This window comes from Callospermophilus lateralis, chromosome 2 (genome assembly GCF_048772815.1).
Source record: "Callospermophilus lateralis isolate mCalLat2 chromosome 2, mCalLat2.hap1, whole genome shotgun sequence".
Classification (NCBI taxonomy): domain Eukaryota; kingdom Metazoa; phylum Chordata; class Mammalia; order Rodentia; family Sciuridae; genus Callospermophilus; species Callospermophilus lateralis.
In genome coordinates this window covers 173,838,074-173,982,252 of record NC_135306.1, presented here as the reverse complement: position 1 = coordinate 173,982,252, position 144,179 = coordinate 173,838,074, and positions in this window count along the sequence as shown.

Sequence of the window (144,179 nt, the reverse complement as noted above, 5' to 3'; positions counted from 1 at the left end):
ATATGACATTTAAATGTGCAAATGTATCATTTTCATCCTGGATAATAGAAAATAAATGTTGTATAAAAGCCACTTCTTCCCTAAGAAGCCTATAATTTGATTTATGTTAAGACAGTTAAAATCTCAATGAAATGACTTAGAAAATTAAAAAAATAATAATTTAACTAGGAAAGTATAAAAAAGAGGCCTGGAAATCAATCAATCAATTTTTTGTGCATTGATTATTCAGCAATTTCCAGGTATAGTTATTATTTTTTGGGGAAAAAAGCTATTACTTTACATTAAGTCTATAAACAACAATGGCTAAATATGTAATAATGAAGCCAGAAAACACTAATATATATATTAGTTTTTGGTGGTCACAACATCTTTATTTTATTTGTATGTGGTGCTGAGGATCGAACCCAGTGCCCCGCACATGCCAGGTGAGCGAACTACCACTTGAGCCACATCCCCAGCCCTTGTCAATCATTTTTTAAAATAAAAAGATAGGAGCAATTAATAAAGCAATTGAGATATTTTAGTTAATACAGAAGTAATTAACAAATCAATTGAGATGTTTCACTTAATTTATTATAAAATGTGCAAAAATATATTCATCAAAAATAGAAGTATAATTAAAAGGAAATGCTAAAGGGCATAATTTTAACATATGTAAATGGTAACTGGAGACTTAATAGGTAATGATTACTATACTCAACAAATATTTGTAGAATATAAATTACGGATAATTACAGGCTACAGTAAGAAAGAAAATTTTTGATGCAAAGGAGAGTAACTGAAATTACATTCAGATAAAAAAGTCTAAAAAAGTCTCTATGCTGATAACATTTTAGCTAGTGGGAATATTTAGGCTAAGTTCTGAATAAAGAGATCAAACAATAAACTCATTACACAGACGGAAGCACGTACAATGGCTCAGATATACAAAAGGAAAGTAGAACATGGTAGTTGGAGGACAGTGCAGTAAGGAAAGATTTATTTGAGATAACATTAAAGGGACAGAAAAAAAAGAGACACTCCAGGGGATATGTGGATTAGAGTGAAGTTTGTATCTTATTCAGAAATCATCAAAAATCTCTAGAAGCACTTTAGGTCAGTATGTACATGGTAGGATTTGCCTTTTTAAATATGCATAACTATTCAGAATGGATTGATCAAAAGGTTATTGGAAATAATTGGTCCGTATGTATCAAGATTCTGGAAGCAATTGCCATCCATGGACTAGAAATAATCTTTTCCAAGATCTAGGAATATATTTAGAAATATACATGATTAAAGATTCTTGAAGAATTTCCCAGTCTATGTTTTTATAATAGAAAAAATAAAATCCTAGTAACAAGAGAATGAGTAGGGACATAGAGCATCTGAGAAGCATTGTGATACATACTTAAAGGGACAGGAACATACTAATAAACATGTATATTCACATACATATGTCTTTATTTCTCTAGTATTCACATGAGCATACACATAAAGATTTTCATATCTTTGAAAAAACAATTTTCATGGATAATGAGTTTTATGCTAATATAAGAAAATATTATTTTATTTGGTTAGTTTAATCCAAATTTCAAAGAGAATCTTTAGAATCTTGACTTCTATCATTTTGTTCACTCCTTCATGACTGCATTGATCAGAGCTATAAACTTAATTACATGAAAATATATGCTTTGATTTATATGCTATAGTTTAATTGAAAACAAATCTACCTACATGTGTGTTATTATAATCTTGTTTGATCTATAAATTGTATATTTAACATTGTATTGATTTATAGAGGTTGTGCACAATATATTTTCCCTAGTATATTTTATTTGAAGTAGTAATATTCAAAACAAAACAAAACAAAAAAGATTCTAATGAATTAGTTCCTATTTCTGTCTACTGAATCAATAGAGGTTTATAGCTTTTCTAGATAGGCACATTTTGTGCTGGACAAAATTGATATTTCCATAATTCTTGATACAAAGATATAATGGAAAAAATAGCAAAGTACATCAAAGGCTTCTATTAATTTCAATAAGGGAAACTTGAAGAATTTCAAATTTTTCTCTACATTTTTTGCCCAAGATCCCTGTTGTCACACTAGGGATTTATCTTCTGTTTTGGTTCCTTTTTAAAAAAAAAAAATTATTTATTTTTTAGTTGTAGTTGCACACAATACCTTTATTTATATGTGGTGCTGAGGATCGAACACACGGCCTCACACATGCTAGGCGAGCACTCTACCACTGAGCCACAACTCGAGCCCCTGTTTTGGTTCCTTTTGATCAAAATAGTATGTAATTGAAAAACCAAAGGAGCAGTGAAAGAAAAACAGAGATACCTGAAAATTTTAAAAAAGGTTTTTAAGTTCACAATAGCCATAGAAGTTGATTTACAAGCATGCACATGCATGTAGGGTCAGTCAAGAGAACTGACCTTTAGATCTTGTTTTAAAGGTGAGTTTGTCACCTTAGCATGTCCCTTCCCCTCCTGAACCTGAGTTTCTTCATCTGACATGTTTCTGGGTACACCTTATCCTGTGGAATACAAAATAAGATTATTCAGGCTAGATAAATCCAAAGAGGAGCTCTCTGCCTAGTCCTTCTATTCATAAACAACCTAGCCACATTAGCAAATGAGATAAAATTAGATATTTGAATGAATAATTTACTATTTATTAAAAGCTCAACATTTTGCTTTCTTGTTTGTATGACAAAAATCCTTTGTTTCTTTCATATGTGACATTCCTCTTTGATACTCCACATCCTATTTTGTCAAAAACAGGAAGATCTATTATACCTTAAACAAAGACTGTATCATTTGCATTATTGTAAAGTGGCAAATAAGCTCATTGAAAATCAATTTCAAGGAAATGTAACCTGTTTATCTCCCTTAATTTACCTTTAAGTGAAATTTAAAATATGCTTTATGTGTTTTACTTTCAACCAATTTTTGTTTGTGAGTATGCCTCAAATTTTTTTCACTCTTGAAGTAGATATCTACCAAACATAAAAAGCCAAAATTAACCTGTGAACTTTGTACTTAAGTTTTACAAAGCACATGAATATAAAGGTAATTAATGTGAAATTATTCTTGATTGATAAAAAAGTATGCATTAAAATATTCACCCAGCATCAGCTTTATTTAAATAAAAGAAACATAATTATAGGACTGGGGAAATAAGTCAATGGTAAAGTAATTGACTACATGTGTGAAGAGATGGATTTGATCCCTACTACAGCACATTTTATATAAAAATTTATATAAAATAATACTTTTATCTTACATAAAAATTTATATGAAATAATTTGTACTATATAAAATAATGATTTTATCATGTAATATAAAATAGTTGCAATTATAATATATATTGGACCAGAGATACATTTATGTTACCATGGTAAATTTTCAAAAGAAAAGAAAGTAATATGTAACAAAATATATAAAGGTATTTTTATAGTCTAATTTAGAAACATAAATCCAGGAATTCATTATATGATTTTAACTCAGAAGTCCAACAATTTAATGTGGAGAAATTCTTATATGGATGCATTTTCCCTAAATGAGATATCAATATAGCACAAACGAAACTGTACAAGTTACAAAACCAATACATTAGTACAAGTAGTCATTGTATTACCAATGAATGTCAATTATTATGAAGTCACAAAGAACAATGAGAGGAGTAAACTTAAAATTTCTAAAATAATAAATCAATTTAATTAAATGATTATAGTTACAGAAAGTCATATAAATAAGTTGTTACATTTTGGATCTGGATGTCCCCCAAAGACTCATGTATTGCAGGCTTGGTTTTTCATGCAGCACATGTTCACAAATGGGGTACTTGAGAAGTAAATGGATCATTAGGACTTTAACTTTACCAATGGGTTAACACATTGAGGGCTTAATAATTTGAATGGACTATTGGGAGGTGGTGGAAATTTCAGCAGGTGGGACTTAGTTGCAGGGAGAGAGTCCTTGGGAGCATTTCCTTGGAGACCATATTTCTCCTGGGTCCAATCCTCTCTCTCTCCTTCCTGGATGCCATGAGGTAAGAAGCCTTGCCCTGCCACATTCTTCCACAATGAAGTATTTCTTCATCAAAGGGACAGAAACAATAGGGTCAACCAAACATGGAATGAAGTTTCTGATACCATATGCCAAAATGACTTTTTTTTCTTTTACTTTTTCTTTTCTTTTAATTTGATTTTATTTTTTAAGTACATGACAGAGGAACACATTATAATTCTTATTACTCATATAAGCACAATTTTTCATATCTCTGTATATAAAGTATGTTCACACCAATTCATGTCTTCATACATGTACTTGGATAATGATGTCGATCACATCCATCATCATTGCTAACCCCCTGCCCTCTCTCTTCCCCTCCAACCCTTCTGCCCTATCTAGAGTTTGTCTATTCCTCCCATGCTCCCCCTACCTATCCAACTATGAGTCAGTCACCTTATATTAGAGAAAACATTTGGCATTTGTCTTTTTGGGATTGGCTAACTTCACTTAGCATTATATTCTCCAACTGTATCAATTAACCTGCAAATGCCATGATTTTATTCTCTTTTATTGCTGAGTAATATTCCATTATGTAAAAAGTAGAACTTAATCTTCATCATGAAGAATTAGGCCCCAACTTCCTTAATGAGACTCCTATAGTGCAAGAATTAAAACCAAGCATCAATAAATGGGATGGACTCAAACTAAAAAGAAGCAATCTGTGAGGTAAATAGAGATCCTACACATTAAAAGCAAATTTTCACCTCTCACATATAAGATAGAGCAATAATCTTTAGGGTACATAAAGAACTCAAAAAGCTAAGCACCAAAAATAAAAAATAAATAAACAAACAAACAACAAACAAACAAACAAACCAATCAATAAATGGGCCAAGGACCTGAACCTCAGAAGAGGATATATAATCAATCAACAACTATATATAAAAAAATTCATCACCTCTAGTTACTAGAGAAATGCAAATCAAAACTACTCTAAGATATCATCTCACTCCAGTAAGGGTGGCAGCCATTATGAAGACAAACAACAACAAGTGTTGGCGAGGATGTGGGGAAAAAGTACACTCATACACTGCTGGTGGGACTGTAAATTGGTGCAGCCAATATGGAAAGCAGTATGGAGATTCCTTGGAAACCTGGGAATGGAACCACCATTTGACCCAGATATCCCTCTCCTCAGTCTATACCCAAAGGACTTAAAAACAGCATACTACAGGGACACAGCCACATCAATGTTTACAGCAGCAGAATTCACAATAGCCGAACTGTGGGACCAACCTAGATGCCCTTCAGTAGAAGAATGGATAAAAAAAAAAAAAGCGGGGGGGGGGGGGTGGGAGCCAAAAATGTCTTTCCTCCCCACAATTTATTTTCCCATGTATTTTGTCCCAGCAATGAAAAACTAGCACCTATGTGTAAACATGTGTTTCATCTTATGTTTCTGAATAGCTGGACAAAATTGCATCTTATTATTTCTATATTCACTATGAGGATTAAAGAATACACTTAAGGTACTTAAAATACTATATTCCTGATACCAAGTCTTCAATAAATGTTAACTATCATTGCTACTATTTTTAACTGACTTAAGTCAGTTTGACCATCATAGAATTTAAATATTTTGTGGTAAATGTCATGAATTTCTTATAGTAATCAGTAAGTGATTTGTTGTAATATACAATCTGTTCCACTATACACCGTAAGACAAAGTTACTTTCACATGATAGAAACTATTTTTTTAAGTTTTGTTTTAGTTGTCAATGAATCTTTATTTTATTTATATTTGGTGCCGAGAATCGAACCCAGTGCACACATGCTAGGCAAGTGCTCTACCACTGAGCTACATTTCCAGGCCACTAATGTGTTTTTTAAAGTAATAGTACAGTCACATAGTAGCAGAGAAGGTTGTTAGAAAGTTGTGACCAAAGTCTTATTAGTAGGTGTGCTATTTTAATTAAATCAAGGTTCATCTTAAATTGCACTATAAATATAAGTATTAATTAACAGGAAGGCACATATATCAGCATGCATTTATATAATTTCTTGCAACGTGGTAGAATCTCTGTAACTCAAACAATTATTACAAAAGTACCTTTTCTTAAAAGAAATCCTTGAGGAACATTTTAAATCATAGCAGCTTGAGTGAATTTTCTGGTTAGATTAGGTAAGGAATCCTCTGTTAGATAGAAGGGCATCTGACCTACACTATGCTGTTAGCTGAAGGATTCTCTCTCAGAATATAAGCTACTAAAATCACTAGATTCTTAAATTCACGGACCTATTTGAATACAATATGTTTGATCCAATATTATCCATATTAGAATATAATACCTATGGGGTGGGTGTCTGACCCTCAGAAATTGGGCAGGGAGAAAGATTCATGGAAGTCTCAAAATTCTGACAGGTGACTGAAGTGAAATATCAGGGACAAGCCAGTTTGCTTTCATGTGCATTTAAAAAAGACATGTAATAAGAGGCAGAGCCAAAGAGTAAAAAGGTCGATGGCCCCCCATTGTGAAAAATGAGGTGACTGGTCAACTTCTAGAAGCACAAGAAGAAAAAGTATGGATTAAATAAATTTTATTCCATAAAATTTATTACCACTAACACTAATGGAAAAACATACTACTAACATCTCCATGGTAACTGACCAATATTGTAGGGAAGAATTTATGAGCAATAACTGAAGGTCTCAGAGTTGACATGATTGAAGAGCTTTATCTTTAATTTATTGTCCCCAGGATAGAGAGGAGAACTGAGTTAACACATACAAATATTTCTCTGCCCACACTGAAATGCCATAAAATAATTCAGATTATGTATATGCTATGATCATTTTTATTAATGATGAATATTATTGTAACTATTTTATGGATCAAAATCCTATTTATCCTATTTCAGTGGGGAGAGTTTATTGTATAATACATGAAGAAATCAAACCACTGACTTCTGCATCCTAAATATGCGTGGAACTCATTCAATAGAATTGAATCTATGTGGAAAGTTTAGTAGGGTTACCGATCTTACTGCTACTGAGCTACAAAGGAGATTTTCAGGGAATATTCACAGGTGTTTTTGAAGTAAACTATCCTAACATTTAACTTTCCCCAAACACAACAGTAGCTAATGGGAAGAAGAATAAGCAACATAGTAGAAATACTGACAAGGGTGGTGTTTGAGGAGCTACAGATAGATACACTGATATTTCTTTATAATTAGCAAAAAAGATTCAGTATTAAAAATGCCTACTTTAACACAAAGTTATACAATTCAGAAAATCATCAGTGGGTGACATGGGATTAGGATATGTTAGAGGAAAGAAGCCTGGGTATGATCAGTTCCATGCACTTTCCTTTCTCCATTCTCACCAATGGTCTCACCAACCCTCTCTTGAGAAAATCTGGAGCATAACTAATACAATAACTTAAAATTATTTTAAAATTTAATGTCCGAATACCTTTATCTGCTTAATTTTTAAAAAGAATTAATTTTGAATCTACAGAGCAAATTTAATCATTCTCTTAGTGCTCTCTAATAATGCACTATATTATTGAGTTAAATATTCTCTCTGGTGGTTTCAATGTTATGTATTCAGGTGTATGTTTCAACCTCAGTTGGCAGCAATGTTCTGGTGCCTACCAGTCAGCTCAGTCTTCACAGTGGCTGACTATTGACCTTATTCCTCTTTGACTCTGCCTTTTATTATATGTGCTTTCTAACAGCACATAATGATGACTTGTCCCTGAGATTTCATCTCAGTCACCTGTGAGGATTTCAAGGCCTTTACCTGCCCTTCTCCCTTCCCAGTTTCTGAGGTTCAGGGATCTTGGGATATTTGGGAAAGTTATTTGCTTTATTTTTATCTAGTTACTTCATCCATCAGTTGAAATTATCATTGATATCTATTTCATACTGTTGTTGTTTTCAAATGAAAAATATGCATAATTGGTTGATAATTATGATAATTTAATAAGATGGTACTAAAGACTTGTCTCAATTGATTTTGAGACAAGTCTTTAGTACCATCTTATTAAAATACAATGAAACATGTTACATGGTTATTCATTTTGTGTTGTTACATTGTGAGTCCTAGAATAAGCTACTTTTGTATTTCCTAACATAATTATTCTATATAGTTGTAACTTTTATTACTGCTAGACAAAGTAAATTAATTAATTTATATTGGTTAGAGGCTGATGAGAAATCCTGTGGGAATAAAGTAGTAAAAGGAAAGCAATGAATTAATCATTTTATTTAATTAAAATATATTTTGATAGAGAGTATTGTATTTACAAAAATCAATACTAACAAAAGTGAAATGAATGTGTATATATTAAACATATAAACAAATCCCTATCTGAAATTTTGCTAATAAAATATCTGTAATTAATAAATTACTTTCTAAGTGGATCTTATGCTCAATAATAATTGAAGGTTACAATAACAATTTATATATTCCTGGCTAGGCATTTTGTGCTGAAGTATGAGATGTGACTGGTTGGATCATTGAAAAGCAGAGATATGATCACATCAAGGCTAATATCATTTATTTAATAACAATAAGTAGAAACCACTTTTGCTTTCCATTGATCTCAATCACAGAGGGTAGAGGAGAGACACATAGGACAGCCTGCTGAGTGCACAAACCTCATTAGTGTTCTTCTGCTCAGCACTTTTCCACCATCCACAGAATGTGTCTGCTCAGCTATTCCAGAAAATTTGTCCATTTTCAAATGGAATATGTATTGGTTACATGTTTTAAATGGAATTTTGTCACTGTGACTATCAAAATTTTCCATTTTCTCTAAATCATCATTCAGGGCACTTTACAAGCCAATTAAATGGGTTGGGGGTGGGGATTTAAGGAAAAATTAAAAAGGAAACCTGCAAAGTGGTCAAGGGCCCTGAAGGAGTTAGTGTTCTTCTAACCAACTAACTAACTCCAAATTGTCTCTATGTGGAGGAAGATGTTTAGAGCTCTACACTGGAAATCAGTCTCTTAGTTTCCTTCAGTGCAGCTGAATGTCCATGGGCAGGGTTGTGATATATTGTTTTCACACTTTGACTTACAAGTATAAATTAACAAAGGCACATTTTGATAAACCAAAACAGAAATTTGAGGAAGTCATGGGTGGTGGGGGTCAAAGAAGTTCAAGAAACTCCTCCCCTAAGCACTAGGTCCTGGTAAGTTCCAGAGTCCAACTTCCTGACAATTTTATATTGCTTTGATGACTGAGAAAACCTATAGCAGTGATGCATTTTGTACTTACTTTGTGACATTCTGGGTATAACGCAACACCTGATTCACTTTGGAATTGCACAAATTGATATGTTTAATAATTTTCTTTTTTGAGAAAATAATGGCATGATACCATGAGGGCATCACATGGGTAATGTGCTTATAGATGAGATGGCTTATCTATTTTATCATTATAGAAACCTTCTATAATCTAATTGTGTCTTAATTGTACAGATAAAAAATTGAGGCTAATAAATGTTGATGCTTGTCCAATGGCACAGAACTTGACAGTATAAAACCTGGGAATTGAGTCCAGATTATTTTAATTCTGAAGTCCATAATGTTTCTTTTTATCCTTCTGTCATTCTGTACAGTTTTAGTTTGTATGCTGTTGATGTGCGCATCCATCATCTGGCTCCAACAGCTCATAATAGTCTGTCATTCATGTTTTTCCTATACTTTCTATTCCATATTCACACAATTATGTTTTAAACCACAGTTTGATGCTAATAGAGTGGATATTGAATGGCTAACTGTCATTTCTACTTGACACAAGTAAAGGCTTTAGATAGTATTTGAAGGCAGTTGGAACACTGAGAAATTGAGGAAAGCAATGCTGATGACTCATGGTTCCAGGCATGCAATCTTTGTCTCCAGTGGGAGGACAGTTCTTCCTCACCAGAAATCAGTCCTGTCACATGATTTATTTCAAAAATGGAATATTCTCAATAGAGGTCAATATGAAAATGCTTGTCACATTTTATTATAAAATGTAATTCTCTGCAAATTTGGAGCATGATGATATGATTTTCACAAATAAAATAATTACTGAGGCTAGAAAATCAAATTATTTTAATCCAAAAATATGTCAACTAGGAAAATAATTTCAATGATTTTTAATGCCTGCACAGTGTTTCCAATATTAATTTATTAATGCATCGATATTTTCATGTCTAAATCTATAATTGAAAATTTTCATTCTAAGTCAGCTAAATCCTGAGCAACTGATGACCCAATTTACTATAAACCTCTGTGAGCACAAAGTCTATATTTAAAATCCATAGATTATATCTGAATAAATTCAAAATAGTCTGTCTACAGAATTAATACAAAAATCTCACACTTTGTGATTGCAGATTGTATTGTATTAATTAGTTTTATGTTAACTACAACAAGATACTTTTTTATGTAATTAAGAGAAAAATATTATTAGGCTCACATTTCTAGAGGTTTCAGGACAAGATTAAGTGACTCCAGTCTTTGAGACTCTGTTGAATAGTAGTGGTGGGAACAAGGAGTCAGAGCAAACTATTCCCCTCATGAGCCAGTAAGCAGAGAAAGATTGAATGGACCAGGGTCTAACAATCCACTTTGAGTGCACTCATCCAATGACCTAAGGACCTCCCAGTAAGGCCTACATTTTAAAGATCACCTAAACAACCAGTTCTTTAACACATGGACTCTTAGAGGTCACTATCCATATTCAAACAATATCAATACTTGAGTTTGACTTGAAGAATGCCAAAATTCTCTCTAATACTACCCACTCTTCTATAAGATTATTTTTTTAATTAGGGAATTCATAATCCTGTTACTAGCAACATTAACCCACAATATAATTTAATTATCCCATTTAAATTCCTGAATCTATCAATTGTTTTATTTTTCATTTTTGGCTCAGTTTACACATGAAAGCACAGATTCTAGCACCATATCCTAGAACAATTGCTACATTTGTGTTTTCCCACCTATGCCAACAGGATTGGCTCTGGTTCATGCCTCGCTTATATACACCTTTACAGCATGACTAATACTGCACCAGCTATCTGGGTACAACTTGTCCAGTCAGACTGGTATTTAAAATTAATCATCGCAGTCACTGAGGCTAATGTCTTTGTGGAACTGATATCTGGATAAGTATGATAAGGGTATTTTACTAGGAGAAATAGGCTTTATCTACTGCATGAGTTTAGCAAGATATTTCTACCTTACACGTTACTTACAATAAATGAATCAAAATTCTATGAGATACAACTCTTTGAAGAATGTCTTGTGAAAAGGAAATGTTTCAAAAGAGATGTTTCAAAATTTGAGTACACTTCACTGTGTGAGATTACCAGAAGATATCACTTAGAACCTCAGCTGTTTTTCTGGGCTAGCCCTCTCCTGTGCTGCCTGTGCCTGTATCATTGAAATTGCTACTAAAGGATCTTTGCTTCTATCAGTTTTGGCTTGATAATGTGATCCTGTATGCAGGTTTAACATTTCTCTTTATTGTTCTTCTTTTCTGTCCCTTAATCCAAGGAAAGCTTTTGTTCCTTTTGACATCTAAAACTGCTGGTTATTTTTAATTCATACAAAACCTTTCACTATATATATTTGTAGTCATCTGTTGCCTTTCTTAAGCAGTTACTCTTTGATGATACTGAAGTTAGGTCTTCCTCTATTTTAGAGTTTCTGGTTCCCAAGCCCAAACTCTACTTGTCTATTAAAATGATAATTCTGTCTTCTTGGAAGTGTGTGTGTGTGTGGTTTTTTTTTTTTTTTTTTTCATTTAAATTCAACTGTCCCCATTCCTGTCAAAGTCACCTCAGTTCCCCCATAAAATCCTGCAGACAGATTCTAATTTGTCTCTTTTCTGCTCTTGGCCTTTCTGGTGCATTCTGGATCCTTTCCTCCTATATTCTCCGTGTGCTGCTTGTGTCTCTTGATTGCCTGTATCATTGAACTTGCTACTAAAGGAACTTTGTTTCTATATTTTGGTTTTATCATGGATAGGTAGATAAAAAATGGATGAATAGCTAGCTATCTAGAAATAACCATATCACCCTTGTTTTTATCTTTTAGTAATCACAATGGAAATTTAAAACATTTCCTGTTTTACTGTTTATCATGGCCCCTTCAACACTAAACTTAGCCTTAACTCATACTACTACCTTCTGTAATAACTCAGCCACACAGGCTTTACTTTCTATTTCCCTTAAGTACTCTAGTTTCCCTAACATGTAACTTTTACATGTGCTGTTTTTGTTGACCAGAACACTTTTCTTCCAGGGACTCCTATTACATGCTATTTTCTCGGAATTGAATTTATGCCTCCCTAGTTTCAATTTTGACACCTTCTTGCATTTATTCAAAATAGCCTGTAGAAACTTCTTAATATTTACCATGACTTACACATGTTTGATTTTTATCCTATCCTATTTACCCTCCATAGGTCACAAAAATTAGAAGAAGAGTGATGAATTCTGAATTCATGAACTCCTGTATATCACGTTAGGACAATGTTTGCACATAACATACTTAGTAGATATTTGTTGTTTAAATGAGTCACAATCATAAAAATAATGTAATCTAGTTTATTGCTAGTGCCATCATATCGTTATGGCTGATTTTACTATCTACTTAGTTGTCTAATGTCCTTGTAGTTATATTTGCTTATGCAAAATCCCTTATGACTCTAGTTACCATTTACATAACTTCCTACAGACACCATTCAATGCTTTAAGTAATGAGTGTCATCTGAAGGAAGTGGACATGGAAGGACAGATGGACGTAAGTGACATGTTCTTTGGTCGTAATGTAGGATCAAGTTGAAAAATTTCTAAGTCTTGGTACCACATTTACTCTTGGCTCTAGGAAACTCTTCAGTTTCTTTAATAATAATCACCATGTTTAATACCCTGATGTTTAGCAGAAAGTATTCTGAGAGAGCTATGATGATACAAGCCATTCATATCTTGCCAAAAAATAATGTAACAAAAATTATGAAGAATTTCAATAGGTATATATTCTACAGTTCCATAAAGGTATATTTGTTTTTCCTGGTCCCCTCATCTAAAAAGCCATATTTACAGATGACTTAATAGCTGGAAGAATCAAATCCTCATTGTGGAAATCTTACTGAAGACATTCTTTCCTCTGTGTGTGTGTGCACACATGTGTGCTTGTGTGTGTGTGTGTGTGTGTGTGTGTGTGTGTGTGTGTGTATACATGCACAAATGCAATGCAGTTTGCAGGGTCCCATGTATTCTGGGCATGTTAGGTATATATTTTACTACCATCCATATTTTTAACACATATTACTGAGTCTCTACCATGTGCCGAGAAATACCAATGTATTATTTCTAATCTTTGCCAAATTTACAAGTTAAGAATACATTTTAATCTGTGATATTCTTTCTCATTGCTTTTGCTATTCTGTCAGAAAACATTTAATTCTGTTAAAGTGAGAACTGGACTATTTCAGTGCTTGATACCTGTGGGGTCAGAATGGAATAATTTTCTGTTGGCTCAACAGATGTTGCAAGTTGAGTGGAAGTATTTCCTTTTGAATATGTAAATCAAATAAGACTTTAGAGAATGTATTAATTGTTTTTAATGATATCATTGAGCCTATACTATGTAACAAATTTGTATTTCTTTAAATTAAGAAATTTTTATGATATTTTATAGAATTGATATTATAATCACCAAATATTATTAGTTTTAATGTTCCAAGATCAAGTCTAACTTGACTATTTTAGAACATTTAACCATAAATCTGTTTTCTTTTACCTAAGCAGACTATTTAAAGGTACTATGTGTTTCAGGAGTAGGAAACTCTACATTCCTAACATCTGTTGTTTGGTATTGATGGCTATTACTTTACTTATGATGGCATTTTCATTTCAAACTGGTTTTAACTCATTATTTTACATATGTGAACCAAGGAGATGGCCAATGACTTGTATTGCATACAGAATTTACCTTTTCTTTTTTTTTCAGCCACATCTATATTATCTTGTCACATGTAGTTTATACTTAGGTGACTCAGAATAGATTGCAGAGAAGTGAAAAGCAGAAATAAGCATTTATGGTATTAATAAATAGTCATGTGGACATATGGAAGAGTTTCTCTTTCTAAAGACAACCTTAACATTGTTCAGCATTTCTCAAATTTTGTTTTGTGACAATCCTGCAGGGAATGTGTTTTCTTAACATACAAGAATACATCACTTGGATATAAACAACTTCTTGTCAGTGAGTCTCAGACCTAGAGAATGTGGCTTTCCGTGGGCTTTATAGTGCTATTCATCTATACATTGTTCCATCAAACCTGATGTCCAAGGTTAGGAGAAGGTAAGCTTAAATTTCTGGTGAAACATAGCATTATTTTGTCTGTCAAATTGAAAGAGAAGTTTAGGACTTTGCCTACCTAATAATATAAGTTTTATTGCTTTTCTTAGAGTGTTCAATAGCAAGGCAAAGTAATAATAGGTGTGTACTAGGATTTACTGAATAAGGATGGGATCAATCATGTTTCAAAGCAAAAATGCACAGTTAAGCAGAAAAAAAAAAGGCTTCATCCAAGGGTTCTGCAATAAGAGAAAGAGTCTGGACTCAGACTGAGTTCAGTTCCACTAAAATAAGGGGAGCAATTTTAAACAGGATGGGAGGATAATCTGCCATGTGTTTGATGAATGGCCTTACTCTGAGGAAAAGTAAACTCCTCACATCTTCATGTCAAGAAACAGCTTTAGTATTTGGAGTGAAGTGCCCCTGAACGTTAGGTGCATAAACCAATAGAGATTGGGAAGTAGGGATGTTATTTTCTTTGATGATTATATTTCAAAGAACAGTTACCAGGTACTTTATTGAGAAAGATAGCCCTACACTATCATAACAATAAGACACTTTTAAAATTTTTATATCCCACAGAGAGTAAAGAAAGAAAATATAATTACAAATTCCCCCCAAATAAATATTCTAACAAGAGGGAGGCCATAAATATAGGAAAATACCTGTCTAAAACCTAGTGAAAATGGAGAAAGGCCATTGTTAGCCCAGCTATTTGAAAAATATCCTGTTTGGAAGTACAAGTGCCCTCTTTTCCTTTTCTTTCCTTCCTTCTGTTTTTCTCTCCCATTCTTTCCTTACCTGTCTCCCTCTTCCTATCCTCTCCTTTTATTCTTCTCCCTTGTATAACATTCTTCCACTGTATTTCTACCTCTATGGATCTCTCTTATTTCCTCTTCACAGAAGTATGGGTCTCACTTTATGTCTTTTAAGGAGTTTGCTGGTTTTATTATGAAGCAGGCAAAGTATATATCACTTTATGATTTAGCTTCCTAACTGCTGTTTCTGAAATATTACTAAAAGAATTCACTTGGATAACCAAGTCAACTACCCAGAACAGGGCTGCACGCAACATCGGCTGGAGTCTTTGTCCATCTCACAATGGCACTTTTTCTCTGAAGACCTCACATTAGTGGGAGCATCCTGAAATTCATGACCCTGATGACAAGACTACTACCCATGACTACATTTGATTTCTGGCAGGTGGACAGATGAGTACAATCTTCCTGACATTTGAAAGTAGGATTTCAAGATACCATATGGTTGTGTCAAGGAGATGCAAATTTGTGTGTTATATAGACTGATAATTTAAAAATGTATTTGAAGCAAACAAACAAACAAACATATGAGCAAGTTCCAGAGTCATGAAAAGTGGAGCAGTGAAAAAATAATGCAAGGCTTCCTGACTTCTTGCAGCTTCTGATTTGTCATTAATTAAATCTAGCAGCCCATGGTCCCTCAAAGCATCCTAGTGTTCCCAGTAAATTTCCCCCTGTTGTTGAAGCAAATCGGACAAGTTTGTTATTGGCAACCATAAGAATTTAACTAGAATAAATGTGTAGAATGAAGTGGGTACTCAGTATATCTCAATATATCCATCACCTGGCCCAGTAATTATCAGCTCTAGAACTTTAGCTTCCAAATGCATCATTCAGGGAAAAAAAAATATTAGTATTTCATCTCACTGTAAGTTTTAGAAACAGATTTCCTAATTATAGTAGGGAATTTTTTTTTTCTGGTTTTCTTGACTTCTGCTCCTATTCCTATTCTCACACCTAGAAAGCTTACTTACAGTTCACTTATTAGACTTTAGTTTTTGTATTTACTTTGATTTTCTTCTTCTTCTTCTTCTTCTTTTTTTTTTTTTTTTTTTTTTTGTGTGTGTGTGTGTGTGTCTGTGTGTGTGTGTGCAGGTACCAGGGATTGAACCTAGGGACACTTGACCAGTGAGCCACATCCCCAGCCCTATTTTGTTTTTCATTTAGAGACAGGGTCTCACTGAGTTGCTTAGTGCTTTGCTTTCGCTGAGGCTGGCTTTGAACCTGCAATCCTCCTGTGGCCGCCTCCAGGCTGCTGGAATTAGGTGTACACCACTGTGCCTGGCTCCTTTTGGTTTTTAACATGCAGATGATTTTTAAAATTGAACAGTTTTATTTTGCTAGTGTGACTCGAAAAAAATTCATAAAATGAATAATTAAAGAGAAATACCTATTCCCCTCACTGAAATTAGCTTAGTCACCAGACTGCCTAGAGTTTGAGGAAACAGAGTCCCTTCCTGTTTAAATGTTGCCTCTTAGAATTCTCATTTCTCATCTTACTTCTTTTTGATGTTCTTCTCCTGTGGGATTGCTCATTTTGTCGGCGCCCATGGTTCTATATGGACATTTGCTTCTGCTTCAATCTTGTCTTTACCTATTCACCATGTCCATGAGCCCCATTTCTTTGTTTGAAGTTGAGACTCCTTTATGAAATTTGTTCTACTTTTTGGTCCTCTCCCAAAGACATAAGAAATCTGTAGGTGCTTTGCTATTTCCCATTGAGACTTTTGGGTTCAATATTTACACCCATCTGATAAGTCCACTCATATTATTCAGCCATTACTAGATGTTTTATATATATTATCTTTGAAACCAGAGCACTTTGGGAATGAGATGAGATGCTATTAATAACTAAATTGTATTAAATGGAATTATTCAGAGCAATCTCTGGAAACCCAGGATGTTTCTTCATGCTTGTTCCTGAAGTATTCAATGGTCACACAATTACCTGTAGAAACTATAATTTCATCCATCAGCACTTTTAACCCTAAAAAATTTAGCAGAAAATTAATTCCTTGGAATGTCTAAGTTTTAGTGAGAAATACTCTGAAATTTTCTCCAAAGAGTGTCTCTAACTATTGTCTAGGAATCTCATTTACATTACAATCTATTGGTTAGGAATATATTTAAAATACTTTCATAAGAATTTGGTTTTTAATTTTATACACATTGTTTCCCTCACTACTTTCTTCAAAGAGAATGGCTCTTTCATTTAAAAAATAGTATGTTTCCACATTGTTATTACTCTCATAGATCTTTAAAAATCAAGGTTATATTCATTGATAAATAATTGTAAAAATTGCGCTTCAGAAATACTGCCCATTTCTAGATTAATATTACAAACTAGAAATTACCACTCTATCCTATGAACAAGTAAAAGGCTGGAAAAATAAGTGAAAAAAACAACAATTTGTCTTAAATATGTCATGTTCAGGGTTGAAAGGCAACTACTCATTCTAAAATTGGAGAGAGTGACCAAAATTTAAAAAAAAAAGCAACAACAACAAAATGCTGCCTATTAAGATAAAATATCTTGGAGAAGGATCTGTGTGCTGCAGAGAAAATAGTATATTCACTCTTTGATGGATGGAATATTCTCTATATATCCATTATTGATTGTTTTATTGAGTTCTATAATTTCTTTGTTTAGTTTTTGTTTGGAAGAGCTATCCAGTGGTGAGAGAGGTGTATTAAAGTCGCCCAGTATTATTGTGTTGTGGTCTATTTGATTCTTGAAATTGAGAATGGTTTGTTTGATATATATAAATGCCTCATTGTTTGGGGCATAGATATTTATGATTGTTATGTCTTGTTGATATATGATTCCCTTGGGTAGTATGAAATGACTTTCTTTATCCTTTTTCACTACCCAGTCATTTGGGTTTAATTTTGGCCAATCTGAAAAGCAGTATAGAGATTCCTCAGAAAAGTTGGAAAGGATCCACCATTTGACCTAGCTATCTCACTCTTTGGTCTATACTCAAAGGACTTAAAAACAGTATACTACAGTAACACAGCCACATTAATGTCCATATCGGCCCAATTCACAGTAGCCAAACTGTGTAACCAACCTAGATGCCCTTCAATAGATGAATGGATAAACAAACTGTGGCATATATACACAATGGACTATTACTCATCAATAAAAGAGAATAAAATTATGGCATTTGTAGGTAAATGGATGGAGTTGGAGAATATCAGGCTAAGTGAAGTAAGCCAATTCCAAAAAAACACAGGCCAAATGTTTTCTCTCATAAGTGGATACTGATACATAATGTGGGAGATGGGATGAGTGGAGGAAATTTGGGTGGGATGAAGGGGAGTGGGAGATGGTGCATGGGGATAGGAAAGATGGTGAAACGAGATGTATATCATTATATTATTTACATTTATGATTGCACGAATGGTGTGACCCTACTTTGGGTACAACTAGAGAAGTTAAAAATTGTGCTCAATTTTTGTATAATGAATCATAGAGCATTCTGCTTTCATATATAACTGATTAGAACAAACAAATAAATTAAAATTTTAAAATAGATAAAATATCAGTTTGGATTTAAAATATGATATATTTAATTTTCAGGTCATTTTTTTAGGATATATATCTAAAATTTATTGGAATTTGTCTATATATTAGGACTGCTTTAATTTCTGTCTTTATTTTTCTTCTTTTTAGTATTTTTAATAAAACAATAAAATGTTATTTTCCAAAATATTCTTTTTTAAAAAATTCTGTTCAATTCTAACACTGGTTGTTTATATTTCTGTTATTTATCATTTAAAAAAATATGTTGTACCTGAGGAGCATGACAATTGAAAAATAAGTGAATAAAAATAAGGGTTTCATTTAGGAAGTACTTCTGTTTTAGAATATCTCCTGCACTATGTAATTTTGTTTATTAATAGGATAAAACTTATAAGAAGAAATATGTATATAAAAGTGAAATTTCTTATAATTTCTTGATGCTAAAGAGATCAAACCCACTACTCTTTCTGTTGAAAATCTTTAGAAGTGTCACTCTATGGGCAGGAGATTATCATAGCTAGATAAGTTATTACCAGATCTGAAAACCAATCTTAGCTCAACAGAGGCCTTTATTGGAACAAGGAGATTATTTTCATGTTTTATCTGAATAGCATGCAAATCACAGTATAACGGAATGAATCAACTAAAGCTTTGATGCAAATTCTATAGAAGCTGCACTTTCATCTGTGAATGAATAAAAAGGGTGAACTTTTGAGAATAGCACCTGGGTTCAAACAATGGCAGACAGATTTTCTGAGTGCTTGTTAAAGGTATTACTTGAAATATGTTCTTTTCTGAGTGCAATGCAAAATGCTTATGGAGACTGTGGATGAATGTCTTCTTTAGAGATAGAAGAAAAGACAAAAGCTTGTGAATAAATGCAGGACAAACACGTTTTATTTCAAATTTCCTGAGGCTGACATTATCAGGTAAAACCAGTACACACTGAATATCCTCATTAACATTCCTATTCTGTCCAACTTAACCACCAACTTGTGTTTTTTGCCTTTGCCTGTTGCTATATGTAATTTTAGAATTTGTGGGTTTGTACTAATCTTTCAGGTCATCATTTACCCTGGGGAAAGGGACAATAGGAAAGCTGAATGAATTGACATTTGGGCTGTTATTTCTAGTGGATGAAGAGAACATTTGCTTGTTCTAAAAGATCCCCTGCGATTCAACATACAAAATATGGCATGAACTGCCGCAGTCTGGCTGGGCACAAAATCATGAGCCACTCAAGCAGAAACAAACTTTATTTTTTGAAACTGCCGCCAATGCCTGGTACGCATCTGGGCAGATCATATGCGGCATTTTTCCCCGCCTTCTCCCAGAACCCCAGAGCAAGTTCCTCCCCCAGAATTACCTCCTACTGCACTTCCCCAACCAATGGGAACTCTCCAGGAGTCCTTCAGCAGGCTGAGGTGAACAGCAGGAGTCCAATATCCATATGAATGTAAATCTTAACATAATCATATCATCTCAATGGCTAGCTGGTGTCACCTTTCAACCAAAAATGTCATGCATCATATTACTTGGCTGTGGCTTTTAGTATCTCCCCCCTTCTGTTTAATTAAGCAACAAGCAATGTGGCTAGGGACCATGCCTGTTAGGTTTGTCCAATTCAACATATGGTCCTTACCCATCATTGGAAAACTGACCTCTAGGCATTAGCCTCGTGTCTTAGGTTGATACCACTGCAATTGGATCATACCCATCACTGACTACCGGTCCAGCATATAGCCATAATTGTGGATAGGCCTATGCACCAGTTGGGGGAGTGAGGTTCTTTGCCTCACCTCTGTTGGCCCCCAGATTTGGCCTTGGTGCTGGTGGGGGGGTGAGGTTCTTTGCTCACCTCTGTTGGCCCCCAAAATTAGACCATCACTAGTAGAAGGGAGGAGGATACAGAAATGCCACGACACCAAGTCAATTGACAGCTCCTTAGGAAAAATTGCATCACTGGTAACACATCAGCAAAGATACGCCAGCATTACCATAATGCCAGCATTACCATAATTTGCTGCATCAACAGATAGATCACAGTGCATACAAGTGATACATAGTCCAGGCAAGTTTTGTAAGCAGTTCAAAGCGGAGGAATCTATCAATATATCCATTTCCTTCCAAAATAAATCGACTCATTGATTGAGCATTACTTGTTGAGTTATTATTCATTGATGTATCAGTTTATACAGTTTGTTGTGATAATTATCGAAGAAGTTGTAGTTTGGTTTCATCTTTGTCTTCACCGGCACTGGGATGAAAATAGGAATTCTGACAATGATGTTAAAAAAAATATGTAACATTTCAACAGGTATTAAGAAAGCAATTTTTAGAACAATTTACATTATCCTGAACAGAATTATTAAATATAATGAAAAGGAAAGGTAAAAGTAAACAAACAGATCTGTTAACCTGCTTATTTGTACACATATTAAAACAATCTTCAACAGCTGTTTACCCAATTTAAATTAAACAATTAAAATCACATGAATAATAAAAAAATATTCGGATCCATTTATTCATGAGCACTCCTCATATATGATATATGGACATATGCACATACAGACATACAACACAAAACAGAAGTGTGCACACATAACATACAACACATAAGACAATAGTAAAGGCCTTGTAGCTTTACCTAGGTGAAATCTCCATTGCAATGTTTAAAAACTCCACCGACAAAAAATAAAACTGATCAGAAAAACATTAACCTAGGTCTGTATGAGCTCAAAAATAAAATAGAACTTTATGATGTGGGAAAATGCAATCATAAAATAGATATTGAAAAAAGCATCCTGGTTAATCACTGTCGCAGATGTAAGAATAGCCAAGCTGGAGTTCTGGATATCAGCTGTTATGGATTTCAGTCAAATAATCTTCTTTTTGATCTGTAGAAATTGTTTAGGTTAATCTCTCTGGAATCCAAATCGGCTGCTGTTCTCCCTGTGGAAACACACAAACAGAGCCCCGACTCCAGACAATCACTGGGTCAGGACCTTTCCATTGTCCTGTTAGAATATCCTTCCAAAGTACCTTAGGCTTATGTACATTTTTTGGATACAAATGTCTTTCCGCAGTACTAAGCCCTGATGAATCCAAATTTTAAAAGTTTAGAGTAAAAAGGGTTATTTTAAGTTTATCTTTGGGGGATATATACCCCTTTCCAATTCCCTCCTTTTGTTTCAATAAGTACATTTTAATAGTTTGATGAGCTCTTTCAACTATGCCTTGTCTCTGTGGATATGTGAGTAATGCCAAATGATGAGCAAAATTGTTTAAAAGAGGTAGAAGCATAACCAGGACCATTATCTGTTTTTAACTGTTTTGGAACGCCCACAGTGGCAAAATTTTGTAAGCAATGAGCTATAACATCTTTAGTTTTTTCTCCGGCATGAAGGGAGCCCATCAAAAATCTGGAAGAAGTATCAACTGAAACATGCAAATATTTTAATTTTCCAAATTCTGGCAAGTGTGTGATGTCCATCTGCCAAATATGGTTAGGTATCAGTCCTCTAGGATTGACTCCAAGATTAACTTGTGATAAAAATGTCACACAATTTTGACATTGTTTTATTATATGTCTGGCTTGTTTTTTAGTTATTTTAAAATACTTTTGTAAAGTATTAGCATTGACATGGAACCTTTTATGAAAATTTATAGCTTCTACTATTGTGGAGAAAATATGTATGTCATGTGTAGATTTATCTGCTAATTCATTGCCCAAACTAAGGGCTCCAGGCAATCCTGTATGTGCCTGATATGTCCTATAAAGAATGGATCTTTTCTGTCCCAGATTAGACTTTGTATAGTGGAAAACAAAGAGAAAACAATAGAAGAAGGGGAAATCCTACCAGCATCTTCAAGGGATACTATAGCATTAACTACATACTGACTATCAGAAAATAAATTAAATACAGAATCTATAAACATCATAAAAGCTTCTAATAGTGCCTTAAGCTCTACCTTTTGAGCTGATTGTTTGGGTACTAAAAATGTAAAAGTTTGATCAGGGGTAACTACTGCTGCTGTACAATTATTTGACCCATCAGTGAATATATTTGGAGCATTCATGATAGGGGTTTTTCTTGTCATTTTTGGAAAAACTACAGGATGCTTAGATGAAAAAGACAACAAAGGATTAGATGGTAAGTGATTATCAAATGAAACATTAGATTTACACATGATTATTGCCCAAGTATTTAACTCATTAGCTAACTCATCAATTTGATCCATAGTATATGGAGTAATAATTTTATTGGGAGAAATCCCAAACACTCCCTTTGCTGCTTTTATTCCTTTGAGTATTAATTGTCCTACAGCCTCAGGATAACTAGTAAGAATAGTATTAGGATAATAAGATAAATGTATCCACAATAATGGACCTTCTTGCCAAAATACTCCTGTAGGAATATTTTTTGTTGGCAGTACAATTAATAATAAAGGCAAACTTATATCAATTCTATCCAAATGCATATTTTCCATATATGTTTCAATTATTTTTAATGCCTTTCTTGCTTCACGCGTTAACATTTGGGGTGAATTTGGATCTGATGGATCTTTTAGGATATCAAATAAAGGTCTTAGCTCTCCTGTTGGTATGCCTAGATAAGGCCTTATCTAATTTATGTCTCCCAATAACTTTTGAAAGTCATTAAGTGATTTGAGTTGATCTACTCTTATTTGAATTTTTTGGTGGACGGACCATGGTTGAGGATAATAGAACTCCTAAATAATTAATTGGAAGATTTAATTGTACTTTATCTATTGCTATCTCTAGATTATAACTTTTTAATAAATTTGTAAGTGTGGCATAACATTCTAGCAATGTGTTTTTATCTTTATGTGCCAATAACACATCATCCATATAGTGAAATATTTGTAATTCAGGATTTTGATTTCTAAGTGGCTGGATTGCTTTGTTAACATAAATTTGACACATAGTTGGACTATTAGCCATACCTTGAGGGAGTACTTTCCATTCATATCTCTGATTAGGACCTTCATGATTTAGTGCAGGGATAGTAAATGCAAAATGTAGACTATCCTCAGGATGAATTGGAACTGAAAAAAAAACAATCTTTAATATCTATAGCTAAAACATACCAGGTTTTTGGTAAAGCAGACAATTGGGGAATCCCTGATTGAGCAGGTCCCATAATAACCATCTCATTATTAATGGCTCTTAAATCTTGCAATAATCTCCATTTACCAGATTTCTTTTTAATGACAAAAATGGGAGTATTATGGGGAGATACAGAAGGTTGTATATGTCCCTCCGCTAATTGTTGTTTGACCAGGTCATGGGCTACTTGTATCTTTTCTTTAGTCAGGGGCCACTGAGGAACCCACACTGGTCTGTCTGATTTCCAAGTAATTTTGATTGTCTCAGTGGCCCTTTCTGAAAACCCAATCCATGTCTATTTATATCTTGATCTATTTGAATTGGTGCTGTCATACTTTGTTCTTGTTCTCTTAATTTTTTTTCTTTCCTAAAGCCTTGTCTAGCCCTAGTAGTGGGCGCGTTAGGACTGATGTTATTTGTTAATGTCAAACCTAATTGATGTAGGACATTTTGTCCCCCTAAATTTATAGGAAGATGATCCAGTACATAGGGCTGTATAGTTCCTTCACATCCTTCAGGATCCTTCCAATCTAATACCATTGCACTTCTATGGGAATTAGTCGCCACTCCTAGGCCTCGAAGCGTTTGAGTGGCTTGTTGTAATGGCCAATGTTTTGGCCATTCTTGACGAGATATGATGCTAAGGTCAGCACCTGTGTCCAGGAGCCCATTAAATTCATGTCCTTGAATATTTAGTTTTAGCATGGGTCAAGAATCTAAATTTAAAGACAGCATAGCCCAATCTACACCTGTGGAGCCTAATCCCCTGGTACCTCTTTCTACAGTACGACTGGAAAATTTATCATGTAGGCTGGGTACTATTAATAACTGTGCTATTCTATCTCCTGGTGAAATTACTGATATACCTCTTGGAGAACTAGCTATAATTTTTATATCACCTTCATAATCGGGATCAATTACCCCAGGACTTATCGTAAGTCCTTTTAGTGTAGAAGAACTGCGTCCCAATAATAAGCCTACTGTTCCTTGGGAAAGAGGTCCTTTTACTCCCGTGGGAATGATTTGAACTCCCATCTCTGGAGTTAGTACTGCTCTGGCAGAGGCACAGATGTCCAATCCTGCGCTCCCTCTAGTTTGTCTGATGAGGGATTTAATGGATAATGTGTCCTGGGCACTACCTTGATGGTGCTGCTGGGTTCCTCCATTGCCCCGTATATTTGTGGTTTGGGGCCCCGGAGCATTGGGCCCTCCAGTCCGTTTTTTGGCAATGGAGCCTGATGCCTTTTTCCACGATATCGTGGGTAAACACTTGGTTACTGTCCGTTTTTTGATAACGAAATACCCTCTATGATGGTTTGAGAACGGCATTCATTAGCCCAATGTCTCCCTCTATGGCATCGTGGGCAAATACCCGGTATTCTATTCCTTTGATACCTAGCTTTGTTAAACCCTCCTCCTATGGGGCAACTCCTTTTAAAATGTCCTGTTTGATCACAATTATAGCATGTTTTTGGCCTGGCATCTAAAGCCTGTTGTACTGCTGCCAAGACTTGCCCTTGTTCATTAATGTCTCTACATAATTTAATATATGTGTTTAAATCTTCATGTCTCCATGGTCTAATGACCTCTCTGCAGCAACAATTTGCTTGGTCATAAGCCAGTTGTTTTATAAATGGCATTGCCTGTTCTGTATCTCCAAATATTCTAGAAGCTGCTTGAATAAGCCTATCTACAAATTCAGCATAAGGTTTATTAGTTCCTTATATTACCTTAGATAATTGTCCTTGTAAATCTCCATGCCCCTGTAAAGTTTTCCATGCCCTAACCGCATCTACAGCAATTTGTGCGTATACACCAGGATCATATTCAATTTGTTGCCGTTGACCCTCATAAGGTCCTTTCCTAACAACATTTCTCGATTTCTTTGAGGGTAACCGGCTGCTGCATTTCGCCTAGCTGTCTCCGTGCAAAATTCCTCATTGGCAACCTTTCATAACAAATATTGTCCTCCATTTAGCACAGATCGACACATGTTAGCCCAATCTGCTGGTGTCATGTCCAAGTTGGTAATAGATTCGACCATACTTATGGGGAAGGGTGCTTGCGGACCATAGGTTGTTACAGCCTCCTTTAATTGCTTCACTGTTTTGAAATCTAAAGCACGGTGAATTCACTGCCCTCCTGCCTGCTCAAGTACAGGGCATGCTAATCTTTGGGGTCCTGCCTCAGGATTCCGTCCATCAACTACAGGAGTTGAGGTCCGCTCAGCTGTAGATGGAGCTGTTGGTTGAATTACGCACTCTGGTGATAGAACAGAGTTAGTAGCAGCCTCCTGTTGTAATTCCCCGCCTGATGGTTATTTTTACTTTAAGCTTTCTTTCTTCAAATTTTCCTCTGTCTGACTAGCTCAAGAGACCTTCTCTTTTGCTTGACCTAACATGTTTTCTACCATAGTCTGGACCTCTAACACAACCCAATAAGATAGCATAAAACAAAACCGAAACAGAATGAAACAAAAACGGAACAAAGAATAGTTGTATCAATTTTCTCTTTCTCAGGGCCGAACAACTTCAAACCTTGAGCGAACCATTTTTCCCAGTTTGCCTGAGAAAATTCTAGGGATAGGCAGCTTGAAACAAAAACAAAATAAATTAAAACAAGAACACGTTGTTTTTTGAAATGGTCACCCATTCTATCACCTTGCCTCAGGGGCGAGCAATTTTACTCACCTCCAAGCTTCAGGCGTCCCCCGCACGGGCCACCAATTGCCGCAGTCTGGCTGGGCACAAAATCACGAGCCACTCAAGCAGGAACAAACTTTATTTTTTGAAACTGCAGCCAATGCCCGGTACGCATCCGGGCAGATCACACGGGGTGTTCCCCCGTCCCCGCCTTCTCCCAGAACCCCAGAGCAAGTTCCTCCCCTGGAATTCCCTCCTACTGCACTTCCCCAACCAATGGGAACTCTCCAGGAGTCCCTCAGCAGGCCGAGGTGAACAGTAGGAGTCCAATATCCATATGAATGTAAATCTTAACATAATCATATCATCTCAATGGCTAGCTGGTGTCACCTTTCAACCAAAAATGCCATGCATCATATTACTTGGCTGTGGCTCTTAGCAATGAACAACTGTGCCCAAAACAAAGAAGATAATCCATCTGGTTCTAGCTTAGACTTTAATACCAGAAACTGTGAGCAAGTTTTGTTTCATCTGTCACTAACATTACTTGTAGAAATATCTTATCAGATTGGTAGGGAAACTTCAGAAGCATTATTAAAAGAAAAGAGCCTCTACCCATACCACTAAGTGGCCACTGGAATCTGTATATATCTACTCTGTTTCAGTTTATTTTGTTATCCCTTTTTTTTTCTCTCTGTTTTCACTTTCAACTTTCTTAATTATTCATCTTTTAGTGATTTTTATTCTTCCTGTTGAACTTACAATCTCCTCTTTTTAAAATCATCCATGAACAACAACAAAAACAACAACAAAATAAGTAGAGGTTATGATTTGGATCTTAAATAGCCCAAAGACCATGTGTTAACGGGTTGGTTGCCAGCCTCAGAAGCTACTGGGCGGTGGTGGAACTTTTAAGATGTGAGCCTAAGGGTAGGATGTTAATGCATTGGGTATGCCCTTGAAGAAAATATTGGAATCCAGGCTCCTCCTCCTTTTCTCTTTTGCTTTATTTAGGTGAGAAGCTCTGTTCCATAATGCATTCCTTGCCATTATTTGGGTCTTGCAACAGGCACAGTCAATACATAGTTTTACTGGAGTCAAGAAACCACATATTGAAACCTATGAAAATATGAGCCAAAACAAAATTTTCCTCCTTAAGTAGTTTCTCTCATGTATTTTGTCACAGCAATGAATAGCTGAGTAATATACTAGGACAGATTAAACCATTCCTAAAACAAAAATAAATAAGTTTTCAGTAACCATTTAAGTTTTTGTGAATGTTTCAATTATTCAAGGTCAGGAATTCTACTTTATTCTACCTTATGAGCTTGTTGATTTGTTAGAAGACAATTTTACTGCATTTTGGATATGATTTGTGTTTAATATAACAAATATAACTGGAATTTTAATCTACATTTAAAATGAATCATGTATATAACATATTTATATATTTTATTGATTAGTAGGAATTTTTATGTCTCACACATTACACAATGAAATATATCCTTAAAATATTTCACTATATATGATGACAATTTTATTCTGACTCAAATTGCTTAATGAGTGTGTATCAGTTCATAGTAATATTCTTCAAACTGAGAAGCTATTTAATATAACACTTATGTAAAATAAATGAGATTATCCAAGAAAATAATTAATTTACTCCATTCTATCTTAAACAAATTGATATTTGTCTACATGAAATATTTTCATTAGGCATTTTGTTATCCACTATATTTTAGGCTTTACATTATCAATAGCTGTAAGGATGAAATACATATTATTCTAAATTTTCTTGAATGGGGAAATGTTTGGAAACAAGGAATGATATATGCAAGAATGTAATTTGAATGTACCAAGATAAGTGGGATATATATTTGACACTTCTCTCCTAAACAGATGAGCATCTTAGCAACAGAAAATCTAGGGTTCACATCACTCTGGGAATATTGTAAGCTATCTATGGTGCTATAACAAAATACCCTAAACCATGTGGCTTATGAATAACAACAAAAAAGATTCTCACATTCCAGAGACCGAGAAGGCCAGGGTATCAATATGGTCAAGTTTTTCAAGGGCCCCCGTTAGGTTACAGATTGCCATTCTTATGTGTTATATATGAGGTGTCACCAAAAAGCTCTTCTGTGAGATTATGCAAGAATTTTCAGAGGTGAAGTGACTGGATTATGAGAGCTTTGACATAATCAGTGGATTCATCCACTGGTATAGATTCACTGGGCACTAACTGTAGGAAGGTAGGGTGTGGCTGGAGGTAGGTGGGTGACTTTGGGATTTACATTTAGTTCATGGTAAGTAGAATTTTCTCTGTTTCTGATTGCCATGTCCTGAGTCCTCTAACCACACTTTTCTACCATGATGTTCTGCTCACCTCAGGCCCAGAGCAATGGAGTCAGCCCTCTATAGAATGAAATCTCTGAAAATCTAAACCAAAAAACAAAAAACAAAAAAACCCTTTCTTCATCTATGTTGTTTTTGTCAAGTCTTTTGGTCTCAGTGATGCAAAAGATAAGTCATCCTTTCTCTCTTTGCATCAGAACGTGGTAGAAGGAGAATGAGAGAGCTCTCAGGTATCCTTTCTATAAAGGCACTAATCTCTTCATGAGAATGACACCCTCATGATTTAATTGCCTCTCAAAGACTCTACCACTAATACTATCATATTTAGGTTTAGGATCTCAATGTATGAATTTGGAGGGACACAAATATTTAGTACATACAAGTCACAACAAAATAAAGGTTATAACTACTAAAATGTATGCATTTGAACAACTTTCTCTTTCTGTATTTCAGGAAGTTAGTGTGTGACTATGGAACTTTCATCTTCTTAGGGTAATTTTGCAGAATATCTCCCAAATACTATTCATGGAATTCTTCATAAGACTATAAACATTAGGAACTACAAGGAGATAGAAAATAAAACTAAAAACTGTTTTTTTTTTTAAACAACATAAGACACATTCTGTTGAAGGACATGAAAAGGCATATAAAGCTAAATGCATTTTAATATGAGATGGGAAATTCATAAATGAAATAACTTAGTCTTCTACCAAAATATGTTGATAACTAAGATCTCCAGATAGCTGGAATATTTTGATTACTAGTAAATCAAAATTAAATTAGATTAAATCAATCTAGAAATTATATTTCATTGCAATATTAATTCATTTCCTACACTAAAATTTTTATTGTTACTCACTATACTTTATGCTTTATATTAGCAATAATTGTAAGAATAAAAAAAATTCTATGTTTTCTTAAGTGGGGAAGGGATTGGAAATGAGAAAAGATATATAAAAGAATGTAATTTGAGTATACATATCAACTCATATTTATCATTCGAATTTTCATAAGAATTCCAGTGTCTATAGAAAGATAGTTATCTACTATCTAGCTAGTTTAATTGAAAACCAAAGAAATTAAACAACTCTGATATTGATATAGCAAAAGGAAAAATATCAATGAAATATAGCAAATAGAAATGTGTATGTATAATATTAGGAGATGGGAGAGACATAAAGATGCAACATTCAGTAAACTTTATTTACTTCAATTAATGGTGAAAATTTTATCTTTCATTCATATAACTTTTTAAAATGAAAAGGAACCCTCTTAAAATTTAAATGATTTTTAAGTTTGCTTTATTTTTCTTTATTTCTGCATACATATTATGATAAATTGGTTAGTACAGAGGTATTATCTTTGAACAAATTTTGTCAAAATGTCCTACTTTTTTATCCCGTTGTCATTTTTTCTTTCCTTACTCTCTACCCACTTTGGCCATTCAGTGCTGACTTTATCTTATTATCTGTTTCATTTTCTTCTGTAAATGGTCTTCTGAACTATGCTGCTGTCACATTCCACTCCCAAACACAATGCTGTCACATAAGAATTGCATATTAAAGACAGCCTCAACTGAATAATATGTACTTTTATGGTATAATGGTTTTCCATGTCTCAGTGGCTTCAAATCGATTAGATTCTTTCATTCACCCATCCAGAGTTGGGTGCTGTGAAAATGTTATTTTCCCAACTGTTTAAAACTTAAATATCTTTCACAAAATCTCTTTTTGACAGACCATCTTGTGCCTTTAAGACATGTACTTGTACTAAAATCATTCTTCAAAAGTCATCTTCTGACAATCTTTTTTTTAAAACCAGCAGTAAGGAAGATCACAATGAGATATTTACAGTGATTGTTTTTTCCATGATTGATACTTAAATGCAATGGAGCGTGGTTTCACTTACCACCAGTATGGTAAATAAAGTGTGTCAAATTAAATCCTCTAAGTCCACTATTCATTCTATTGTCTTAAAGTATGCAAACATTTTCTATTAATCAGTCAAAGTTTGAAGTTAATGTCTTTGCACCCATTTATCATGATTTCTGTAGAATTTGGGGCAATTCTATATAATTTGTCCTCATTTCATTTTTTTTAATGATTAGCAAATGATGCACTGAAAACAAAAAGAATAACTGGAACATTTCCTCTTTTTTATTATTTTTTTGTCAGCTTTCTGAAACTGGTAGAAATCCTTTGAAATTTGAGGTAGCTTTCAGTGTGGGTACTGACACAAGGAGCTGAAAATTGAACAATATCTATTATAATTATTAGTATAATTCAAATTACAGATTCAAATTAGAGAATGCAATGGAAAGGAGAATTTTTTTGTTATGTGACATGTATTGAAAATTACTTAATATACTACATTTTATTGTTATTCCCTTCACAATACTAATAAAAATAGTAACCAGTAATCAGTCACTACCTACCTGAAGGTGAATGTTTTCAACACAGGAGAAATTGCATTGCATCTTAGTAGATAAAATTTAATTAAGACCAAAATAAATATGACTTATAATTTTGTGTTTATGAAGAAAATTGCTTATATGTTTCCACTGAGACTTATTCAATTCAGTTCCCACTCTCTATAGCCAAGCGACTGAAAGTTACATTGCCTCAATTTATAGCTGGATCATAACATGAATAAAATAGCAACAAAAGGCTTTGAGAGTTAAAAATGTTTCACCTTCTTGCCTGCCATATGTAATTTGCCTAAATTCACTTGGTATTTAAACATGACTCAAAGATAAACATCTCAGTAAAGAATTTTGCTTCAAATATACTACAGAAAGTCAAGGAATAGTAAGATAAAATAAAATTATACTACCTCAAAGAGTCCAGGCAGTCTTACTTTTAGGCAAGATATTATCACTTTTCCTTTTATAACCCACCCTGCCTTGTAAAATTTGGCTGCTTTCTCTTGCAGCATAAGGATAAGAGAAATTCCCCCCACAAAGAAAGCAATCATGTCATGGTATGTTCAATAAGGAGTCTAAGAAGCCTTGGATCACTGACCAATAGGTTTTATGGTGCCCATAGTTCCTCTGCAATGATGCTATTCAAAGTGTGGTCTGAGGACGAGCAGCCTTCTACATCACCTGGGAATTGTTACAAATACAGACTTTTTGTGGTACATATTTATAATCCTGGCAGCTCAGGATGCTGAGGCAGAAGGATCAGCAAAGTACCTTCAACAACTAAGTGAGGCCCTAAGTATTTAGCAACACTCTGTCTCAATATTTAAAAGGGGATAGGGGTTTGGCTGAGTGGTAAAGCACTACTGGGTTCAAACCCTGGTATGAAGAAGAAGAAGAAGGAGGAGGAGGAGCAGGAGGAGGAGGAGGAGAAAAGAAAATAATAATAATAATTATTCTTTTGAGTATAATAATAATAATTATTACTATTATTATAAATATTTTTATTTTTATTATTATTATTATTTTGAGACCACCCTCTAACGATATCTCATGATTTTTGACATGTGAATTTGTGTTTGAGAGACTCTACTACACTATAGTGTTATCTTCTAGGACTGACCCCAACCCATTCAAATTTCTCCAGCTACTAAAAGAAATCACTCTTCAGGGAAGCTTTTAGAGTGTCCAACAGCTCCTACAGAAACAAAGTCCTTTCTTACATTAAGGCAAAGTTCTTTATACCCCATCTAATTCAAATGTATGGTATGTCAAGATCATTCTACTGTCATGTGTATCTGAAACAAATTTTAAAAAAGGCAAAGTTCTGCTTCTCTGTTACTTTCACCTATTTAGTAAAGAATCTTCCCTTTTTTTTTAATTGGTTGTTCAAAATATTACAAAGCTCTTGACATCTCGTATTACATATATTAGATTCAAGTGGATTTTGAACTCCCATTTTTACCCCAAATACAGATTGCAGAATCACATCGGTTACACCTCCACATTTTTACATAATGCCCTATCAGTAACTGTTGTATTCTGCTACTTTTCCTATCCTCTACTATCCCCCCTCCCCTCCCCTCCCCTCCCATCTTCTCTCTCTACCCCATCTACTGTAATTCATTTCCCTCCTTGTTTATTTTCCCCTTCCCCACACAACTTCTTATATGTAATTTTGTATAACATTGAGGGTCTCCCTCCATTTCCATGCAATTTCCCTTTTCTCTCCCTTTCCCTCCCACCTCATGTCTCTGATTGATGTTGATCTTTTCTTCCTGCTCTTCCTCCCTGCTCTGTTCTTAGTTGCTCTCATTATATCAAAGAAGACATTTGGTATTTGTTTTTTAGGGATTGGCTAGCTTCACTAAGCATAATCTGCTCTAATGCCATCCATTTCCCTGCAAATTCCATGATTTTGTCATTTTTTAGTGCTGCGTAATACTCCATGGTGTATAAATGCCACATTTTTTTTATCCACTCATCTATTGAAGGGCATCTGGGTTGGTTCCACAGTCTAGCAATTGTGAATTGTGCTGCTATGAACATTGATGTGGCAGTATCTCTGTAGTATGCTCTTTTAAGGTCTTCAGGGAACACTTCTCAGAGGAGGACATACAATCAATCAACAAGTACATGAAAAAATGCTCACCATCTCTAGCAGTCAGAGAAATGCAAATCAAAACCACCCTAAGATACCATCTCACTCCAGTAAGATTGGCAGCCATTATGAAGTCAAACAACAACAAGTGCTGGCGAGGATGTGGGGAAAAGGGTACTCTGGTACATTGTTGGTGGGACTGCAAACTGGTGCAGCCAATTTGGAAAGCAGTATGGAGATTCCTGGGAAAGCTGGGAATGGAACCACCATTTGACCCAGCCATTGCCCTTCTCGGTCTATTCCCTGAAGAATCTTCCCTTTAAAATAACATAGAAAAAAAAAAGGCCATCTCTTCCTCTTTCAGCAATGTCTTTCAGATAATAATAAGTAGAACCTCTTCTGTACCCTTGCTCTTCTCCAGTTACCTGTACTATTCAATAAATGTCATAGTATTTAATCTCCCATAATATTTACCATAACATTGACTGTTTATTACAGAATACACCCTAGTTATTACCATGAAAGTATGGTTTCTAGAACTGAGTACAACATTGTAGATAAAATGTAACCAAAGAAGAATTGAGAATGGGGATTATCTCTTCACACACTCTAGATAATCCACCTCTATTAATACAAGCTAACAATTTCATTGTCTTTATGGAGTAGGAAGTGAGAGAAATAGCATCATTTTATAATTTCACAGTAAGTTTATAGATACTAAATTTACATATTTCTAGAATCCTAGTTATTTTCTACTTATGCAAATACTATGTCTCTCATAATAAATTCATTCTTGAAACCCAAATGTATAATACTTAATATAGAAATTCAAATCTGTTGACATGTTTTCCACCTTCATTTCTGAAACAGCTCCTGTTATCTGTATTTATTCCCTTACTTTCTCTAAATTATAATATAGTCTTATTGTCAACTGACCCAGTAGAGAGAATTTAGATTTGATTTGTATATGAGTTTATTCCTTTGTTCAACATAGTTGTTACTATGGAATGTAACATATTATAAACTTTCCCTCATGCCTAGGATACTAGATTCAGATAATTTGATCTGATTTTTTTCAAATGTATGCTTTGAGATGCTCTACTATGGGGTTTTATGGGTTAAAAAGTGCTTTCTTTACTGGCAAATTTATAGACACTTTTGATAAATAAACAGAATTGGAAAAAAAATATGTGGTTTAATTTTTGAACAACTATGTGGTTCACCAGGACTCTTACCATTGTGTTAAGCAGAAGGGCCTCCCAAAGGGATTCACAGCCTAATCTTCATAAAACGTGAGTGTGTTTTGTTATCTGTCAAAGGGGACTTTGCAGATGTGTGTCAGGCTACTGACTTTAAAAAGATGGATTATTCTGGATGTTCTAGGTGGCTTAAATCTAGTCACATGATTTTATTATAAGAACAGATGTCATTCTCTTTCTAGAGGCAGACGACATGAAACAAAAAGAGAAGTCAGAGATTCAGAGTGTGAGAAGGAATTGGTGCACCATGCTGGTTTGAAAATGGGGGGAAAATATGGTAAGGAAGGCAGGCTGCCAGAGCTGAGAGCCCTTGATACCAGTCAGAAGGAAACAGATCTCTGCCTGGAACTGAGTTCTGTCAACTATTTCACAGGAATGCAGCCTTCCTTATGCCTTGATTTCAGCCTGCTAAAATGCTCTAAATCAAGGCGCCAGCTATGCCACTCCTCAGCATCTGCCCTGCAAAAGTATGAGACAAATGAATATTGTTTTAAGTCACTAAAACTTTAAACTTTGGATTATTTGTTACATCAGCACTAAACAAACAAGTGGGGTCTAAGCCTCCAGGGCTGTGTGTATTCATTCATAAAACAACAGCAGACATTGTTAATTTGTGACAGCACACCACATTCAGACCCAGCTCAGATCTGGCCTTAACATCTCATAACAAGTGATCCCCGGAAGCCATTTGAAAACATTCAGAGATGACACTTCAGTGAATGTTCCTTAGCTTTGGAGGATAATCGGTAAGTACCTCACACACAAAGCAATCTTCTGTAATTGTTTTTCAAAATGAGTTTTCAATTTTATCTTCAGAGAGAGAAAGAGTACATTTGAAATTATGTGAATGGAGTAATACCTGAGTCTCGTGAGAATCTGTATTTTAAAAAATCTTTAAAAATTCTAGCCTTTAATTTTCCTATATGTAAAAGAAAGGGGATGATCCTAGAAGTTTAAATATGACTCTTTCCTCTCTTCCTCCTTTCCTTTCTTGCCCTCCCCACAGGATGCCTTATGTGGGAATCTTCTCTATGAACAAGGAGATGCTGGCTTCCTCAGCTGAAAAGGTGCAGTAGGGTCACTACACTCTCTTCCAACCATCCAGATTCTATCTACCAGCATCCATGTGGATTCTGAAAATTCCTAAAAAGTTTGCTTCCACACCACTGGATAACAAACTGCTTCTTAGGATTTTTGTCCCCAATATTTAAAAAATGGACATATAAAGAAAAATGGTGAATACAATTCTTCTCTACATCAATGACCCTCATGTGCCATTTACCATGGCACTGCCTACTTATCAAGAGCATATGTGAATGCATAAATACACTTATTCAGTATGTATTATTAATCATAAGAACTAATGATTTTGTGTTCTATGTCTATAGAAATGCAGTTTTCTTGGTCTACTGGGAATTATCAAATAAGAAGATGAGAGGTCAATGATTCATTTCTTTTCTTATTCATTAATTCTGGGATTTATTCCTTATTTAATAATTCATTCTTTACACAAATAAAATATGAGAACACTAAGTATCTGGTAACAAAAACTTTTCTTAAAGTTAAATGTGATTTTTCTCTAAAATACTGATTAAAAGCATAAATTATTAATATTAGTAATTGATATTATAAATGCATTATAGGTTACCCAACGTGTTCTACTCTAGTTGGTTCAAATATTATGAGAAGCAAATCTGTTTGGTTGTATTGACTCAAGATTAAATACCACATTTATACTATATATGTCTTACTTCTGTATAGCTCTTCAATTTTTGACATATAATTTATTACTTGACTTTGAAAATTTAAAAGTTTAGTGGATTCTCTTAAAATTAACTCTTTAATTGAAATACTGGATTAGCTCTTAAACTGTCTCCCATTTTTTAACCACTGTGGCCGATGTCCACTTTTCTTCATCATCACAGTACACTACAACTTTGCTTTAAAATTTAATCTGTAAGGATCACATGTTAATTACTTCTTTGTGCTTCTCCCACCAAGGTTCCAAGAACCATTATTATAACTGAACTTAGACTATATTTACATGTATATTTTTACCTATAACTATTTTTACATCTGATTGTTCTATATAGAAGTGCTTCTCAATCAACATTTGGCACTTTTATTAGAATAAAAATTTTATCTCAGGTTGTTGCTTCATTCACATTGTGAGTCACTTCTCTCAGAAACACCAAGGGATCCTGGAAAGACCACATTGAGAAGGACTTGAAGACCTAAAATTGATTCTTATTCCTCTTGGCACCAGGCATAGTGCAGTCTTAGAAGTTCACCTCAACTTTCCTGAACCTCCCTATGCTCATTATTTAAACAGACATAAGGCACTATTCCCAATAACCACAAAAATAGCAATAATAACAACCATGATTACACTTATGGAGCACTTACAGTATGCTAGACATCACTCTAAGCACATTGAATATTTGAAAGAGGCCAATGCAGAACATACTATTACTCCAATGTTATAGAAAACAAATAGTGGAATAAAAAGAGCAAATAAAGCACTCAGGTCACAGAGATGAGAAATGGAAAATCTGAGGTCTGAACTTAGGCATTCTGGGTGTTGTGTCTTTACTCTTACTCAATTATTCAGAGTGTGAGCTTGATAAATACACTTTATCTTTCCTTTAACCACATGCCAATGAATATGTGTAGTCTCAGGACGCAGACCTGAGTTTTTGTCCCTATGTTTTAATAAGCCATGAAAATGTCCAATATTTTATGTGTTAGTGGTGGTTAGCTTTCTGAGAATAAAACATCCTCCATATCAACACTCATATCCTTATTCCATCAATATTAGAAATCCTTCTGCTTTTAGCATTACAAAAATCTGGGAGATTTTAAACACCTTTTTTCTTTCTTTCCATAAAGTCTTGTTCATGGGTTGCCTTCCACTTGTCCAGTTGAATATGAGGTAAATCCAAGCATTTGGTTGTCACCCTATTAATCTTGTTGTTGTATGGCTTTCCCTTTACAGGGTCAATACTTCTTATTTCTGGTCTATACTTATTCTCATCTGATATCTCTTCACTTGAGCTCAGACATGACTCATTATCACTGATTTCACTATTGGAGCTTACAGTTTCAGCTTCCACTGCCAATGGGTCCATTCTCTTTGTGTCTGTCTGACTCTGAACACACTAAATGTTTTATTCTGTCATATGCTGCTCTACAATCTGTTCTTGCCTCAATCTCTGATCTAATTTAAACAATGTGACAGCTCCCATGCTCAATGTTGGCACTGAGAGGGGTAGACTTACTAAAACATGGGTCCTATGGGTTTTCTGTTGCCTGTGTTCTCTTAATTTTTGATTATCATTATTCATGAACTTCTGATATCCAAAATCATTCTTATGTCACATTGCTATATTTTATTTATAGTTCTTATAGTAAAAAATGCACACAACAACCTGTTCATTAGTTATTTCCCCACACTGGACTTTAAGAATCATGAAAGTGAAACTAATTATATTTAGTTCATGGGATATCTCTAATAACTACTGCAGTGTCTGTCATATAATGGATCTACAATAAATATTTATTAAATGGACTATGTTAATGAGAGGAAATAAGTCACAAGCCCACACACTTATAATTTATTATTATTTTAAAATTATAAATACTGCTGTCACAAAGCCAAATAAAGACAAATACATATTCAATTACCCATACAAAGATTTCAATGAGAACAAAAGTGTTACTTGTGTCTCTGGCTCCTTTTATTTAACAAATGTTAACACGATCAGCCCTCTTATTTACAGAGATTCTTGAATGAATAAACAGCAGTCCACTTGGAATTCCCTGGTATTTCAGGAAATTATGAGTCTGCATGTTTATTTTCTCCAAAGAACTGATAATTTTTTGATCATCAAAGATTTGAATATGAAGTCCTAAAGAATTTTTAATCCCTATCTTATATGTAGAAAATTATTTTATCATATTTTAGACATATAAAGATTTCCATAATTGTCAAGAGGTTAGAATAAATAGTCAAAGTTTAATCTTCTAGAATTTCAAATCAATTAATGTTATTTTTGATAAGTTTCTACATTGTGCAAATATTGAATGGAGCATAAAATGGTCATGTGTGAAGGTAAATTTATGATCTAGAGATGAACAATTTACCTTTAATAGCTTCTAATAGAATTTTTTATCAAATTGATTTTTATAATATATATTATATACACACATAAATATAATTATTCATAAATAGAGAAAATGCTTCATTTATATAAAAGTCAATGAGCATTTGCCAATTAAAAAAATAAGCTTCATTTTTTGATATGCTTGGGAATATTAAAGGCTGATTTCTTAGCATTGTTATTATAGATAATCTAAAGCTAAAATGCAAATTTTATTCATTGTATTATTAAGACAACTCAAAAGTGACTCAAAGATTAATATGAGTTCAATATCTTATCGTCTTCTGGAACCAATAATTAATCAGATTTTTGTTACAATAGATCCTGTGCCAGATTTTTAAAAATGTTGAAACCCTAACTAAGAAATCATGCAAATATATGTATTAGTTCTTTTTGTATCATTACTTTCAAGATGAGAAGATAACTTCACCATAATCTCTTCCTGCTTATAGAAAATATATTGTGCTTGTGATATGGATATTGACAAACAAAATACACCAAATTTAAAATTTTGGATATAAATAAAATGAAAAGTAAAATCTAATTTTATTCTAGCCAAGGAATCTAGGGACACAATATTTAAGAAGTATATTTCGATCAGTTCTCATAAGAATAAATATTAAAATAAGCTAAAAATATTAATAGAATAAAACATCAACAGCTAAAGCTTAGAAAAAATATGCACCACAATAGAGTAAGTGATGCCAGCTTTAGATTTCTTTTCTAGACAATCACAAAACCAGAAGGGGATATATATGATATTTTTCCCTCAGATATTTAATAGTAGATATCACAAAATTTGTGATCTCTAAGAGAAGGAAGAGAAAGTGTGGTGAGCTCACAAGATCAACTCTAATTCAAGTTGTTTTCTGAATCACAAACCATGGAAACATAGTGGCTTCACCAAGAAGAAAAGAAGATTGGGGGAGCATGGGGAGGCAGAAGCAGGCCAATGTGTCAGGGATGGAACCACTCAAAAAAAAAAAACCTGCACTGTGTATCTTTCTTTGATCCTCAGTTGAATCTGTTGCTGAATGCTATTCTCTACATGCAAAAAGTAAAACTCCACAGACAGTTCAATAAAACACATGGAGATCTGAAGGTGAAAAATTCCCAGATATGAAGCAAAGTTTATAGATGTTTCATTTCCAATCACCCATCATAAGACCTTCAGTGATGATTCAGGGAAGGCAAAGCCATAATTATTAATTTAAAATATCTCCAGAATGAAAGATCTCTGGTTCTACCATTATACATCTCTAAAACAAACATTGAAAAGATTTACCTAATCTGCACATTACTTAACTTCAAACAGAAAAAGTGTCAGTATTATTTAAAGAAATATATCAAAATTCAACATTCCATTAACTATGTTCAATATTTAGTCCAAAATCACTAAAGGTATAAAGAAGCAGGGACAACTTATCACTAGGAAAAAAAAATCAATAGAAAAACAAAATTAGAAGGAATGATAATATTAAAAGAAAACGACTTTCAAACATTTTTATAAAAATGCTCAGAGATCTATGGGAAATGTGGACAAAAGTTAGGAAAAAATTGAGAATATTAAAATATACTTCTAAATGTAGAGAATGCAGTATCTAAAATGTAAGTTCATTTGATATAAGCCAACTAGACACTAGGAAAAAAAGGTCAGTAAATCTGATAGAATAATGCCTGCAGTATTCCATTACCATGCTCATATCCAAATCCTTGGAATTTGCAAATACGTTATAATACATAACAAAGATGGTTTAAGGTTGAATTGAGTTTACTTATAAAATGAAATAAAAATAGATCCTGCATTATTGAGGTAGGCCAATTGTAAACAAAAAGATGCTTACGTGAAAAAAATCGTCAGTGTCAGAAACCAAATGAAGGCAACCTGGAAAGACTTGAGGTGCTACTGCTAGATTAGAGGATGGGCAGAGACCATATGCCAAAGGACTCAGGCATCTTCTTGCATCTGGAAAAGTCAAGAACATGGATTCCCTCCTCAATCTCAAAGAAGAGTGAAGCTTTGGCCCATACCTCTACTTTATGTGGAGGGACCCATTTGAACTTCTGACATCCAGAACTGTAAGAAAATAAATGTGTTGTCTTTTAAGTGATTAATTTTGTACTAAGTTTTACAGAAACAATAGGAAACTATTTGAGGGGATTTGAAAACATAGCATACAAAATATTCAAGTGAGTACAGGAGAGAAAGTACAGGAAAAATGAACAGGGTCTCAGCTTTTTATATTTTTAATTTTAAAAATTTATTTATTTATTCTAATTTGTTACATGACAGTAGAATGCATTTCAATTTGTGGTACACATATACAGCACAATTTTTTCTGCCTCTGATTGTATGCTGAGTCACACCATTCATGTTTTCACACATGTACTTAGGTTAATGATGTCTATTTCGTTCCACCATCTTTCCTACCCCCATGTCCTCTCCCCTCCTCTCACTCCCATTTGCCCTATCTAGAGTTCCTCAATTCCTCCCATGCCCCCCTCCCCATTATGAATCATCATCCACATATCAGAGAAAAAAATCCCTCCTTTGGTTTTGGGGATTGGCTCAATTCACTTAGCATGCAGAGTCTCAGCATGCAGTGATGGAGAAGAAATATCAAATTGAAGAAAAATGACCATTTTCAGCCAATTTGATATTAAACTATAAATCATAGCATATCATAAATAGATTCCTGAAAAAAGTGATGTTTGCTTTTCTTTCTAAGTGTATTGACAAGCTATATTTTCATCTTATTTGTTTGTAGATTAGAAGGAAACGGTTGGTGACACCAAGGGAGATTAAGTGGGGTGCTGTTAGGAGAGTTGATTTCAAGATCCAGTCTTATTTAAACACAAAGTATATGTGAGTAGCTCATGAGAATGAAGAGGATTTCTTGGAAAAAAAGACAGTGAATGGGTCATCTTATGGAAAAATTACAGTCTTATTTTTGAGAAAGTCATTGGCATATATGAACATAACCTTGACAGAGGGCTTGCTAATTTAAAACAAAACAAGATATTCTTAAAGTTTGGGGTAGAGACAGAAATGCTATATATATACATACATATATATATATATATATATATATATATATATATATATGATATAAGTGAATATAATATATATATATATATATGATATAAGTGAATATAATATAGATGTAAATATACATAACATTTGCATGTCTCTATATATGTAACTTTTAAACATTTATAAATCATCTTTAATTACATTAGCCATACTTGGGCTTTTTGACTTACTGAGTATTCTCAATCTAATTTCTTGTTTGATCAGAGTTGAAAGACTGCCTCGATCTATGACGATATCTCTGTGGACACTATCCCTGACTTCTCAAAAAAAAAAAAAAAAAAGTTAGTGTATGATTAGCAGGTCCATTGGTGGAATATTCACAGATAAAACTTTTATGATTGCCTTTTATGATGTCCATATTGCCTGTTGATTCACACTCTCTGACATTTACAGCCAGATGAGTGAATATATCATAAAGTGAATAAAGCACAGCCTTCTAACAGATAAATAAAAAGACGGCATGACCTCAGAGGTCATTCCCATCTTGAATGTCTGTGGATATGTGATTTTTCTTTGAGTTTCCATCAACTCTGATGATCAAGCTCCTGAAAACCACATGTGGATAGAGTCTATTTGCCAGAAGGTTAAGGAGGCATTTTAAATCCCTTTTTATCTCTTCCTATTAAGAATATATCCCCTCTCTTTTTTAGAGTTTGGGAAATTTTTTTAAAAAAAATCTTTCTTTAAAGTAAATAGAGTCCAATCTTGGTTTATTTCTCTTCTAACCAATTCATATGTGTGTTCTTGTAGTTCTCATCCATAAATGGAATATTGGAGGCAGTTTAAAATTTGACTATGACTTACAATTTGATTTTTTTTAATCATAAGATTAGGAGTTTGGAAAATACAGTTGAAAAGAATCTCTAGGAGGAGGGTGGAACAGTCTTACTCAGGCTAGATTATTCTAGATGCTTATAAATTTGAGCTTTGATATGATTTCTACAACTGTCTTTTATTGAGTACCTGCTCTGTGCTAGACAGCATATTGCCCACCAGTCTCATACCTTCACACATAAGCATACCCATACCTCAGATCATGTCCCATATGCTTAGCTTATTCAGTTACAAAATTGTCTCTGTTTTTAGCTACAGAATTGCTTCTGTTGTTGTTTGAAGTTTTACTAATATGTTTCTGAATTCTTAGCTTTTTAAAATTGTGCTATAATAAATATATAACATATAACTTATCATTTTAACTACTTTTCAGTTTATAGTCCTGGGCACCAATTGTATTCACAGTGTTTTGCAATAATCACCACCAACAATCTTCAAAACAATTTTTTAATCTCCCCAAACTGAACCTGTGTACCCATTAAACAACAATCTCCTTTTCCCCTTATGCAGCCTTTCCTAACTAGCATTCTACTTTGGGTCTCTAAGGTTTTGACTCTTTGGGGACCTCATATAAAAAAAAAAAGTTATTTATCCTTTGATGACTTGCTTATTTCACTTGGCATAATGTCTTTAAATTTCATCCATCCTGCAGCATGAAATGTTTGTCTTTATAAAACTCACTAATATTGTATGATATTTCTAAATGTACACTGTATTTGCTTTAAAAAGTATGGTAAAATTTGCTAATGAACTATTAAAGATTACTTAGACTTTGCAAATATATATGTGAACAACATTTGACAGTTTTACATATGTTTATAAATATTAAAGAAAAAGAGATCAATAATAAAAGTGGGGAAACTTGATGACATACAAATTGAGGACATAACCTACAATACTAAGAATTAATTCAAAGACTATTTGAAAATGTTTTGCATAAATTATTTCATATTATCTTTTTAAATGCATGGTATACTTTTGGGATATGGAAAGTATGAGTTCTAGATCTATTTTTAATTCTAACTCAGTATGTGACCTTGGAAAGTGAATTAAGTTTTCTGAGGCTCATTTCCAATATTCTTTTAAAAAAAATTTGTTTTAGTTGTAGATGGACACAATAGCTTTACTTATTTATTTTTATGTGGTGCTAAGGATCGAACCCAGGGCCTCACACATGCTAGGCAAGTGTACTACCATTGAGCCACAACCCCAGCCCTCAAATATCCTTTTAATACCATGATTTTATTATTATGCCTGATGTCAAATAGTTACTTAACTGTGGATAATAAGAGCAAGGAAATGGAATTATTATTTTTCTCCTTTCTACACATTTGTCTTCAGGTTTGAATAAAATTTCACATAAGTATCTCATATAAAACTTATATTCTGGGATTATGATCTTAAATGCAACTCAGATAAAATGATAATAGTGATCATTTATTAACATCAACTGAATTTAAGTCACTTAATAAATTCTTTATCATTTAAATTTTCGTATAATTTTTTGAGCCATATTTGTTGCTTGCATTTTTCTAATGATGAAAATTATATCTAAAAAGGAACATTAAAGAGGTTATGTAGAGTTTTGGAATTTATGTTCAAATTTTTAATCCATTCTGAGTTCTTTTTTATGTATGGTCAGAGGTACGGGTCCAGTGTTTTGTTTTGTTTGTTTGGTTTTTTTTGCAAGTGGAATACGCAGTTCACCCAACACACTTTGTTAAAGAGACCCTTTGTGAATTCTTAACACCCTTTTCAAAGTTAAGTTGACCATATATGTTTGGGTTAATTTCTGGGGTATTAAATATGTTCTATTGGTCCATATATCCATTTTCAGGTGAGTTCCTTCCTGTTTGGTTACTGTGATTTTATAATATTTTTTTTTAAATAAGTGTCTGCACATACCTGTTATCCCAGCAATTTGGGAGGCTGAAGCAGGAGGATCATAGTTCAAGGGCAGCTTCAGCAACTTAGCAAGGCCCTAAGCAACTTAGCAAGATTCTGTTTCAAAAAATAAATAAATAAAAAGTTCTTGGGATGTGGCTCAGTACTAACGCAGCCTTGTGTTCAATCCCCAATGCCAGGGGAAAAAAAAAAGATGAAAGATAAAGAAACGAAACTAGGACATGTGATGACTCTAGCTGGATAACATAAGAAACCTAGAAGAAATCATGGGGAATGAAAATATACACAAGGTACACACAGCAAAAGTAAAAATAGACAAGTGGTATTACATCAAAATTTAAAGCCTCTGCACAACAAAGAAAAAAAAATGAAATGGTAACTGTGTTAGTGAACTTTGCATCACTGTGACCAAAATACCTGTCAGAAGCTACTTAGAGGAGGAAAAATTTATTTTGGCTCATGGTTTCAGATATGTAGTCCATGGTGAGCTGAGTCCATTATTCTGAGCCATTCTGATTCATGGGGGAAGGGCCTGGGAAGGAGCATTGCTCCCCTCATAGCAGCCAAGAAATGAGAAGGGTGGAGAAAGGGCCATAAGGCTGATGATCCCAAGAGGTCATGACCCCAGTGACCTATATGCAAATGGTTAACACTAAGTCTGTTCAAAACTAGCAGGGGCTGATTTGATTATAGATTTTACAATCCAATCATTTCATTCCTGATTATTTTTGCATTAACACAGGAGCTTTTGAAGGAGTACCTCATTTCTAAACCATAATAATAAGCTATTTTTATACCATATATCTGATAAGGAGTTAATATTTGAAATATGTGAGAAAGTAAAGGAACTCAAGAGTGAGAAAGCAAATGCTACAATGTAAAAATAAGCAAATGGCACATTTCTTTAAATGAAGATATACAGTTCACACCTATATTAAAAAACTGACCATCATCATTGATCATCAGGAAAATAAAACCACAATGCACTATCACTTCACATCTAGTATGATGACTTTGTTTTTTTAAAAAGTTAAACAATGTTGATTATGAAGTAGAGAAAAAGGGACCCTCATCCATTGTTAGTAGTAATGTAAAACACTTCAGCCCCAATGAAAAATAGTCAGGAGGTTCTACAAAAGATTAGAAGTAGAAATTCCACATGATCAAGCAATCCCAATCTTGGTATAGATGTCCATAGGGATAGAAAGCAACATCTGGAAAAGATAGCTGGATTTTAATGTTACTTCTAGTGTTATCACAATAGCCAAGACAAGGTAGCAATCAAAATATCTACTAACAGGTGATGGAGGAGAAAAATATAGTATACATGCACATTGGATTCCAATTCAGTCATAAAAAGAAGGCAGTCTCACCATTTTTGATAACATGTAACAACTGGTAGTGCATTAGCTGATGGAAATGAGCCAAGTGCAGAACCAATCCTACATGATACCACTTAAATCACAAACCTGAAATAGTAAACTCAGAAGTAGGGAGTGGTATAACTGATACAGCCTCCTTGAAAGGGGAAACGGGGAGATATTTTTCAAAGGGTACAACATTTTGTTACATAAATGTGTAGTAGAGAGCTTACATGTAGCATAATGCTTACAGTTAGCAATGCTGTATTTCAGATTTTATATTTTCTAAGAGTGTAGATCTTATGCTTAAGTGTTCTTACTACAAAAAGTTAAAATAAAAGATAGGGAATTTTGGGAGATGAAGGATTTTTTGTGACATGGATTGTGATGTATACTTATCTCTCAAACTGAAATTACTGGTATAAACTTATCTCTAAACCCATGAAGTTGTATGAATTAATCAAGTATATGACTTTTTAATCAATTACATAAATCAATAAAGCAATATAGGGAAGCAGGAGATTTAGAGGAAAGTTCACTAAAATGATTCAGAAATATGACAATTTTTTTATTCATCGACTACAAAAAAATAGAAAAAGAAACCATCAGTTTTGTTCAAAGTGTCAGCTACTAATGCAAAGCAAGTTAAAGCCAGAAGAGCTGCTATTCTCAGGCACTCTTGGCAGATTACTCCATGTCACAAAGCATTTTCTTTCAACAGGAATAGCTTAACATGAAGCAATGACAAGTCTTAAGGAATCACATGCTTGCTTGGCGAAAACCTAAAATATAATGCCATTTATTTTCCTCTGGTGTCCTGGAAATGTTCCAAACTGTTTCTCTGCATTTCTGCTTGCCTCAATCAATAAATTCATAGATAAGGTTCTTTCATACCACTTAAGTATGAAATAATATGAATAGGGTTTTCATTTTGCAGTCTAAGGAAAGGAAATGAATGTAACTTATTAAGAAAGTATAGGTAGACGTATGCCAATATAAAAATAAGCCAATATTGTCCGATATTAAATTTAATGGAAAAGAATTACCCCCTTAATAGTCAATCATCTCAGATCTCATTTTGGGTTAACTGAATTTTTTCAGGGGAAATTCACAGTTATAATACATAAAGTGATAATGACAATGACTTCTTCCTCCTCCTGTTTCTTATTCACATTAGTCTCTCAGTCAAATTTTGATATGGTCAAGCTGTCTGGAATGCATCTAAGTATCTATCCTGACAAATAATTGGTACAGCAGATTAAGGAGAGATTCAAATGAAAATTTCCTTGATTTAAGAACTGTAACATAGTGGTTTAAATAACACAGAGAGTTATAAAAGGCTGTTAACATTTTAATTGCAAATCATCTCAGGCACATTAGGTGTTCAAAATAATTAAGAATGCATCTATAGTCACAAATTTAATAAAATGTTCATATTTTTGTTTTAACTGATAAAATATATTCTAAATTCTGTTATGTTTTAAGGAGGTTGTCATAAAATATGTATAAATAGAAATGCTAAGACAAAAATAAAATAAAACCATCCAAAGTGTATGTTGGGAGCATTATCTCTCAAATTACAGTTATGTGGTTATTTGCTTCACTGGCCTTTTTACTTTTTACTTATCACCAGTATGATAATTTCTGGTATTTATTTATTGGTCCTTTGGGAAACTGTATGTGTATCCTATAATTTAATTATAACAAAAAAATGTGAGGCATGAGCTAGTATCATCTCTCTTTTACCAATAAGGATTAGAGATTTAGAAGTTTCAACTAAAACTCCTTCATATTGACAAAGTTAGTATACATCAAAGGTAGGGAACAAATTCAAGTTCATTGCCTTAACACCTAAGCTACTAACCATCACATTGTGCTATAAGGGGATATATGATTTTATTTCCTAGTAGCAAATTATATGCGATCTTTATTTATAAGGGCATTGAGTTGAATATTTACCAATATCTCCAATGGTATGATTTCATTTTCAGAAAAATAAAAAGTACACATTTCAAATTTCTAAATCTTGATCTTTGTTTTTCACATCTGAAAAATGGCTAAAAATAACAATGTTTGCTGTAAGAATTAAAGAAACATAACAATGTTTGCTTTAAGAATTGAAGGAGCCTGTAATTCCAGCTGCTAGGGAGGCTTGTAAGTTCAAAGCCAGCCTCAGCAACTTATAAAGGCCCTAAGCAACTCAGCAAAACCCTGTTTCTAGATAAAATATAAAAAGTTATTATATACTTTTTTATACTTAAATATCCCTATTACAAAAAGTTAAAATAAAAGGTAGGCAGAGAATTTTGGGAGAATATAGCTCAGTGATTAAGTGCACCTGGGTTCAATCCCCAGTACAAAAAAAAGAAAAAAATTGAAGTTGGCAATCAATGTATGTAGACTTCAAATGACAGTAATTTTTCCATTGTATAATGCAATAAATAATGTTTTCCTTTCTTGTTTATCCATTGTGATATGGGCAAATACTTATATAGAAATACTATATAGAACCCATGTCTCTACTCATTTTTAAATTAGTCTCTGATATGATCAGATATAGTTGACTGAGTTTTCTGACCTTAATGAACATGCTACTGTTACCTACCATTAAACTCTAGGTAGACAACAGTAAACCACAATGAACAGTATGCAAATATTACTAAATTTACTCTCCCCTATTTCATAAATAAAACCTTGACGATATAACTATTATGGTAGTTGCTATTCAAGTTACTGGTTTCTGAATCCATAGGTTTAATGATCAGTTAGCTTTTATTAGATTATTGGGTTGAAATCTTAAAGATAGGACACATGAAATTGTGGAGACTACAATGATGGGTTCCTCTTAGAGTTTTTAATATTCTGACTTTTTTACACTGAGAGCCTCCAGCAACCCACCAACTTTACTTCAGATTTCTCTAATCTGGCAATGGTTCCAACAGAGGTTTGTGCTTAAAGTTTTCTTTTCCAGTAAGAAACAATTTTCTTTCTTTATTATTATTAATATTATAATTTCTATTATTATTATTTTGGTCAAAACTTATATGAAATATTAAATGACTGAGAATAACCAAGACATTTAAGAAAAATAAGAAAAAAATTGGAGAATCTTTTTCTTTATATTCCAAGAATTGGTAAAACAATACATTTCTTGACACAGATGAGATTGTTTCTAGAGGAGATTAGCTTCTGAATCTGTGGGCTGAGAAAGAAGACCAGTGTTTACTCATGTGAGTGGACATCATCCAACCCAATGAGATCGCCTGTAAAGCAAAATATGGAGGAGAGTGAATTTCCTTTCCATTTTGGCTCTGGACAATCCATTTACCACTGTTTTTGAAAGTTACAGCTCCTGATTTTTAAGCCTCTGATCTTGGACTAGCAGTTAAACCTTGTACTGGTAGTTACATCTTTCACTCCCCTGCACCTCACTATCTCCAGCCTTCCTGGTTCTCCAATTTTCTGATAGCATGCTGTGAGACTCTGCAGCCTGCATAGTCACCCAAGGGATTCCCATAATTAATCTCCTCTTATATTTCTCTGTGTTTCCTTTTTGGTTCTGTTTATTTGGAGAACTTTGAAGAATAAAAAGGGTCCATGGAATATTTGGATGTTTTTCATTCCTATTGTATAGGCTTTTAGGTGCCCTTGATATTGACATGTTTCTATGCCATAAGGGATCCAGCCATCTGCTAAGTAAGGGTTTTCAGTCTGAAGAATGAAACTGGGCCATAGATTATGAATTCTTATTAAGGTAAGTGCCTCCATGCTTCTCCATATCCATTGCTGTTTTTGTTTTGTTATATATTTGTTTATGTATATATTATGCATTACACATCCAAATATCTTATGTGCCACTTAGCCATCACAATAATTGTAGTCCTTTTCTTCTGGCTTATATAACATAACCACTGGGCTTTGAGGTCCCATCATCCCTATCAGGACAAACTCTGAGATAACTTTTCCTCCCATCATCCCTGCCTTATACATAAACTAACAGTAACACTGTGTGCCCCCTTACCAATGAATTCCTTATGTTGTGAAGTGTGTCCTCTGGACTTATCTGTGGTATGCAATTGTTCCAGTCTCACACAATGTATTTATTTCCACACACCAATTTTCTTGAGTTCTTAAGTTCTTTCTCTTCTATCACACACACACATACATACACACACACACACACACACACATCCAGAGAGAGAGAGAAAGAGAGAGAGAGAGAGAGAAAGAGAAATTTGTCCCCTCAAATGATTTATCACAGCCTTCTTTCAGCACATTTGATTCTAGAATAAGTTCTCTATGTCCTGTTTCTAAAACCATTTCCCAAAACTACCTATTTCTTATGATCTTTATGTGTAAAATTATAACCTGGAAAACATTGGTTTTTCTCTTCAGTATTTCAACACCAAAAATTATTGATGCTTTAATCTCAACTCTGTCCCTAACAACACTTCAATCTTTATACAGAAGAAACTTTGACATTTCTCCATCACAAATTCTATCACTCCCTTACTTGTAACTTGGCAATATCTGTTTGATTTGACCATAATAAAACCCAAACTTCTAACCAAAAGGGAGATATCATGGCTTTTTACTCAAAAATATTTCTATTAATCAAGGTCAGTGTTTGTCATGCAGTATAAATTTAGAAATATTAGCTGTTTTGCTGCTTAATTGTCTTTTTTTGGTCATGTTAATAATATAATTAACTGTACATCAAGAGGAACTGTTTAACTGCAAGAGACAGATCTTGCTAGTTTACAACAGAAAGGGAATTTTAGAGCCTAATAACTCAGAAATCTAGGGATTTATGTGTTTTATATGTTAGCAACCAGGGAGCAAAGGAATAGTATATTCAAATTCAATAATTTAAAAAAAAGTTTAATAAGGGGCCATTTACAAGTGTCTAGGCAGGATTTAGGGACACTAACAAGGAGCATGGCAGGGGATTATTTTTATATTCCACTTAAATTACTTAATTAAGACCACCACTTCACAGTAGCTGTGAACTTCAATAGATGACCCTCAGTGATCCAGGAGAGAAGGAACTGAGGAGGAAAATTAGGCTAACCTTGTGCTTCTCAAGTTCTTCTCTTCTGCTCCTGGCTTGTTTAACTGAATCCAATTAAAAGGCCTGTGGAAAAGAGGTCCATTGATGTGAACCATATAAGTCAGCCCCCTGATGTAGAAAAGCAAAGATGTCACAGATCTGGGAGAGATAACAGAAAAGATTCAAAACACCTAATTTCAGTTAATATCAGATCTAGGATTGCAATTGCTGTAAAAATTTTTAACTTTCCTTTCTTATCTTGGTTTTGATTTCCTCTAGGCATTTATTAAAGTATGCAGTCATGTTTCTATTGAGTTCAGATGAGAAATGTGAACAGTTTCTGCTCCAAATGTATTTATAACCCATAGCTCTAGAAAAGAGAAAGACCATTTCATTCCTAGTATGAATATTGAATATGAAGGTTGACTATTATCTTTTGGGATCACTGGGACTGCAGAGGACAAGATTCTTACAAATAAATGTGGATAAAATGTCCACCCAATTTGAGAGTTAGAATGAAAGGGGGGTTTTCCATGATACATTGTTTTTGCCGGTATGAAGTTAATAAAAACTAGAAAATTGAACAAAAATAGATAATTATTAAAACTTTTTTATGAATATTTTATTACATTTTAGTTATTTCATTATAATGAAATATAATAAATAATGAAATAAAACCCTTTTGGGTTTATTTATAGAAATGATTCTTGAGCATATATTTATTTGTGCTGATATATAAATGACAAATGTATTTTAAAAGACCATATGCCAGATATGAATATACCCCTTCTACTTTAAACTCTCTATTGTTCATTATTTTCTTTTATAAATCAATATAGAAAAAAATAGTACATCCTATATAATATTCTGATTTTTTAAAAAATTCTTAGTATTAATGGACATTGTTTCACATGTTTATTTTGTATGGCTGTATCTTGTGCAAATTGTCCAATTATGTTCTTTTTCTAATTGTAGGTTTTATTATGTTTCATATTCTGCCCATATATCAATATTAGCACACCTTTGTCCTATTAAAAAAATTCTCTTTCTTGTTTCTCTTAACTCTTTATTCATTTTTACTTATTCCTTCGATATCTCAGATATTAATTAATGATTAATTAAACTATGGAGCAAAGAGTGGCACTTGTTGTCTCCATCAAGCTTATTAGAGAGTTAGGGTTTCTTACATATCCAAAGATTGATATGCATTTACATTTATGTCTAGTAAATATTGGTTTGACTTTTTAAAATAACTAATAGACCATCTATTCCAGTATTCTTAAAAATGTTGTTTGCCTTAAACATTATGAAAAAACAAGAAAAATTATGGGCTAAGGCTACAGCTCAGTGATAGAGTACTTGCCAAGATTGGAGAGGCCTTGGGTTCAATCCCCAGTACCACAAAAAAATTTTTTTAAAAAAAGACAAATTAAATGTTATAAGAAAAGTGTAGCTTACATAAATATGTTGGAAGATGCTAATTCAATAAGATGAAATATTTTACTTTCATTGCTGTTCCAAATTATTTAATATTGGCCTATGTGTATTGAATCTCTGAGGGTTATAACAGATAATTTTTCCAAAGCATTTTCACATGGAGTTTCATGTTCTGAAAGCATTAATTAGTGCTAGTATTTAGTGTAATTGATGTGTTATCATGTTATAGAATATTTATGTGTCTATGATCTGTACATACATTTATTATCTATTTATCTAATATATATATATGTATATATATATATATATACTCCCACACATAAGTATTATTTTCCATATGACACACAATATAACTTCAAAATGTTTTCCTATTTTGTTTAGCTAAACTAGAAAACTTAAGTATTTTTCTTTTCATAAGTTTTATTACTTTACCCATTTATCTACTAATATTTCATATAAATTTAAGTATTTTAAAAGTCTATATCCTAAGACATATTTTTACGTTTATCTTTTAAAATTACTGTTTTCTACTATTTCTATTTTACTATTTAGCTAAAAATTATGTTGCAGCATAGTCTTCTGAAATTCTTGAAATATTGTGTTGTTTAGTTTTCATATCTGACTTTTGCCAATTGGCTTCAAACTGATTTTCATAATGATTTTAAGATAGTCAATTGAAAATATCTTATTATGTTTCAATTTGCTTTGATTTGATTGATTAAGGAACTTGACAAAATTGGCAACATCAATATGAAGCCATCTCTTCCAGGAACTTAGTTTGATTTTCTATTCCTTTAAATTGTTTGCATTTTACTTTATCCTGCTGATAATTCATATTATGCTCAATAGTATTCTACTTAAATTTCTCATTAATAAACAGAATTGAGATTATTCTACAATTTTCTAGAATTTTACCTTTTCCAAGTGCTCCTCAGGTAGGGCATTGATATCCAAAATATATGAAGAACTTTGTGTATTACTAGATTTTGAGACAGTCTAAATCATTCAATTTTAAACATTTATTAATAAAAATAATTTAAAGTTTAACTCAGTAATGCACACATGTGTTTTTATGTGTAATCACAAATTTAAAAAGTACACGTAGTTCAGATGGACAAAAGCCATTTGGGTACTATGAATTGTACTGCTATAAAAACTCATGTGGTTGTATGAGGAAGGTAAAAGGACAGGTATAAAGGAAAGGTAAATGGCTTGGATGTAATGAAGTCACTCCGGGTCTGTCAGTAAACTTACTTTGTGATCTGAAGAAAATTATTTTGACTTTCTCTGTCTCAGCTTCCTTGTATGTAAAATTGTCATCAATGACTGACATGAGTTTATAGAATATGTTGCATTAATTTGGATAGCTTCTCCTTCAATCTCAGTTAACTTAGTTTGATTTACATTGAACCTCCCTATCTTCTGTTTGATGTTGAAGCTGATCGGAATCTGGCCAATAAGAACTCTCCCTCTATATTCATAATTATTTTTTCGGTATTGATTTTGACCCAAATCAAGTCAAACCCAATTGATGCAGAAATTGTACTAGAACTGTTGATGTAGAATTACTCAATTTCTACTCTGGTTAAAAAGCTAATAAAAAAATAAAAGCCAGTGGACATCTTTGTTACAACTCTGGATAAGCATGCTTGAAAATGAAGTCTATAAACACAAAAGCAATGCAGAGAAATCTTACTAAAACATTTAAAATAAAAACCTCATGACACACTTGTGGCTCTGATTTTTTGCAGAGATCAATGATTGTTCTCTGCCTGGAATTTTCTATCATATATAGCCATACATTCTCGTTTTCCATATGAACTAAATTGTGATGAATGTCTGTCACATATAATACTATGTTTGATATAGAATATGATCTTAAATTAGATAAACTTCAGAAGTTAGTATTCTAAAGCTATTTCTAGATTCAAGATCCATATATGAAAATAAAACAAAATAGTGCTTTATTTGTGTAATGTCACTCTTCACTTAAAAATTTTCTTCTTTAATAGCTATTACTTCTTTGGAAAAATAAGATTTAAATGTTTATTTGACAAAATAAATGATTGAAATTATCTAATAGTTATCAAATCTTGATCTTTGGAGTGACAGATCAATATTGTATAACTGAATTAATTTTTAAAAAGGTTTTAAATGATTCTTTCTTAGATTAATCCAATTCACTGTTATATCTTGCCTGGATTATAAAGACGTACTAATTGCACTCTCCATTTCTGTAAGTGTTTCCCAATAATCATTTCTAAACACATTGTATGAAGTAGGTACTTTAGAATACTAATCATGTCTCTTCATGTGTAGAACATACTAGGGTTCACTCTAAGGGAATAGAGCCCCAATGTTCCACCAGTTTTCATGATCTCAACTCCAGGAATTTTCTGAAATAAAATGTTACCATTCTCCTTCCATAAGTTATAACATAGGAGACTCTTGATTTTTCTCAAATACATTAGGAGTACTCATCTTGTAATTTCCTGCATTAATCTCTGAACATTTTTCAATGGCTCCTTTTATAACCTCCTTTAGGATTCTGCATACATCAATATCTCAGAATTTCCCTGACTACTGAATTTAAAATTGCAAATTTTCTGGAATTCACATCCACTTGTTTTATTAATGTTTACTGGTATCACTTAGCTCTAATAAATTATTTATTTATATATTTACATAATTTATATGAAATTATTTATATACTTTATATATTATCTCTTCCACATTCTCTCCCCATTCTCTTTTAGTAAGAAATTCTCTTGTGGCCATAGTCTCAGATTTTTTTTAACAACTACTGTATTCACTTATGAACAAAAAAATGCACAAAAGAATGTCTTGCAAGTAGATGGAGATGAATTATTTGTTAAATTAAATGATTAATGAATGTATTATTTAATGAATAAGTTAATAAATTTCACATACTTGTTGGTAGACATTTTTTGTGGAAATGAAGTTTATGTGAATGATTCAAAGAACAAAAATAAAATTATAAATTAATGCCTGATATAATGTGTCCATTTTAAACAAATAGCAGAACACTGTAACTTATATAGGCTTTGCGGTTAATAGCAGACTTAAAATTCTACCTGTACATTTATAGCCATTCTTGCAATTTTCAGATTAGCTCAGTATCTCTGAATCATAAACCACACTTATGAGATGGTCTGCCGGTTATCAATTTGTTCTTCAATCCAAATTCAATCTCCTTTCCCCTGCTTTGGGATACCAGTCTTGGACTAATAGCATTGCTTCTTTGCCACTTGGCACAGTACTTGTTCTGTCAGTAGAGGGTGTGCAGGAGTGCAAGGACAAAGCGGTTTCTTTCCTGTTTGGAGTCTATTCCTCTGTGCTAGCTCCTTCAGTGGTACAGGAGCATGGAGCAGCAATTCTTCCCAGCAGCCTGTTTTGCATAGCTCCTCTGGCATCACACCAGGTTATTTCCTGCTTTCCAGAACCAGCCTTTGGCACCTCCACAATTTCACTATTTAGCTTGCAAATTCTATCCAAAAAAAAACAAAAACAAAAACTAATGTGTTGCTGAGGGCAGTCCTTTTCCAAGTTTATATGTTCTTGGACATTCTGCTTTAGTCCTTGAGGTAGCACGTGCTTCCTTATCTACTGTTCCTGTCATCTTTTTAATTCCTGTTAATTTTTAGGAATTAATGATGTCCTACTACTTAATACTTCTTTATAGTAATGTCTCCATACCAATTTTAGAGTAGTTTGCCTTCTGGCTGTAGCCTAACTGATATAAACAGGCTTTAGGTTTCCTGTTTACTGAGAGGCTGTTTAAGCTTACATGATCCTATATTTCTCATCTAAAAATTAAAGTTGAATTAGTAATCTCTCCTTCTGTCTCAACTTTACCTTAAGCATTAAATTATATTATGTGCATGATAAGACTTGATATGTTCATTGACATAGCTTTTTACTGTACCACAATTAAAGTTGTACCCATTATATCAAATCCCTGGTACATTTGTTTATTCTTGAAGAAATCGAGGAATCCCTTACACTCTATTTCCTCCATGAGACATTTTGTATAATTTTTAAGCTGCCAAAAACTGACCAAAGAGAAAACCCTGATAGGAAGTAAGTTCTTGTCTGCCAAAGAGAACACCTGTATTCAGGTAAGCTTTCCTTTCACTTACTCAAAACAAATGCAGTTTCATCTTCCTACTGAATCCATCCAGGGTTTGGTCCTTTCCTTCTCCCATGGCTTTCATAGCACACTCTGCCCTACTCATCTATGTCTGTCTACTTCAGAATCGGTACCTTTATTATGCAGAAGCATAAAACTAACAAACTTTATATTATAGCATTGCTTACCATAATACGTATTCTAAGTAATAAAATACACAGAATAAAATAATTTCTTTCTCCTTTCTTTCTTTCTCCATCTTCCTTCCTTCCCTCCCTCCCTCCCTCCCTCCCTCCCTCCTTCCTTCCTTCCTTCCTTCCTTCCTTCCTTCCTTCCTTCCTTCCTTCCTTCCTTCCTTTCCTTCCTTCCTGCCTTCCTTCTTTCTTTTCCAGTACTGGGGATCTAAATCAGGGTATCACACATGCTAAACAAGCACTATTCCTTTAGATTAAAACCATTTTTGAACTGTTCTATTAACAGTTAAGCTCTGATGTGCTCTAATTATGATGAAATATTGGTGACAGCCCTTGATCCAGCTCAACAATCCACTGGATGTCTGTAGATTAAAAGGGCTTCTCTGCTGAACATGTGTTATCTCAAGAGATAGCATACTCTTTTAAAAAGTTAATCAGTTGTTCATGGGGTGAGGTACCCTGTTGAACTCATACTAGAATAAATCAACTAAATAAAATTGTCTTAAATACACAATTACATTTTCATGCTAGGACCAATACTTTTTTCCCACAATTTCTCTTATTTTAAAATGGATAGCTGTGTGAAACAAATGAGATAATATACTGTGTAGATTAAGGCATTCATACAATTGCAATTGAAGGAAAAGTCTGAATTATTGAACAAATATACTTAGGAGGTTATATAATCTCTCAAAATATCATTTTCTTGTATGAAAATATGGATAACAATAGGGGTTTTTTGAAGGTTGATGAAAGTACTTGGTTGTTGATTGGAGCACACAAAACATTCAGTACAATGACCCACTGTTATTCTTACTGTGATTGTGCAGATGTGGAATCCTTCCCTCAGCACCTGACACAGAAAAGGGATGAAATACATGATATGTCAGAATGCACTTTATTTTCCTGCTTGTCTGGAGAGGATAGAATCTTTTTTGATGAAATCCATCACAGAGTTTTAGGAATGAAGCAGTTACTTGCCTGAAACATAAGTTCCAGGTGTAAGACTACCCAAAACTTTTGGGTTAAGTGGCAGTACCTCCACAGCACTTTCTTTCATTTATCCTCTTGATGTGATAATTTATCTGCATTTACCTTCTTGCTGATTCTGCCACGGAGGTAATGCTGGTCCCTTGAGAGAGCTTGTCTGCTGAGAGCCAAGAAAATACAAGTACATAACTTCATTGAAAAAAGTGAATTATCATCATAGCTCTGTTTCTGGGTTCTTTTTAGTATGAATAGCTATGGAGTGCTCCATGTCACATGGGCAGTGATTCAAATATCAGGTTTATTTTAACAACGTATGGAATCATTTCATTAGCATGCCCTTTTCTCCCAAATAATCTTAACTTTTATAACTTCTCTTTAAAATGGATGATATAAGTTCAAAAGGATGCCATTTCACCACTATAATTTTCCAAAGTATTGGTTATATAAGTTTTTCAAAAAAGTAACTATTATTTTTAACAAATAACCCTAATTACAATTTTTAAAATACAATTTTAAATCATTGCCTGCCTTTTTATCAACTCACATCTGAATTATTGTCTATAGCTTTCCTATATTTATAGAGTATCCCGCCCCCAGCTATTAAACTTACATTCTTAGACAATTTCTGGCTCCTTTGTGTGAAATAATAGTGACTAAAGACTGACACGATGCTCAAGTTTATTAACCTCAGATCTCTTCCTCAATTCCCAAATCACTTTTCAAAAAACAAAAAAATTCTGAGTAAAGGATATGAATATATACTTAGTAACAAAAATAATTAGATGCACTAGTTATTCTCTACACTGAATGTTCACATACCACTCTAATTTGCTCTAATCTCAATATCCCACATTCTCTGGACTGAAAAATCTCTCTGGATGCGTACAATCAATGTGAAGGATTGGGAAGGTATCAAAAAGTACACGTAGAGAAGTAGTGGGGCAACGATTCACATGCCCTGTCCTTGCTGTCCCCACTTGCTTTTTATAGCTCTGATACAGTCTTTGGTGGTAGGGCTTATTTTTATCAATTTTTTCTTGGTTGCAGTAACATGGCTCATGCCTCTTTGTGTTCTAGGTCTAGGTCCTAGTGGCATATTGATAATGCCCTCTTTGTCCACTTCACACCCCTTGTCCATTACCTTACCCTTGATTACACATAGTGTAGGTGCCTAACACTTAAGCCTTGCTTACACCTCTGTAGTGTGTTCAATCATTAAACTCTCTTCAGAGAGAACTTTCTGTGAGCCCGCTGTTTTCTGCAGGGTATGTGACTGTCACAGCAATCATGAAGTTATTCTTTGACACATATTTTTCTTTCTTGTAATATTGTCTCCCTTACTCTTCATCCATATCTTAGTAGACTCAAATTTTCTGAAGAGGAAAATTTTAGCATATACTTTTCGTAGGATTTCATTGAACAAATTTCATTTAAAAAGCCACCCCAATTAAGAAAATATTTACTGAAAACATGTGATAATATTCTATTCATGAAAAATGAAATTGATTCAGAATTTGTCACCATAGATGATAAAGTGTAGACAAATTTGCTTTATCCTTGTGCACATTTTTCCTTTCTTCACAGTAATTTACTTACTGAAATATTATTTTTATACGTTTGATGAACAGGGTCATTGAATTGCTATGATCCTTCTAAATATAAATACTGATGATTAGAGTTGGAAAGAATTTTATAGATCATTTGTTCAGTTTCATCATTTGGCTGATTCAGAAACTTAGGTCAAGAGTTGAGAACAGTTGGCCAAGACTCTATAGCTTATGAGTTGCCAAGACCAGTATGGATTCTAGACTCCCAGTACTAGAGGGCATCCATAGGAAAAAGATATAATTCTTGTCTAAAAATTGCCCTTATGATAAAAATATCATACACGTATATGTGACTATATCAAGCATATATTTTACAAATCTTATTGGAAAGCCATCAAGCTGAGAGGATTTCAGTACCTTGCTAGGTCAGCAAATCAAATCTTAAAACAGTAAAATGAAGCTTAAGCTTAATTAATAAGATACTAGTTACTAACCTCTATCTAGAGACTTGCCATTTTAGGTTACTAAATATTATTCCTTTTTTCTGCTTTGGTGAAAACTTTATAAAACTTTCTTTTCTCTCTGTTTCCCTAATCCAGTGCTAAGCCACTTATGATTTTATGTTGTCCAATTCATGAATCATTAAATGTTCAAATAAACTCTTTTAAAATTTAATGTGTTCAAGTTTATATCTGAATTACAGTATGTATCTGTGTGTCTATCTATATGTGTATATATACACACACACATATGTATTACATGTTTACATATGTATGGTAAGTGGCAATGTTTATGTGCATAGTAAAAGACAAAGTTAGGGATAGGAATATCTATGAAAATATCCAACAATAGATATGAAGATAGAGATAGTCCTCTAGAATAAAAAGTTTTGCTAGTAACGGAGGAGTGTTTCATTTAAGTATAAGACTTCTGGAAAGGAAACACGTCTAGCCAGGATCACTGCATTGATGACAATATTTCTTCAAAGACTCTTTTAATAGCCAGTGTCTCTGGCTCTGACAAAGTAAATGTGCTCTTAAACCCTTCCAACTGGTTTCACCAAGAAAAAAATAAGACATATGATACCTCTTGTTCCTGATGATAGGCATCTAGTATCAGAATCTCAGTTCTTCCAAAGATCCTTATGAGGCTACACAGGGGATGTATTATTTGGAGCATTGGAGTTGGAGTTTGGAGCAAATTACATTATCAGACACCTTGTAAACTACCATGACTGTACAGGCACAGGTATGAGCTGAACTGAAGAAATAACAAGCAATAACAACAACAACAACAATAAAAAAAAAAAAACCATATACATAGAGAAGTTTGAAAAAGCAGGAGGAGATGACTTGGCAGGAGGGTTGTTACAGAGCAACTGATGGGCACCAATCAAGATAATATTATTTCACTTTTTTCCTGACATGATGTATCTATCCCTAGCCTCTACATGAACTAGCTTTTGATTCTCAATCAGAACAGGTACATGTAAGAGTATTGCATTTTGAGAAAAAGCAATGTTTTTCAAACCTACTACATTAAAATAAAAAATATTTTTTTTCGTATTTTGTTTAATAACATCCAGTTTGATTAATGCCATTATCCTATATAATTTTTTTTCAAACCTGGATGTACCTCAAAAATTCATATGTTGAAGTCATAACCACCAAGGTGTTGATCCTAGGAAAGAAGTTCTCAGGAGGTAATTGTGTCAAGAGAACAGAGCCCTCATGGACAGCTTACTGTTCTTATAAAAGAGGAACAAGAGAGACCAGCTCCCTTTTTCCATGCCAGCACCCATCAAGAAGGTGAAATAGAAAGGTGGCTCTCACTAGACAACAAATCTATTAGTGCCTTGGTCTTGGACATTCCCATCTTCAAAACTGTGAGAAATAAATTACTATTGTTCATAAGCCACCCATTGGTGGTATTTTGTTGTAAAATACCAAATTGATTAAAATGTTTACTAAGAAAAAAATTGGGGAGAAAATTTCTTTAAATAAATATTTTTTCAAAGAAGGTACAATACTAAAAAATATGTAAATATGTCATAAAGAAAGAGTTAATTCTCTAATAGTGTATCTAAAACAATGTTATACCGGATTTTACTTCTTATTAAATGTACAGCATTTTCTATGTATTGATCAATGCTAAGTATCACTTAATAGTATCACTTAATAATGATCAACTCCTCTTTAAGCTTATTAAATGGCTCACAATAGTAACCTTGATTTACACATGTTAAGTTTTTGTTTGAAATCTTACAAAATTGTTTCTTCTTTGAGCACCAGGATTGATATTAGTGAATACTACAAAATCAAAAAATAAAGCAAATACATTTATCATAGTCTTAGAATTATTCCAAACTACATGATCTCACAATGTCAAATTAGTTTTTTTGCAAGAGTGGAAAATAAATAACCCAGCTTAAAAATGAATAAAGGATGTGAGCAAACACTTCTTTGAAAAAGACATAAAAATCAATAAGCATATGAAATGATGTTCATTCAACATCACTAATCATCATGAAAATGAAAATCAACTCACAATGAGGTTATAACCTCATCCCTGATAGGATTATAATTTTCCCAATAATGTGGACAATAACAAGTGTTGTTAAGGATATTAGAAATTGCAACTCTTGTGAATGCAAAATTATGTAACTGTTATGGACAAACAATATGGAGATCTCTAAAAGGATAAAAATGGAACTACTGTATAATTCCAGCCATACTTTCATGTATTTATCCAAAATGGTTCTCACAGATATCAGTATGCTCACATTCATTGCAGCATTATTACTAATTTTGTTTTTTACAGTACTAAGGATTGAACCCAGAGCCTCACACAAGCTCACTGCAGAAATTATTCATGCTATCCAAGGGAAAAACCTGAATATTTACTGAAGGATGAATATACGAATAAAATGTGGTATATGCATAACGTGGATCACAGCCCCTCAGAAATTAGTCTCTGAGGTTGAAATGTAAATCACTTTGGAAATTTGTTTTTTCTTAAGGGATATGAAACAGAAATTCACCCTCAGAATTCTGGTCAGTGGTGCTTCTTATTCTTTCTGTTTCAAGCAGAGGGCCTGAAGAAAACATTATGCCATACTGAGAAATCAAATGCAAATTCAGTCCTTTAGTGATCTGCCCAACAGCTGGCTCATTGCAAAGTGTTTCTTTTTCATCTCTTTTACAACCATGAGTACTGGCCCATTGTTGCTTAGCAACTCATCCTGAATTAGAGGAAGACAAACCATTACCTCCTGAAACAGTTCCTCCTGTTAGAAAGTTCTTTGAAACCTGGAAATAGGCAGAGATAATGAGTCATTCCTTCAGTGCAATTTGGGCTTGCAATTTAGAAACAGTTCATATTGACTCAACTATTTTACAACTCACAGATAGGGAATGATGCAGATGAATTATTATTTTTTCTTTTCTTTCTTTCTTTCTTTCTTTTTTTTTTTTTTTGGTATTAGTGATTGAACCCAGGGGTGCTTAACTCCTGAACCACATTCTAATCCTTTTTATTGCTGAGGCTGGCTTTGAACTTGTGATCCTCCTGTGTCAGCCTCCTGAGCCACTGTGATTACAGGCATAAGCCACCATGCCCAGTAAGATGAATTATTTCTGATAGAACAGACAATCTCCAAGATTATGTTTTTTGGCATCATTGGACATAAACTTGATTTATATATAAATGAGCACTATTTTGGGGGGGGTTCATTTTTATATGCACAGTTTCTCAAGTGGTATTTGAGCAGGTAATGACATCTTATTTTCTTTCTTATAATAAGTTATATAAAATTACACATAAATTTATGTCTACATAAATTCTATAGTTGTATGGAGTTGTGATTTTTTTCCCATTTTGAAAATTTCACTTTAATATTCCTTAGATTTCCTTTTTCATAATCAAAGCACTAACTCCATATTTTCCCTCCTCTACCAAACACAATGATAAATTCAAAACTATTTGGGGGTTAATAAAAACTCAGCTTACTGAGCTTAATGAGAGCAAAGGACAAAAAAAATTTAAATACACAATCGAAACTGTAATTTCAAAATAGCTGTTGCTATGGAGATTCTATCACAGACATCTGCATGAAGTACAATTAGATGATTATTAGGTTGATCTTCATTATGTTCAGTCATTGGTTGCTACTGTCAATATTACCACACACTCAGTCAGAACAGGGTGTAAGGTCCATGAGACTGCCAATGAAGACTTGGTGACAGGCATACTGCTATACTAGAGGCAGATTAGGATAAGAAAAGAAGCAAAGGTGCTTATCATTAGATGAAAAAAACTGCCAACATTGGGATTAAATGTATCTTCTTTGTAAAAAGCTTGTAATCCACTGTTTTGAAAAAGTTAGAGCTCATGTTAAGAAAAAGTTCCTAAAAGAATAATGATTACCTAAGACAATATTCTATACAAATGACAATGAACACTAGCATTGAGTGTGTGGGGGTTCTTTAGGAGTGTGTAGGTTGAAATCAGCTTCTTAGCATCTAGATCAAGAAAATTTCCTATATTATATCTAGAAAGCAGCCCAAAATACTATATTTTAAACATCACTGATTATTGATATGCAAGTTCCTTATCCAAAACTTTAATGCTAGAGGAGGTAGAGCAAAATAGGCTCTACTTTAATGTGACTTCATGTAAGTCACCTAAATATTTTAAATGGGCAATATTTGTGCTTAACCTCAAATATGCTTTATCTATCTATCTATCTACCTACCTACCTACCTATGTATCTATGTATCTATCATCTATCAATCCTTATACTGACTTATTTATATTTCAAATCCTTGCATCATTCTATTTAGGAATATTTATGGCTCTTCTTTTTTATTTTTATTTATTTTTTTTATTATGTTCACACTACTTAATTTTTCCCATTCTGATGGATACTTCCATGTGGTAATTCTGGTAATTTAAGGGGATGAATAAAATATTGACCCTAACATGTTCAAAAAATGGTAAATACTAGACAGACACAGTGCCTCAAACCAGTTGCTGGGACAACTCAGGAGGCTGAGGGAGGAGGCTCACAATTTCCAGGTAGTCTTGGTAATTCAGTGGGACACTGATTCAAAATTTTAAAACATGAAAATAACTGGGTGTATATGTCAATGTTATAGGGTTCAAACACCAATACCAAAAAATAAATACATAAATAAATAAATAACTGTCTTCAAAAACACACTCCTGACATAAACACTCACTGAAGCAACAAATCTTACCGTCTTTTGCTGTTGGCATTGGTCTTGAGTCTTGAAATATGTCAGCTCAGGGCTCAGGATATAATTCAGTTGGTAGAGTGCTTGCCTTGTATGCACAAGGCCCTGGGCTCAATCTCCAGCATATATAATAGTGTGTGTGTGCATGTATGTGGAGATATATATATATATATCTCAGCTCAACCGGAGACTATCATGCTCAGTGAAACAAGCCAGCCCCCAAAAGTCAAAGGTAATGTTTTCTCTGATCTGTGGAAGCTAATCCAAAATAAAGGGGGGTTAAAAATCTAAGAAAGATCAGTGGAGTAGACAAAGATATGAAGGGAGAAGAGGAGAATGGGATAGGGAAAGACAGTGGAATAAATGTGACCTAAGTTTCCTGTGTACATATGTGAATATACCACAGTGAATATCAGCAACATGTACATCCACAAGACACTGATTTAAAAAAAAAAATGAAGTAAAAAGCAGAAATATCCGAAGAGTAGAGGGAAGGTGACAGAGGGAGGAGTGAGGGAAGGGAAAATTATACTCCATGCTTTTATAATTATGTCAAATTAAATCCTATTGTCATGTATAATTAATCAATTTTTAAAAATAAACTGAAAAATATATGTCAGCTCATTGTTTTAGAGGATTATCTCATACGGTTCTTTAAATTTGAAAAGAATGTGTGTGTGTACTGGGGTTTGAATCTTGAGGCACTAAGCTATGTCCCAAATCATTTTTATTTATTTATTTTTCTTTTGAATTATGGTCACACTAAGTTACCCAGGCTGGCCTTGAACTTGTGATCATCCTCCCTCAGGCGCCCAAGTTGCCCCAGTAACAGGAAAAGATTTCCACACAGAGTAATTCTACCACAAATATCAAATATATGAAAAGAAGAAAAAAATTAAAGCCAGTTGTGTCAAAAAAAAATTGATATATGAGCTCAGTACTTCAAAAATTATTCAGTGTATTAATCCATGGTTTTAACTTAACTAGATGTCAGAGTATATCCAAACCTATGCTTAACTATATGTGCATGATTGCTGTACCTGTTATGCCATCTGCTACCTTTTAAAAGTTATTATTCATTTTGATCTGTGCTTAACAGTTTACAATGCATTTTAACCTTTGTTTTTTTCATTGGTTCTTAGGCCATTCCTCCTGGGCAAGAAGAGCAGGTGTGTTTCTCTTTAGTTTACAGGCAAAGATAATTAATTGTAGGGAGGCCAAATGACTTCCTGAATTCATAAAGCTAATCAATCAGCAAGGGGGAGAGCCAGGAATTCAATTGAAACTATTTAAAACCTATTTCACTAAAGTAACATGAAAGAAAAGCAATGGGACCAGTGAAAAAGTGGGTTTTTCTTTGAGTTCTTCTCTTTTTAATGAGACCCTACTTTGCGCCAAACTGTGGTGCTATAGTTTGGGTGTGGAATATCTCCCATAGCCTCTTTGCTGAGTAAAAGCTTGCTCCTGGCATGACACTATTGTGAGGTGTAGGAAACTTCAACAGGTAGGACCCCGTGGGAGGTCTTAGGTCACTGAGGGGTGGGCACCTGAGGGGAACTATGGATTTTTGGTCTCTTCCTCCCATCTCTGACCATTGGGTCAACAGGCCTCTTCCACTTTACTTTTGTGCAGTGATGTTCTTTGCCATCACAGGCTCAAAGTGATAGGCCCAATTAGTCATGATCTTAAATCTACAAAACGATGAGCCAAAATCAATCTTCCAGAGTTTTCTTAAAAATATTTTTAGCTGTTGATGGGCCTTTGTTTATATATGGTGCTGAGATTTGAACCAAGTGCCTCACACCTGCTGGGCAAGCTCTCTAAGACTGAGCTACAACCCAGTTCAAACTTTCTTCTTTATCACCTGATTATCTCAGGAATTTCATTACAGAAACAGAAAACTTACTAACGTATATGGGCATATAAACACGAATAACAGGAATTTGCTTTCAAAGACATTGTCTTTTAGGCTGTCAATAAATAAACAGAGCATGTAGCATCCAATAGTAGTAAATGTTATGAATTTAAATTTAAAAAGCAAAGGAGATAACAAGTGATAGAAATGGGATAGCTGAGTAGAGATGTTGTTTTAGTTCAGCAATCAATGCACACTTCTGAGATAACGTGCTACTTGAGGAGATGCTAAAAAGAAATAAGCCATTTAACATTGGAGGACTGGCAGCCCAAATAGAAATGCAAATTTCCTGAAGCAAGAGGCCTTTGGGAGTTCCAGACAGAGAAAGGGAGACAGAGTGACTGAAGCTGAGTGGACCAAGGGGAGAATTATAGGGGGTAAGGCTGAGAGAGACAGAGTATGGACTAATAGGAGACCATAATGAGGATACTTAAACAATTAAATGGAATGTGACAGGAGAGTTTTAGGGGAAAGGTGCCATTCCCTGACACATGTTGGAGTGATTATGGCTTTGTGTGTCATGGAGACTTAAGAGTAAGGGTGAAATAGAGTGCACATTTAGGAGGAAAGTAAAGAAGTACAGAAGTTGTGAAAGGCAAGTACAGAAGTTGTGAAAGATTTCATTTTAATAATTTGATGGGTTTGTGAGGGCCAGACTTTCATGAGTCATTCAGTACTACAGAGACTCTGTCTCATTTATTTCTTTCAAAGAAATTTTAATGTGTATCAGGAAGAGTTATATTCACAAAGGATCCTTTAAAAAGAGGGCAGTGAATGAGAAAAATTAAAGTGGCCTTCTAGGTTTTAAAGCTTTGAAGTTGGGAAGAAGAAAAATTGAAAAGGAAAGCAAATTTTCAATTTGTCAAACAAGAAACTGAAAAAAAAAAGTATTAAATATGGCAAAATTATTTTCACCATAAAATTTGAAATATGGTACTTTTGATTATGTTTTTGGTGGATTTAGTGTCTTCCTTTTTTTCTGTAAAATATGAATTGAAGCTTGTAAATGTAAAATATTATTAATTTATTCAAGTAAAAAAGAAAACAATTTACCCATTTCTCTTTGGAATTGAATGCTTGCAATACAGAATAACATTAACAAGAGTAACCAGCATTAAAATAGCTAACTTTGAAATGTCACCCTAAAACAATAAGCATACACATTATCAAATACTCTTTTTGCTAGTAATTCAAAAATGAAAAGGAAAAGATATCTTAACTCTAAAAAATAGCAAGAGAAAAATCAACATGCTATTTTTTATTTATTCTTTTACTACATTCTTTTCTTCTACCTGTAGTGAATGTAAAATTTTTCAACATAAGAATGGCTGACATAACAATAAAATGAAATGGTAGATGCAATAGGGCTCAAGAAGTGAATGGAAAATGGCTCAACATTGACAGTTGATTTCTGGCCCCTTCAAAATCCACAATATAATGGAAAGATCTGTTAGTTCACCTCAGGTTAAAATTCCCTTACAATGTGGTTGGATGAATTGAAAAGTTCTATCAGCCCATCAAAATTCTGATTCCTCAACTACAAAGCAAGCAAAGTAGGATCTATTTACAAGGTTTCTCAGATGGGTTAGATTAAACAATCTATAAAGTTTTGTTTCATGAAGTTTTACACATGACAGGCACTCAATTAAATGTTGTTTCTCTCCCCCTAACACTTCCCCAGCATTTCTGCCCTTCCATCAAAATCTAATTTATACCAACAAATGTGTGAAAATGAAACAGAAACATTGTAATATATTTATAATTCTGCTCTAAATATAGTGATTTTTATCTTCAAAAATCTTGATAGCATCAAACTATTTTGGTCTTCCTTCCAAGCCTATAGTGTTTCATTTTGCTTTTTTTATTTTCTTTTTTATTTTATTTCACTTGGGACAAGAAAGATTTTTCCTTTTTTAGGTACTCTGCCTTCTTGGATCACTTAGAGTTTGGTTTTTGCTTCCATTTTTCCCCCACATTTTCCTTGAGCATCTGTGACAAATAATATTACTCTTTTAAATTTAGTTTTGACCACTTTTTCCATTTCAAAAAGAAAGACATTTTGTTATGATTTTTAAAATACAGAACATGACATGGTTTATCAATTTTTTACTACCATCTTGTCTCCTAAGGTTTGATTGTGCACTTACTATTACCCTTATAAGTAAACAGTCAGGTGTTTTAATACATAAGAAATATACATGACAAGGAAAAGACAAACCAACCCATCAAAAAAAAAAAAAAAAAAAAAAAGAAGAAGAAGAAGAAGACCAGCCACACTAGGATCCCCAACTCATCTAATTAAGAGTTAGGGAAAACTGAGGACTTAAAGTAAAAATAATATTTAGAGTATTTTAAAGGGAAATCATGAAAATCAAGAAACATCTCACTTAGATATGTTTGTACTTTGAGCAACTTTTCCAGTGATATTATAACTTGTACTAAACATAATTTTCATATTTCAGATAAAAACACAAATTTAATATGTTTCTATTAGTAAGGAAAGGTCAAAATTGCTTTAAAAAGGGAGAAGATGAAAAGAGAGAGATGAAAAGTCACAAAATGGAATGCTAGATCTTTAAACAATGCCTGAATGCAGTTGTGAATCCTCCAGTGCTTCAGAGGCAGTTCAAAACACGTGGTTTCTGACAGATTCACCTTTAACTGTCAGGCTACCCAAGGGAAACCACCCTTATTTGTGTCTGAATTTCTTTATTGGTACAATGAAAGAGTAAAATATGTTAACAATCTACAATATCATCTGGCATTGAAATTATGTAATTATATTCAACAAATAATACTGAGTATATACTGAAAGCAAATATGTTGGTGGATAATGACATTAATACAGATCATGACAACTTCATTACAGTGTCAATCTAATGTGAGAAGAAGGTATTTTATAGAAGTAACTAAGTAAACCTTATACATGTAAGTGCTTAGACTGTGGTTCTAGCTTTATTATTTCTATAAACAAAGGATCCTAGTGAGATAGGAGAAAGCCCATAAGAGTTTGGTTGTGAGACTTAGGCTCTTAGGCACAAACCTATAGGTCAAATTGAGCTTTGTATCTATAGACAATTGATTTGACTACCTCCTCCAAAATATTTTAGTTTATTATATATCCAATTGTATTCCATCAAATTAATCGATTATCTTTTATTTCCTATATAACCATAAACTTTGAGTAACTTCAGGACACTCTCTTAATCCAGGTGTTCTATGGTAGATATCCAGTGAGAAAGCAGCCAATTGGTCCAAGGACCCTGGGAGCTACTCATCAGCTCTGCCACCCATAGAAGGGAGTTTATTTCTTGGCAAATGATAATTCTGAGAATGCTGCAAGTAAAGCCACCTGTTCAGATGCTTGATGAAACATTGCCCAAAATAACAATGGTCTGTGGCCTCTGTCCAGTGCAACAAGGCATGAATGGCCTAAGGATTATATTGAATTTATTTTTCTTAGATTAATGCCTGCCAACAAATCACTGGAGTTTTGCAAATATCAGACAATAAACATGCAATAACAACAAACAATGATTTCACAAATCTCTGCCAAAATTCAGTTTTAACTTGAAAGAGCTGGCAACAGTTTTTCTGCTCTAGGACTTATTGCTTTCTATACAATCTTCCCTTCCATTTTTTCTGGGACAATAGCATTTTGTTGAATAAACTCCCCCTGGTCAGGAACACGCAAGCAAGTGTAATGACAGAAAACTGAGGCTCCCTGTGCTAAGAAAAAAGCCATTGTTGCTTTTCATTTCCATAGTGCATTAAGAAAAATTAAATGGTTTTTACCTCAAGGAGTTTGGAAACATTGTGAAAACCATTTAAATTGAACATTATGTCTTAATCCCTAAGTTAAAATAAAATGCACAATTTGTTTAATTGTAGATATGCTATTAAACAATCTGAGGAACATTTACAAGCTAGAGGAAATGGGGAGGGGAAAAATATATTCTTTTTTTTCCTTCATTTGACTTCAATGTTACCATTTAAGCAAAATTGTTGAGCATAAAAAGTCATTCTAAAGTAATTTAAACATACTTTGAATTGAAAGTTAATATTTCCCTAAGCTTTTGAGGATCCCTTTTAAATTTTCTGAGTCCATTAAAAATAATCAAAGAAACAAGGCTAATTCCTACGTTCCTTGAAGAGGATACAGGAAGTGTGTAGAACCTAAGAAGCATCTAAAAAGGAGCAGGATCCCAGACACAAAGCTATGAACCTAGCCATAGTTCACAAATCCTTAATATTACAATTGAAGACCATGGTGTTTGTGAGAAATAACTAATAATATGCCCATGATGAGTTCTTTATATATCCTAGAGATTAGTGCTCTATCTGATGTACATATGGTAAAAATTTACTCCCATTCTCTAGGCTCTCAATTTACTTCATTTTTTGTTTCTTTTGCAAAGAAGAAATTTGTATTTTGAAGCCATCCCATTTATTGATTCTTCATTTTAATTCTTGTGCTATAGGACTCTTATTAAGAAAATCAGGGCCTAATCTGACATGATAGAGATTTGGACCTACTTTTTCTTCTGTTAGACACAGGGTCTCTCTTTTAATTCCCAGATCCTTGATCCACTTTGAATTGAGTTTTGTGCATGGAAAGAGATAGGGACTTAATTTTATTTTGTTCTTCAATGTATGTTTTTGGATCCTTTGTCTAATATAAGATAACTGCATTTATGTAAGTTTGTCTTTGTGTCCTATATTCTGTACCATTGGTCTACAAGTCTATTTTGGTGCCAATACCATGCTGTTTTTATTTCTAAGGCTGTGTTGTATAGTTTAAGTTCTGATACAGTGATGCCATCTGCTTTGCTCTTCTTCCTAAGGATTGCTTTAGATATTCTGGGTCTCTTTTTATTTTTTTCCAGATGAATTTCATGACCACTTTTTCTATTTCTATGAGGAATGTCATTGGGTTTTGATTGGAATTGCATTAAATCTGTATAATGTTATAAAAAACTCAAAAATCTTAACACCAAAATAAATAAATAACCCAATCAATAAATGGTCCAAGGAACTGAACAGACACTTCTCAGGTAATGATATACAATCAATCAACAAATATATGAAAAAAATGTTCACCATTTCTAGCAATTAGAGAAATGAAAATCAAAACTAACATTTTATCTCACCTCAGTCAGAATGACAGATATTAAGAATACAAATAGGGCTGGTGTTGTGACTCAGCAATAGATCACTCACCAAGCACACATGAGGCCCTGGATTTGATCCTCAGCACCACATAAAAATAAATAAATAAATAAAGGTATTATGTCCAATTACAACTAAAAAATAAATATAAAAAAAAGAAGAATACAAACAACAGTAAGTGTTGGTGAGGATGTGGGGGAAAAGGCACACTTATACACTGCTGGTGGATCTGAATATTGGTGTAGCCAATTTGGAAACCAGTATGGAGATTCATTGAAAAACTGGGAATGGAACCACCATTTGACCCAGCTATCCCACTCCTTGGTCTATACTCAAAGGATTTCAAAGCAGCATACTACATGGATGCAGCCACAACAATGTTTATAGCAACACAATTCACAATAGCTAAATTGTAGAACCATTTCAGATACTATTCAGGTGATGAATCAATAAAAAACTGTTACATATATATATATATATATATATATATATATATATATATATATATATATAAATACACACACACACACACACACAATGGAATATTACTCAGCAGTAAAAGACAATAAAATTATGGCATTTGCAGGGAAATTGATGGAGTTGGAAAATATAATGCTAAGTGAAGTAAGCCAATCCTCCAAAAAACAAATGCCGAATGTTTTCTCTTATATAAGGATGATGATTTATAATGGGGATGGTGGGGGAGTATGGGTGGAATAGGTGAACTTTAGATAGGACAAAAGGGAGGGGAAGAGAGAGGGCATGGGGGTAGGAAAAATGGCGGAATGAGATGGACATCATTATTCTAACTTCATGTATGAAATCACAAATGGTGTGTCTCTACTTTGTGTACAACCAGAGACATGCAATATTGTGCTCTATTTGTATACTATGAATTTAAATGAATTCTTCTCTCATATATAACAAATTAGAATAAATAAATTTTAAAAATATACTTATGAAGTGTATAATTATCCTAATAAAATTACAGACTATAATATCAGTATTTTTAAAGAATGAAAATACAATGTTTATAGAAGAATAGTCTAAGTATACTGCTTAATATATGTTACATTTCTGGGCCATATTTCAGGCCTTTCCTCCTCTTATGAAGAAATGAATGATCCTGCATATAGGATTTTAAGTAACATGTTAGGAGATTTTTAAGCATTGTGTAGTTTGAGAACAGTAATATCATATTGTATAGATAAGGAGAAATTCAGAATATTGGAGTTATTTCTCCAAGATAGCATAAATGAGAATCAACTAAATCAGAGAAAAAATGTGATTTTTGAATATCAAACCTAACTCTTCTCCCTTTTGTGACTAAGTCTCAGATGTGTCACTTTGCTCTTTCCTCACTGAGAATTCAATTGTGCTTCTTTCAGCATAGTCACAGTCATTGACCCATAGCCAGCTCCAGGTTGGAGTTGCAAAGATTACATTCATTCCTTAATTCTGTTCAAAATCAGAAGCAACTATTTTTCCATTAAGAGATGAGGTGTCTTCCTCCCAGTTCTTATTAAGGTCTCTGATGATCATACAACACTAGAGGTAATGGGGCTTCTAATACCACTCATGTTTTTCACCTTCACCAATGCTTCAGGGCCTGAAAACATCCCTCTCTGCTACTTTTTATTATTTAATATTACAAACTCTTACCACAGCCCTTCCAGGTGCTGCTCCCTTCAAAAGAGTAACATGAAATACAAGGAAAATAAATATATAAAAAATATTAGCAAGTATACTCATTCAGAACAGTAATCTAAAATCATTTTATGGAATGCAGAGGAGAAAAGGAGAAACTAATATTTACCAAGTATCTAGGATGTGAGAGCAACTAAGTTATTCATTTCACTTAACCTCCCACTCACCAGTGGCTTATTGCAAAGTACCAGCCCCTTCTCTCACACACTACACGACTGAAAGATAAAGAAATTGATGCTTTGTAACCCAGCAAATGGCAGTATTTGCGCCCATTTTGTTTGGTTTTGCTTGACAAGTTCTTATTTTTCCCAAATATGTAAACCATTGAGTATTTTCATCATTTCATCACTGTGAGTTAGCTCAGAGAAAGTGGAAGTAACATGTCATTCATTAAGTCTTAGATTGCCTGCCTGGATCCTCTGTGGTCCCCTTTTTAGTGTCGTGAATAGAACTTCAGTTTCCTTTCCTTGTTGGGAAATACAAGCCCTGCTTTGTGATTACTGCAGGGAAGTGGGAAAGAGTCTCTATAGAGACTCACTGTGTTCAACTCCCAGCATTGTCACTCCTCATATGAGGTTTAGGCAAATTTCTTTTTTTCTTTTTCTTTTTTTTTAAGAGAGAGAGAGAGGGAGAGAGAGAGAGAGAGAGAGAGAGAGAGACAGAGAGACAGAGAGACAGAGAGTTTTTAATATTTATTTTTTAGTGTTCGGCGGACACAACATCTTTGTTTGTATGTGGTGCTGAGGATCGAACCCAGTGCCCCACGAATGCCAGGTAAGTGCATTACTTCTTGAGCCACATCCCCAGCCCAAGGCAAATTTCTTAATATCTACATGTATCTATTTCCTCATTCTGCATCCTGGGATTGTTGTAAGGACACAAAAGAGACAGTTTGTATAAAATAAAATATGAAATAGAATAATGAGTTAATGAGTGTGTGTGTTGGAGGTTATAGTGTTATTAGTATTATTATGTTTTATTGTTAAGATGAAACTTGCACACTTAGGTACGTTACTTAATCTCTTTAATCCTGGGTTTCCTTGTGTTTGAGAAAAATTAAATAACAATATAAAATAACTCTTGAGATTATGTAAAGATAATGAAAATTAAATGGGTTTCCCAATGTAAGATGTTCTGGGAAAAAGAGACACAACATTTTTCCTATTTTGAAGTTCTCTTGTGAAGTACTTTTCTACCCTTTCTTTTTAATTAAAATTGAGCACTAACCTAAATATATTGCTTAATTGTACTCAATACAAAAACACAGGACAGCTGTGATTTTACAAGTGGTAGTAGATAGTATCTGCTCTAGACATGCCATTCTCCCCTGAATTTGAAGTCTTTAAATCCTGTTTTAATGGAAAACTTATAAGAGATTTATTTTCCATGCCAGTATTTTACATTAAAAGCATACATAAAAAACATTTATAACAGTTGGATTATTATGCTGTATTCATATATACACAGAACATCATCTGATCAAACTCATTCCCCAGAACCTTCCCTTTCTACTCCTCTCCTTCCTTCCCCAAAATGCTCAGCATACTCTACTGATTTCACCTCTATTATTATTATTATTATTATTATCATCATTATCATCATCATCTTAATTAGCACATATAAATATAATTATGTATCAGCAGAATTCATTAAGGTGTATTCACACATGGGCATAGCAAAATTTGGTAGATTTTATTTATGGTCATTATAATAAGATTACAAGAAATGGTAACTTAAATGTAGTTACATAACAAATAAAGGGTCTGGGATTAGTACCACTTATCTATTATCAGAACTAATGCCATGGTTTATGATTTCCACTTTCAAATCCACACTTTAGAAGACTTATTAGAACTCCATCATTTTAAAAATGCAAATATATTGATGTAAGGGTGTGTAGAACACTTATTATTGAATATTATACTAAGAAACCTTTTTTAATCTGAAATAGTGCATCTAAAATATTTGTCAAGAGACCCTCTGTAGCAGAATCATCTGAGATATGTGAGAGTGCGGAAGATGTTTTCAGATTAGGATTTCTGAGTATTTTATATGTCTTTAATTTAGAATGTCCTGAAAAACTGTTTGAGCAATTTTCATATTCAAAACCTTTCTGTGGAGACCATTTGCTCATTACATTTATAAACAATTGATTGTCATTTTTTTAACCTTATATGAACATCTGTTCTCTTGGATAACTTTAGCAAATACTATGCCTTTACTCTATCCAAAAAGAATTTCATTTAACTGAGCTGGAATTGCCTCTGGCATAGGTATTTTTGTAAAAGCCCCTTGCCAATACCAGTATTGAGGCAAAGAAAGACTATTGATCCCAGGTATGTAATCAGATTCAGCACAACCTCACCACACCTTCCTTCTTAAGCAGATCTCATTTAATTACATTTTATTTGTTCACTTGAACTTTAAATGTATTTGACTTGCAGGCTCTGAAATTTAAATTTTACCTACATTAGTTGGTATAGATTCTTGGAAATGAAGACATAAATGACAGGCAATTTACCGAGACCAAATTAGAGAAAGAACGTTCGCAGCACTAATGAAATGACTCAAGAGTTGAAATGCAGACCAGAGCAATGGGACAGCAGATGGGACAAGAGAAGGAAAGACGCCTGACAGAAAGAAGAGTGAATGTACCCAGGGACAGAATTAGAAGTGTGAGCAAATGCCACTCTTTAAACATAAAGCAAAAAATGAAAGTCATTTACAATAGCCACAGAAGACAGCAAATGGCTTCTAGGATTGCTACTTCTCATAGTACCACAATCAATAGTAACACAGGATTCCTTTGAAGTTTCAGAAAAATAGAACAAAACACAAACACTTCTTGCATAAATAGAACCACAAACATAATTTGTGGAATTCACTGCAAATTAAAACACAAGGACTTCTTGTATAAAAAAAGCAAGTAAAAGGGGCTATTAAAGGTACTGAATATAAAGCTTTTCATTTTTTTCAGCTTAGCATTTCGATTTTTGTTGGTTTGATATATATATATATATATATATATATATATATATGTATATGTATATTTAGTTGTAGATGGACTCAATATCATTGTCTTTATTTTTATGTGATGCTGAGGATTGAACCCAATGCCTTCTACATAAAAAGTGAGCACTCTGTCACTGAGCTACAACCCCAGCCCTATTGGTTTGAATTTCTTAAGTGTAAGTTTTTTCATATGAAGATAATTATACCTTCATATTAGACATAAATAATGTTTGCTTTACCCCCAAAACACCAAAGAAATATCTTATAAAACTCTCATTATACTCTCACAGCAAGGACATTGAATTGGCACAAAGCAGAGAACATTTCCATCATCATATGTATCCCTCATATTGGCCTTTTGTAATCATCTACTTTTTAAATACTTTTTAAATAGATTTACATTTTTTGACTTCATAGAGTAATCTGAAAAATGTTAAGGACATATCTGAGATTACACACACACACACACACACACACACACACACACACAAACACACACAAACACACACACACAGAAATCATCACCCACATCAACAGATAGAAAATTTCCAATAATTTAGCTCATTTATTCTTCTTTCCAATCAATATCTCCTAGAAGTACCTACTAATTCCTACTTCAGCAACATAGCTTCCCACTCATTCATTCACTTTTCACTACTACATAGTAACTCAATATATCTGCATTTCACGATTTCAGACATAAAGTGATTGTTGCTTAGCCCTAAGATGCCCCGATAAAGTGAGTTAAGCAAGCTTGCTCCTATCATTTCATTAACCCAAAATGATAAAGAGCAACCTGGACTTACACACACACACACACACACACACACACATACACACACACTCAAGTGAATTTCTAAAAATTTCACTGTGTAAACTGTGATGTCTTTTTTTGTAATTTTTTATTTATATATAACAGCAGAATGCATTACAATTCTTATTAAACATATAGAAAACAATTTTTCATATCTCTGGTTGTATACATAGTATATTCACACCAACTCATGTCTTCATACATGTACTTTGGGATAGTAATGATCATCACATTCCACCATCATTAATTACTCCAAGCCCTCTCTCTTCTCCTCCAAACCCTCTGCCCTACCTAGAGTTCATCTATTCCTTCCATGCTCCTGCTCCTTATCCCACTATGAATCAGCCTCCTTATATCAAAGGAAACATTCAGCATTTGGTTTTTGGGGATTGGCTAACTTCACTTAGCATTATCTTCTCTAACTTCATCCATTTACCTAAAAATGCCATGATTTTATTTTCTTTTATTACTGAGTAATATTTCATTGTGTATATATGCTACATTTTTTTTAAGCCATTCATCTATTGAAGGGCATCTAGGTTGGTTCCACAGTTTAGCTATTGTGAATCGTGCTGCTATAAACATTGATTTGGCTGTGTCCCTGTAGTATGCTGTTTTGAAGTCCTTTAGGTATAGATTGAGGAGATGGACAGCTGAGTCAAATGGTGGCTCCATTCCCAATTTTCCAAGGAATCTCCATACTGCTTTCCATATTGGCTGCACCAATTTGCAGTCCCACCAGCAATGTATGAGTGTACCTTTTTTCCCACATCCTTGCCAGCACTTATTGTTGTTTGTATGCATAATAGCTGCATTGAACTGTGATGTCATACACTTTCTTTCAAAACTTTCCATTTCTAGTTCTTTATCCTTGTCAACACTAATTACTACTCCCTTTTATTCTTACCCTTTAATTAATGTTATGGAAATGAATCATGAAGTATATATAATTTTGGAGTTAGTTTTTCTTATTTTTTTTTTAGCATAATTCTCTGGATATCCATCCACCCTGTAAAACAATAGCTCATACGTGAGGATAATAACTCAGTTGATTTTTGTAAATAATAAAAAAATTATCTAAAATTTTAAATCTTGCCAAGCTGCCCCTTTTCTGGTGATTTGAATAGAGTTTGTTTTTAGTTTATTGTTGTTGTTACAACCTTTTCATTGGCAAAGGGAAAACTCGGGGAGCCAACCTCCATGTCATTCCTTGGATCTCAAAGTTCCCCGCTGGTCTGACTTTTCTTTTCACATTTAGATATTTTTATATATGTTTTATACATAATATTTAGGGATTTCAATTGCACTCAATAGGAGGAATAAGGAAAATTGCATCTCCTTTTTGCTCACATAAAAATTGGTCTCAAAAATAATTTAAAATTTAAATTATTAACACAAACTCCATTGTTTATTCACAATGCCAGTTTATTTGCATATAAATATAAGAAAATTCAACTGAAATTACACATTTTTGTCTCCCATATTTTGCACATTTATGAGTATTTCATTCTTTCCAGAATGTAACATTAAATGAAACTAACTATTGTTATTCAACTCTTGGCATTGGTGCATGCTACTAACTTGCTGTGCTTTTGGTTTTCTGATAAGTAATGAAAGCCTCAAAGGAAAAAGACCTGTGGGCTACCCTACCTTTAATTTTCCTGCCATTCCATTATTTTACTCTAAGTGACTGGTCATTTCAAATAAATTTAAAGAATAAGAAATGCTATGAAAAAACTCTTAGGAAAGACTTGTCCTCTTTTTTTATTTGATGCATGTTCTGGTGTGGATGGACAGTGTGGCCTTTCAGGGCAGTCAATGCCTCTTCAAACACACCTGTCATGCTTACCTATGCTCACTTCAACTTGTGTTAAACTTTCACAAAACTTGGACTAAACAAAATTGGGTCATCATGGGCAAATGCAAATGAAATTGTAAAGCAGTGTGTACATCCCAATATGTCTGTTTCGAACACATGGGCTCTATAATCCCATTGGAATTCACTAACAGAACAAGGACAATATTTATAATAATTTTGTGGATAGTGACTATACAAGTGTGGGGCTCTTCCAAGTGAAATTAATGTGCAAAAGCTCTAGTTGCATGTACGTGAAGCTATCTCTGCCAAAATAAAAATTCTGGCCTTGCTTTGTAGTTGCACTCAAACTTTAAAAAAACTTTGTTGCCTCCCTTGTAAGTCCAAATACTTTTGCTTTCATATCAAAGAGTGGCAAACTCTCTTGTTCTTAAGCTCATATGCCACTATTCACCTTCACATATTCTGTACCAAGACATAATGAAAGCAATCTGAATTCTGTAGCTTCTGCCCATTTGCTAACACTATAAAGGACACATTCACTTTTCAAAGTACAGCACCAATTTGATTCTCATTTAAATCATTTTGTATTCTTCCTGTTGCCACATTAAAGTAAATCTCTTAACCTGTAGAATATTTGTCTCTACTCTTTGTTAAACTTGCTATGCTCTACTTTGCTGTGCTTACATAAATACAGAGATTCAATGGTAAGATCCTTTATCCATTCAATTTAATTTTTTTTCCTTGTTATCCAGCATAAGTCAGAGAGAATGAGTTGGTTAATTCATTTTTGTTCTCTGCACTTATTAGATAAAACCTGATTTATTTTTAAGCATCAACATTTTTTATAGTATTTCAAATTTCTCAAATGCATGGAAGATCTAATTTAGAATCCATTCAATGTGGTCATTTTTCAGTTGCTCTTTCTTAGGTCTAAGAAGGTCAACATCTAAACTTGACTTTGTGCAAGTTCTAGAATCAAAATTATACTATATTCTTTGTGTGGGGGAAAAAAGAAAGAAAGAAAGAAAGAAAGAAAGAAAGGAAGGAAGGAAGGAAGGAAGGAAGGAAGGAAGGAAGGAAGGAAGGAAGGAAGGAAGGAAGGAAGGAGGGAAGGAGGGAAGGAAGGTAGGTGGAAAGAAAGAAAGAAACCAAAGGAGCAAACAGGGGTTTAGATTCACATTTTGAAATCACCTCTTCTATTATCTTTTTAAAAAAGAAAAAAATTCTTTTAGTAGGCTATCTCTAGGATATTGGTTTTATTTACTTTCTGGGGAGAATACTGCAGCATGACATCCTGTTTCTTCACATTTTAACAATATTCATGCATAGATATAAGGATGAACCTGTTGTTCACTTCACAAAGCTCTAGCAGCTCTAGCAGCCTCTTCTAAAGAGCACCTACACACTCACATTCAGAAAACATTTGCTTTTGCAAAAGCAGAAGTGATGAAGTTTCATTCTAGTACTTTGGCTTCAACATGCATTTGGATCCCTAAAGTTGGTAAACAGCAAACAACACTGATAATTAAAGAAAATTATTATCAATTAATCAAATAAGTATAAAAGATAATTCCATCACTTTATCCCTTTCATTTTTTTAAAAAACAAAGCAAAACATTGCAAAAGAGCTCGAACCCTTTTATCCATGAATCATTTAAACTTTCAGGACTTAAGACTAATTTTTTAAATTGGACAAAAATTATGTATATTTGTCATGTATAAGATGGTGTGTTGAAATGAATATACTGTGGAATGGCTCAGTAAAGCTGTTTAACTTTGCCTGGGGCTTCTCTTCTACATTACCGCTATAGTTGGATCTGGAAAACACTATAGTGGCCTGTGTATTAAGGGGTGTGTCCTTGGCTTGGCACTCATGGGAGGTTGTGGAGCTTTGAGGACATAGATAAGGCCTCATGAGAAATATTGAAGTCACTTGTGTTGTACATTTGAAGGGTTTGTGTGACCCTGGTCTTGTCTTTCTTTCCCCTTTGCTTCCTGGCTTTGAGTTGAGCAGTTTTGCTCTGCCATGTACTCCCCCCATGATGTGTGCCTACCTAAGGGTCCAAAGCAATGGGGCTAGCGACTCGGGGGCTGAAATCTATACAGCATGATCCTGAATAAGACTTTTCTTTTTGATGAGTTTATTATCTCAGTTCTTCTTTATAATGAAGGAAAGCCGAATCACACCCTCTCATCTTTTGCATGCTTTGTGGTGAAAATCCTTATTCAGAATTTTTAATGGGTGACACAACAGGTTTTATGTTAGAATTTTCTGGTTCTGAGTCTTCATTATTTGGGGGGGGGGGGGATGAAAGAAAATACTGTTGACTTGAGATGTACTATACTATACCAACTTTTCCATTTATGCCCTGGTGAACAGACCAGTTAGAATGTCCGAAGTGGCACTGGTGTTGCAGTGCTATGGCCTTCTGCTACCCCGTAAGTTTCTCTGTCATATTTGTCTTTCTCTTTTTTTCTTAGGGTTTGGGAAAAAAAAAACAAACAGCCAGAATGGGATATAAGTACACTCCAAAATATTTACCCTAATGAGTGGGTTTTCCTTTTAAGCTTTTATCTTAGAGCTTCTTTCATATAAATGCTTTGAAACCTCTTTTTTAGAGGCTTAGCCTGGGGCTTCTCTTCAGAAGTGCCTGGCAGCACTGAGTCCTGAAAGTGCTGATGTGGGGCTCAGAGCTCCTGGCTGTATTATTAGCTCTGCCAGTCATTCAAGGGATGCTTTCAAGCAAGTTGCTTTCTTGTCCAGTCCTCAATTTCCTCAGCTATAAAATAAACTTTCTGGGTAAAATGAAGTCCAAGATTCTCTCAAGTATCACATACATTTTGTTAGTCTCTCCCACATCCCCCGCTGAATAGAAAGTCCGAGATAGATTCAATGCTTAGATTTGGCTTATTCTATAGTGTCCCTTCACCAATCTGCACAGACTGAAATATCTCAAAACTGAGTGGGTGGCCATAGGGATGAGAATATGTGACTCAGTGGTTCTGGGGTTGTAATGTCTGATATAGCAACCACCAGGCACATGTGGCGATTTGAGATTTAGTACAACTGAGGAAATGAACTTTAAATATTATTTCATTTCCATGATTGTAAATATGAAAATTGCTACTCTCTTTGTTAGAAAACATATGCATCATTAAAGCAAACTGGATATCTAAAATTAATTTTTCAGACTTTAAATTTTATAAATTTAAGTACAAATAAATTATAGATATAAAAATTTAACTTTCCAACTGCATCATTCTGTCAAAGTGAAAAAGATTTTGACGCAACAGAACAGAAAGAAGGTAAGATATTAAAAATTTTTAGGTCAACTTGATGCCGAAACAACAAAACTTTGTATATTCAATTAAATGTAGTATAGCATTAAAATGAATTTTAACTATTTGTTTTCAGTGGTGTTTTTTCTTTATTTACGGCTCTTAGTAAATTTTAAGTTGCAGATATAGCTCTCATATTTATTTTAAATGGTGGTATGCCAAGTAAAGTCACATGTATATATTTGTTCATCTGGTTCTGAGCAGTATGCATTCAATTGTTAAAATCAAGGATTTGTTGGTCTTTAGTTTTTCTTTTTTTTCCCCGATATCTCCACATAACATGGTGTTGCACTATTGTGGATGACAGAGAGTGACTTGAGATTCCACAGCTGTTATATAACTTATTCATATTCATAAGTACTTAGAATAGCTTCCTTTGGATAATCTGATTTATAATTAATAAAATGCTGTATGGAGAAAATGTCATAGAGAGATGAGAAGAACAAGACTTGGAAAACTCAATGACACAAACAAGGACAGAAAACAAAGAAATGATGTCATAGAATTGAATCCAGAGACACTCGGAGATCCCTAACACATTTATTGTTAACGGGATCTCAAGAGTTTCCCATTGCATGTGGCTATTGTCATAGATTCATAACCCCCAAATATCCCAGAGGGGAACCAATTCTGATACAGTTGGCTAGAATTTGAATCCTGGGTCTGTGTCTTAATAGAGAGCTTACCAGAGACCAATATTTTTATTTTAAAATTCTCTCAGAGATCCTATATGATAAATATATATATAACATGAAATCTACCCACCTGATAAGCCTTTAAGGGTGCAGTACTATACTATTAGCTATCTGCATATGATTGTACAGTTAATCACAAGAAGTTTTACATTTCACATGATGAAATTCTCTATTGAATTGCAATTCCCCATTTGCTCATTTCTCCAGATCCTGAGAACAGCATCTATTTTCTGCTTCTGTGAGTATGACTACCATGGATGCCTCACATGAGCAGAATCATGGAGTATGCCTTCCTTAAGGATTGGCTTATTTCCCTCGACATAAGGTCCTCTGGTGTTAATAACGCTGGTTACCAGTGACGAGTTCTGCTCCCTCAAATGCTGAAGTTTGAACATTAGAGAAGCACACCGAAACAAGCAGAGTTTATTAAAAAAAAAAAAAAAAAAAGTAACATAGACTTCTCCCAGGAGGGAGAAGGGGCCATAGCTGGTATCTTAGTGTCCCCAGAAGTGAGGTGTTCTGCCTTTTTTGTGTGTCCTTGGCTTCCTTTGTTCTCTTGTTCTCTTGCTTGGTGGGATGGCCAAGAGGTGGGAAACACATGGGCTGAAGGGAAAAGGGCAAGATGGTGCAGCCCAGGATATGTTAATTAACAATTTTACAGCTCTGTGTAGGGATGGGCAATTCCTGGACCAGGTTACCTTAGCAACAAGTTGGAGCAGGGATAGGTTCTTGGTAAGGGTGGAGTAAGAGCTCTGAAGGAATTAACATTTCAGTCCCTCAGGAGACAGGTTCCCACTTCCCAGGACTCACTCAAAATTGGCCTTATTCATCTGACCTGACTCGATTTACCTATCTATACTGACTGCCTAATTCTGGCTTCAGTGTCATCCATGTTTTAGCATGTGACAAAAATTCTGGAGACTAAATAAAGACATCACAGATTCAGCAGTATATCAAGGGATCTTTTCTGACAGTTTTAGCAATAAATTATGTAAAATGTGCAAAGAAACTATTAATTGACTTGGCATATGGCAAAAAGAAGAAAGTCCACTCTAAAAATTGGAAGTTACCTCCTCAGTCCATGACCAAAGAGCGACCTAAAATTACTGTCAATTTCAGTGTGAATGAACTTTTGACAAGCTTCTTTCTAACTCTGGACCTTTGAACTTTTTTCTCAAGGAGTTTGCTTTAGAAAACTTGTAGATGCTTACCGTGGCCTGTTGAGATATATAACTTTTTAAAGCCTCTTGCCAGTTTTAAGACTAAAAGATATCTTTATAAAGAACTGGAGAACCATTCCTTTGAAATGTAAGCATAAAGGAGGTCAGAGCCCCTATATCTCAGCCTTGTGGGAGGCTGGGTGTCATGATCTCCTATTAGCAAGCACAGATGGCTTAGACAGTATCATCCACACAATCAGGAAGAACTCAATATGCCCCACACCCTTCACTGACAGGTTACTAAACTCCTTCAGTACATTCCTACTACCTCAGCCTTCCTTATTTCAGTGGAGATTTTTTTTTAGCTTTAGTTCTGGCCTCTTTCACCTATTGTAATCATCTTTAAAAGAAAAGTTTTAAATAAAAGTTTAAGTGATTTATATCCAAAATATCAATTCTTTCTTATAGAAAGTTAAACACTTTAATATAAATAAACAAAAAACTTGATTAAAAATGCAAAATACACCTAAATAGACATCGTCCCAAAGAAGACATATAAATGGTCAACCAGTATGTGGGGAAAATAAAAGAGCTCACCATAATTAACATCAGGAACATGGGTACTGGGGATATAGCTCAGTTGGTAGAGTGTTTGCCTTGCATGCACAAGACCATGCGTTCAATCCCAGCATCGAAAAAAAAAAAAATCAGGAACAACATGAAATATCAACTTATTCCTATGAGAATTCCTATTATAAAAGTTACAAAAGAAAGTAATTCCTAGTGAGAATGTGGAAAAAAGGGAATCCTTATACACTGTTAGACTGTTAGTGGTGGTAATTTAAAACTAGAAGAGTCATTATGGAGTCTCCTCAAAAAAATTAAAAATAGAACTACCATATAATTTAGCAATCATACTACTGGATGTATACCCACAGGAAATGAAACCAAGATGTTGAAGAGACATCTGCACTGTCATGTTTATCTCAGCACTATTTGCAATAGCTGAGAAATGGAAACAGCCTAAGTGTCCATCAACTGATGAGTGAATAAAAAGCATGTGATTTATATACATAATGGAATAATGTTCAGCTACTAAAAAATGAATTGCTATCACTTTAGGACTATGTAGAGATTTTTATGCTAAATAAAAACCAACCCAGAACAGAAAGACAAGTATCACATGATCACACTCATGCAGAATCTAAAAATGCTTATTTCACAAAAATTTAAGAGAATGATGTTTGCCACAGTCTGGAGAGGATAAGAAAGGCAGGACAGGAAAAGTTGATCAGTGGGTACTGATTGGTAATAGTTACATAGAAGTAAGGAAATCTAATGTGCAATTGCACAATAGAATGACCATAGATAATGCTAATGGCTTTTATGTATCAAAAGCTAGAAGAAAGTAATTCACTTTTTTTACCATGAAGAGTTGATAAATGTTTGAGAAAATGTTTAATATGTTTTAAATTATACACAATTTATAAATAGGAAAATGTCACACAACAACCCACAAACATAAATTTTATGTGACTATGTGTCTATTAAAAAAGTAAATTTAATTTACAAATAACAAGTTTCTTTTCTCTAATCATTGAACTTATTCAACATTGTTCATATAAGATTTTAAGATGTCTAGGGTACAGAGAGAGTGGTGTTGTGAGATGCAAAAGTGTTTAATTTTCTCTATTTGTTTAGTAAATACCATCTAGTTATTTGCCTGAATAACTATCCACAACCCAGATTCATTTTGTAAAAGAGTTTGTGGCAGTGTTATATTTGAGCTAAAAGAACAGACTTCAAATTAATTTGAGATAACAAGAAATAATAACAAAATAAGTGTCTTGGATATTATTATTTAATAAGTGGTAAATTTTTGATTGATTCAAGAAAGAATGTGAAAAATCATTCCAAAGAAATGAAACAGTCTGAGCAAAAAAGTCAGAAAGGAAGAGGAGGCCAGCAAGTTTGATTGGCTGCAAGAGGGAATATGACTATCACTGAAGACCAGACTACAAGAATAAGCAAAGAGTTCAAGGATTGAACCGCACAGTGGATACTTAATAAAAACTCATGGGAGCCATGGCACTCCCAATCTAGGAGTGTCACAGGATTAGGGCCCTTGTTTCATGATATGGCTGCAGTGTGTGGGCAGAATTGAACAAATCAATTTAGATTAAGGAAAGTGATAAAGATTAGGGCTACCAAAGATTTCTCAATAGTAAAACTTTTCTGAACAGTATTATGTTGGTGGATTTATTCTATATCATTATATATTTATCAAAATCCATAGACCATATAATGCCAAGGATAAGTCCTCATGTAATCTCTGCACTTTGGTTGATATGTGTTAATATCACTTTGTTGACTGTGGCATGGCATATTGATGGTAGGAGAGGTTTGGATTATGTAGCTATAGGTTTACATGACAATTCTTTGCATTTTCTGCTCAATTTCACTGTGAACCTAAAACTGATCTAAAAAATGAAGTCTATGAAAAACAGACAAACAAACAATAAGCAAGATTGGGATAAGAAATCTATGATCAAAAGTACGATGGAAATAAGATAAAATCTACAAAAAATGGGTGTTAATGTTGTGTTTGTGGGGTAAAGTGTTAGACTTCAAAATTTGGAATTTTGATCAAAGTTAGAGGATGATAAGGAAAGGGAAGATCTAGAGAGAAAGATGATTTCATTTTGGGGGAAAAATGTTTAAAATACTGGGATGCTTAGATAGAGATATATTACAAATGTAAAATTCAAAATTCTAGCAAGAGTCAAAACCAGTCATCCACTCTAGGTACAATCTAATGAGTGTTTATCACCTCTTATTCATGGTCCATAAATTATAGATGCTTCTGGAGAAGAAATCAAGAAGATTAAATAAACACTGACAGTGAGTCAAATTCTCCCCAAGCATTGAGACCAAAAACTGCAGCTTCCAAAAGATAAATCAAGACCTCCGGAGACCATGCAGGAATCACGTCTGATTTTATTGCACAGTTGCCATGTAAATATACTCAGGCAGCAGCTAAGCAGATTATAGGCAGCCACCAATGCAATTTCTGCTAACTTGTGAGGAAGAATGTAGAAGTCCAATGCTACTGATTTCAATCATCTCATACCAAAGGAGCATACTATCAACATGAGAAGACATGATTGACATTAATCTCCATCACCTGGTTGAGAGAATAGTTGTCTAGTTTCTTTATATTGAAAGCTTTTTCCCATTGCCATACTGTGTTCTTTTAAAAGAAGTCTGTATGTACCTTCCACAAAGAGTGCAGGATTTTGTTCTGCTTTTCTTAGTGTCGTGTATAAACGTACATCATTTGGAATTTCAGGAAGAGGGATTTGTGTCTTCTCGTTTATTTACAAATTCATTCAAATCATTTTTTACTGGTATTGACCTGGAAATTTACCATAGGTTTAACTCAATAATATTTGATTCATATTGTTGCTCACAGTATTCTAGTTTTGGTCATTCAGGGCTATTCCAGATGGCTCCTGCGCATCTTTGACATACCTCATCTTTTTGAGCATTTCTTTATTTGAAGAAACACTTCAGGATACTCAGGCTGGTCTTGTGCATTTCCTATTCCAGTGCAACAATCAGGTAGTTGTTTCAAGAAACCATTTTCCCAAAGAATGGTATCAGAAATGGGTCTAAGTGTTAGTTTGCTTGTTGCTGCTGGAGTATATTTGTATAATTATTTCTGAGCACTCTTTTCTGACAAACTGAGGAGATATATGTGTATAAGCACCCAAGAACATGCATATATCTATACATATTTTTAAATATGCATTAAGTAAACATGAGCTCTTAATGATGTCTCCAACTCCTGTTCATTATCTCATACGTTGTTCTAGGTCTGTCCGCTGCTTATCTGAAAACACTTGCTTCAAATGTGAGAAACCAGGCTCTTACTGTCTATCATCTATTAACTCAATTGTTCTGTTTAAGTGTACATTTATGAAGGGTTCAGATGTGTTAATCTTTACAGCTTTAGAAATTTTTTTTTAAATTTAGAGTACAGTTTCACATATGGTTATTTTTCCCTTTAGATTTGTAGATTCTGTTCATTACTATACTTACTTAGGTAAACACACATTTACTCCCCTCAGTGAGGTTTTTTATACATTTGCAAATACAGTTAGATTCTGCTGTTTCAATCAGTATTTCATTCTAGGGTCATTCAATGTCCTGAAAGATTTTTTTTTAAATGTACATTAAAGTTCACTGTGCTGAGTCATAGTGGCAAATATCTATCAATATAAAATCAAACAGAAACTTTTCACTGCCCTCCCTCCAAAAAAACTTATGCTTAATCTATTTTATACCTACTTTCCCCAAAATAATCTACTGTAAGAAAAATTGATGCTTAGTTTGTCTATAGCTTTGGCATCTGAGGGATGCCATGTCTCTCCATTATGGAGACAAATTCAGTTTTTAATGGGTAATTAAAGGTTAGAGACACATCCTGCACAGGAGTTGGATGTCCAATAGTAACAATGAAGTAAACATTTTTACACTATTTCTTTATTTTTTAATTTGTTCTAATTAGTAATTCATGGCAGTAGAACACATTTTAATACATTGTACATAATGGAGTACAACTTCTCATTCTTCTGGCTGTACCTGGTGCAGAGTCACATTGGTAGTGTAATCATACATGTATACAGGGTAATAATGCCCTTCTCATTCCACATCCTTCCCATCCCTTTCTACCCCCTTCCCTCCCCTCTGCCCAATCTAAAGTTTCTTCATTCTTCTCCACCCCCATCTTCCCATTATGTATCAGCATCTGCTTATCAGAGAAAACATTCGGGTTTTGGTTTTTCTGAGTTTGGCTTATTTTGTTCAGCATGATATTCTCCAGATCCATCTATTTAAGTGAAAAAAAACAACAACATAATTTCATTCTTTTTTTAAGGCTGAGTAATACTCTGCTGTGTATATACACCATATTATTTTTACCCATTCATATATTAAAGGGCATCTAGGTTGGTTACCTATTTAAGCTATTATGAATTGAGTTTCTATAAACATTGATGTGGTTGTGTCACTGTAGAATGCTGATAGTTTTGGGATATAGACCAAGGAGTGGGATAGCTGGGTCAAATGGTGGTCCCATTCCAAGTTTTCTGAGGAATCTCCATACTGCTTTCCATAGTGGTTGTACAAATTTGCAGTTCCATCAGCAATGTATGAGTGTACCTTTCCCCCTACATTCTCACCAAAACTTATTATTGTTCATATTCTTGATAATTGCCATGTTGATCAAAGACTTAGGCACTAGAACAGAGACTCTGTGCCTAATAGAAGAAAAGGTGTGCCTAAATCTTCCTCATGTCAGCTTAAGAACTGACTTCCTTAAAAAGACTCCTAAAATGCAAGAAGTAAAATCAAGAATCAATAAATGAGATGAATTCAAACTAAAAACTTCTTCTCACCAAAGGAAATAATCAATAATATGAAGAGAGAGCCTAAAGAATGGGAGAAAATCTTTACTACATTTACCTCACATAGAGCACTAATCTCTAGGATATAAAAAGAACTCAAAAAACTTAATAAAAATAAAAACAAACAACCTAATCAATAAGTGGGCTAAGGAACTCAACAGACACTTCACAGTAGAAGAATTATAACTGATCAACAAACATGAAAAAACATTCTTCATATCTAGCAGAGAAATGTAAATCAAAACTGCACTTGTCTTTAAAATGATAATGAGACTCAGGAACACAAAATATGTAGCATAATAACATAATCAGATATTAGCATGCTGTAGATTAAGATTATGCTATATAAAATTTCATACAGGGCTGGAATTGTGGCTCAGTGGTAAAGCACTCGCCTAGCATGGGCGGGGCCCAGGTTCGATCCTCAGCACCACATAAAAAATGAAGGCATTGTGTTGTGTCCATCGACAAAAAAAAAAAAAAAAAAAAAATTCTCTCTCTCTCTTTCTCTCTCTCTCTCTCTCTCTCTCTGTCTCTCTCTCTCTCTGTCTCTCTCTCTCTACCCCTCCCTCCCTCCCTCCCTCCCTCTCTCTCCTTTAAGAAAATAAAATAAAATTTCATACATAAAAAATATTAACATATTCAATACAGTCAAGAAAATTCTTATCACACAAAGAATAAGACTAGTTCATATTTTTTCTAGTGTAGGAGTTAAGCACAAGCAATGGAATAACTTGAGAAGCTTTAAAATCTCACAGAAATTTTCCATCAAAAGACATTGATACATTGTAAAATGATAAAAGGTCTAAAAATTCATCCATGCATTTAAGTTTTATTTATGATATAATGCTCATTAGAGAAAAATAGAGATGAAAAACATTATTTGAGACATCCTGAATTGAATCAAAGCAAAATTGAAATGCACAGTAACTACACAAACCATTTGTCACCTGGAAGAGATTATACTTCACATGGAGCAACGGGAGACTTGACCCTGTTCAATGTTAAAGAAAAAAGTCAGGTGCTTATGCATGACTAGTTAAGTCAAAAAGAGAAAATCTTTCTGAAATCTTTATATTTCGTTTTGGCAAACTTGATGACTGAACACTGCTGCAGACAATGGTATATAATGTGATAAAATACAAAGAAGAATGGTGAATGATCATTGTTATTAATAATTTGTCAATGAAGTGATGATTTGTTATTAAAAATAATTTATTCTAAATATCATGCTCAGAAAATGGCCTTAGTAACATTGGACAATATAGTTATAAGTGCTGGGCTAATTTTCTCCAATGAACATTTTTATTTTTTTGTACTTAGATCTCACAGTTTTTAAAACTTTATAAAACACTAAATTCTTAACAGTACTTGAAGTTTGACCCTTTCATTACTAAGTTTCATGGAAATTAGCTTAACTAATATAAAGAAACTTAGCCAATTCATGGGACTTTAAAAAAATAGTAGACACATTTTGGGGTTTGAAATATTGACAGTTTATTGAAAATATAAAGGATCACCATGTACCCAACTGATGTGTCACTGTACCCAGTTTCTGCCTGTGTAATGACCTAAAGAGAACATCTGCTACTATGTTACCAATTTAATTACTTAATGGTTAATTATTTGGGATCCATCCACCTGCTATACAAACACTATTCCTGAATATGCACCCCAACCTTGACTACAATTTTTAAAAAAAGTTTTTAAATTAAAAAAACTATGAATATTAAAATGATGTTCTGGAAATCTCTTCATTTTAGTGACTTATTATTTAGCAGTGGTACAAAGAGTTACAATTTAGTACAATGGTAAAAATAAATGATATGAGCCGTAGACAAAGGAAAGTTTTAAAATCAATAAAAATTACAGCTATGCAGTGAAATGATGGGCAACAATTTATATTTACAATAAGTACAATGAAATATAAAAAGCTATGAAAAATTAACTAGTTGCGTGATCTTGGGCAAATAGCAATCTCTGTGTGCTGCTCTGTAAAATGAGAATACGTTTTTAATAATATTATTTGAAAGTAAGTTTTTGCCCAATAATTTCTATGGTGAACACATAGCATTTTAACCCATTTGTGCTACTAAAACAAAACTCCTAAGAAAGGTGTAATTCATAAACAATAGAATTTAATTTTGTCACAAATGAAGGATGAGACTTCCAAGATCAAGTGACTGACAGGCTTCCTTGTCTGATAAAGACCTGCTTCATGGGTGATGTCTTTTCACAAAAGAAGCCCAAACTACCAAAGTCACTAATTTGTCCATTAGGATTGAACCCTCATGATCTGATCACTTCTTTTTTTTTTTTTTTAAAGACCGTATTATTTTATTTATATAATTATGAAAATGCATGAAATTAATTGATGAGATTAGGAGTTAGTGTTACCATGGGGGATGAGTGCCTATAAGTGGAGACCCCCTGGGGGCTAGAAATGTTCGTTCTATTCACACTGAACCAGAGGTTTTGCCAAAAGTCCAGCCCTCTCATTTTTGGCACATCCCACCACTTTGCTTGAAATATTTTTCACATCTCTTTCACTTGAGAACCTGACTTCTTCAAGTGCCATATCTCCCAACCAAATGCTTCTAAAGTGTCTGACCAAACTCTTCCAGGACTATACCAGAGTGGATATGTGAGTGATTTTGAAGCTTCCACAGGTCTGCTCCAGTGTCCATGAGACATTTGATGATGAAGCAGCATGAATGTTCCATGCGGTAGACCTGAGACTGCCCTAGACTGATTCCCATCTTCTGTCTTTGGACAAGGCTTGTTATCAGTGTTGCCTCAGACGCCGAATGTGCAAAATCATTAGCTGATCACTTCTTAATACCACAACAGTGGAGGGTAAATTTCAACCTATATTTTAGAAAGCACATTATTCAAACTATTGCACATGTTGTTTTTAATAAAAAAATATTTTAAAAAATTTAATTGCTGTTAGCAAAAGTGGCTATTGTTGGGTAAGTCAAAAGTTATGCTTATGTAGATAAAATGGATCATTAGTAAAATAAATAAGTTGGAGGAGTGTTGTCTCCACACTACATAATCCCCATGGAACCTAATATATACACGCAGGCACACAGAGGTCAGGAAGAAGGCCTCTGTGAGGATGGACTGAGCAGTCCAGTGAACTATGAGAGCTGATAGAAAGTGTTCAATTGTAAGTTTAGCTCTGGGGAGCTGCAGGAGGCTAAGTCAGAGGAAGGAAGCCAGAGCGCCTGATGAACCTCTTTATCCACCATACATTTGTCAAAGCTTGAACTGTGAAGAATGGGATGAAAAAAAATATTGTAATGTAGCACCTACCACATAAGATGATTTTCAAATGTCCTTTGGTTTTATATTTCTTTTTAAATTAAACATTAAGAATTTTGTTTACATTAGAGTGAAAAAAAATGATTTGTAATCCAGGGTCATATTCCTAATGCATGGCTATTGTCATGAGTGAGAAGGGAAACTAAAATAAAGATTTCCACATCATGGGACCCAGATATCATCATACATACACGACTAATGAGGAAATGAGGGGAAGAAAGAGATTAATACAAAACTAACAGAGAGTACCATTTTTTAAATGAACATGTATCTCTCCAGGATTTCAGGAATGCCTCAGCTTGACCACTAGGGAATCACTTATTTTGCTAGATTACTTACTCATTGACAGTAACGGAGACATCATGTCCCAAACTAAATACTGGAGGCACCAAACTAGCACATGTTCTCTGCACTCAGGTAGTTGGCTATTTAAAATGATGCCATTGGCTGTAATATGTGTATATAACATTGATAAATTTCTAGAAATGTCAAGTATTGCTTTTGTTGAAGAGTATGAAAATTGGTACAAATGATACAGGATTATTACTACATATTAATAATTAGGCAGCGTTTAAGATGTTTTTATTGTGTATACTTTGCATGCATTATTTTATTTGCTCTCCTTTGTAACCATAGGCTGAGAATCATTAAACACTGTTTTATTAGAGATTAGAAATTTGTCCTTAGACTTTATTTGGTCTAAGGACAGATTAAAAGAAAGTGGCAGGAAAAAAAATGGAATTAAAGTTCACCTGACTTTGAAGTTCTTTGTCTTATCTAATGTGATAGCTGGTGCTTAAAAATGTTTACACTAGAAAAATTTGGAATCATGGATATCCTTCATGTGGAAAACTTACCAGCAAACTATTTGGCGAAAATAAAATTTATGTTAAATTCAATATTATTAGAAGTCAAGCTAAGTGAAAAACAGGAAAAACTTAAGGATAATCAACTGAAGTATGATTAATCATCTTTCAGAGGCTCAGAGTAAAACTGAATTGTAGATGGAAGGGGCTGTCATTTCTGCATGTGCCAAAGGAATGTATATTAATGACTGAAAATAAGATCTTAAAAATAGCACTGATTTTTAAAAAAATTGTCTCCATAAAAGTACAGGAGATAACTTCATGACACTTAAATATTTAAAATTTTATATTTGGATAATTTTTAAAAGGGTTACACAATTGCTAGTCAGAGATCTCTCAACTATTATGAAAATTAAGCAAATATAGTTTTCTTTCAAAGTAATTTTCTTTTTTCTAATTTCCAGTATGATGTAGTGAAATATTAATCTATTTGTTCTTATCAGGTAAGTATCAATACTCATATATTTTCAAAAATTCTGCATGAAAGGTATTATTCAAGGCTTCAATGATTACAAATGATAGACAAAATCTATAGAGTTACATTTTCTTTTCAGTAACTAATTACCTAAAATTACTGTGTAATAACTCACAAAATGTAAATTGATATTATTGGGTCCAGATATTTAATGCAAGGCAAAACATGGTACTAAAACTGGTTTGAATTGTGGTTGTCATTGATACAAAATCTAATCAACCAAAAACCTCCCCTTTACCTCTGAGTGTTAAATACATATATAAAATATATGTTTCTAAAAACTTTTTTTGTCTGTATTTGAACAAGAACCCATGAGTTAGGGTGGAACATGCTGATCATTTAGAAACACATTATTTTTCATGGCTTTACATCAAAATTAAAACACACAGAGGAAAAAAAATGAAATACAGCATGCTAAATGTTTACATAAAGCCAAAGCTTCTTATAGTAAAATCTTCTGTTTATTTTCTTATATTTTATGGAGGATTTATTTAAAACCATAATCTGTGAAGCATTCTAAAGAATGCTGAAATACATATAGACTTCAAAAAAAAATCTTCAATTAGTTACATATTGCCTTATGGAAATTCCTACCAATATTATTCATTTAAAACTATAACATAATGAATTTCTCTAACATATTTTTAAATCTAAAACATATTTTTATGTATCCAGATTCAAAATTTAGCATTCTGAAAGGAAATACACAATAACAATCATTTCTTTCCTACCAAAGGAGGTAACAACAATATATGTGAGAATTAGTTCATCCTGGTGATGTCAACATTTAACAATTTTTTTAAAAAAATAATAGCTAGATATTCAGTCTCTTTAAGATTGAATTTTTTCATATATAAAATGGGAATAGTAATGGCACATATTTCATAAAATAATTGTTAAGTTTAAAGTGGCTTTATTCAATGAATGTACTCAGGACAGAATCTTTTTCATTTTAAGTGCTAAGCAAATGTAAGGTAGTAATAGTAATGAAGGAAAATGTTTTTAAGACAAAGTATGAAAATCACACTTGCTCTGGTATTCTAAAATGTGTATTTACTTCCTCACTTTCTACAAGTAATCAAGAAAAAACAATCGTGCAATTAACAGAAGAATTCACATGCAAAGGATATTAAATTTTAGGTTTGTATTTTTCAGTTCATCAGTATTTAAAAGAAGCACATCCTGGAGGGGAAAAAATGAGCCCTGGGGGAAAAAACGAAAGAAATATGAATAAAACATGGGCTTCAGTTAATAATGATACATAAACATCAATCCATAACCATAAGAAATCCAGTATATAAAGATAAAGAAGTTAAAAGAGATTGGTTGTGGAATCTTTGGGAAAATATGTATTATCTTCCCCATAATTCTATAAATGTAAAGCTGTGCTAAAATGTTATAAAAGTCAGCTATTTAAGAAAGAAGTACAGACTGAATAATCTAAATTAAGAAAAATTGATTAGCAAACAAAAAGAATACTAAAAGAAGATGATAACAAATGAGCGTGGTGAACAAAGAAGAAAGAACATTCTGCATAGAAACAGGCTTAAATTCACTTCCAGTCTAAAATTAAGTTATAAGCAGTTTAATTCACTGATTTTAGGATAGTCCAAGCTAAGAGAACAAAATTAGTCAATGAATTCTGTGACATAAAAATAATGAAAGTCATGATTTATCTGTTAGGTGTAAATGGGGAAGAGAGCTATATAATACTAAATGTAGAGTTTACAAACTAGAACAGGAATCAGCAAACTATTGCCCAAGGGCTAAATGGAGGCTGCAGGTGGCCCACAAATCTTAAAATATTTGCTATTCTGGTAAATGTTTGCCAACTTATGGGATAGAGGCAATTGGGGAAAATATATTAAATAATATTTTTTAGACTTAAATATGTAGTTGCTTAGGAGTTAACCAAGGCTTTTAAAATGAGAAATCATGTTATTCAGGTCCGTAATGTCATTACAAGCAAGGTAGTAGAAGAAGATTAATGTGAAACAGCTTAGAAGCAGAGACCAGGTAAGGGTCCCTGGCACCGTGCCTAAGATGGATGATTGGGACCTGATGGGACCAAATTTAGATAATGAGGCAAAAGATAATGTGATAAAAATATAGCAAGACCATGGCTTATCCAAATGTTTTCTCTAATTTAGAAAGAAAATGCTTTATGATTTACTCAGAATGCAAAAATGTACCAAAACTCTCATAGTTGAATTAAAGTTTTTTTTTCTCCCTAGTTATAGTGGAGATGTACTCTTTCATAAAACATCAAAAGTGAAAAAATCAATTTGTTTCTAATTTTAAACTGGGCAGAGAGACTTTGGAAGTAGAAGAGGTAAGACAGGGATTTATTTGCTTGTTGATTATTTATTATTTCTTGAATTGTAATGATATAGAAAACATGGACATATTTTAATGTAATATTTTATACAATGCATAGACTTAAATGGATAAGGAAAATATGGTTTCTCTCAAATGAAAGTAAAATTTTAAAATTAGAAAAGGTGCTATATGCATGTACTGGATATTAGTCTTTAAAAGGATATCCTTCCATTTATGTAAATGTGGATGAAACTGCAAGACATTATTCTGAGTGAAATAAGCCAGTTACAAGAGGACAAGTATATTGTATGACCCCCATATGTGTTAGGTACACAAAACGATCAAATTTATGAAAGCAAAGAGGAGATGAAGTGGTTTTTACCAGAGCCTGCGTGGGGATGAACATATAGGTTGTCTCTGTTGGTTGTCTATTGTGACTACACTCAAATGAATGTGAGAGTGCAGATAATTCTTTAAGATTCTGAGCTCTAATAGGATGTATACCTAGAAGTGGGATTTCTACATGATATGATGGTTTTATTTTTAATATTTTGAGGAACCTCTATAGAGCTTCCTAAAATATTGGGCCAATTTTACATACCTTTCAACAGTTGATAAGGGTTCAAATTTCTGCACATATTCTAACACTTGTTAATTTTTGTGATTTTGTTGATAGTTGTCCTGACAAATGTAGGAAATATGTTATTGTGGCTGTGAATTGCATTCCCCTGATGATTAGTGAAATTGCATCCCTTTGCATATAGTTCTTGGCTATCTCCACATCTTCCTTGAAAAATCAGGTTGTACAAAAAATATTTCACTTTTAATATTAGTGACATGAAATATTTGCCTTTAGTAGTACAAAATTTAGTAGTACAAAGAATTATTCAAGCTCTCAAAAATTATACACATAATAATTTATAGAAGATTCTCTTAGCATGATTTAACAAATAAAAAGTGTATTTACCTATTTATCCGTCAGTTTTCACACGAGGAGGTCAGAGGAGCCAATAGACATGGAAACATAGAAGTCTGATTGTGCTAGAGATAATTTCTTTGAAATTTCATAAAGACTTGACTCTAGAATTAGGTAAAAAATGATCAGAATCAGTACCCTGTAGATAGAATTTGGATTTTTATCTTGTTAATTCTGACTTTCAAATTGTCTTCTGTAATTGAGAAATCTGCTAGCAGAAGCTTTTTGCTACCATTGATTTTTCTTTCATTCGTCATTATTTTCATGTTGACATAGATGAATCAGCACAATAAGCCCACTTAAGTATAAATAAAATAATTCTTACTCATATACAGACACCAATTCAAACCACAATTATGCAATAAAATGTTTGTTTAATCTTTGTCAATTAACACTATTATGCACCTCAGATTCTTTATTTGTATAGGTAGAATAGCCACCCTATGCAGTTATTATACAGAATAAATTGAGAGGTAGGGAGGAGGGAAAGACATGAAGGATACTGGAAAATCCTGATGAATAAAATCTACCAAATTATGCTATGTTCATGTATGGATATACCACAATGAATCACATATATAGACAGATAGATTAGATATAACGTACCAATGAAATTAATACATTTAAGACTAGAAATCAGATCATTAGAATGCAGCCAAAACATCAAGGGGAAGGGAACGGGATGTGAAAGGAAAGGTATTTGCATGTATGAATATGGCATAATGATTCTCACTATCCTGTAAATTATAATGTATGAAAATATAAATAATACTATATAATATATATAGAACACAAAATTACATCCAAGTCCAGCGCTATCAGTGCACATGAAATCTCGTTTGTATCAGTGTTTTTTCTAGTAATCTGTCATTTGAGTTGTGGAAAGATTTGGAAAGAAAGGAAATATGTTCCTCAATAATATGTGTTTCAAAATTAGTGAATTTTAGTGAAATACACATAAATTATGATTCCAGATAATTGTTATTTTTTCTTTAGGAATATGGAAGGCTAAAGAAAAACAGAATCAAAATCAATAAAATGAAGTAAAATAACAAATCTATTCATAAGTATCATCATAAAGGCCATGTGGTAGATAAAATAAGTAAATATAACAAAATTCTCAACTAATTTCTTCTACTACATAGCTTGGAAGAAACATTTGCACATTGATATACAAAAGATCCATGCTATAATCGACTTCTTTTCATTACGTATCTTCCCTAACAATATTTTATTTTCACTCTTCCTACTACTGCATCTTATTTGGGAGTTTTATAATCTGTCCTCTGAACCTTTACAATATACTAACTGACTTCTTTACTTATTCCCACCTTCCAGTTCACCATACACAGACAGCAAGCATAATTTTTTGAGAGTATATTAAGTATATCCTTAGTATTCTCACTTATTTATGCCTATATCAACTAGAGCAGTGGTAGCCAACTCACTAAATTCAATAATCTTTTCTATAACTACTATCTTGTCCAACTGCTTTTACTGTCCTGAAGTCAAATTTTAATATGGAAAGAAAAACTACTTTATAAATATATATATAAAGAAAAACTATATATATATATATATATATATCCATACATGGCTTAATAGAAATGAAAGTAAAAGAATATAGAATTTAATTTAAAATGAGCTAATGTATTTCAGTTTGTTGACTGAACTAGGAAGCATATTGAATTAGCAGCAGGCTTTCAGTGGCTTATTTAAATAACTGAATATAAAAACTGTAGTTCACACTGCTGCAAATATGACAGAATGGGTTTTTAATATTACAAGGTCATTGACATTAGTGATATTATTTTTTTAAATGATAAACAAATTTGTAAACTGTTCAGATAAAATGGTTAGTAATTGCTGCTGAGTTCCAAAGTCTTTAATACCACCAATGGAAATCTGGTGTATTATAAAGTAGCGAAAAGATGTACCATGCCTATTTTAAAGCAGTCTAATTCTATATTGAATTGATTAAAAATAATGGAATAAACTGGATAATATTCAAAAGTCTAGTTAAATGTGGTCCAGGTTTTCAGAACTGTCCTGAGTACTGAAAATTATTTTTATCTTTATTCATTTCATAGCATATGCCAATAGGCCTCACAATATAACTCTACTACATATAATAGCCATGATATACTAAAACCCTCAGAGATTTCCAAATTGCATCATAAAAGATAGTGCTGCTCCCGTGATAATAACTTATTTAAATAATAAAGCCCAAATTCATTAGCCTGTAATAAAATACTTCTTTGATGATCTGACCTCTAGCAGCATCAGGTATCCACAAACATTGTATCATTAAAAATATCTGAATCTTTTGAATAAACCATGCCATGTCTTCCTCCTATGTCCTTTTTAATAGCATTTTTTTTACTTATGTTATTATTTTTGATCAACTACTAACACATAGAAACTGTGTAAATTAATAGGTCTCATTGTGACATTTTTTTATGTGTAATGTGCATTGATTGAATCTTACCTTTTAACTCCAATAGCTCCACTTCTTTATCCTTAAACTGAAATCCTCAGCTTTTTCACCTTAATATACATACTATCTCTACATTAACAAAATTTCATGGTCATCCTATCTATGTTGGAATCCAAAACAATTAAATCAGGATGACTAGAAAATCCCACTAGTTTGAGGCTATGAAAACCATTCATATATCAATAGGATTATGTATGAACATGGTAGCATTTTATCTTAGAGATAGAGGTTACCAATACCCCATTGTGTATATGCACCACGTTCTCTTTACCCATCATCTGTTTGTAGGCACTTAGCCTGCTTCCATTTCTTGGTTATAAATGGTTCTCTATTGAACATGGGATTGTAGAAATCCTTAGTCTGGTTTTACTTCCTTTGAATATATACCCAGCAGTCGGATTACTCTATCATATGGGAGATCTATTTTAAAGTTTTTGAGGAACTGTTTTCCATAACGTTTAACTAATTCACATTACCTCCAACAGTGTGTAATGGTGCACTTTTACGGAAATTACATCTTGCTAACAGCATCCTTAATGAATTTCTAAGTTACAGATTTACCTTTTTTTTCTTATTTATTCCCTTTTCTGGCAATTTTGATGAGTCTGCAATCAGATGTGTCTTGGCTGTTCACCAAGTCAATAATCATAGTAACTTACATAATCTAAGTTTCAGGTTTTTATGTTTGTGTATTTATTTCTAAACCTTATAATAAATGAGGGAACTAATATCTTTAAACATGTCTTTGTGATGATAATCATTCATAATTTATATTTTTCTCAGTTACTAATTCTAATATATTAACTTTATTACTGTTAATATTTATATTGCATTATTATTAATCAGACTTGGAAATTGCACACTTCTCAAATTTCAAAGCCCAAGTATAGTAACTTGACCAGATGCAAAGCTTGGCAGTGAAGACAAATAAAAGAAAGTGACTTAGCATTTTTCAGTCTTCTAAAATCCTTACAAAATGACCTTCCTTGTGCAATAAAATGAGAATGAAATGAATACAATGTAGCCTAGCATGTTATTTGCACAGACAATAATGAATTGTAAACCGAGGAAGTTATGTGGAATTAGACATATAATAGTTGTGTAGTTGATGTTCAGTGGAAGAATTTTTTGCCTTATTTGTGAAATATTCTAATTCTCATTTCATTTTATAAGAATAGAATTAAGTATAAAGTTTTACCAATGTCTGAGTATATCCATACCTTAAACAAATGTAATTTTATGGTCAGAGTCTTATTTGACAAAGTTATACATGAGAAAATAAAACTAATTTTAAATTTGAAAATAAATAGAAAAATAAGCAGCCAGAGTTTGATTTTATATTATAGGTAGTTAGAATTTTTTCTATTACGGTTATGACAATGAGAATATTTTAATATGTGCATCCTAAAGGCATTCCAATTTCATTTGCATCTGATAGAAATGTAAATAAACCACATAAAACCATTTTTATGAGAAATGTGAGAATAATTGTCCAACTTTGTGAAGCATCTTTGGTTTGCCAATGAATGATTATACTTTTTGATATTTGTCACTATATAAGAATATGTCAATCTATCACTAACTGGGAGGAAAATCATGTCAAAGATGTGTTCTGAGATAGAAGTTCCCAAATAATTATAGGTGTGTGTGTGTGTGTGTGTGTGTGTGTGTGTGTGTGTAAACACATACATATAAAAATATGTATTATTTGTCATTATTCATACAGTGTATCAGGAAATAAAAATTATTTTAGAATGTCAGTGATGTTTGAGAGGGGTTTTAAAGGGCAATAATTCATTCTGCATCAACATGTGCATGAGATTGATGGGATGAAACTGGGAAGAAAATGACCAGGTTCTAGTAGTTGTAAAGAGAAAAAATGTACAAAAATATAATCTGAATCCATTTGTTGTTTTAATATAATTTCCTAATGGGGCAATATAAATATGCTTAAGGAAAGTATCTTTCTTTATCTTTATTTATTTATTATTTTTTTTGTGGTACTAGAGATTGAAGACAGGGCCCTGCATGTTTTAGGCAAATGATCCATCTCTGGTCCATATTCCCAGCCCTTTATATTTAACAATGAATACTTTTCTGTTATATCATATGTGATTGCAGTAGCACAATTTGAAAAAAATATACAATTTCAAAAGTTAAAATTGTATGCAAACCTGCAATCTAGAAACTTGAAATAGTGTTTTTCCTAAAAATATTTATTTGTTTATATATATGATTTGCTATCATTCATATGCTGCTTGTAAAAAAAAATTAGTTTGAGTAATTGATGTTGGAGCATTCTCCTAAGCTTCCCAATGTTTCTTTCATTATTAAATGTAAAGACCACTTAGTAATGCATCATATGAATGCAAATTTTAGCTTAATCCAGATCTATTAATAAGCAATTGGTATTTTTCAATTTCATATATGATGAAGAGCTTTACAAACAAATGTTTTTACATGTTACTCATTCAAATATATTAGTATTACTATATTTCAAAGCTAGTCTTAATATATTCTGAGACTAGAAATAATATGGCTAAAATTCTTAGTGTGCTTAAATAAAATGCCGCATTTCCTCATTCTTTCTCAGTATTTGTTCTAGTTTTCTTAACAACCAGAAGCTTTCAAGAAAATGAATTAAAAGTGCATCATGTAGGAGAATAAGAAAATATGACAGATGAAAAACAAAGTGAAAACTGGTGAATAGGCATGGAATTCTATGTAGTCATTAAACTGATGAAGTAGCTTAAGACTCATTGATGGTGTGGGAATATACTTAGGTAAATTTTTATGTATCAAGCACTGTGAATTTTTTTTAGTTTTAAAATATGTGTGTGTTAAAAATTATTTCAATTCAAGAGTCAATAGATTTAAGAGTTCTCTCCCATGTCAAATATGGCTATTTGGGGTTGACTTAGGTGGCTATCATCAAAGCTTCCATTCACATTGCCAAATCATTAATTGGAATAAGAAAAAGAAGCAACAATATCATTGGCTGTGAATATATACTTCATGTTGATAACTATTGGCAGATTTTGCTCAATATCAACTTTAAAGAATTTCTCCAGCATCCTCATTAAAAATCTTTCATAATTCTCTAATTTTACTATCTTGTCCCCTTTCTCCATTCCCAAAGGGTCCCTTTTATATGTATGATATATTAATATTATTACCCTAGTAAATTTCTAGACCTACTTCTAAGATTTCACTACAAAACAAACAAACAAACAAACAAAAACAAAAAACAAAAAAAAAATAAAACAAAAACAACAAAAAACCCTCCCTGGACACAGCTCTTATATATACTTGGTGCATGTCCTATTTTATTCTTTCATTTTGCCTGTGTTTTCCTTTTGCCACATGTCTTATAATTAAAATAAAAAAAGTAATGTGGTTTTTATTTTCTTAATAAATCCTGCAATTTGGGCAGAAAGCTCTGTGCTTTCTCTTCATCCCTGGGCACACTAAAATTCTTATAGTAATTGATGATAAACATTTATTAACAGAAGGTTGGAAGGAAGCACAGAGGAAAAGATTTAGAACCTAGGTATCTGTTCCCCTCTTTAAATCACAAAAAATCTAAGCCCTGAATTTTCTGGAGGACAATATAATTGTGTTTGGAAAATAGTAAATAACTAGAAATAATATGGATAGTTGACTTTATCTCTTTTGTTTAACAACATAGGAAAATACAAATATCACTGGGTTTAGTCTGTCAGAGCTTAGCATAAATCTATTGCTCTGCTAGTTGTTAGACCTCAGGCAAAATTTTTAACTGCACAGTGTTGAGTTAAGTATCTTAGCAAGTGTGCCTGTGCATTCCTTTGAAAGAAGACTGAGGTCAAATTAGACATCTGAAGGGCTCGGCTTCACAGAATCCTAAGCACCTGTATCCTTCATTTTTGTTGTTTTCCCATTTAAACAGTATAGAAAGAATGCTTTTTAAAGCTTTGTAGAGATAGAGAAATATGTTGAGAAAGTGTATATATGTATGAGATATGCAGCTGCATCACTGTAACTCAGAAAAAACAATACAAAATAAAACAAACAAACAAAAAAAAACCAGCTACCTGCCTTCATATGGTAGATGGGCTGCATTGTGTGAATTTAATATTGCTCTGAACTAACAGTGAGGGGGCCCAGAACAAATCTCTGTTAGTCTACTTTCCTATCAGAATCTGTAATTTTGGAACAATGAAAAGTCTCCCAAATCTGCCATGATTTCACAAAAACTTCACAACTACCTTTGTATTTTAAAGAAAAATAAAGCTAGAACTTCTAATTATCTATATAAAACTTTAGTCCTCCTACTACTTTGAAAGTAAGTTCAAAATTCAGGTTCCCTGGGATTTTTTCAGCATGATAAAAATTTTCATTACTTTCAACATACAAAGAATTCTCTTGTTTCTTGTTTTGTGAAGTTCTTTCAGTGAAAGCTTTAATTTATTTATTTGCCTTCACTTTAATTGTTCTGATTCCACTTACAATTTTACAGCAGACAATTTTTCACAAATGATCGTGAAATATTTTATTCACAAATAGATTGAAACTAATAAAACTCTCACTAAACCATTAAGTACATTACTAACTAATGATTCCAGTCTACAGAAATTATTTTCAAATTGATATTTCAAATTTCTAGATTTATGGAGGAATCCTAGAGATCCTCTGTATGGGGAAGTGACTAAGTAGAGGAGGCAGGAGTAGCTACTTTACACCTGACACTAGAAAATAGTTCTGTTTTTAACCTATGTTTAAATATTGAACTTTTAGGATGATGGAAAATATGAAAAAGAAAAATCAGAATTATCTATCTTGCTACAAAACCCTTTCAGTTTTGTGATCTCAAAGATCCCTTACAGCTTTAAAACACATTCAAAATACAAAATAAAATCAGTTTAAATTACATTTGTCATGAGTATATGTAGTTTTCTGCATAAAAATCTAGAGATGTACATAAAACATTAATGTCAGTATAAATTTCAGCTATCTATCTTTATTTATGATATTGCTGTTCTGTGTTGTTCCAATCTTAAAAAAACATATTGACTATTAAAGAGACTTCACTGCTTGGGCTGGGGATGTGGCTCAAGCCGTAGCACACTCGCCTGGCATGTGTGCGGCCCGGGTTGGATCCTAAGCACCACATACAAACAAAGATGTTGTGTCTGCCGAAAACTAAAAAATAAATATTAAAAAATCCTCTCTCTCTCTCTCTCTCTCTCTCTCTCTCTCTCTCTCTCTCTCCTCTCTCTCTCTCTCTCTCTCTCTCTCTCTCTCTTAAAAAAAAGAGAGAGACTTCACTGCATACTCTAAGTTTAATTGTGTGGGAATATTAAGGACATATGAGATAATGTGGCCTCAATAGCTTAGGTGAATGTAGTGAACAAAGGAAATTCAATTCAAGGTCTGCATTCCTAGTTCTGAAAGACATTTGGAAAATATTTGCATAATCACTGAGTTCTGGAATGTTTTCTTTTTCTGCTCTTTGCCTCCAACACACATACTCACATAGACCCAGAGTTATATTCATAGAGACAGATGCACATACAAACTCTCACATATTCATTTGACATTTCAGTAGGAGACTAAACATATATCCAGTTTGGTATTTTCTTAATACATCTAAGATAGTGATTATATCTGTCAAAGTGCAACATTTATGCAATGATTTAGGATATTTGTAATTTTTATTTGTATACAACTAATTATAGCATGCACTGCATGGATTAATCTAACTGATATATTATTTATAGTGTTAAATTATCTATCTACTCTATATAGGTATATATGAAATCATAGACAAATTTAATGTTTTTTCTATTGTTCTTCACTTCCAATTATGTTACTTGATATATAATTTTTTTAAATCAATAAATACTTATCTGTTATAACCACTTTACATTTGAAGTATTTACTCATGTGATTTTTTTCTTCAGTAATTTTCAGTGCTGGGGACAGAACCCAGGGCCCTGCACATGTTAGGCAAATATTCTACCATTGAGACGAGCCCTTAAGCAATATGCATAATAGCCTGAAGAAGAGAGTACTATTATTAGCCTCATTTTAAAAATGGGTTCATAACCCACTTGAATCAAATGTATGAAATATGATATGTCAAGAGCTATGTAATGTTTTGAACAACTAATAAAAAAAATAAAATAATAAAATAAAATAAAAAATAAAAATGTGTAATCTAAGATGAAAACACACACACACACACACACACACACGCACACACACACATATATATCTTTTTATTTCATATAGTATCTGGAAGAAATATAATTAAAACCAACCATATAGTGTCAGAGTCTGCTCTTCACCACCAGATGGACAACATGCTAGTAGTAACTGTTAGAAATGTGACAAGCACATCCCCTTGCATTGTGAGTAATGTTTTTGTATTGTTACAAAGTTTTTCATACATTGTGAAGAAGCTCACAAATCCAGAAATGAAGACGAAAAACAGGTGTGAATACCATATGTCAAACTTCAAAGTCTGTACTGTTATGTGCACTTCTTGATGCGTGATTGTATATGCTGATTTAAATTACATAGTATCATAATGGAAATGGCACCGACACTGGCTTCCAGTGCAGTTCTCCATGGAAGTGAGGTATTAAAGAGGGTCTAGAATGGTAAGGCAGGCCTCACTACCATTGTTTGCAATTGCCTTGGATTCACAGCTGCAAATCAGCATCCACCAAAACCCAAAAGCAGATTTCGCTTCTACCTGCTTTCATAGAATATTATTTAGATAGATCTAATTAGAAGCTATCCTTGTCTTTAGGAGACATTATTAAAGAACTCAAGAATGAAGAAACTTCCATGTGATTTTAATCTCAATATATTCTGTTCAAAATTTTAAGATGTTCATATTTTAATTTACTAAACTTGTTTTGAATTGATCTTTTAAAATTTGGTCGAATTCAGTTCTTGTTATTCTAATTACATTTTTTGCTACCTCCTATTTGAAGCAAAATTTTCATTATATCTCTTATGTTCTATAAGAGACTGAACATAAGGATACATATGTGCTTCCTCATATTTTTTTTCTGGACTTGAAGACAAAATAAAAGGTAGACAAATGTGAAGTACTATAGGGAGGATTTTAGATGTAAAGTTGGAATGTTTGTTATGGAGTAAAATTCATGTCATGATGATCCATGCTTTGTCTCAAGGTGAAAAAGATTGCCTACATCTATCGTAATACATTTATTAAAAAGAAAAAAAAGATCCTCATGAATTTTTACTGATTTCATTAGCATTCCGTGTTTGTTTAATTTTTTATGTCAAAAGCTACAAAATGTTAATAGCACATTACTACCTTGTCTCTTCTCAAATGATATTATGAGTCCTTCACTATCCACTGATGCAGTTTGGCTTTTGGCCACATTCCTGTTGCTTCCTCTAGAACTTTGTATCAATTACCACCTCTTTCTTTCTCACTTGTGCTTTTAATATGGTTCTTTATTTCCTTTCTCCCTAATTAAAAGTGGATTCACACTGTTTTTCTGAAAGAAGGCCCATCCCTTGATACTCTGCCCTTCTTTCTGCCTACTACATTTCATAAAAGCATATTTTTTTATTCCCACCAATTTTACCTCCACAAATTCCTAACAGCAGTATCACATTTGCATTTTGCACATCTATTTTCTTCTTTCCTTTTCAGTCTCCACTGTTTCTGGTTATGCAAGATACAGCAATCTTCTAACACCATTTTCTGTCTCCATCTTCTTGCTCCAGATCCTTTTCCTCTATTTAACCAATAAAAACACCTCTATAACAGTAAATTCTTATCATTGTTTTTTGCTTAAGTACTTTTATCAAATTCCAGTGGCTTCATGATTCAGTCTTGTCAAAACCACCAAACATTTTTAATTAAGCATCTTTATAGTTTGATACATTGGCCCTACAGGAAAAGATATTACATTGTTTGTCTTTTTCCATATGCCATAAATAAATACAATACTATACTTGGTAATTATATGCTTATTGGTTCTTATGGGAAATGAGAAATCAGAAGTAAATTAAGTCAAATGCTGCTTCTTCTTTCTCCAAAACAAAAAATGCCCTTAAGTTTGACAAGATAAAGACTTGTTTCATTATCAGTGAGAAAATACAGGAGTCTTTTTAACTTTTGACTGCATATGTGGTAAGCAAAAATTAATCAGAAATGCTTTTACAATTTCTTGGTACTCTTTTTTTTTTGTGGTGCACAAAGACAACTATTTCAACTGGAAGAAATTCTCTCACAATTAAAGTGAAAATATATTAAAAGAAAATAGAACCAGATTGTGTGTGTGTGTGTGTGTGTGTGTGTGTGTGTGTAGGAAGATTGGTTAAATTTATTTTCTAATGGCTATAAATTAGAAATATTCAGGGACTGTTAATATCTTATTTCCTACAGCATATTCTGAACCAATTAAATCAGCATCTCTGGAGACAGAAATTTGTCATGAGAATATTTGCAGCTCCATAGTGATTAAAATGCATGGCACAGGTTGAAAACCATTGGTCTATGATGACTCCAGGTGTGCCCACTGAGAATTCTTGGAAAACTCTCTGCAACAGATTTTTGGCAATGAAGAGAGAAATATGAAATCTCCTCAGTTTAAAGCTGCAGATGTCAAGCAGAATGTAATTTGCATTCTGATGCCTTTGAGCTACTGTATCAGCCCAAATGTCCTAACATAACTAACATTTTCAACAAACATAAAAAGTTGGCAAATGACCCTGACTCAATTAAGCAGGTTCTATAGTCAGATTTTATGTTATGAGTTATAAAGGTTAATCCTAAACCAGTGATTTACATGGGAATGAAGAGAACTGTCTGGGACTGGGATTAGGGGTGGAATCTGGATTCTAATTATGCAATGCCATTACTTTTTTCAACCAATATTTCTTCTCTGAATTGGTTTTCATTCCTATCTTTCACTTCTGCCATGCTTATAGCATTTATTGTTACAATCCCAAAAGTTGAATGCGTTTGGAGAATTCTTCTGTACCTTTAGAAAACTACAGACATACTTAATTTGTTTGATATGTTTTCACATGAATGGTAACACTCGGTAAAACCAAACTTGGAAAAAAAATCATCCCATGAAAGTACATTTAGTTATCTTTTTGCTTGTACTATGCAAGCTCCCAGATAGTACCATGATACTGATACCATGTACTGACCACTAGCTTGCTTGCTTGGTGGCTGTCACTACAGATCTTCAGCTTTATCATCATAAGTTTTATCACACTGAGACTGATTTGGGTTAGAATAGAGAACTGCATGGCATTTTCACTTATCCCAGTCTCACTCCCCATTCCATAACTCAGCGGTATCTGTGAAAACAGCAAATTGTATTCCTGCTACTGGAAAGGAAACAAGAAAGCTCATTCTCAAGACACTGTAATTTAGTAGTTCAATAAATTAACAAATGGGGGAAAAGAGACAAATTTCCTACATGAATAAATTTCAAATAATTCACATAGATCCTTTGCCCTCAGTTAGGTGGAACAGCTTCTTCTCCTTAATGCATGGAGAGTTCTTTCCAAGGAGGATGGTTTGGGAAGGGAAGTTTAAAAGTAGTTGTGCAGTGGAGAAGCCAGGCATACATGGATTTAGCCACCTTATGTCAAGGGAGTTTTTTAAAAAGGTATATTTGTTACATATTTTGATTGTGCTGATATTGAATTTTCCCCTCTCGTTGGATTGCAAGAGGTTTGCTTTCTGTGCTAAGAATGTTTGAAATTGGTAGGCATTCATATCAGCAGTCATAGACATGGAGAGAGTAACCCTATTTCTATGATATGATGAAAATTTAACTTCAACTCTATGATCTTTTTCTCAAAATTAGGCGATCTCAGTAGTATCATTTCAAACACATTCCTATAAGGAATTCTAAGAGGGAAGCTACAAATTATTTAAAGGGTATTCCTCAAAATGACCAAGATCATCCACAACAAGGTAAATCTGGGAAACTTTCACATTCATCAGCAACCTGTAGAGACATATGTGGATGTGCAATATCCTAGGTGGGATGCTGCAGTGGAAAAAGGACATAGGCAAGAAGGAGGGAAACACAAATAAAATGTAAACTCTGTGCAGTGTTAATCTGTTGATACCGGTTCATTACTTGTATGAAAGGTTTAATAATAAGTGAAAATGTTTTTTTTTTATGGGAATTCACTGTATTGTCTTTGCAATTTTGTTCTACAAATGTGAAACTATGTCAAAAATAGAATTTAAAATAATATGAAGAAATGATATTAGAAAATCACTGATTTTAAAATTTTAAATTAATTAACTGTTTATTAAAGAGACCAAAAAATATAATTTTTCATTTATGTGGCCTGTGTAAACATATATGTTTGGGGATGTGTAAAGTTTCCCTGATGAAAATATCTCTCAAAATTTTTTTTATGTAGAACTTAAATACACAAATATGAATTAAAATGTTTTGTTTCTGGCTTTTTAAATAGTCTCTTAGGCTGATCAAACTCTGCATGTTTTAGGAAAACTAAAAGCTAATATGTACTAAACTATTCCTTTTGTCTTTGGGCTAATTATCTAAAAACTTAGAATTTGTGCAAATATTGCCCTTTGTAACACTTTTATTGCTTCCTCAATAATTTTTAAGGACGGATCAATGTAAGGTGATGTATCTTTTACTTAAAGTAAAATACTCCTTAAACAATGATTCTATATTCTGACTACTCAAACTAACCCAAGTATTTGAAGAAAATATACATACTTAAACTTTAAGCCAAGTATCCCAAACCAAAATATCCTGCAGCTTAGGTAGAGTATTGATGTTTGAAAATGCCTTCATATTGATTCTAATGCTTAGGCAGAAAGGAGCCCAACTGACTCAGAGCAAACATATCATATAATTTCTATTCAATACTATATTTCCCCTGGCACAACTCCCTAGAACTCCTACCAATTTTAAACATTCTTAGCACAGAAAGCAAACCTCTTGTAATCCAAAGAGAGGGGAAATTCAATGTCAGCCCAATCAAATATGTAACAAATATACCTTTTTAAAAAATCCATTTATATTAGTGAAAGAAAGAGCAATATGTTTTGGAACTGGTTTATATTTATCAAAGGAGAATAAATATTTGATTTCAGAATAGAAATCTTGGTTTCATGAGGAAACTTTTCCTTCATTTTGCAAGAGTGAATGATTTTGAGAAAACACTTTCAGAGGACTCTTCATTTCTCACCCAACATGGAGGTATATTTATTGTCAAGGTGGCCAAGAGTCTAAAATATGTTGGCCACTTTGTGAATATATAGAAAGGTTCAACTATTAAAGGGCTGTGTTTACTCATAATGTCATTGTATATCCTTTTCTGGAACTGTTTTTCATAGAGCTAGCTATTATTATTTCACTGCCAACCTCTGTATGCATGAGGGTCCACAACATGCCTTCTTGTCTCAATTTTGGAGTTCACTTATCCTTCCTGTCTTTGTGATCCTTTGCATTCAAATTATATTCTTTATTGCCTTGCAGACCCATTTGTCTCATGCAAAAATTGTGTTCTACATTCCTTTGTCTTTTTAATTTTTTTGAACATAAATCTGGAAACTGTAAAGATAATAGCATACTCAGAGAAATTTCTGTAGCACACACAGAAAATACATGTAGTTAATTACTAAAAAATTTAATATTATTTAGTTTACCTGCAGAGACATCTCCTTTACTTTTTCAGTTTATCTCTTAATGTGGAATTATCTATATAGTTAAGAACACTTCAGTTGGATGAATCTTTAGTAAGTAAACCAGATTGTCCTTGATATCTCCTCCCGGATCCCTTCATCAATTAAAGTGAATCCACAGAACTATAGTGTATATATATGCTACCTCTCATCCTTCCCCTGCTTTGTCTATATCTCCACTTTATTCTTATCAGTGTTGGAAGCTGGGTCAACCCCATCTCTTTTCATCAGAATTTAATTCCTTCTTAAGCACTTCACTAGTCCTCTTTTATCTACTTTTTATTTATTTATTTTTGTCTTTATGAAAATAAAAAAATGACTATTTTATAATTATTTAATATTGAGACTTTAAACGACTGTAATGAAAACATTCTTGCACTTATTTTTGCTCTGGGATAAATAAAATCCTTGTAAAAAAAATAAAAACTATAGACTCTACAGTATCTGGGTCCACATTGCTCAAGCTTCTCCATCGTTGACCTCTCCTTCATCCTGGGTACCCCGAACAAAATACCATTTCAGCATCCGCACCTCCAAAATTTGGATTTATGAAAATGTATTGCATGCATTTGTTGATTTTATTTTGTTATCTTTTGTTTTTAGCCTGTTGATGTGATAGATTATATTGATTGATTTTTTTTATTTAGATAGAATATTGGGGATAAAACAGGGACTCTTTACTACCGAGCTATACCCCTAGCCTTTTTATTTTTAATATTAGTTCATTATAGATAGATATATATATAATATTTCAGTTCATTTTGACATAATTATACAAGCAAGGAATATACTTGCTCCTGTTTAATCCCTAATAGTTCCCTTTCTTCCCCCTCCTCCCTTCTCATGTTCCCTTTTCTTCCAGTCTTTTATTTTTTTAAGTTTTTTTTTAATTCACTCTGGTATATTCATATATGTACATAGAAAAATTTGATCAGGTTCATTCCACTGTTCTTCTCTTTTCCAGACCCTCCTCCCTACCTCTCAATCTCTTCCTCTACTCCACTTATCTCTCTTCTGTTTTCAAGGGATCCCCCTTCTTCCTCTCTTTCGCCTCTCTCTTTCCTTCTTTTCTCCTTATTTTGATATAGATTCTGCATATCAGAGCAAATATTTGACCCTTAATTTTCTGGGTCTGGCTTGTTTCTCTTGTTTCTCTAGTTCCATTCATTTACCAATAAATGCCATTAATTTCATTCTTCTTTTTGGTTGAGTATAACTCCAGTGTTTGTGTGTGTGTGTGTGTGTGTGTGTGTGTGTGTGTGTTTAAAAATGTGATCATCTGATGAGCACATGGGCTAGTTCCAGAGCTGGCCTATTGTGAATTCTGCTGCTATAAAAATTGATGTGGTGTATGTTTTATTTTGAAGCAGAGTTTTGCCAAGTTGTTGTGGCTGGCCTTGAACTTGCAATCCTCCTGCCTCAGCTTCCTAAATTTTGGGGATTATAGTCCTGTGCCACTACATCTTGTACATTAATTTTTTTTTAAACAGTGTCATATATCTGGGATACATTTGATTGCACTGCATCATTTTTAATATATTTTTATTACAAATGCTGAAATTTTGTTGACTTTTTATACGCTCATGATATACATTAGTATTTTATCTAATTTTTTATGATATTTTTGTCTGTTTTGGTATTAGGCTAATGCTGACCTTGTAGAAATAATTATCTAACTCCTGGAAAAAATGAGTTAATAATTATATTTTCTCCCATTACTGTTCTATATAATTAACCAATGACCATCTGGGTTTGATATGTTCTACTTTGGATGGTTACAAGTTATTGTTCTAAAATTCTTAACTGATACATGGCTACTCAATCTCTTTTTACATATACCTATTAATGTCATCATATTAGCACTTTCTCAGAGATTGCATCTTTGACACTTTCAACTAATTTAGTTACTGTTTTAGTCAATTTATTTATTTTTCTTGCTGTGACCAGAAGACCTGACAGTGGAGGAAGTTTATTTGGTGCTTACGGTTTCAGAAGTCTCTGCCCAAGGACAGTTGTCCCCATTGCTCTTTGCCCAAAGTGTGTCCTCCAATCTAGGAAAAAAATATGTACCCAAAATGTATATAAATATCCACATCCTACCTGCCAATAGTTACCACCCAGTTTATCTCAGTCAAGAGATGAATGCACTGATATTTTAAGTCTTTCATAATTCAGTCAGTACACCTTTAAGCTTTCTTGCATTGTCTCATGCATAAACTTTTGGGAGACACCTAATATCTAAACCATAGAATTTGTTATGGTATATGGTCTGTGAGCATTACAATAGCTATCTGCTCATTCTACTACATCTCTTCTTGGTAATAATTATGTATCTGTTGAATTATGTACCAATACTCATTTTGAGACCATACAGAATTAACGTGTAATAAATAACTTGAAATTTTTAAAATTAATAAGTTTACCAGCAGAGATATTGCTTTAATTTTTCAGTGATGCTATGTTAAAGAAAAAGATGAACAATGATTTTACATGCAAAAAAAAATATTTTGCAAAATATTTGCACACAGTGTTTTTTTTTAATTTGTATTTAATTAATCAATGGTTATCTACTATGTGTTTGAAATCAGGGTGAGAGTAGTTCCACAGAGAAGGTAAAAAACAAAAGTACTAAAATGGTGAAGAAGCCATATTAGTTATTGAAACAATGAAGTTAGGGTAAAGATACAGAAATGCACATGTAACTATCAATCCCTCATGTGTTAACACAACTTGGTGTGTAGAATCAGAGGTGTAATTCTGAAGACTATGGACCTTTGATTACATTTTAAATAGTGTGTAAATATTAGCCAAGATTGGGAAAGACTTGAGAATAACAGAACTGAGGTAATACAAGAGGCATAAATATGCACTTCCAATGTTATGTATGAAAAGAGGAAGGGTGCTTATCCCAAAGTTAATTTTCATTAAACTTTCCTGGATAACATGCCATTTACATTGAAGTTATATGTTAGATTGAAAATTATGTAGGTGAAGAAAAGTTGTAGAGGCATTTTGGGAAAAGGGGAGAAGAAAGGAAAGAAAACATGGGCAGAGGAAAAAAGATAAGAAGTGTCAAACGAAGTACAATTTCAGGCTTTTTGTATACAGCAGGTCAAGGTAGAATATACGGGAAAGGGTGGTAAGCAGCAGCTCATAGGACACTTGTATTTTATCTTAACACTAGATTAAATACAGCAGTAACTGTTAAAATATTCACACATTTTAGACTCAAGGGTGTGGTACCATTGATTGAGGCAACTCCTTCTGAAGACATGAGGAATGACAGGGATGCTGTCACATTGCCATCTCAGTGCCTTGGAAGATGTGGTGACAAAATGAACAAGAACAGAGGTTAAAGGCATGCAAAAAGTACTTAGGAGTAAAAGTTATTTTGCTTCTTTTCTGGGGTCATAAGTAATCTTTGAATCATGACAGAATCAACATATCAATTACAACTTATTATAAGCTTCTAAAATCCAAAATAAGAAAAGTAAGACAGTCATTTTCATTCCTTTAGGTTTTCCTGTTTTCAGAGTTGAGTGGAAGAATGTATGAGAAAGGTACAGTTTGACACCTAATTACATTGCTAATTTCTCATAGGCAAATCAGTATTTTTAAAAGAATCATGCCTCTTTCCAGTGGCATCTGGTTTGCAATTTGCAAAAGACTTTATATATATATATATATATATATATATATATATATATATATATATATATATATATATATATAAAGAAAAGACACTGACTCTTCGCTGCTTTCTAAAAATTCAATTTCTTAAACAGAACTATTTTATAGATGCAACTGAGTATTAAAATGTATCATTCCAGGCTAATGTTTAATTGAATTCTACAAAGTCTTAACATTTTATAAAGTTTAAAGCTTTTCTTCTGTATTGACATTTAAAATCCTACATTATGTGATCTGAGCATGTCCTTTAACTTTATATCCCCATCACAGTGACTGGCAGGTCACTACAGACCCCTATTTCTATTTGACAAATCCAGGTTGCTGATGATCTATCATTCCCCCATGCCTTTGTTAATGCTATTCCATCTGCCTTAAACATCCATCTGCAACTCTGGCACCTGACTACCTCAATAATCATCACGAACCTTCACAAAGTACATTAGGCTTTCTTTTTCCCCTTTTATTATTTTACCCTAGATATTTGGATTCTCTCTCTCTCTCTCTCTCTCTCTCTCTATATATATATATATATATATATATATATATATATATGGCATTTGAACACATTTTGAACGTTTGTTTTATTAGATGAGGCCACATATGTATAAGTTCTTGGCAGAATTCCTGCCACAATAACAAATATTAGGTTTACAGTTTGTATTATCATTGTCCATATCCATCGAAATATTAAAGATTCCTTCTATACTGAGATCCAGTCTACTTTTTTCATTTTCATTTACATGACCTACTTAGGAGCAGAAACAGGGGATTTTAATTACTGTTTATTGATCGAATACAACAGTGCACCATGGGAAACAGTGGTTGCACTGTGTGAAAAGCAAGACCTCCAACACTTCTAGTGATGGATGCAGATATAAAGATAATGATAAGGCAAACAGAGTGGGGAAATCAACTCTTGGAGCATTCTGGATGCTCAGAAGAGGGAGTGATGAATATATTTATCTTAACGAAGAATGAGGACCCAATTAATAGTAATAATGCTAGGAATATTGCTAATAATCGGATCAAACATATATAAAGAATTCATGCTGTGACAGGCATTGAGATAAACATGTACAAGCATTATCACTCAAACATCATAATAAAATGCTTCTTTATTCTACCGGTGAAAAAGTAGTGACCCTGATGTTAACTAAGAAGCTACAGGTTACCCAGCTAGTGGGGGACCCAGGATTGATATCTATATGTTTAAAATTATAGAGCCAGAGCTATCAAGTATCAACTAAAATAGAAGAATCAGTGCACAATCCTGATTAACAGAAGTTCACCTAAAATAGAAAGCCATAATAAAGAGAAAAAATAGAAATTTGAAAGGAAAAAAGTCTGAAGGACTTTTTAATGAACCAAAAGGCATCTTTAAAAGTAAATTATGCATTTTTTTTACTGTAGAATTTTCTGAGTTGTCTTTTTCTATGCTATTTGTGATTGTTCTTTTCTTTGAACTATTTCACAACCATGTAGAGATAGATATCAACTTATGGAAAACCAATACTAATGTAAATAATTGTTTTTTTATAAATATGCACAAACGTTATTTGGTTGAAATTCAATTTACTTCCCTTCTCCACTCTAGAAGAAGCCAATTTCATATCTCTTAAGAATACCCTTTCATGTTTGTTGAGGAATGTGTGGAATGTTAAGAATATGAAAACCACAAACTTCTAGTATTTTAGAGTAAGAGTCCTTCCCCAAAGTCTTCATAACCTTCCTGTGTAAGAAGATTAGGTCATGATTAGCTTTTGCATTGTTATATAACCAGGTACTTGATAAACATCTGTTTAATAAATTAATTTTTGCTTGAATCCAGCAGTGCAGTTATAGCACAAATATTCCCTTTTTTGTTTACACATTTAAAACTCATGAATCATAATTATTTATTTTTCTCTCTTAGCTGAGACAAGAAGATATTAAACAACCTCTTTATTTACTGAATTTGAAGTGGAAATGAAAATGCTAATCATGATTGAAAATTCTTAACATGCTGAACAAATAATCAACCATGCCATAGAAGATGAACTTTTTAAGAGTCAAGAAGCAAAATGTTATTCATCACCAATGCTACAAGGTGACACAGCAATTACATATTGCTGGGCTGGAATAATATGACATTTAGCATTTGCTTTGAGATAAGTAAAAACAGTGACATGCTGCTTTCAGTGAATTGCCTTGTGGATGTTTTATCCTCCTTCTAAAACATCAGTGTATAAATCCAAAGTATCTCAGGTTTGCCTGTATGGTATCAGGAAAAAAAGAGAAATACATTTTATTTTTTACTGTATTTATCTTAAATAATAAAAATAATCTAAAATATAGTTCTATAAAACTAAATATGGAAAAATGAAAAGGATCACTATTTATTAAGTGCCTACAATCATGCTTTTTCTTCCGTAAATTACAAATGTTGTCTATACTCTCACACCACTTCTATACAAGAATTGGAAGTTTTGTTCAATTGGAGAAATAGAATCAGGAAGGTTAAGAAATTTGCTCTAAGCTAGTACGGTGAAGGCAGTTGGAAATGAGAACGTAGTCTTTTAGACCTCTGCCTCCACATATTACTTTTATTTGACTGAATTTATTTCTTCTTTAGTAAAGAAACTTACACTTTAGTAAAGAAACGTAAACCCTTTATTGTGTAAGTAAAATCATAATGAAAACTTTTGTAAAAGTTATAATGTCCTCATTCTGATGACCTAAGAAAAGACAGACCACATGAACTTTGCATTTTATTGAATGTGTTCAAAGGTCTCTTGCCTGTACAATGTTTAATAAGATAAAACAAAGAATGAGGCTTCAGGTAAGCTGAGTAGACTGTCACTGTAAAATTGGGGAACAATCACCATACCAAAACAAATTAAAAAATAATGAGGATAAGTGGCATCCTTGCTCACATTCCAGTGACTGAAAAATACAAGGCCAGGAATTAAGGTAAAGGGACACATTAATTAAAATAAAGATCATTGTTTAAAACAGAAAAAAAAGAAAAAAAAAAAACAGCTAGAAGATGTATTGAGGGTTGCAATATTTCTTTAAGAAAAATTTAAAAAAAGGCATTGATACAGGTGCAAGTAATTTTACATATTTAATAAAATATTTTCATGAATATGTGTAGCAAAATATTTTGTAAGATGCATTTACAAACATAATAACTTTTCTTCCTATTTAAGAACTCTGAGACGAATATATTAATTACATACTTAATTTATGCTCAGGGACATTGACTGGTACAAAGTTAATGGACTTAAACATACTAACCTGTTATATCATTGGAAGATCAAAGGAAGAACCTAGATTATGACTATATTTTTTATTCCATCATAAAAAATTATTTCCTTAGCAAGAAGCAGTGTCAAAATGTTGAGTAGAAAATGTTAAATATAAATGTAGTTAAAATTATTAGCATGCTTTAATGATAGGATCATCATAAGAAGTACTGTTATATTGTATTTTTTTTTTTTGGATTTGTTTTCTGTTTCAGCATGCAAAGCAGTCCCAAGCCCCTCATCAGTGCCTCTTAGTTGTGGAATGTGGATTTCTTGCTGGATATCAAGGAGTAGTATTCACACAAAAGGGTTTAGGGAATTTATAAGCACAGCACTTACATACATCCTCCCAAGGTAATCTAAAAACATCAGTAGCCTCAAGAGCATTTTAATCTCTCTCTCTAGTTCTTGGGCTGGGGTGCCAATGATTGGGGGAATATTCTTGTTGAAGTTTCCAAAGCACCCTTTAAAACATCAGGGGAAAATCAGATGAAAATGCATACTTATGCTGGCGGTTTCTGGATAATTTTATTAATTAGCTCATATCTAAGTATCATGAATTTAGGTGATCTGCATACCCTCCCTGAATATTTCTGTATTTGTATGTCTGGGTGATTTTTACTCTTCACTTAAGACAAAAACTCCTGACAACGAAAACCACTTAGACCATAACTTAAAATCTCATCAGAAAAGTGGGCACAGGGAACAAAATTTTCAGATAGTCACAAAGACTCTGAAGAGATCAAGGTGAGACACTTGGGGATGGGGGTGGGGTTGGGGGTGGGAAGCAATAAATTTTTCCTCCTCAAAGTAGTAAGCTTGATTTATCAGTGGAGTTTTCAGTAGAAATCTCAGTACACTGTGTTGTACTGAGATTCTGCATTAGTCAGAATTTAGCAAAAAGAGAATCATCTCTCTTGGGGTTGAACAAATATGTGTGTAATTGACTGATTTCATGTAAGGCAAGAAGGATGCCTACTGGATGTCAGTGAAGAAATTCTTAACATCTTCTAAGATTAGTTGGACTTTTTAAGACTCCTCCTAACAGAGATTCTGGAAACCCTTATAAGAACTAGTTGATTAATGTTAATCTTTTCCTCATGCTCTTCCTCCCTGTTCTGTTCTTAGTTGCTCTCCTTAAATCAAAGAAGACATTTGGCATTTGTTTTTTTTAAGGATTGGCTAGCTTCGCTTAGCATAATCTGCTCTAATGCCATCCATTTCCCTGCAAATTCCATGATTTTGTCATTTTTTAGTGCTGCGTAATACTCCATTGTGTATAAATGCCACTTTTTTTTATCCATTCATCTATTGAAGGGCATCTAGGTTGGTTCCACAGTCTAGCTATTGTGAATTGTGCTGCTATGATCATTGATGTGGCAGTATCCCTATAGCATGCTCTTTTAAGATCCTCAGGGAATAGTCCGAGAAGGGCGATAGCTGGGTCAAATGGTGGTTCCATTCCCAGCTTTCCCAGGAATCTCCATACTGCTTTCCAAATTGGCCGCACCAATTTGCAGTCCCACCAGCAATGTACAAGTGTACTCTTTTCCCCACATCCTCGCCAGCACTTATTGTTGTTTGACTTCATAATGGCTGCCAATCTTACTGGAGTGAGATGGTATTTTAGGGTGGTTTTGATTTGCATTTCTCTGACTGCTAGAGATGGTGAGCATTTTTTCATGTACATGTTGATTGGTTGTATATCCTCCTCTGAGAAGTGTCTGTTTAGGTCCTTGGCCCATTTGTTGATTGGGTTATTTGTTATCTTATTGTTTAATTTTTTGAGTTCTTTGTATATTCTGGATATTAGGGCTCTATCTGAAGTGTGAGGGGTAAAAATTTGTTCCCAGGATGGGATGTAGGCTCCCTATTTACCTCTCTTACTGTTTCTCTTGCTGAGAAAAAACTTTTTAGTTTAAGTAAGTCCCATTTGTTGATTCTAGTTATTAACTCTTGGGCTATGGGCGTCCTATTAAGGAATTTGGAGCCCGACCCCATAACATGTAGATCGGAGCCAACTTTTTCTTCTATCAGGCGCAGGGTCTCTGATTTGATATCAAGCTCTTTGATCCATTTTGAGTTAACTTTTGTGCATGGCGAGAGAAAGGGGTTCAGCTTCATTATGTTGCATATGGATTTCCAGTTTTTCCAGCACCATTTGTTGAAGATACTATCCTTCCTCCATTGCATGCTTTTAGCCCCTTTATCAAATATAAGAAAGTTGTAATTTTGTGGATTGGTCTCTGTGTCCTCTATTCTGTACCATTGGTCCACCTGCCTGTTTTGGTACCAGTACCGTGCTGTTTTTGTTACTATTGCTCTGTAGTACAGTTTGAAATCTGGTATCGCTATACCTCCAGATTCACACTTCCTGTTTAGAATTGCTTTTGCTATTCTGGGTCTTTTGTTTTTCCATATGAATTTCATGATTGCTTTATCTATTTCTACAAGAAATGCCATTGGTATTTTGATTGGCATCGAATTAAACCTGTAGAGAACTTTTGGTAATTTCGCCATTTTGATGATGTTAGTTCTGCCTATCCATGAACAGGGTACATTTTTCCATCTTCTAAGATCTTCTTCTATCTCTCTCTTTAGGGTTCTGTAGTTTTCATTGTATAAATTAAACAGAGACGAGTAGGGGGAGGGAAAGGGAGAAAGAAGGGAAATCGTATGGAAATGGAAGGAGACCCTCAATGTTACACAAAATTACATATAAGAGGTTGTGAGGGAAAATGGGGGGGGGGAACAAGGGAGAGAATTGAACAACAGCAGATGAGGTAGAGAGGGAAGATGGGAGGGGAGAGGAGGCGGGATAGTAGGGGATAGGAAAGGTAGCAGAATACAACAGTCACTAATATGGCATTATGTAAAAATGTGAATGTGTAACCGATGTGATTCTGCAATTTGTATTTGGGGTAAAAATGGGAGTTCATAACCCAGTTGAGTCAAATGTATGAAAGATGATATGTCATGAGCTTTGTAATGTTTTTAACAATCAATAAAAAAAATGAACTAGTTATCAGGCTTTTATTCACAGGAGGTCTCTTCTCGAGAGAGATCTTTCTCATCAGATTCTAGTGAAAAAATTTCATGAGTGGTTCACTTGTGCAATATTACAATAACTATCAGTATGTATACAATAACATAAAAAGACATATTTGTTATATGTCTTTTAAGGTGGGTAAACCAAATTTAATAAGCAATCCTTTTGTGTAGAGTTGTCTTTTGGTAGTCTTTTTGGTTTCTTCTTCCTCCAACTCTCCTCTTTGTTCTTACGTTCTCTAACGTGTATTATTTGTAAAATTACAAGTTTAGGTGACTGACTTCTTTGTAGTGTCAGGTGGGTCAAACTCACTCTTCCTAAAAGATCAGTAACAACATAAAGTGATAAGAACAATTTTGAGCTATCCGCTTTTGATTCTATGATTTACATATATTTCACTGCCTTTGAGCTCCTTCAAATTTTTTTTTTAAGTTGCAGACAATTGATTGCAGTAAAAAGCAATTCCCGTCTATAAGTAATTCTGCCCAATGAAGATTCAATTGACTTATCTACTCCATTGTGGAAGACATCAATTTTGCACCCATTTGTAAATTAATTTTAGAATTCTTGAACTATAATTGACTCTTCAAAAAAAAACTTTCTGAAAACTGGTCATGATATCTGTCTGATTCCCTCCTTCGTAAGGTGGTAAATAAAGTTAATATCTATTTTACATCATATGCAGCCAAGATTTCATTTTTTCAAAAATCTTTTTTTGACAAAAGACAATGACTAAATATGATGTTTAAAGAAATAATATTCACAGAAGAAAGACAATCTTCTCGTATTTCAAAAATTTTGGTGATATCAAGTAAAAGGAATGAAAGCAAGGTGTATTTGTAAAATACTTAATAAATATGTATATTTTCTTTCAATGAACTTTATTTTGCAATGATGTTTTTAAGTAAAATATGCTGTTTATCATGAAGGTCCACATTGATATTTATCTACATTTGAAATAGGGCTAATGTGTTACTTATAGATATAAGAATTCCATGAGTACTAACTCCACAGTGTTCAACTATAACTTTAAAAAAGCCATAAAGACTAATAATCTTATAAAAATCACATTTATTCACTCCTTAAGTGTCAACTTTCCAAGTCACTCAAAAATTTCAGAAGATGAGGTACAATTTATTTTTTTAAAAAGTAAGTTAAAGGAAACATATAGATCATGAAAAAAATGTGTGACAATTAAATTCTAAATTTCTTAGATTCGGAATGTAGGTAATGGTACTTCCTCAAGGTGGTGTTTTCCCTTAAAGCTCATAAAATAGCTCCACCCTCCACCGTCTATGAATATGTTCCCATGTGTGTGGGGGGGTATTTTCACAATTATATAAACTCTCTCTGTGCTCATTCAGGGAAGTCTGCTAACCTACAATGCTCAGATATCCTATTTGGGAGAGAAGAGAAGGACAGTAATGCACTATCCCTACTTCAGCACAGTGAAAAAATATGCACTATCTAGTCTCAATCAATTTGTCTTGTTTTCTGCACAGACTTTCCACTTGTGTCCTGCTTTCTAACATTCTGAAGCTTACCGGTCATATTCTATTCAAATTCTGGGTTAAAGTGAATGAATGTGGCTTATTTTCTTCACAAGACAAAGGTGAACAAATCTTCATGGAGAAGCTTCTAGCACTTGATACAAGGGAAATATAATTTGAACTAACCCAGAAATGACAATTTAGTGTCAGACTTTAATGCACTACTTTTTGAATGCTCAAATTCCTGGAGTGAGAAAGATTCTAAACCTGGAAGAAAACTGAGCTGGAAAGATCATCTTCACTCACATGCAAAGTCTGAGAAGACATATTGAAGAGTTTACATATTTTAATTGTTTTAAGTATTTTGTCATCATCATATTGTATCACTTAATGTTTGTATTTTTCTATGATCAATGTAATAATGTGTTTTGAAAACTTGAATTACTAGCAAGATTATAAATGTATACATTGATATATTTTACATACACTAAGTATTATATAAAATAATAAATATTCAAATAATAGACAATGAATCATCTATTGAAGGTCAATAATCCATTCCGTAGATTGCTACCATCATGACTTCCAACATGGCAGTAAAATTTTCAACCTAAAATCATAAAGCAGACAACTAAGTAGCAATGAGAGAATAAGTCAGAAACTTGGAACAGATGTATATATTGACTCTAGGTAAAGAAATTTTCTAAAGAGAATAATATCACATCAACTAGAAAGAACACACTTCCATCGTATCATAGGGAATATAAAACACTGCCTCAGTAAATGTTTTCTGAATAAAGAAACAAATAAAAAACTTGAAGTTATGAGATTTAGATTAAAGCTGTGTGCCCTATAAATTTTTCAGTCACTAGATTTACTCTTTCTTCTATTTACTTTTTAAATATGGTAAGATATAATCTCAATTATGATGAATAATCTTATATTCATGGATTTGACACATTAGGGGAATACACATTTTATAGAGAAATTTTATAGAGAAAAATATAATCTGCATATATTTTGGTTTGTAAAATATGTTTAAATATATATACCACATATATATACACTAAAATTCATATATGTCTGTAACAAATATACATTAACCTCTATGTCTATCACTTTATCTAGTAAGCAAAAAAAAAAATTATGTTAAATGGAATTGTACCTTTAGAATGGTAGCAATAAACCCCAAAGAGTTGGTGAGAAACGTTTCTTCATCACATTTCGTACTATGTAAGCTCTGACCACAATATTTAAAAACTGTACTGCATATCACAAAATTGCAGGGACTGGAAGGGAAATAATAGGCAAAATGTATCTATGCAAATTATTGCTTATTTTGTTGTAAAAGCATCTTATATTTATGTAGAACATGCTAATGATAATAAGGAACGGAACTGGATTCTGGTAGCCTTCTGTAATATTTCCAAGTCATTAAACCTAAATCTGCTGCATTACATGCCTCATATTTGTTTTTAGTATATTTTAACATCCTTATAAAAATATTCAGTAAGACATACAACAAAGATGTTAAAATTAATATACTTGACTCTTAAGTAGTATGATACGTAGGGAATGACCAAATAGAGAAACAACATTCCCATTTTGATTTTTGCTTGATATGATATTTTTATGGACAATAAAATACAATGAAGTTGGTTTCACTTCCTGATTATGTTTCTAACAGGGAATACTAGCATGCCTTGTCAAATTTCTCCTTCTTTCTGCTGAAAAAGTAAGAACAAACACAATAGACATCTTAAGACCTGAAATGAAATTATATATTGAGAAATGTAGCGCTCCCCTACTAGCCTCAGACTTCCTCCCTGTGGTCTACTTTATGAGAAAAATACTTTGACCTCATTAACTCAGTGTGCTGCCCCGTGCCACCATTAATCCAGGTTTGTGGGTATATTTAGCTATCACAGGACTGCACCTTTACTACCTCCAACATGGAAAAGTCTCCATAAATGAAACTCAATATGAGGAAAAAAATATACACTCTGCCTGCCTGTCAGTTTGTGGATCTACCTATCACACTTGTCATCAGCCTAAAAATCCTTTTACAGTCATGATTTTAATAAGCACACTGTTTACTATGAAAAGGAATATATAATTCCTTGTATCTATCTTATATTTGACTCTGACACATTGGGTAGATAATTTCCACTTAATCATTACCTTTGTTAGTAATTATAGGTTTAAAATATCTCTTTACTGTTATCATTCTATTAAAATATTTATTCTTTTTGCCTGAAAATTATTAGTCATTTTATTAACCTAGAGTTTGTTTTTTCAGTAGTGACCTTATAAATATTCAACATTACTGCAGGTTTTTTTTTTTTTTTTTTGTATTTTGGAAATAGTATTTGTAGTGAAAGTCATTATTGTCTATACAATGTCTTTTCAGAGTTGTGGATATTGCAATGGTCAATATACTTATTTGGAAAACTTGATCTAAACCCAGTCAGGACATACATTTGTCTTTCTGGGGTGAAAATGAAGATTATTTTCCTATGAGCTAATTTTTATTACCCTACAAAAACCATAAAGAATGAATATATCCCCCTAATGAAAAAGTTAAAGTAGTTGATTATTCTATTTAACACTGAAATAAGTAGAGAGATAAATTAATTGAGTGATTAAAACAAGTACATGAAACAATTTTCTTGCCTCAGGAAAACAGATGAAGCCTGTATCAGTTGACTAAGAATTGTGAGGCACCACAGGTTCCTCAATCTGCTGGTTGATTATCATAGCTTTGATCTTCAGAATTCAAACACAGAAACATAAAAATACAGGGGAATGACACATATTTATTATTAAAGACAATCTGGAAAACAGTTAACAAAGCATTTCGGAACTCTTCAGGATTGTAGTTATGAAAACATTTCTTGGTGATATCACTTTATGACTTTAAATGATGTTTGGAAATATATTGCACAGTATATTATGCTTCCCCACCTCCAGGACTTATTTCAAAGTAAGATTGTCATTTCAGGCCTTTGTATATAATCAATCAATTAAAAAAAAAGCACCATTATTTTAAATTTAAAATTTATATAAATTTAAGTTAAATATTGGATGTATGTGAAAATATAGTTTTTATTCAATTAAAAGTTTTGATTAGTTAACATCATCAAATTTAGGAAAAAAAGACATGAAAATATCTAATAAACTCACAGAACTTTTGTGAAAACATAAACAGCATGTAATTTATTCATAACACTCGGGGAATTTTTAAATTTTTATTACAAAATAGTTACTATTTAAAGTTTCTTTTTCTTTTTTTCTTCATAGGACTGACATTGATCTCAAGATTTTACATATGCTACGAAAGTGCTCTACCACTGAGATGCATCACCAATCCTGAAGGGTCTTTTTTTTTTTCTTATTTTCAAAGTAATATATAGTAAAATATATTGAAGTTTTCTCTGTCTGCTTCATGTTTAAACACACACTACTATACACACCGTATAAGATTCATGTACAGAGCATGTATTTTTAAGAAAGTACATATATCATACATAATGTTTTTAACATATCATTTAACAAATATCTTTACAAAAACACATTTTAAAAATCTGTGAAATCTAATTATTATATTTTTAGATATGATATGTCCCCTAAAAACTCATGTGTGAGACAATGCAAGGAGGTTTAGAAGTGAAATGACTGAGTTATCTGAACCTTTACCCACTCACTGTATTAATCCCCTGATAAGAAACAATTGAGTGGTAATAGTAGGAAGGAAGAAGTGGCTGGCAGAGGTGGGTTATTGGGGGTATGCTTTTGTAATATACATTTTGTGTCTGGTGAGTGGAATCTCTCTCTCTCTGCTTTCTGGTGCCGTGTCCCCAGCTGCTTTTCTCTGCCACACACTTTCACTATGATGTTCTGCCTCTCCTCAGGCCCCAAAGAATGAGGTCCACTATCTATGGACTGAGACTTCTAAAGCTATGAGTCCCAAAATAAATAGTTTCTCCTCAATTTGTTCTTTTCATGTCTTTTGGTCATAATAGTGAAAAAGCTGACTAAAAAAAAACTCATTTATAAAACCACCATTATTCATTAATTTGTTATTAAAATCCCTTATATCTTATAATAATCCATCTAGGGCTCTATAAGAAAATTGGTTACTCCATTGTTCTACATTGTGGGAAGCCAGAAATGTCCCTGCTGCTCATGGATGTCTATGCTGTATTTAAAAGGCTCCTTTTACTTGGAAAGCATTTGCTTGGCTGAACAGAGAGAATAGATAAGGTTTCTCAGATCCTTTTCTGTAGCAATGTGCATAAAGTGTCAAGTTTTCTTTTATTTACTTTTTAATGGGCAACTTTTAAATGAAGAACATATCATTTTTTTTTTGTATTTTGAAACCAAAATTTGTTCTTTATTTTGCAATTTATTTATTTATTTTTATTTGTTTTATATGACAGCAGAATGCATTACGATTCATAGTAAACATATAGAACACATTTTTTCATATCTATGATTGTACACAAAATAGAGTCACACCATTCATGTCTTTGTACATGCACTTTGGGTAATAGTGTCCATCTCATTTCACCATCTTTCCCCCCCCATGCTCCCTCCCTTTCCCTGCTTCCCCTTTGCCCTATCTAAAGTTCATCTAATCCTCCCATTCCCCCCTCCACCACATTATGAATCAGAATCCTATATCACAGAAAGCATTCAACATTTGGTTTTTTGGGATTGGCTAACTTCACACAGTATAATATTCTCCAACTCCATCCATCTACATGCAAATGCCATGATTTTATTCTCTTTTAATGCTGAATAATATTCCACTGTGTGTATATACCACATTTTCTTTATCTATTCATCTACTGAAGGGCATCTAGGTTGATTCCACAGTTTAGCTATTGTGATTGTGCTGCTATAAACGTTGATGTAGCTGTGTCTTTGTCCTTTTAAGTCCCTGCTGTTTTTAAGTTCTTTGAGTTTAGATTGAGGAGTGGGATACCTGGGTCAAATGGTAAATCCATTCCCAGATTCTTCATACTGTCTGCCCCAATTTGCAGTCCCACCTGCAATGTATGAGTGTGCCTTATTCCCCACATTCTCGGGCAACACTTATTGTTTTTTGTATTATTAATAGCTGTCATTCTGACTGGAGTGAGATGAAATCTTAGAGTAATTCTGATAGAAGAAAAAGTAGGCCCAAATTTCCATCATGCCAAATTAGGCACCAACTTCCTTAATAAGACTCCTATAATAAAAGAATTAAAATCAAGAATCAATAAATGGGATGGATTCAAATTACAAAGCTTTTTCTTAGAAAAAGCAATAATCAGTGAGGTGAATAGAGGAGCCTACACCTTGAGAACAAATTTTACCACACACACATCAGAGGACTAATCTCTAAGATATATAAAAAACTCAAAAATCTTAACACCAAAAAAAAAAAAAAACCCAAATAACTCAATCAGTAAATGGGCCAATGAACTGAACAGACACTTCTCAGAAGAAGATATACAATCAATCAACAAGCATATGAAAAATTGTTCAATGTCTCTACAATTAGAGAAAAACATATAGTTTGCTATTATATTGGAGAAGGCACTATGAAGCATGTGTTTCTAAGTCCTCATATTTGTCTGATTCCAATAAGAAAAACAAAGTAAATTTCTCAGTACACACAAACATATATATATATATATATATATATATATTACACAAATAATATAAAATGCTAATTTTTATTATGAGAAATCGCCAAAGCATAAATAGATAGTCCCAGGGTGTGTTAAATTAGGAACTTCCCTTTGTTCATTTTCTCATTGTAATTTACAAGAAGTCACACATTATAAAAGCATTTTATTTTTTTTTTAGGAAAAATTATATTAAAATAACTTTCCATTTTTATTTTTTTATTTTTTAAATCAGGTTCAGAGGAAAAGTTTTGCATTCCTCTGGATCACATTGACAGTACTAATCTATGTATTCTGCATCTGGTACTTGTCCTTGCTAATCATATTTCTTGTTTTTTACTGGATTCCATGGCAATATTTGGGAAGTCCTCTCAACACTATATTGTGTGACATTGGGATTTTGTTTGAAATTATCCTCTAAGACAGGTTCGAGTTAGAACACATGTAATCATACCTAGTTCATCAGGATTACTGACTAATTACACTAATTATTCAGAAACAATGTTATTATTTGTTTATTTTGATACAGAGACTGATCCTGGAGGCACTTAACCACTGAGCCACATTCTCAGACCCTTTTTCATATTTTATTTAGAGACGGAGTCTCTCTGAGTTGCTTAGGGTCTCACTAAGATGCTGAGGCAGGCTTTGAACTCCAGTCCTCCTCCTTCAGCCTCCTGATGAGCCATTGGGATTACAGGAATGTGCCACCTCATCCAGATTGTTCTTATGTATCTTGCCAGAGATGTTGAAAACAATCAGGAGGACATATCAATCCTGACATCACCGTTACACTGTGGAATCCCATGAGTGTTAATACACATGCCCTTGACCTGTTCTGTTACTTGTATTACATCATCTACTTCCATGGTTATTTTTGTCTTTGGCAGTTTTTGCTTGTGCATCTGTGATTTTGGCAGTGTTTCTCAGGTCAGCTTGACTTTGTTACAACTATTGTTAGATGGAGGCTTAGTTTTACTCTGTGAGACTCAAGTTGATTTTGTCAGGTTTCCAAAAGCATTCATAACTCCATTTTGCATATTTCCTGTCTTCCTTGTGTGAGACTCATATTCATTGTCCTTTCAGTGTCTGTGTTTGCTTCAGAAAGTTTTCTGTGGTTAGCTTGTCCTCTGGACCAGCTCTCTGCACCCCTGTCTCACAGGTGGTATACACTGGCCATTTATATTCAGCATGTAGCATATTTATTTACTCATTACTTCCCAGTGAAGAAATGGGTGATCGAGGTCCTGGGAATACAAATTTCAAATGGAAGTTTCTCTGTTTTCATGGGGTGCACATTTTGGAGTCAGAAGGTTTGTAGATAGGAAGAAATTTAACCAAAATACAGCAAATACTAAGGATGGAACTACTGAAAACAATGAAGCTAACCTAAACAGAGTGCTCTCGAGGGATGGTTTAATTTCATTCTTCTATAATAATTAGGAGAAAACACATAAACTATGATTTTTTTTCCTCTCAAAAAGTAATCAGTATTAATGTTTGTCTAAACATATATATGGCTGCAGATTGCATGAACAAATCATATAACAGGATTTTAGGACCTTTGCAAAACTTGGGGCTGAGCTGTTTAATTAAAATGTGTAATCAATGAACAAGGACAACTAAATAATATTTTTTTTTTAAGAGAGAGAGAGAGAGAGAATTTTTTTTAATATTTATTTTTTAGTTTTCGGCGGACACAACATCTTTGTTTGTATGTGGTGCTGAGGATCGAACCCGGGCCGCACGCATGCCAGGCGAGCGTGCTACCTCTTGAGCCACATCCCCCGCCCCACTAAATAATATTTTGATGTGCAGATGAAAATACTTTCTGTTATTTGATAGGCTTATTAGTAAGTTTTTATAATTTTTGTCATAAATATAATATTAATGCTTCAACACAAGTTTCATATCTTAAACTGCATTTTAACATAATTTTTAAAATTATCTAAAAATAAAATTATCCTAAGATCAAGTTATACCACTACTGAACATATATATGTGAAAGAAATAAAAATAGTGATACCCACATATTCATGTTTACTGTGGAACAGTTCACAAGAGCAAAGATGAAGAATTGGTCTAGATGCCTGAAAGGAGATGGAAAGGATAAAGAAAATAAGGTAAAAATACACAATAGAATATTATTCCACCATAAATAAAAATGAAATCCTGTCTTTTATAGGAAAAATGAATGGAACTAAAGGGCTACATGTTAAGCTAAATAATTCAGACACAGAAAATTAAGCACTACATATTTTCTCTCCCAGATGTGGAAACTTGAAAAGAAAAATAAAAAGCAAAATGAAAATGACTGGAAAGTACTAAAGGGATTACTAGGGATCGAGAAGAGTGCCAGGCAGAAGTGTGATGAGGTTTGAAAGATGGATAGGTGTGATCAATACACAATACATTCATGTATGCAGATACTACAGCATATTACATTAGTTTACATAATATTCATAGCTAATGATATCTATTAATATTAAATTTGTTCTGATAGTTAATATAATTAAATAATTTTGTTATTAATTTTTATTGGATTATAATAGTAAAACACAAAAGCAAATAACATTCCACATAACTTGCTTGTCAGGGTAGAACATAATATGTTGCTTGTTAAATACAGACACATCAAGAAATTAGCATTCAAAACAAAAGAATGGGTTAGACATGATGGCACATACCTCTAATCCCAGCGATTCAGGAGGCTGACTCAGGAGGATCCATGTTTGAGAACAATCTTAACAACTCAGTGATGCCCTAAGCAACTTAGCAAGACCTTGGATCAAAAGCAAAATAAAATAAAATAAAATAAAATAATAAAAAGAAGTGGGGTTGTAGCTCAGTGGAAAATCACCCTTGAGTGCAATTCATAGTATAAAAGGAAGGAATAGAATGTTTATCTAGGAACATACATTTTGAATGTAGAAATACTAGCAAAATGCGTCATACACATCTCTTTTTCCTAAATAGAAAATTGTAGCACACTAAACATGTAATTTTTATGATTCTTAGCACTATGAATCATAAAATCACTATTATGAACGCACATTAATATTGTAGAATAGAGAATGACAAATCCCATCAATAAAGAGCCAAACAGTAAATGTCTTAGTCTTTGAAGGCCATAAGGTCTGTCACAACTACACAACTCTGTTGTCATAGCAGAAAAGCTGTCACAGTGAGTGTGTCAAAAAGTGGGACTGGCTGTGATCTATTCATTAGAGATGTGTTTACTGAGACAGACTTCAGGCCAGACTGTCCATTGGATTGGACAAATTTAACTTTTGCTCTATATTGCAATAGTGATATGTTTTGTTATCATTGAGATTCATAGTAACTTTTGCAATATATTTTAAACCTACAATGATTTTCTTTCTGTATGTTACATTTTCTACTTAGAGCCCGATTTTTCTTATTGTGATGGTGTGTTAGAACCTCTTATCAGTATAAATACATCCACATATTTATAAAATCACAATTATTTCCGTGCAAGTTTTATTTTAATATTACTAAACATGTAGTGGTAATAATCACAACTATAAAAATTCATTTTAGATTTTAAAAATTCAGCTTATATACCTGTCTAAAGAATCATTTCGTTTATGTTAAAAAATATAGTAACAAACAAATATCTTTTTTGGGGGGAGGGCAGGGCAAAAGTGATTCCTAGTGTCTTAGTATGCTTAATTCATGTAATTAAGGAAAAAAGGCTCCTATCACATTTTCTAATTATTCTTTCTCCTTTTCATTTAGTTTAGCTATCACAGAGGCTTCATTCATAAATCAGATCTACATGATTACTTTGGTCCACTACTTGCTAGAAGTCAGTTACCAAGCAATTAAAATCATAAATAGTAATTTCACAAGATCACCTAAACCAAATTTAATAGAAGCATATGTGGGCATATTCTTCATAGATCTCATAATAAAATATATTAAATTTGATTATTTATGCAATATTAAACTAATATGTGAAAATATACTATAGATAAAAAATTGACCTGTGGATCTCCATACATTGCATATGTACATTTCTTTTGAAGTTTATATGGTCAATTTTCATTTTAAGTGGTTTAGTTTGTTGTTTTACTCAGGTTTTTCGCTGCTGTGAATGAAAAACCTGAAAAGAACAATTTTAGAAGATGAAAAGTCAACTTGGGTCTCACAGTTTCAGAGTTCTTAGGCCATGGACAGCCAACTCCATTATCCTGGGCCCAAGGTGAGGCAGAACATCAGAGGACAGCAGTGCAGCACATCACAACAGGAAACAGAGACAGAGAATGTTCCACTCTCCAGAGATAAAATATAAACTCCAAAAGCACAACCCCCTCGACCCTCCTCCTCCAGCCACACCCTACCCTCTACAGTCATCACCCAGTTAATCACTATCAGAGGATTAACCTGCTGATTAGGTTGGTTAAGGCTTTCATAATCTGATCATCTCTACTCTAATCTTTCTTGCATGTCTCACATATGGGCTTTTGTGGGACACTTTATATCTGAACCATGCAGACCATCTGCTCTGATGCTGACAAGATTTTACTACAATGCAGCTCAACTGAATCCTAGTATTAACTTCTTCCTTACATATTTTTGGTTTATATTGTTGTCATTCAAAATTTGAGCTTATTAGAAATAACATCTTGAATTTATAGGTGTAGATTTACAGAAACTTGTATGTTTTGTCATGCATTCAATTGCATCTAAATACAATATATTGACTTAAGTTGGAACAAGAACAATAAAATTAAGCTATTTGTCTCAGTGAAAACAAAGGGGAATTCAACAATGTCCCCTTCTGTTCATTTTGTCAGATTCCAAGATAATTTGGCAGCATAATTCACAAGATTTCAGCACAAATATCTCTAATACAAAGGACAATGAACCTGAACTGCCATAGAAAAGCTTGTCAGACTTGGACACAAATATGCATATGGACGGTGATTTTGATGGATGTCCAGAGTTCACTCTAGAGGCTGGTAATTCTAGGCCACTGTGTAAAGTAATATGTTTCCATTAAACCAAATGTTAATCCTAGAATTTCAGCCACAGAATTTCCCTCTCAGGAAAGATTCAGAAATAAGTATGATTAAAAACATGCACAACTGGAGAAATTTAATCCAAAAGCTGAATAAGACTCAGGGCAGTCAGTTGTCAGGACTTTCTCTGTATTGTTCTTAGGTCAAGAACAATGTCATTTTCTGAGACTACATGGCAGTTATACCTGAAGAGCTGGTGATGATTCTCAGGTGCTGAAATCATGTGATAAAATGACCTTTCCCTTATAAATATTACTTACTTATTTTAAATTCATAAAATATTTAGTTCAATATTTCCACAGATTTTTGAGGCTGTACTGTTAATTTTACTTTCAAAAGAAGTTTCTAATTCTATTATACCACTCAACCATAAATACATTGTGATACTTTATTATTATTCTTTTCTGAAAAACACTCAATCATAATATAACCTACCTATATAAAGGTGTACAAACAATAAGAAAAACAAATTAATAATGAAGTGTAACAGAAAGGATAAATAAAGGGAACTAATGTAATATGAATATGAATATCAATATGGAAATTTCACGCAAAACTCTTAGCAAAAATTAATGGCATAAAGATTGTGTCTATATGTTGCATTACATAAAATGTAATAGCTTTGAATATAGAATGTTATATAATATTGTATTGGAAGCTCAAATATCACAAGGAGCACAACAATTGATAAAGTTCTAATAAAACACAGAGAAAGTTCTGTTGGCTGTTGTACACTAGGAAAATTTAGTCCATATTTAATTCATGCAGAAATTTTTATAGTTAGAGTTTAGACTAAGATTATTATAACCACATTCTTTTCATTTTAGTTTATTATTTTATTTATAAATAGATAATTAGCAAGTCATTAAAATGTCACATGGGCTGTGAAATATATTTTTCCCCTCATGGAGGACAATCTGGGCTTCACAAAGTGTCTAGCTATCTCATTTACAACACAGATCCTCTACAAGTCTATTTTCCAATCATTGTGCAGGTATCATGGCCACACCACTGGGAAGCACACTTATGTATATAGTTTGTATTGAATTAATGGTTTTCATTACTAGAAGATCAATTATTGCAGCCAATTATAAAACATTCACCCATAACAAATGGAAATTTCACCTGGTTAAAATAAACCTCCTCCATAGGTTTTTCCTAGCTGTCCAGGAGGGCCCAGTGTTCCTCTTCTATATTACCCAAATTGTGGGCTAGGGATATAGCTTAGTTGCTAGAGTGCTTGCCTCACATGCACAAAGCCCTGGCTTCAATCCCCAGCACCAAAAAAAAAAAAAAAAAAAAAAAGTTACTATATTATCCAAATCACTTTCACCTTTGTAGTTTTTCTCTGAAGATGAAATTTCTCCTGTAACTCCATAACTTTACAACTGCTTGAAGGAAACATTGTTACTTTTTTTTTTTTTTCAGAAAAGGTTCAGCCATGTACCAATGTTTCCCATTTATATAAAAATTTCACCTTTTTTTTTTTTTACCCTTGCTTCTGTAAACTGTCAGATGTTGAATCTGGATCCTGTAATTTGAGGAACTCATTAGTGGTTTTCCATCATTTAAAATGTGTTTTCCTTCAAATATTAGAATTGATAAGGAAAAATACAAGTTGCCTATAAAAGAAATGCACATGTATGGGTTTTGTGTATATAATATATGTATGTGATAATATATGTATATGATGATTATTTAATTACAAAAACCATCTTTATATCTAAGTACCTGAAATTTACTTTGTCTATTAACACTAGTAAAACTTTCATTCATTCTTCACTCTTTTTGAAAGTAGACATGCAGAAGTGAATTTAAATATCCCTGTTCTTATAATGTATATGCTCTAGAGGGAAAAGGTATGTGCAAATTTCAAAACATTGCACAATTGTACATAAACACATTTTCTCATTATCACTATGCACTTTTATCTAATTTAAAGGGCAATTATAATACTTCGTGTAGAGATAAGGAATTTGGGGTGACATATTAATTGTCCCAATTAAAATAACTGCTGCAGAATTTTTAAAAAAATACTAATCTTTCTATTCATTGTTGTTCAAAAATTTGTGTTATCATAGAAATTTTCAAAAGTGGCTGTAAATTCAGCATTTTTTCAAACTGTGGTGCTTTATTATTACTTGGGAAGATAAATTGCTTTCTTTTAGATATTCTCAGATTGTGGTCTGCATGAGTCAGGCATTACAACTTTAAAACTAGTCTCCATCCAAGTCTTCATTATTCCCATCCAGTATTTCTTTCAGTACTCTTCAGCTCTCTGCTTATAGGTTTAGTTCCTTAAGAACTGAAGCTGATTTTGTCCTATTTGAAGAGCTATAAGGAAAAATAGCTCAGTTTATCAAAGGGAGTAGCATTGACTCCATTTATTAGATTGATGAGTGACATAAGGTAAGCTTCCAAACACTCAAAACATTGACTTACAGTTTATTACAGATTCCTATCTAGTTGCATGTATGTGATTTTGCTAGAATTACAAAAAAAAAAAAAAAAAAAGGAAAAAAAAAGTTGGAGGCAGCAACTAGCAGAGCACTTCCTCATGAACAAATACAACAAAGGAGAAAGCAAGGTTACAGTGTGCAAAGAGAAACACTGACTTCAAAGGCTATAGTTTACTTGGATACAGCTATTCTGGAAATCTTTATTTCTGGATTTTTAAGTTCACGTCTTTCTAGAAGTAGCATCGTTGGTCACTGTTCATAACACTTGACTCTTTTATTCCTACTGGGAAAATTCTCTGACTTTTAAAAAATGTCTTCATATTACTCTAAGTCAGAAGCATATGGGCGTATATAATTTGTCATGCTTACATCATATATCAAAAATATAGCTGCCAGGAAAAAGGACCCTTCTTATCAAATATTAGGGAATGTCTTCAGAGATAAAGTTGGATGACTACAAGATTCTCCAAATGCCCCCTAAAAAGTTCCTTAAACACATTACACATGTTTTTATATCCTGTATCCATTAACATTATATAATTAGTCATTATATAATTATATTAAAAATGCTTATTATAAAGCAAGCATTTTGATTCTCAAAAGGAAATGTAAAATGTTATAAATTTAATAGAGTATAGATGTATTACTGACATGCTTCAAAATTCTCTAGATTATAAAAGAGAACTGAGTTATAACATCATGATTCTAGCAAACTTCTACAATTTTTCTCCATAAAAATTCAATAATTACAGAATCATCATGAATCTTTAAATTACACTGTAATTTCAGGCTATGTTTTAATGAGAATTCTTTTTGTACCAAGGCTAAGGAAAATGATAAAAAGTAAGTAAAATTAAGCATCCTAGTACACAAAATAAAACATCTGAGGCCAGAGATGATTATAAAGCTTTATACATAACTGAAAAGTGATATGATTGAACCCCATTGGATTTTAAAGGCAAATTTCAGAATTATAACTACTTATGCTTGCATAAATTATACATTTGAAAATACATGCATCCTGTTTTAGAACTAAATAGAACTTATCATTGCCCTCTGGAAGTTGAAAACATTTTGTAAGTCTCATTAAATTTCAGATAAAAGCAAAACACCTGTAGAAACATTCAATCTAAAACTTAAGTTTGCCATGCCTTACTGTGGAATGCAGTTCCTATTTAAAATGTACTCAACTGATTACACAAAATTCACTTTATGAGAATGAGCTTCACATTTGTTGAATTTATAAAATTTATTTAAAAGGGATCATGTGCTCCAAATAGGTGTAAATTTGCAAGGGATGAGCTATCATGAGTCAACCAGAAATGCAAGTCAACCAGAAAGTTATGATGTATGGTGATTAATATAAAAATTACAATAGTTTACTTTGCCAAATCTTAGATAATTTTTTTTTCACTTTCATGTTTTCTACTACTTGGATACACATGCTAAGGAAAAGAACTTTTTATATATTTTTCCTTTTAATTCTAGTAAGCTGATGATAGTTCACTATTTTAGTTAAAATGCAGATTATAGGTAAATAATACACAGAAAGAGTCACAGGAGCTTTTGGTTTGAAGAACAAATGCAGTCGCTCTATAAGCAAAATATTGGTTTCTATTGGATTAAACTTTAATATCCTTATATTGTCAGATGACTGAAGTTTCCACATGTCATTGCAAATCTTTATAAGGCATTATGATCCAATAAGAAGCTTACAACTAGAGCATTAACAAGACATTCCAAATTGGCTATGCAATCATTAGGAAAAGTAGTTAATTTATCCATAATTATGCTGAGGATATTTTCACCCTGACATACCCGTTTTAGACTGAACACCTTCCATCATTTCCTTGCTATTTTATAGGTAATCCTCAGGCTGATAAAATCATTTCACCCCAAGATCATATCTGGGTGACGATAGTGATTTAAAAAGTTATCTCATTCTTATCTCAACTTTGTTGAAAATTCTTCCTGAAGTTTTACCAAAATTGCATCTTATTATTCTTCAGGCCAGAAACATAAAAATGCAATAAATATTTCCAAATTATAAGAATATATTTGTTAAATGGAGAAGACATAAATATCTTTGGCTTTAATAAACATTAGGCTCAAACTTGACAGTCTATAATAAGACATTCAGAGGACATCAAAGCTAATTTATTGGAATGAATAAGTGAACATCTTGTTTACTACCCGCATATTGATTAAAGCTTGCCAAAAGTTTACTGGTGTGAACAATTCATTTTTAATTTATTACTATCTAGGCTCTCATGAGTCTTAAAGCCGAAAATAACATGTAACTATATATTTAGGAAGCAAGATAGTTTATATGATGCACCTGCTTTATTTATTTTTTCTATTGGTATCATTTGAGAATCTTTAATGCAGAATACAATGGTCAGGGTCATATAAATCACAGTATTACTTCACTTATTATTATAACCCAGGATAAATTAGCCCCACCTATGTTATAAGTATATTGCATTGAGTGGGGTATTATTCAAACAATGTTTGATTTCATAAGTTGACTCCAATAATAATAAAAAAGCATTTGCATAGCACAAAGGGCATCGAGCTTACCTCTTTTACTATAATCCTGTTTGTTTTCTTTCCACTCCAGTAATACCATTAATCCTGAATTTTCTGTCTATATTTCTGTACTTTCCTAGAGTTATTACTACATGTGTATAGTATCATAAACAATGTATAATCATACTCTTGATTAAAACATGTATTGGCTTGCATTGCCAAATCAATTGGCCAATTATTGATTTAAATATCCCTTTAACTATCAGTTGCAATGTTTCACATGGTTGTAACTACTTGTAGACTTTTTAAATGGGTTTCTGACATACTTCAATTTGGAACTTTTATGTATTGTTGTGATATTGTGGAGTTTAATTATTTCCTTTTCCCCCACATTCACATCTTATCAGGCCCCATTAAGGCCCAGTCTTTTCAACACTGGAATAACCTGTATCAGCACTTAGTCCTTTTTTCTCTATACTCACTGTCTTTGAGTTCTTATTTAGGCAGAGTTTAATTATAATCTATACATGACTCCAAATTTCTACATCACATGTCTACTTGGATTTAACCATAATTTTGTAATCTAAAATGTCTTTATGATGTCTCTCCCCAAATGACTCTACTCACAGTTTCCCCCTAATCATCAATGTCAACATAGTCATTTTGAGTTTTGAGACCAAAGCCTTTATTTTCATAATCCACAATCTGCCCTCACATTCTTCAAATATCCATCTGTGTTTATTTTATTAATATACATTTAATCTAATATTTTATCTGCTTTTCTTCCTTTATGTTAGGTATTATTGGTTTGATATTGGTGTCATGTTTACATGCAAGATACTGTGATGAGTCATGCAAGTGATTTAAAAACCAGTAAAAGTCAAATCAAGCCATCAACCATACACTTACTAAATAGATGTGGTAAAATATGTTCCCTAATAATCATAACTAAGGGGAAAAATACATTATGAGCACTGTGTACAGCCCTTTTGTTGTAGAACTGTGGGATAGGTTGTTCTGAGAAAGAAAACACCCAAACATAAGATTTATTGGAAACTGCCTGGGGGAATGTCCTGAGGCAGCAGGCTAGACAAATATCACCTCTCATCCTCAGGGTGCTTTGTCCAGAAATGCCTAAATGCCCCAGGGTTCTACTCTGGAAAGTTCAGTGGTGACAGGCTGGAGAAATAGAATCTCCTAACTTCAGTGTGCTTCATAAAAAGTAGTCCCTTGTCTTCATCTCAGCATTTTGTCCAGTTGTGGCCGACTGGACAAGCACTTATTCTCTCCAGTATTTTATTCTGTATCAGTTATGGCAGAGAGAGGAATTTTATAGATTAGATTAGAGAAGCAGTAATATCATTTTTTTTTTTTGCCTTAACCCATTGTATGACCAGTATCCCTAGGAACATGGCCATCTGTGAAACAAAGTAGCTTTCTACAAATAACACTAACTTGCCCTAGTTGCAAGAGAGAAAAACAAGCCAATGTTCTTCAAGACAATACTTCCCTGGACCCTCTGCTCCAACCCTGATCTCAATGTTTGCTTGACTTAACTAGGTTCTTGGGAATGGATAGGGGTGCTTCAGGGACCTGGCATTTCACTGCCTTTCTTTCTTTCAAGAATGCCATACCTTGATTCTATGAGTCTTCACTGAGATTAAATCCAAAAAGTATTAAGAGCTTTATAGGTGAGACATCTCTTATCCAAAGTTCACGTGGCTGTGAAAAAATAAAAACTGTAGAATGTATTGCAATTAACAACATGAGCTTTACAGTTATATGTCCAAGCTCTGAAATATGAACTCTTAAAATAACCTACTATTTTACCTCGCTGAAGTTACTTATTCTTCTAGCCTTGTTATTCTACCCTTTAAAGTGTTATTCATAACTAAAATTGTTAAGATAATGAGATAAAACATTCATCAAATTCTTTGCATGTAGTAGGTGATCAATGAATTTTAGCATTCAGGTTTCGCACATATCATCTCTATTCTCAACAACTCACCCATTTATGAAAACACAAGCAATAGGTTTTTAAATGTCTATTATTTCCCCTCTTTGTACCTTTTCAACTTAAACATACCTTTCTAGGTCTAGTGAAATTTTGCCACTTTTAAGGAGCTTTCTTTTTCATGAGATTACATTTTCTTCTTTCTATCCATATCCAGCCCCCCCACACGTCTTTGCACTTTTCTTGAGTATCATGACATACTATTTTTTAAACTTACATTCTATTTCTTTGTCTTATATTCTTCAATACAGCTTTATATTCCTTATGGATAAATCTTGTTAATTAATTAGCAAATTTTCCTCATGTATAGTATTTTTCACACATAATGTGCTTCATATGTATATATACACACTTTACATTTGGGGAATATAAAACATACAGATAATACTCATTTATATTTATATTCTGGTAATTCCCTTAATACACTTTTCTGGCAAATCCACAGCTGTTTTTTATTGCTTAATGAAGTATACAATTTGGGTAAGTTTAAACATTATTAAAAATTTTATTATTTCTTACAGTATGATTTGATTTTATGCATAATTTTTCAATAAATTCCTCTCTCAAAATATGAAGGTGAAATTAAATTTGATTTATCCGATTGAATCATAAGCATAATAATTTAATGAAACCAAGTATGCTATGAAATGTGAACTATAGTAGTTTTGCCCAGCACAAATTCAACCATAGACTTGCAGTAAGTTTATTAGAATGAATAAATAAAAATAAATATGGAAAGTTTAACCTAAGACATAAGAAGAAAGGATCTCAAATTAGAAAATTTTGGTTAGTGGTGTTTCTCGGAGGGATATGCAGATGTTATAGACATAAAAAAAGTGTCTAATGGATTAGCACTGTTCGGGGCAAGATTAGACTAATTTAAAGCTTATTTTCTTCTTTAAAATACCAGCACTGTTACATTTTATTTATGGCAGAGAAATTTGTATCACACTGGAATTGAAGAACAGGAAATTAAAACACCATCAGTCCTCACCATGGTTAGATGATTTTATCTGAATGTTGAAACTATTCTTGAATTTGGTTAGAGATGACAGATAATTTAAGTTAAACTACATAGAATTTTCTATTAAAATCAGATGAAGGCAATTTGACACCAAAATCAAAATAATCATGTCTAGTGTCAAATAGTTCTGCTGTCTCCCTCATCTCTTAAGCACAAATTTGCTCATTTTTACTTTCATATCTTCATTTCTAATCCTTAAATTGTACATATACTGACAGTTTTGTCCCTTTTCCAGTTTTATGAAACTAAATTTTATAGTTTTACAACTCTTGCACATAGTTATGCATGCCAAGATGAGAACAAGTGCTATGGGAAGAACATGAGCTGCACAGTTCACATTTTCTGTTAGGTTAGTGATAAAAGAAGTTCACTATTCATTTTTTCTGCATGGAAATGATTATTTTCATCTTGGAGCAGCCACCTGTAATGACAGGGCACTTTATATATTATGGAAGACAATTTTCAACGTGATGATGCTAAACAACTTCAAGGCAGAGTCACTTTTCTCCATCTCAATAATAACTTCCAATTTTGCCTGAAATGTCACCATTAAAGTCACAGCTCTGGGTTGTAACTATGATCAGTGTTCTAAGATTTATTCAATCATTCATTCATTTCTCAAGAATAAAGAGCTTCTGCAAATCATGTTGTAGATAAAAAGAACTATGAGAAACTATATTTTCATTCCGAATATCTCAAAATTAGTAGATAAGCACAAATACTACAACATACTTGAATACAATAGTCAATTTATATAACTTTAAAGCACAAAGGGCCTCCGTGTCAAATGCATATAATATGAGTGATAATGGCAATGTAATTACATATAGAAAAAATTAAGACAATATTAAATATAAACTATTAATTCTGTATAAAACCTTTTTATCACCCTTACTTTTAGAACATTTTCTTGTAATAACTTAAAGTAGTATGCCTTTCACCAAGAATTAAGAACATTCTATGGAAATGGCTTTATAATGTTTTCATAGCCATAAACAAATAAAGGAAATGAACCTATAAACAAATGTATTCTTATTTGATTGATAAAATAAAATAAAGGTATGAAATAGCACAATGAATAAAGAGAATGGTTACACAACTTTCATGAATAGAGTCCCAATGACTATGTAATTGAAATCCTGTGAGAGACCACAGTAAACCTTGAATACCTGACTCATACAACCAATGAGATATTATAAAGGGTTATGGTTGTCTAAGGCAAAACAGTTTGCAATGATTTCTTGTGTAGCATTAGATAAATAATACAGTTGCAAAGATCCTCCCCACTGTTCTTCTTTATAAGTTTTTTCTATTGATCTAATACTATGATCAGTGACAAATCAATTTCTGCTTATAAGAGACTATCGACATCCAGAGGTTTTTAATCTCATGAATTTATAATTAAAAACAGAAGCATTATAAGCAAAATAGCTTAATAATTCTGATGAAAATGAACTGACCTGATATGTGTCTGTAAATATTTGTACTCTCTTTTATTATCCAAGAACACTCAATCAACTTGTGTATCCTCACTCTATCTCAATCTCTCTTCATTACAGTGAGTTTGAAAATCTTCCAGTTGGTTCTTCAAGATTATGCTTAATCTAATTGTTTCTTCACATACAGTATGGAAAGAGCTGGTCACTTTTTTTTTTAAATGAAAGAATTTTGATACATACATATATGTATGAAATGCATTCCATAATTTATTCTGAAAAATATTAACTATATGCACAATTCATTACTTAAGTTTATTTTATTGTCATATCTTTCAGAGTACCTAGATCCTAGTTTATGTTCTAATTTTTTTGTGAAGAAATGTAGACAGTCTGCCTCATAATAATTGTATTGTTTTTATTTCTACAAGTTGGAATCCCAAGTGAGTGTCCTCATTAAAGTTGTTTTTTAAGCACGTATGTTTTCATTTGGATGTTTCCCACTAAATATCAAATTCTAAAATTAAATTTTAGAAACACTACTTAAGTAACAAAAACCTTTAAAATTTTGTCTATATATTGCTTCCTAA